A 114,523-nucleotide genomic window follows, 5' to 3' on the forward strand; every position below is an offset into this window, starting at 1 on the left:
ATCCTCACAGACGTCATGCGGCAGATATTTGAGTAGTGACGTCATATTCAATACTGGCCATGTAGGACATCAGTTAGAATTGGGGTTTGGGTGAAACGAGAAAATGTGAAATAATGTCTCATAAGAGATTCACTGAATCTCATGTGGAATAAGGTTTTATTTGGTGAAGTTGACAAGATGTTTTGAAAAAATTGTACCCTGCTTTAAAACCACCATTACCAGAGTACACCAAGGGGTAATGTGTTCTGGAGTTCATCATTAGGGCGATGCCTAGGTTGCAACAAGAACAGTAGGCATGCTTTGTTTAAATCTGGATTTTGTATAAGGTCAAAAATTGGTCAAAATTAAAAAAACAGGTGTCGACATTTTTCACTTACAATACAAACATGTTAATGACAGATAAAACAGTATGTCCAAAAGACACAGACATCCCTTTGGCACCAAGTCAAAGATCTGGGCAACAGAGGTCATGGACAATGTGTCATTTTAGGCTTGATTTTATTCCCTGAAACACTATTGATCTACTAGAAGTAACCCTCGGCCACCACACCCACCCACAGCAATTGCCGTGGTGCCCTGTGCATATATATGCTGTGGTGCCCTATACAAGTCTTACCAGAGGAACATTGCTGTGTCCTGCCCTGCCAAGGGTAAAGTTCAAGGTCAAAATTTAAGGTATCTTCTATTTTGAAAGTAGTGTTTGATTGTGGTTGAGGACAATATGATGTGTATGAAGAGTTGTTGATTGTGTCAATAAAGAAGAAACAAAACAAATAACCGACATCGATCGTGTTGAATGTACTTGTACACATACTGGACACAGCTCATTTATACCACCATCCAAATGCTATGCAATTTTGAAAATTAACGCTTTATGCACACATACATTCACTCAAGCATGGTGTCAAATAGTGTGTATCGTATTGGTTGTTGAAGCACTTAACTATGCAAAAATATATCATTACTTGATGGAGGGGAAGACACTAGATTAGAAGAAAATTGCCTCATTTTCAAACGAGAATTTTTTTATCATTAAGTAGCGTAGAGAGATAGTTGGGAAAGGGTGGGTGGGGAGAGATTGGATTGAGGGGGGATGAAATGCCTGAAGTAAAGTTTGAGGGGTATCGGCGGTAAAACTGAAAGCAATAATGCAGCCTCAGCTGGTGGATTAGGTATAATGCATTCATCCATATCATTATGATACTGATGTTTCCAACAATTTAATATATTGCTTTTTCTAATGGCAAGAAATTAAATTTCCAGGCATGCTTTGGCATGAAACCAGGTTTCAAGTTTTCTGATGGTATTTCTTGTTTGTTCATGAAATTCTAATTTGGACTATGTTTTTTCTCATCTTTTTATTTATTATTCGTCAGTTTTTTTTTTGTATTCTCCAAGTTTCAATTAACAAATATTAATTCAACTTTATCTGAGATGTAACATTGTGAATAATTGTAATCAGTGGTTTGAAGTGGGGCTTAAAAGTGATTGGAGAACTAATTCTAGGTGAACGTATTTGACACACTATCTATGAATACTTAAAAAACTGTTTGTGTTTCAACGGTTATCACATTTCAAATAGTCTTGATGGTAAGTCTTTTCATGAGACATGAAACCTTTTTGGTGATCTGTCTGAATGCATTTAAACCCTAAGCACCCAAAACCTTCAAATTTAAACTGCATTTTGGTTTGATTCTCTTTGGACTGCAACAGTTGAGTGAAAACAAGGTACTTTTGATCAGGCATACCATCAAACTCCAACCGTTTGGATGTCAGTCAGTTTGTGTGTTGGATTACCATGGTGTTGGATTTTGTTGGAGTGTCTGTTAAACAGCTACCTGAGCAGAACGTTTTCAACAGAAATGGTATTTTTACTTGTTTATAATGCACTTGTTCACCATTTTAATGTAATTTTGATATGTGTACATTTCTGAACTTTTCGTAATTATCGATTAAAAAATCAGGCCCCTACCTAAAGGTTTTTTGAAAAACTAAAATTACTTCTGCCGTTGAGAGCGGGCGTCAAAGGACAATGCCGCTGACGTCACTTGTGAGAGTTTGCTTTGTTATACATCCACGCTGCAATAAAGCGGCTTTATCTACTTATGACGTTTTGAGAGTGATTACGTAACGGGGCTTTTCGCAAATCTCGCAGAAAAGCTCTGGACAAGGGCATACAAAATGATTGTTTTTTTACACAATTGAAACCTATTTATAATCATATGACTCTATTTCCTTATTCATCGAAAACATTTTAAGTGGAATTCAGCAAAGTTCATGACTTGACATTTTCGTTCAAGCAGGTCTTTAACAATGTCATATTCAGACTAAGGTTGGGTAAACATGGCGCCTTTTTTGGTATAAAAAAAAGGGCAACGACACCAAGACATTTTCTTCTTGGGAAAGGGCACCTTCATGAGTAAATTGTAAACTTCTGTTGTAAACCATGCAAGGGGCACAAATCAATGACAAGGGGGGCAATAGAAGCAATTGAAGTTTCGGGCCAAAGGTAATGCATTCAATAGCATCAGACTTATGTGACCATTCACTTGGTCAGTTTTGGTCAAGACTGTCTTGCTGATTGATTTCGCCTGGGCATTTATTGAAATTCCTATTGGATTATTGACCATTTAAGAAAACTCACACCTGTTATAGCAACTGCATACCTCTTAAGGCTCCAGTTATTGTCAAGTACAAAGAGATAAATCCACTATTGTAATGTACAAATGTGGAGTATTGTTCCTGTATGCGATAGGCTGACTTATTGAATGGAACTACATGGGTCTTAAACGGTCAGGTGTTTCACTAAGTCCTTGAGATTAGTAATGGGGCTAGTGAAGTACTACTGTGAGAACCAATATGAAATGGAGTTCAAAACATTTCTGAACTTTTTCAGCTGAGGAGGTAGAGGGGGAGGAGCTAAAAGAATAATTTGAATTTAATTTAGTGGCTACATGGGTCTTGAATGGAAAGGTGTCTCACTATGTCCTTGAGATTTGTAACTAAGAAGAACCTAGAATTTAGTTTAGGAAGCCCATTTGCTGGTTCCAGCAATATGTCAGGAGGGTAGCCTGATCCCTGAATGGAGGGTGCTCAATTGCCCATTCTGTGACTGTGTGTGTCTTTGTTTCATCGTTTCACCTCACCTGTAAGATTTCCATGGGACAATGTCAATTCCTAAGGCCTCGGCTACATGTATGTCAACAGTCATCTTAGGCAATGTCTTAAAATTTACATGTAGTGACAGGGTAGTCTAAGCCCAATTGTTTCTCATGATGGAATATCCTTCGTACCATGAGTGATGATCAAGCTCGACAGAATTTGAGATCATCTCAAGCTACCCCCTTTCCAGGAAGTAGATTTATAGGAAGTACATCCGGCAAGTGGGGGACAAACTCCTTTCCCGTCTCACCTCAGTGTATGGATCAGTTAGAATCAAGTCTGTGAGCCATACTGAGTGCTATGACATTGGATGGTATGGTGTGTGGTGCCTTACAAATTATTCACCCTAATTTAAGAATCTTTTATGACTCAATCTATTACTAAAGAAATATTTACAAGACATCATTGGAATGTTTGTTAAACCCTTCCCCTTAAAATACATGTACTACAATAGCTTGAAACATTTGAAACCATGCAAAAAAGGTTGTACACTCATGAGTAAATAATGCTTTAATTAAATTATGTTTTGTCAAACCCTAAACCCATTTTTTTAAGTAGCTATAAAAAAACACTGATTTTCAAGTAGTTTCTAAGTTTTAGAAATAAAATTTCAGGTGTCAAAATTTAAAATTGTGGCTCAAAGAGGCAGATGAGAAATTATGGTTTAATTATCTTCGATTTTTGTTCTTGTTTACAGTTTAAGTGTGTATGGTATGAAATTCATAATTTCTTCAGTGCAATACTTTTCATTTCCTGAAATAATATACATTTTATTTGTTTATGCCATGTGTAACATTGTTATACTATGTTGAAGACCTACATAAAGTATTACAATGTAATACAGATTTGTGTAGGGTGAATGTGTGGTTTAGATCAATAAAAAATGCAGATTGGATTAAATGTACAGACAGTACAGATCTATTTATACACTGTACAAATTGGACTTTTGAACTGTGCATGGTGAGGTTGTTGTAAATGAAGCCACTAAATAAACATCAAGCATTTTTTGTACTGCAATTTTATTTTGAATTCACTTTCACCCTCACCAGTAGGATTTTTTTTAAAACAAATTGTTTGCATGGTGTGTATTTATATTATAGAATAGGTAAAAGAAAAGTTTTATGTAAAGAAGTCAATACTTCAGAAATGTTTATTTACCAATCTGTTTGTTCAACCGTATTTCTATTCAACAAGTTTGAAGTCAAGTAATGGTAGTTATCATACAAAGTAAATACTTCAGACTATCTGAAAGAGTTCCTGGTGTTTACTTTGTTGTGCATTGAGCGTTAAACGACCTAATTTAAAGGACTTCAATTCAGTTGGGCTGATATTGGCAACTGTGTAGTGAATTACAGTGTGTGGCTAATTTAGTTTTAAAAATTAGGTGTCAGGCCTTTATGCTTGGTTTTTAAAAGGGCTGGGGCACCAAGGCATTTGTTCCTTGGTAAAGGGTACCCTTTGCTACTGCAGCATTTCATGGGCACGAAGGCAATTACTAGGGGCACAGAGGTAATCGTCTCCGTGCCTCAGTGAAATCTGTCAGGCCTGAGGTGTGATGGTTTGTGAATAAAAGTATGGCTTAAATACTTATGGCTTATATGGTAAGTACAAGACAAATGAGATTTAAATCTTATCTTGGTGCTGATGAAAACAAAAAAAAACAGTTTATGTGTGATCATATTTGTTATCTTTCAATTTTGATTCTAAGTCCATCAGAAAGTTTGAGCAACAACCCCTGCACCCTAGTGGATGTTATCCCAAATTGAAACTTTTGGCTAATTTAAGTGGGATGTGGTTCCTCTCTTTAATCTACATACGGTACATTAAGCACATTTTTAAGGAAAAGGCAGTTATAATTTCCCCACACTTAAAAAAAAAAGACAAATAAATAAAATTAATAAATCTAAATTAATCAAACAAGTGTAGGCTTAATTAAATTAAAAATTAATTATTACAAATTGTAGTATTGTTTCAAAGGGGAGTATTAGAACATTGCTTTTGAAACAAAATTATATAATGGTTTTGGTGGGAAAATAAAAATCATGGTTCTCTTTTATTTGAAGTTTAGGGTACATAAATCATTATTCAATTGTTGAACCAGTTAAAGCCGTACATGTAAATTAGTTATCTGAAGATAAATGGGAACAGTCAAAGTGGTGTCTGTGAGTCTTTTGAACACACTGCTTTAAACTCAGACATCCTGTTTAACTTAGTAATTTACATGACAAATTGAACAATTTGAACAACAAGTTTTTAAGAATTTTCCCAGCAAATTTTCACATCCTCTAACCACATCCTGGAAAAAAACCTTGCATGCCAAATACCAAGGTCACCATAATGTACACTCTGTCCTAGATGCTCATTTTATTTCTTGGAAGCAAAGTGCATTAATTAATTTAACAGTTCAATAGAAAATATACTGAGTAAACACATGACATATCGTCATAGCAACACATTAATAATGCCTTAATATAACGTCTGTCACCGCGTTACATTTTCTCACGTAATTAATTCTGAAAAAATTTCTTTCGAAGACCCCAACTGGGAGTGTAGGCGTGATCGCATTATGTTATACGTAATTTGTTTGTAAGTTGTTCAGATTATCTGTCAAAATAATAAATTTAGTGGCTTTTGTCCTTTTATGTGATTTTGACTTGACATGTTGGGACTTGACTTATGAGTAGGCCTCAGGACTGATTCTTCACGGAGGCAACAGAGGCGATTGCCTCCATGCCTCCTGGTCAATGCCTTGGTGCTCTTGAAATACTCCAGTAAAAATTTACAATTTGTGCCCTTGAATGTCAGAAAATGCTTTGATGCCCTTGCCCTTTCAAAAACGAAGCATACAGGCCTGAAGCCTTGATGTGTTTGATCAAGGTAAGTTTGATATAATATCACACGTCCATGACTTAACAGCAGGGCTTGAATTTGGGTAAAAAAATTTTTGCTGGGCCAGAATTATTCTAACAAGACCAGGGCCCCATTTCATAGAGCTGCTAAGCACAAAAATTTGCTTAGCATAAACTTCCATGTGATTTTCAGAATAAGCATACAACAGGGGAATACTAGTAACAAGAAATATATGTACAACACATGGAAATTTGGCTGGTAATCCTGTTTTTATCAAGGAAGAAATTTCATGCTGAAGCATATTTTTGTGCAGCTCTATGAAATTGGGCCCAGAACAGTTTAAAGTGCATTTACTATAATTTATTTGAATAAGCACCAAGACATACGGTAATAAGAGAAACATTTTCTCACTTGTCTTTATGGGCCTCTTCCCTTGCCTTGGTGCCCTTTCAAAATTTACATCTGGACTTTAAAATTTTCCAATGGAATAATGAAAATTAGGCCTCATGAAAAAGGCCTGGCCCTTTCAAATACACAGTCTAAGCCTGAAATGGAATTACAGATTTAACTATAAATGGATAAAGTCTGCACCCACATTTTATAATAATGTCGGATCCCAGATCAAGTTACATACTGTTCAAAATGAACAAGGAATAACACAGGGATATTTGTTTTAAAATCTAAAATTTAACAATGCAAATTTGAAGGCCGGGTAAAAAAAACCTGCTCTCTCATTTTTGAAGATTTGAAATAATTTATTCCCTACCTGAGAGTGGGATAAGGTTTCATTTGTAGTGACTGATAACATTTTACTTAAAATATACAATGAATATGATCCTCGGGCCCTGTGTGCACCTTCAATTATTTAAGCGGGCGTTCCTCATCATTTTAGACAAGGGCCTAAATTATGTAAAATAAAGTATTCCAGCCTAGATACTATACCAGTAGAAAACATTCCACGAACCTTGTTTCAATACAGTCGTTTCCATGTAGGCCAAACTTCCAAAACTTGGGTCCAGAAAAATAATAAAAGTAATAATTTGAAAAATCCTGCTGTGAACCCTGAAAACCTTCCAATTTGAAAGTTTATCCTTTTAAATAAATTAATTCTGAATTTTCTGTGCAGTTTAATATATGAAGTGTAATATTTGATGATTCCTTACATAAACATTATTGTTGACAATTCATGGATTAAAATTGTTCAGATAAAACAGGAAATGCTATTGATAATATAAATGACAAAACAGTATTTGAAAAACTGTGAAGCCTTCAAACTGATCTCATGCTATGTTTTTCAGGGTCAGGTTCCTATATAACCAATTGATGAACAAAATTGAATCTTAATATTTATATTAAGTGATCTGCCAGATACACATAGACAGTTATTTATTTATTAATACTATTATGTTATATTTATTTAGGGGGATATCTACAGTAGACAATGAAAGATAAACTTGATGATTTTTTTCCAGATGGACCAAGAATGATCTTACAAAAGGAAAATATCTGCAGTCCATCTCTCCCAAGATCTGACAGCTAGCAAATTGGAATGAAAATACATGTAGAGGGTTGAAAATGTTCCATTAAAAAAAAAAGTATTAAAAACGCACTTCAAGGGTATTATCCACAAACACTCTCCCAACAGCTACTGTTACAAAAACGAAACTACCTAAATATGCCCTTCCCCCAAGCTATTGAAACATGTCTTAATATTCACACAAGATTTTTTGTATGCATGATGTGACTCTACTGACTACACTGTACGTACTCATTGTGCAAGTCAAATTGTAGTTTAGTAACGATGATCATAACCCATTCTCACGTACCAGGGCAGTCGAAGCTGCCGCTGCTACATAATTAACTTATCCGCCATCAGTGTCGTCCGTTACACAAACCTCTAAATGATATCCGTATGTAATTTTTTTACCCAACAATACTGGTCAGTCAATAACAGTTTCTGGAATGAAATTCATGTCTGTCTGTGACACAATTTTTATTCCCATGGTACTACTTGAACTGTTTCTATAGTAACTGTATAATGTGATAAAAATGGGAGTAACCTATGACCTGTGTGTTGAAGCTGTGTGCTATAAAGGAACTGGCGTTTTATATGGGGCTGAATTGATATATTTGTGATCTGTATGTGAAAGATTTCTTGATAATGTGCTTTGTTTAATCCCATCTTGGGCTATTTAGATAGCATTACCTCACACTGCCCACCTTTGTAGCTTGATGTGAATTATCAATCAGGGAATACGCTGCCTGTAGCAGTTTGACCGGGCTCTGATGATAGTGTCTGGGTTTCCATACAAGAGCCATTGCCATTGCGAGCTGGCTCTCATATGAAGTGCTGTGTGTGTGCGCAGCAACGGCCGGCCGAACAAATTTAACAAGGTCATTTTTTATAGTGGCGGCGACATCTTAGCTGTGAGGGGATTGTATTTTTGGAACAGTACTTGCTCATCGCTCAATCCAGTCACACTGCTGTCCTCGATTGGCTTTGAATATTATTTAGGGATGCACTCGAGTAGACCCCCACAGGCTACATGAAGTCATTTAATAATCAGCCGGGAAAGTCAAGAAGATCCCGCATTGTTGATGGTTCCCATCCTCAACGCTATTATATTACAATTTTAGAAATTAAATTTCATTGTCGGCTTTTAATTTTGTTTTTGGAGATGTTGAAAATGTCTTAGTAATTGGTGCTCACTGTTAACGACATCTGGAAAATTTGTTTTGAGCCATACTTTTAATGATAAGGTCCATAATTATTTTTTGATTATAATTTGTCTATTTGACATTCAATATGAAGTGTGTTTAATGTACACAGGCAAAGTGTTGTGTACTCAAACACGCGCTGCATTCAAATAAATAATTGTAAATTCAACGACAAAGTAAAAATGTATTGAGTAAAATTCCATTGGACTTACATCTGTAAATGCTTCAAGTCTGTAATAATGAGACTACACATTTGTCAAGTAATTAAACCTACACTTGAGACTTATTTTAAACTATGAAATTATGCCATATCCACAAATGAAACGCATAGTGTAGTTAAACAAATTATAATTACAATGCTACATGTATATTCACCTATATTGGGAAATGAATGACAAATGACACAGAGACACAAATTTCAAATATGTGTGAAGTTTTCACAAACCTATTTCTAAATTGGTGAATTGAAGACGGCCTTGCTGAAATTTGTTAAAACTCTCTGCCAAATATTGATTATTCAAATAAAATTCCAAATTAAAACTCCAAACAGAATGTTGGGTATTATTGCATTCATTTTCATAAGTTTTTTTACCCATACACCAAGGGCATAGAAGCGTACAAGGATTTTGAAACAGGGCTAATTTATGCAGTGAAATGTGTGAGTGTGCTTGGGAGCTACTGTATTCAATTGGTGACTATAATCAGAATGATAGTCACTGGATATACGGCCAAGCAGAAAAAATTAATTGGTTAGTGTTCTTGCTGACCCATCAATAAATTCACCACAAGTACAATATTTTTTCTTTTACTATAAATTTAGATACACTTCATGCCTGAAGCCATTCTAAGACTCAAATTTTGTGCTTAGAAGTACCCCTTTTCTCTAAAACTGCTTTACTTCGTTCCTAACAATGATTTATGTCTTATAGTATCAACCCATCTCCAGGGCTCTTTACCAAGTAAGTGACGGTTTATGTTTATTATTTTTGGAGTAATTACCAATTGGATACTTTCCCTTGGAGGAGAATACAGGATTTGTAAAATAAAAAATTACCTGAGACCTTGGCTTTAACAGATAGGAGAAAAGTAAATACAATTCTCCCCGCCTTCCCTATGGATGCTGACCAGATATTTTGTTGGCTTTATTTGGCTCGTCTACCTACAGCTTGAGCAGGTATCAAAGTCGTTTCTGACTGGAGCCAATGTACCCTAGTTAATATAAATCCATTATGCATCCTCCGCACAATGTAAACCTTCTGTGTTTTGGTTTACCGGGATCTGAGTGGTACAATGTATAAAACCTTATCAACCCTCGGCTTCGCCAGCCATTCTAACCGGATTGACCCGTATGAATTATGAAAATCAACCTTTTGTGCGGGTTACCCATAGCAACGAGACCACTACATATCTCATCAACATGCCTTATATTCACTGTCAGTTTGTACACAGTCACAAACAGAGTGAATAATACCACTCAGGTATGTTCAAGTTGATTAGTTTTTACATCCATGTGAACAGGGGCTCTCCCAAGCAGTTTGGGGGTTTTTTTTTGGCGCAATTTGTGAAAATATATTTTGCATTAAAGACAGTGGACACTTTTGGTAATTGTCAAAGACCAGTCTTCTCACTTGCTGTATCTCAGCATATGCATAAGATAACAAACCTGTGAAAAAATTTCAGCTCAATCGGTCATCGAAGTTGCGAGACAATAATGAAGGAGAAAAACACCCTTGTCACATGAAGTTGTGTGCTTTCTATGCTTGATTTCGAAACCTCAAGTTCTAATCTGAGGTCTTGATATCAAATTCGTGGAAATAATTACTTCTTTCTCGAAAACTACATATTAGGCCCTACTTCAGAGAGAGCTGTTTCTCACAATGTTTTATACTATCAACTTCTCCCCATTACTCCTTACTAAGTAAGTTTTTATGTCAAACAATATTTTGAGTAATTACCGATAGTGTGCACTGCCTTTAAGAAGGCACAAAGAATAACATTAAATATTTAGGAAGACATCATAGATTTCTGTTGGTGTCACTCATTTACAAAGGTTAGGCCTCGAAATAACACACAGCCATTGCGCGGTGCCCTCTGCTTTTGCTCTGTTGCCCATTGCATTATTGCAATACAAGTTCCTCATAGAAGTACCCTTACCGAAGGAAAATTGCTGGCCCCTTAAAGAAGACGACCTGGAAGCTTAGCCCCCTCCCCAATGTATCTTGTGGCGACAACAAGGAAGTAAATCTGAAAAACTTAGCTATTTGGAATGAACGTGCGATTTTCCCAAAACCTTGCTCGTCTCCCAAGCCAAAGCGGCAAGTGTTCGACAGTTTGTAATTAAAAACCTGGCGCACCTGTTACTATGAGTTCATCAAAATGTGGTTGATGAATTACTGTCCCACAGCTGGGGACCAGTCACGGGTAAAGAATTGTGGCGCAGGTCAGCGATAGAATGTGAACACCAGGGAAAACATTGATATCTGACATGGCGTATATATATATATCTGATTTTTGAGTGGAGCCTTTTACGTATTTATGATTTTTTTTTGTTATTTATAAGCAGTTGGATATTTTAAGAGTGAACTGGAGTATCTGCAAAAAAAATATTTGTGTTAACACCAAGGGAATCAATTCAACACCCTCAGTTTGTACAGTGTAGGGTCATGCTAAGGTTTAAGACATAAATTCAGAGTTTGTCCTGCTCATCATATCGGGTTGGCTACAATCTAGGTGTCGGTGGTGATTATCCAAGACAATATGACGTGTTTGAAGTCAGGATGGGATAATTCCATGAGTCTTTTTTGTTTCTGCAGATGAAACCAAGAGTGAAATTGTATGCAATCCCTCGTCTGTGAATAAAAAGCACTTAGCCATGTTACCGAGTGACACATTTCATTATTGTCTGACCTAGTAATTTCAATGCTTTAAGCCCAGAGCCCGTAGGCCGAGGGCAGTATTTGATCAAGTACTAGGGCCCTCAGTTTATCATGAAGAGCCACTGGAGGTGTAATTTGTCAATATTATGAAATCTTACTATGCAGACAGTGTATCGGGGACCCATCTGCAAAGGGTTTTGATAGTGTAGCATCTTCATCGTGTATTAAACAGTCAACAGTTGGCTTTCCTGGTTGTTTGTTCGACAGCATTTACTCTACCTCTCAGATGCAAATTTTGTTATGCTTTAAGATTCGTCTTCCATTAAAGTCTTGTCAATACAGTAGGTTTCCGCCTCCGTAATTGCAGCCATCATTTCATATCCTGTCTATGCAACATCCATATCGCAAACCATTGTTTGCCAGCGGCCACGTCGACGCTATGATTGTCATCTCTCTTATATTGTTTATAGTCAGTGGTCTATCTGCGGACGAGATGTCATTCAGAGCGAGCGAGTTGCTGCTGACGCCGTGGTGGCCTGGTCGTTACAGCCCAGACTAGTTGACTCATGACCTTGAGTTTAATTTTGCATTTTCTAGGGCTGTGATGGCGAAGACTTTGAATCGATAAAGTCAGAAGTGACCTGCAGTTATCGTGGCAGTTGAGCTGCCCCTTATTTTTTCTTCTTCCTTGAGGTGCACGAGTCTTGTAGATGCGGAGACTTGACTTGGCAGTGGTTTGGATGTTGTTCAATAGCAGACATAACTATGTTGGAGTCATTTAATAACTTGGCTTGCGGAATAAAACAACTTGTTTTCTCATGGAATAAAATCAAACCCATTTTTAAAGTCGGTTTCTTGAGAACAGCAATTGTTACAGTTTCTCACAAATACAGGTTAAGTATGAATAGAAATTGCTTTTTGATGGAAAATGTTGATTCTTTTTTCTCTCCCTGAATTGTTTGCTGAGGGTTTACATTGATACTCAACTTCTCAAGAGAATTCAGGTTATTTATTGTTTTTCTGGATTTTTTTTTCTTCTTCTCACAATATACAAAATTAGCTTTCTCATGTCGCCACCATATCGTCATGTTCCCTTTAACACCAGCAATTGCGGAATATATTATTCTCATTGTACAAAATAAGGGCATTTATAGATGAAAATACAAAAAATAGTTAATGGCCTGACGTTTCGACCTTAGCAGAGTCTTTCTCGAAGGCTAAATGACAACACAACAAACATGAACAGGTAACTGAAAATACAGTTACACCCACAAATATTTTGTTTGTTGTTTTAATGTGTTCAGTTTCCATAACATAACGCTATATATCTTTGAGTCTATTTCATGCTGCAATCTATTAAATTTTACAAGCAATAATTGCCAATAATGTTGAGCGTACACTGTACAAGGTACTTCTCTAAAAAGCTTTTGCCTGAAACCAGTAGCTACATGTACTGTGCTCATATGGTCATATTGGCTCAAGAAAAAAACTGTTGATTTGGAGGGGGAAAAAACCGCCACAGAAATGTAGATTTTGATTGAAGAAATTGCTGGGAAACAATTTTTTCTTTTTGTGAGTGCCCTCCCACTAGAGCTGCATAGTGTGAAGATGAGATCTGAATGGAGGAATTGAGTAGAAAATAGAATCAGTGAGCATGTAGTGTAGACCCGTAATGGCTGAATCAATTCAACATCATTATTATTGGTGGTTGAGGGACAGTTGGGGTTGAACATGTACAAGATGCTGGCCAGGTTTTATGGAAAGCACTTTGTCAGTCTTTATTAGCTTATTTTTTTTATGAGGAAAATGAGAATTTGTGGTTGACATTTATGTCAAGCAGTGTCTATGAAATCATTTGAATTTGATTTCTTTATTTACGGCTTGAATTTTTGTGGAAAAAAGTACAATAAAAACGTAGGGCTTTGAGCTAAAAATATTTACTGGACCATAATTTGTTGTACACGACAAGATTTTGTATGAACAAAATTATCCAACTATGGGGATGGAGGAATTATCCTCGAATTTGAGAAAGAAATCTAGCAAAATAAAAATAAAAAAACCTGTTACCATGATTAACAATGCTTTGATGTCATGCCCTTCAAAAATGAAGCATTAGGTTATTAAAAAAATACCTTGAATACAATGTTATTAAAAACACTTGATGATATGACTTAATTGGAAGAACAAATTATGCTTGGAGTAGACTGAGGCAATTTACATTCGTCAGTACCGTAGTTTAATCAAGACAACATCAACAGTTCTAATTGCTAGATTTCCGTTTTGATAAATAACCGCGATCCCTTTCACTTAACTAATTAAAAATACCAATCCATGGTGTGCTCTCAACGCTGACATATTTTTCTTCACCCCGTCAAGTGTTGAATCTTTTCCTATGCCCAACCCAACCCTGTTCACAAATTGCAAGTATATTTTCCCAGTCTCAGATATTAGAGACTTGAAAAATTCAGTACCCTTTGGATTAGTGTATCTGCCAATCAATAGGCAAATTTTGCTCAGTTCAGAAAATGCAAAAGTCATTCAATATAGTTTATTTGTTAAAAAACCTCAATGAACAGGCCTTGGCTTACACACATGCAAGACTCAACACTTGAAATCATTCTTTCTGTTTTCCCTTTCCCCTCTTCTGAGGATTTAGACTTTACCCCTTTCACTTGCTGACATGTTCCCTGGGCTATGAGCAAATTGAGACGTACATGATGAGAATCGTGGCATCTAAAAATAGAACGGTTGAATTTCTTTAAAATGCACACTCTGTGTGGACACTGCGTTTTCATATTGTCACTCATGCGTTTTTTCTCTTCTCTTCACAATCTTGAAAGTCTGTCAGCGTGAAGACAAAATGTTATTGTAGAAATTTTATATTGCTGATGGAATTCAGTATTAGTTGAATCTCGAGGAGATAAAATAACATTATTAAATGTGGTTAATTTGAAGTTACCGCAAATTCAGAGATTTTATATAACAAACTTTTGTTTGACATGTACATGTAAGACTAAAATGTACATTTTTGGTAAAAAACATTGGAGAGCTGTTGATATTATAAAACATTGTTACAGCCCTGATACTTCGGCTTTTAAGGGGCACGGCAGTTTTGCCTTGACTTTTTGTAAAAATTTAGGGCACCAAGGCAATTTTCAAAAATTTGGAAGGGCATCACGGCAATCAAAAAAAGTTGCGAAGGGCACGACGGCAGTTTGAAAAAAAACCCTCCGAGTTGCCTGTAAAAAATAGTTCTTCCAATTTTTCCATTTTCTAACTATTACCCAATGAAAAAAGAAAGCATTCATCTAATTCAACAAAATAAAGAACAACTACTTACAATACACAATAAATAATTTTTGTTCATGTGAATCCTACTATTGGTCATGCACGTTGTGTAGTTTTTCGTAGAGACGCTAAAATTCCCACGTAACTGCTCCATTTTGACACGATGTTGACAGAATAAATGCATGCGGTGCGCGACGACTATGCTGTACATGATGGTACATCACATGTACCAAGCATGGGGAAAACCACTATCCCAGCATGCACAGACACGTCGAGTCTTTGTCTCAAGGCGTTTAGCGTTGGTTCGCGTAATTTTACCACTAGAGGGCGTTTAATCTCACGCTATCGCTTTGTTCCGAAACGCCCTCTAGCTTTCAATGTTTCGAGTATTTTTTTGTCGCACGCAAAGAACAACGACTAATGGGCCTGAAATCTGCTGTTGTGCCTTACGTGCGTGAAATTGTGGTCTATTTCGTTGCGTGAAATTTACACAGACATCGGGACTTTTTGGCTTATTTTCAAACTTTGACAACGTTGAATATAATTTGTTTTCGGGAGGAAGGGCACGGCGGCAATGATGAGAAAAGGGCACGGCAATCATTGCCGTGAAAAATTGAGTTTTTGAAGGGCATTGCGGCAATCGGTAGGGGCAACGACGGCAATTGCCGTCGTTGCCGTCGGGAAGTATCAGGGCTGTTGTTATCAACCTCAAACTAGGATCTGAGAAAGGCTTCAAGCACGCAATTTTTGTTTCGTTCCTTGCAAATTATATGACAGATTGAGCCCAAATTTTCACAGGTTTTGTATTTATATTATATTTTATTTATTAATTTATTTTATTAAAAGAACATTAAAAAGGAATGAACAGTATATTACCCGATAGGTTGAATTGCACTAGAACATGTACGTTATAAATAAATAAAAAGGTTTGGATAGTACACCAAGTGAGGATACTGGTTTTTGGCAATTGACCTGCCCTTAGGAAAAAATTATTAATGTCATATATATTTGTATTTATTTAAGGCAACATATGACCAGATGCACACAGACTGTTCATCAGTAATGACACAGACTTAAACCAAAGTGATATGACAGAACAGTGCACACTAAAAACCGGAGCGTACATCCCAAGTGTAGCTTTATCGTTTGCGTATAATTGATGTTAATAACATGAGGTTGAGTTTCATCACCTATGCCCACCATCCTTTAACTCCAAGTCTTTGCTAGCTGCGGCCTTTACATGCACTCTATGTAAAGGTCAAGTGGTGTAGGCTAGGCTGGATGCTGCTGATGGTGGCTGCTTGCTATCCTTGGGTGGCGTAGAGGTTTGGGTTACAAGTCTTAAAGGAACACGTTGCCTTGGAACGGTCGAGTTGGTCTTTGAAAGGTGTTTGAAACCGTTTGTTATAAAATGCAGATGGTTAGAAAAGTAGAATTTTAAAAGTAGAATACAATGATCCACACACATTTGCCTCGAAATTGCGACGTTTTCCTTTTACTTTGCTAACTAACACGGTCGGCCATTTATGGGAGTCAAAAAATTTACGCCCATAAATGGCCGACCGTGTTAGTGGACCGTGTCAGTCTACGAGGTAAAAGGGAAAACCACGTAATTTTGAGTGACACTTGTGTGGATCATTTTATTCTACTTTTAAAATATCTCTCTAATCATATGCATTTTATTTTATAACAAACGGTGACAAATGCTTTTCAAAGACCAACTCGACGGATCCAAGGCAACGTGTTCCTTTAAACCATGTGGGAGCAGAAGCACAGATTCCGTCTCCTCTATTTGACAGCGTGAGGCTGTCTAGGATGTGACATAGATGTATGTTGTATGATGTGTGTTTTTGTTCATGACTTACTTGGCCCTTCCTTGGCAAAATAGCCTATCTCAAATTTTGTTTCTAATATTAGATAGCTTAATATTAGATAGCTTCTGGTTAGATTGAGAGTGTTTTTTTTTTTCATTATAAAGTTATAAAGGCATTTTGTATTTGTAGTAGATGTGGATATAACATGTCCTATCTAGGCTAGTTTTTGTTTTACACTCTTAAATCCCAATTTATTGCAAAACAGCTTATCACTGTACTTGCTTGGCTGTTTTGCCATGTATTCTTAAATTTTAAATGTAAACCAGCACTTCGTTTTCTTTAACAGGACGCAGAGGGTAAATTGTTGAGTGTATTGTAATGAACATTTGCAGTGAATATTCAATGAATCAATGGTAAGGGGCCATTCAGTGTTAACGACAATTTGAACTTATTTTGACCTATCCATCCACCCCAAATTGTGATATAATTTTTTGTTTTTTTAGTGTTTAACACTGAAGATTAAGTAATGCCTCAAATGAACCAGATACTTAAGATCAAGAGCTAAGTAATCATTGATAAAAGCAATGACTTTTAATTTATTTTATTGATTGGAATTTAGCCTTTTTGAGATTTTGGCGAACACCATTGTCATGTACCCTTTGGTTTTTTTTCTTCAGAGAAATTACCTGAACCAGACAATACAATTCTAATGTGTCTTCCGTGCCTCAAATAAGATTGAATTTTAAAAAGTAAAAAACAAAAAACACCCCCCAACAACATAATACCCCAAATTAAAGAAAACTACTGCAATACACCGACAAACATTTGTTAAAAAAAAAAAAAAAATCCAGGTCAACTTTCCAAGCAAGCAGAATCTTAAAACCCATCTTTAATTGAACTAAAGTTGTCCGTACATTTAAGCAAGCCGGCTTTGCCAGCCAAACACAAACTCGGCAATTTAGCCATTGTGTTTGACTCCATCTAGGAGGTAAATAGTGTCCCGAGCATGAGAGAGAGTGAGAGCATACAGCCAGAGGCTACATCAGCCTCACGACCGACGAGCAGTCCGGGGCAAAAATTCCTTGACATTTAGCACAGACCTGTTTCTGTATTTTGCCGGGTGGCCTAAAAGAAATTTGCATGTTAAAGATGCATTGATTGGGAATGTTAAAGCACGGGTAAATGAATTTTTCTATTTAGCGAGTAAATTAAGGATAGTTCATAGTGGGTAGTCATGGATGATAATGACCCACTTTCAAGTGCGTACATGTCCGTACTTGACTCGTAGTTGAACGAAGTTTGTTGTACGATGGTCTCTCAGGAAATTTCTTGCCTGCTTTCAGTTAGGAAACCTTTCGTGTAGGTCATGTGGACTTGTTTTTTTGTCGTCAGTTGAAGTCACTTTGAAGGGTAATATCTGTTTAAAAATGAATAGTTCAGTGGGGTTATGTAGTTGCACTTTTAGAGAAGTAATTACCACACATGTAGGCCTATACTTTCGATTTGTCCTCAAGATTCTGAATTTAGAGAGAGATAATACAATTTTGCCATGTATATTAAAGAAAACAATCAGGGTTTCATGTCTAATATTATTACAAAATCTGTTCGTTTTGTTTTTCTTTGAATGATTTTTATATGGTACTTTAAATAATTTAACTGGACATTAGTAGCTAATTTGTAATAAACAGAAAATAATTATTGGAGGCAGAATTAAAAAAAATTAATTGAGGCTGAATTGAATTTGTGACCAATGTGTACTGGTTGTGCTGGATTGAAGAATAAAAGGCTAAGAGGACAATTTTATATTCTGTTCATTTTAGCATTGCAGTTTTGCCCAGTAAATTTGATTTATTATCTCTCGTGACAATTTTGTTCTCTGAGGAGGTAGGTGTAAAAGGTTAAAGATCATCAAATACCAGGCATGGAATTACAGGAGGCTCCGTTGCATGGCCCCTGTGGCCCTTGACATGGCCTTAGTGCCTCATCAAAGGTTCTCCATAGAAGTGCTGAAAGTTGAACCATGTGAAGTCTAGTTACACAATATTCCACGTGAAAAAAAAAATGTAGTTTAGGAAAATATTCTATTTAGGAGTTTCATTATGTGTCAAACCAACCAATAAATTCCCTTGACCTCAAAGATTTTTTTTCATTTTAGGGATCAATTGGGACCCATGAGAAAATAAAAAATAAAAAAAATCTTTTTGCTTCAGAAGTCTTAATTAGTAAAATATACACTGGTACTTGTGTAGCTAATTAGCAATACCTTATGAATTAAAATGCCCATTGTGTAATGTACATTATATTTTGTGTGTGACCCCTTTCCCCATATGTAATAAACCAAAACATAGTACAACAAAAGTGAAACATTTTTAAAAAGTAGACTTACACCCAAAACAAAACATTTGAAATTTAAAAGGGTATTTTTTAAATTTAAAAACCAAGTAATGTATTCGAAGAAATGTGAAGAGTTAAACAGTATTTATTTTTATAGTGACCGAATTTAGGGGTTGTGAACTGTGTATATTTGTTGACATCAGTGTAATGCATACAGACCAGTGCATCACCAATAGTTATTCACACAGCACCTTGTGTGACACATGCATGCAAATTGGCCCAACCAAAAATAACTGCTGTTTCTGTCTGCAGCAAAAACAAAAAACCCAGATGACTTGAATGGTCCAAAAATAGTCTCATAAAATCCAATTTGAATTTACGAGCGGGAAAGTATTATTAAGTTACTAAGTCAAGCATAAAATTACTTGGGTATTTGATTTCATGTTCAATCACTTTCAGATATAGGCCTACTGTAGATACAAAATTAAGTACCTCTTATCAACGCATATTTAAAAATGGAGGAAACAGGATGTTGGCTTAAAGGAAAGGTCACCAAACTGTTATCAAGGTTTGTTTTATTTTTTGTTAGATATAATTATACAGATGTTACATTTCAGGATGTGAGATTAAAGGTCTAAATTCGGAGAAATGGACTTTGGGGGTGATGCCCTTGGATTTTTCTAAAAATGAAAGTTTGTTGAATTACAACACAACATGTTATACAAGTAAACTCTGAGTATCATTATTTTTGAAACAATGGATGTTGACGTTTTTTGTTATCATCTTCTAGTTCAGAAGTTTACACACATTAAAATTACATTTAAATGGTGAACAAAAGCATTATAGCAAAGTTTAAATAGCATTTCTCTTGAAAAACATTCCGCTGAAGTAGCTGTGTCAAAGGCCTGCTCTTAAAGGAACACGTTGCCTTGGATCGGACGAGTTGGTCTATAAAAAGCGTTTGTAACCCTTTTTAATAAAATGCATGGTTGGAAAGATGTTTTAAAAGTAGAATACAATGATCCACACAAGTTTGCCTCAAAATGGTTTTCCTTTTACTGTGCAAACTAACACGGTCGGCCATTTCTGGGAGTCAAAAATTTGACTCCCAGAAATGGCCGACCGTGTTAGTCGACGAGGTAAAATGAAAACCATGTAATTTCGAGGTATGTTTGTGTGGATCATTGTATTCTACTTTTACAACATCTATGTAACCATATGTATTTTATAAAAAACGGTTATAAACGCTTTTCAAAGACCAACTCGACCGATCCAAGCCAACGTGTTCCTTTAATGAGAATCCTACACAAATGGGAACCTAACTCCACTTATGACCTACTAACCCACTTTAGTATGACCTTGACACTGATCAGTGGCCTAAGGTCATCCATGTGTGTTTAGTAAACAAATACAACTGCACCTCCTTCAACCCAATGGGTTCTCCTGTAACCCGAAGTGCCTGATCTTCTGTCACTAAACTGTTTACCACAACTGTTAACTTTTAATAAAGGCACTGGACACTTTGGTAATTCAAATTATCAAAGACCAATATTCCTACTTGGTGTACATGCATAAAGTAACAAACCTGTTGAAATTTGAGTTCAATTGGTCATCAAAGTTGCAAAAGAATAATGAAAAAAAAAAAACAAAAAACACTCTTGTTGCACAAAGTTTTGCAGGCTTTAGGCCTGAAGTCTTTCATTATTTGTGTGAGAAATTACCTTTTCCTCAAAAACTATGTTTCTCACCATGTTTTATGCTATCAACAGCTCTCTGTTGCTTGTTACCAAGTCAGTTTTCATGCTATATTTTTAGTATTTACCAATAGTGTCCAGTGCCTTTAAAGCCAAGTGCTTTGCCGAGGCTTGAAGTTGTGGCTGATTGCTTCAAGTAACTTGTGTTACTTGCCTTTACCTAGTTGAGTTGCACTTCTTTAAAGATATTCGATATTGGCATTGAATCTTTGGATTTGATGTATTGCGTTTGTTGTGAGATGTGTTTTGGGTAAATATACTTCTTGAAGTAGGGTTTGACTGCCATTGGATATGGTCATCAAGTGTGAATAACACTCCTCACTCATGTATGCCTTTCAGCTACATTTGTATTTGCTGACATTTCAAGACATCTGTACTGTACTCTCAAAACATTAAACTTATTATACAAGACTTTTTGTACAGCAAGTCTCTGGATTTTTAAAATTTTTAGTTAAACAGACTGATGTAGTATGATTCTGACTTCTATAGAAGTCAGAATCATATTACTTGAACATAGATGTTCATATTGGTGAACTTAAAAATGTAAAATTTCATTGTTGTTTTCAGCAAGTTGCGAATCTGTATATGTTGAGAAAATCAGACTTTGAACGTGAACTATTTATTTAAACTGCTGTTTTGGAGATGGGTTGTCTTTTTTTTCTTTTAAATTTTACCACCAAAATATAGTTGACTTCTTCAGTTATACAGAACTATGTTTTCAATCCTGCAACTCAATGGTTTTGGCCAATATGTGAAAGTTTTAAACAAAATGAACTTAAAATGTAAAATTTCGTTATTGTTTTCACCAAGTTGCGAATCTGCATGTTTTGAAAAAATCAGATTTTGAACTGGAACTATTCTTTTAAACTGCTGTTTTTTCGAGATCGGTTGTCTTTTTTTTCTTTTAAACCTTACACACAAAATATATAGATTGTCCGGTAGCTAGAGGCAGTTTGAATCCTATGTGGTCTAGTTGGTATGACATTGCTCTAGAATTGCAAGGGTCTTGGGTTCGAATCCCACCCGAGTAAAATGCCTGTGATTTTTTCACAGGACTCGGGGAAAGTACTGAGTATACAGTGCTACACACATCGGTGTATATGGGTAAAAACCAAAAAATTAATATTCTTTATCCCGATGCAAATTTAACATCTATATTTAAACACAAAATATAGTTGACTTCTTCAGTTAAACAGAACTATGTTTTCAATCCTGCAACTCAATGGTTTTGGCCAATATGTGAAAGTTTTAAACAAAATCTGCTTTCTATAACTTCAGGAATAGTGGAAACATGTCTGCTATCTGGAATACTTTGTAATATTTAAACAGGCATAGACAGTCGTCCACAAAAGTATTTCTCAATGTGAATTACGTCATCGTTAGTTGACTTTCAGAGATGGCAATACTCCATTTACACTTGGCAAGGATGTAAAGGTCCCTGTGTCATCACACTCTGTGGAACAATAAGACATTAGACAGCTGATGAAGGCAATGATGATGCAGTCTCGAAAGTTTTGATTGAAGTCATTAGCGATGGTTCAAGTTGTTGGGGGGGGGGGAAGTAGTTTTTGATATTATGATAAATAAATTCTGGCTAGTACTATTTCTGGCAATGAAACCAATGATGCCTCATACATGTCATAAGTGAACTTAATTACTGTAGCTGGCAAGTTGGAGGAAATCTGTAAACAATGGTGCTCGCTGTGTGAACCAGAAACACTATCACAAAGAGTGTTCTGGGTTCTTTTAGACATGCACTACCAAATCGTAGTACATGGGACCTATGACTTAATGGCCCAGCTGAAGGACAAAGCATTGATGGTAAAGTATCTTGCTCAAAGACACAAGTGCCACCATCGAATTTGCACTCTTCCGATCCGAAACTCCAGCTTGAGTCCAACAGCTTGGCCTTTACCCCACAAACCTTTTTAAAAACTCTGCAATGTTTTTTTTCCATGAAAAGGACACAGTGCAACACCATGTATAAATTGGATGTCTTACCTTAGAAATGTCTTCAAAGGCAGGAATTTCAAAAGGAGATAATGATGTAAAAGTCCTTGTGCCTCTGTGGAGAAATAAGACAGTTGATGTGGTCAAACATGATGCAGTCAAGAATGTCTACCGTCCACAGTTTTGAAGTGTTGGTCAATAAGGGTGCCACGGTTGCCTGCTTTTGGATGCTCGAGTCATTAGCGTTATTGACTAACCTTTTAAGTTAATGTGGCTACAGTCTCTTGAGTTGATCCCTTGATGGATGACATTCCGAGGAGACGATCCCCGAGGAGCTCTCATTTACTTAGATAAAACTACAAGGTCACCCATGGAGATGTATGGCAACATCCTCCGCTGACCCTCCCCCATCCTTGTCTGAGAGAGGAGGATTGCCTCCGTCTCCGAGGCTCCGTTGGTTGTCATCGGTAAGGCAACCTCCTTGGCAAACAGGGACAGAGTGCGGGGCGAGGGGCTTAATGTTCGGCCCGGCGGGGCCGCAACTGTATAAATATACCCCCTGCGACTTTCCCCGAGTGTGCGATTATTGACAAGTCATATCTAGTTTCAGTGTTGTGGTTGTGGTTTAAACGAGTGAGCATGATGTTATTGTGACCAGGTTTTTATATTTACGTATTTGGATGGGAGTTATGTTTGTATTTTAAATGACTATTGTTTTGAGGTATTTAGATTTGACTTTGAGGTAGATGAGGGGATTTAGAATGTGCTTCATTAGAGCCTACACTCCACCCAAAAGAGATTTGTTTCTGTTTTCTTCTTTTCATGCGCTTTGAGCACCTTATTAGGTGGATACATGCGCAATATAAATTTTCCTTATTATTATTATTAGTCTTAGTCACTGTGTTCAACAGCATCTTGTAAGTGCATTTAAGATGAGAGGGGCCAGACTATTTTTCCCACTTCCAGCCTTGGTCTGGCTGTATTAATTTATATCTAGAGAAAAAAAGCAAGATGCTTTCATAATGATAGAAGTAATACCGACTGGCCGTGGTCTGTGTGACAACAAAGGTATATTGTCTGATCAATACAACCATCCGAGATGATGTTGTGCGGCATATGACGCTTTTAAAGCTAATGTAATTAATGTCAAGGTACAACATCAACATGATCTGCAATGCATTTTTATTATTATTTTTTTTCCCTTCTAAGAAATGACCCAAATCAAACGAAGTAGTATATTTATTTACCGAGTATCGGAGCCTTGAAATTTGAAAAGAATCTTTGATGTTTTGTCGTCTTCCGGGAAATGTTACACGGTCTGTAAATTATACTAAATTAGATTTCTGTGTTTAATCTTTGTGAACATTTTTTCTTAGTTAGAATTTCTACTAGACTTGCTATATAATTATTTTAATCAGCTTGAGAAGAAAATTAGATGAGGCTTTTTTTGAGTTTCTGATGAAAGATTGTGAAGGGTGGTACGCACCATTAATGATTAGCAAGTCAATCATACTGGGCTCCATGAGATAGTATCAGGGATTTTCCCTGATTTATGTTCTCTCCTCAAACCTTAAGCCTTCTTGAGAGGAACAAAGTAGTAGTCAGCATTATTTGTGTTTTAATCCAGAACTCCATTGTTCCCCCCCCTCCCTGAAAAAATAAAATAAAAAATTAATAAATAAATAAGCAAATAAATAAATAAATAAAATAATTTATTTTTTAGTCATAAAAATAAAATAAATACAATTTTTTTTAAATGCATTTGTTTAATATAATTGGGATCAAAATTGCCCTACCTTGAAGAGTAGGGCTTTTAAAACCAAAGATAAATATATGTTAGCATGCTTCATGCTCACAAGCTTTCACGCTTTGCGCTCATAGTTCAGTTTTATTTTAAACAGCCCATTACATCCCTGCATTGTCCATTTTAATATGAGACTTGGTAACCCATCCAATGACCTGTCCTTGCTGTCAATACTAGAGTTGTTATCCAATCAGGAAAATCAGTTGAAATTGGGTAGCAACCAATCTGGACTATGAAAAATAGCAGTCGAGCATTAACTAGGCACAGTTCCCATGGCAATCTTTGGTACTAACTCAACCTGTTTTATGATGTGACAAAGCTTCATGCTCATAAGTCCCAAACAATCAACATTGGTGAGAAGGGGGGGGGGGGATTTACATCAATCTAGTTCACAGATGATGTGGAAAATTTGCTTTCGCATCCTTTGAAAACGATTTTGGTGTACTGTACATAGACAAAGACAACTTTTCACGCTTGGCAGTTTGTATGTGTTGTTCTGTTGCATTTCTTTTGAAAAGGAGCACTTACTTTTCTTGCCTTCTTCACATGAGAAAACTCGACCGATTCATTTAAGGTCAAACAAAATAATATATGTGTTTCCTATTACACCGGCCAAAAAATTAGGGTCGGTAGGGACGAAAACACATTTTATTTTGTTGAATTATTTTATTGCTTCAAAACTTAGGGTAGGAACCAATGTTAAAAATATTTTTGCCCTTGCATGTAAATTTCATGTAAATTCAACGATGTCCAAGTTCGACTCGAAAATCTCTTAAAATGACACAGAAAATAAGCCCCAAAAATCAACATGTTGTGCAATCTCAAGATTGTGCAGCGCAATTAACAGATTGCTAGCATTACGAACTCGCATGTGTAAATGCATACTGCGACCTCCCAACACACGCTACACACGTCGTCCGTCAGTCGTTGCAATACTAGTACTTGATCAACCATGGATCAATGACGTCTTTTCTTGTAAGAAAATGTGTATTTTCTAATGCTTTATTTTAAATGTGAAAACATTTTAGAAAAAAGGAAACATCAAATATAATAACGTTAAAGTCGTGCGGTATTTTGTCAAACGGGGAGTGGGATCGGGGTTGTTTTATTTTATTTTGTCTGTAAATGTATAAAATTCCGTAGGGTCGGCGTGTTTTTCTAGGGTCGGTCGGGTAACCGGAAACACATATTATTTTGTTTGGCCTAAGCAATATGTATACTGTAGTGATGTACAGGATTGATTGAGCTGACAAAACAGTGGCACACCGTATTCATGTTTTGTGTGATCAACCATATAAACATGAAGCAGCGAACATGAGCAAACTACTCAATCCAATAAGTGTCACGAGAAATTAGTGATAAATGATGTACAATTTTCAGCATGTAAACAAACTGTTTTTATTTTTATTATATATTTTTTATAAAGGTTTTTTTAAATTTTATATAAAGGTTTTGAATATTAGTTAGATTTCATTGGGAAATAATATTACATCCCCAACACTCAATTTCTTGTATTAATATCATAATCAGTTAAGCTTTTACTGAAATCAAACAATGATAACTTTATATCCTTACCAATTCTGTTTGATACCTTTAATAATCATAGGTAACATGGAGATCATTTCGCTCTGTTTGAGTTTGATTTCACAGAGAACTGATTTTAAAATGGAATTGTAAAAGGTTTTTCCTGAGCAATAAACTGGATTTATTTGACAGTAGCAGGTTTGGGAATGAGTCATAGGAGACAACGCCTTTCTCGTGGATTCTTGTTAAAACTGAAACACCTGGTTATAGAGTGAATAGTAACGACATACCCAGTGTCTCACAGTCATGGGTATGCTCTCTGATGCAAATGAATACATTAAAGGTACTGGACACAATTGGTTATTACTCAGAATAATTGCCAGCATTAAAACTTACTTGGCAACGAGCAATGGCCTTGGTGCCCCTTCAAAAGTTTCCAAAAGACTAATGGAAGTGCCCTATTCAAAATTAAAATAGGATTGCCCTCTCAAAGATGAAATTCAGGGCTGGTGTCACTTGCATGTAAATGTATTGTAAGTGAACAATTTGCACACTCAGTTTTTGAATTTCCAGCAAATTTGGACACCCTTTTATCAAAACTTGGAAGGTGAATGTACACGCCTCTAGTAAGTAATTAACAGCAGGAAAAGATAATTGTGCACTACAATTTATTAAGTACATACACATCATGCTGGCTTGAAGCGTGAAATGTAGGCCTCAATGCATGGACGCACACCGGTCCGATGCCATCTCCTATTCGTTGCATCAGATGTCTGTTCACGCAGCTTGATTATGCATTTCTCATCTCGTTAATAATGCTGGGTGAGGATTACATTATATGAAGGTGTAACTGTAAAGTGCTGATACGCAGCCTGTAGCTGTCATGATGAGTTTGTATGCCCCCCCCCCCCTCCTTAAAGTTAGTACGCTCACGTTTTGCCCGAGTAGCAGTAGATTACCCTTTGCTAGGCCTGTATGCTTCATTTTTTTAGAAAGAGCAAGGGCGTTCTCATTGGTAAAGCTCACCCTATGAGGGAATTTTTACTGGAACATTTCAAGGGCACCGAGGCAATATCCACAGGAAGTATCGGGCCTGCCCTGTTTGAGAAAACCAATGAAAATCCAGGATTAATTTCACCCGATGTGTTGTTTTAAAGGCAGTGGACACTATTGGTAATTGTCAAAGACTAGCCTTCACAGTTGGTGTATCTCAACATGTGCATAAAATTAAAAACCTGTGAAAATTTGAGCTCAATCGGTCATCAAACTTGCGAGATAATAATGAAAAGAAAAAAAACCTTGTCACACGAAGTTGTTTGTGTTAAGATGGTTGATTTCGAGACCTCAAGTTCTAAACCTGAGGTCTTGAAATCAAATTCGTAGAAAATTACTTCTTTCTCGGAAACTACGTCACTTCAGAGGGAGCCACTGCCTTTAAAGGAACAGTTTCAATATCAGTGTTGAAATTGGGAAAGGTCTCCTTTCTAAACTTTTGGTAAAAAATAAGTAGCAGAAATTCACTGCCTGATCTGAAAAACATTGCTGCTGAGAATCAATTTTCTTTAAGCAGTCTCAAATTGATTGATCTCAAAACGAGCACTCCACACATCCTGAGGTTTCGTCCTCACAATGTTGACTTGAATCAAGACTAACATCCTGGTACCCATCTCCTGGAGACACCACTCAATGCATTTTCTAAGGCAGTCCCTTGTTTATTAATGGAGCCCAGGGAAAATCATTAGCCTCTTTTCCTGTCTCAGCAGCTGCTTTCATGCACATGTAATACTGGGTCAGTCTGCAGTAGCTTTTGGACTTGACTATCAACCACTTAAAGGGTGTCTCTCTCACTGTATTTGATAATGCTCTCAAACTTGGACTCTGTAACAAGTACATGTAGGTGTACAAGACAAATTCAATAACCCCAGTTGGGTGTAATTTGCAGACCTAGAATTTAATCTTTGACAAAATGAAGTTGGTAGGAACAATTTGGAAGTTGGCGTTGGGGCTAGATAATGAAACCTTGATGTGGGTGAGGGAAGGCCTGTATGTTTCGTTTTCGAAAGGGCAAAAGGCAACATGGCATTTTCTCCTTTGAGGAAATTGTAAATTTCTACCGGAGCAATTAAAGGGCAACAAGGCAATGGCCAGGGGGCATGGAGGCAATCACCTTGTTGTTGCCTCTTTGAAGTACCAGGCCTGGGCTAGATAAAAGGGGACTTTGTGGGGGGGGGGGGGGGGTTGCATGCCAGGGGTCTAAGAGGTCACATGTACTTTTGATGATATCAGCAGCCCTGCGATGTTGTTAACTTAAAGGTATCAGGTGTCTGTGGAATTGTTTGTTGCACATATTTTATGCCACCTTTTTTGTTTACTTATCAACCAATCGTATTGATCAGTCTACCCTGTCACATAAATGGACATGCACCCATGATTAAACTGACCATCCCCATGTCGCTCTGCAGTACAGTGCACCACAAATTCAAAGATTGGACATTTCATTTGTTCAGAACTGTGGAGCTCCAAAATTTGCAAACGCACTTTTCATGAGTCCAAATTGCAATAAAAACCTTAATTCAGAGCAAACTTGCTTGTTGAGGCAAGGTCAGTTTTCTCCAGGAAAAATTGCAATAAGGACCTTATAGTTCTTAGTAAGTGTTACTGTTGCAAGGCCAGTTTTCACTAGGGAATGTCACCATTTAATAAATCAGAAGGTATCACAGTCTATGCTTTAATTCCCCCTAAAAAATACTCCCTTTCCCCCTTGAGTTTCACCTAAAAACCGCCTTCTTTCCCAGGGGAAGTTGTTCTTATCTGTAGAATAATGAAAAATTCTGACTTGTACAGATGTTACCAGTTCTATGACTCTCCACTGGCTTCCAATTGACTATAAAAATCAATAGTTGTGTCATGTAATGTGTTCACCTGTAATCCACATTAAAATTGCTTGTTCAAAGTGGTCTTCATACCTATATGGATCAATAGTATACACATAATGAATGTTTATGAGTGCAATGGTGCGAATATGTTCATGAGTTGAAAGATGGAATGTTCTATTCAACGAGGCGGAGCCGAGTTGAATGGAACATTCCAGCTTTCAACGAATGAACATATTCGCACCATTGCACGAATGAAAAACATTCATTATTTGTTTTATATAACATCCAAGTAGATCTTTGTCATTTTGATTGAAAGATACAACTTTCAAAACAAACAATTTCAACTGTAGAAGCCGAATGCTAGTAATTTTACTATGCCTTCTTGCAGTAACACCTGCTGCGTTACCAAAGACACGCGCACGCAGTGATGTTTTTACTCAGCTTTTTCGTTCCATCCGAAAAGTACCATTGCACGCTGCCAGCGTGCAATGGTACTTTTCGGATGGAACGAAAAAGCACGGTGAGTGACTCAGCGTGCAATGGTACTTTTATTTGCTATCACGTGACGGACAATCCTCCAATCAAATGGCAAGGATCTGCTTGGGTGTTATATAATATTGTATAAGAAGATATGGGTGTGGGGGCTTTGGCAGTGTGTCATATTTTGACATTAGGTAGCTTATGACTGCAACTCTTATTAAATATTTGTCAGACATGTACATTTAGTCTTCTTATTAAATGATATGCCAGTAAAAAAATATGATAAAGGTTAAAGCATTCTCCCTTGGCCTATAATAGTGGTCCGCTGGCCAAATGACAACTCAAAATTCTGGCATACTAATCAGGCCGGCTGGGTCATTGAGCTCCCACTGCTGCATGGAAATCACCCACTGTTCATGTTGCATCAAATATACAAGTCCCACACAAAAGACAAACTTGAAAGGGAACCTTGAAACATAGATCAGTGAAAAGCCCTGGGTAACACATTTGTTCAGCAGTATGATCAAAGTTGGGAATGAATCCAACGGTTGAAATAAATGTGTTACTGGCTGCTTGTTGTTCAAAATGTGTACTGGACCAATACTGGGTTTTACAAGACCAGATTAAGTACAAAAGAATGACCGACTGACACATTTTTAAACTGTGTCAGAAAACATGCAATAAACTGTTCTTATTTGAACCAAAACAAAGACATTACGGTGTAAGATTTATCTAAATTTGTCCTTAAAGCCATTGGACCCTTTCGGTAAACAGTATTGTTCAAGGCACACACTCAGTGTATCACAACTTCTATATAAAATAACAAACCTGTGAAAATTTAGGCTCAATCGGTCATCGTAGTCGGGAGAAAATAACGAGAAAACCCACCCTTGTATCCGCGCGTTTCGCCGTGTCATGACATGTGTTTAAAATAAATCCGTAATTCTCGCTAACGAGAATTGATATTGTTTTGTTGTTTTCTCAAAAAGTAAAGCATTTCATGGAATAATATTTCAAGAGAAGTCTTTCACCACTACCTTCTGTAAACCCTGTAAGTTATTTGTAAATCTGTGAACTTTTATTTTTTTGTCTGTACCGGAAGGGTCCAATGGCTTTAAGGGATGTTAAGCATGTTGTTTGCACTTTATTACTCAATATAACTGAAAGGTGAATGCAAGACCGTCGTCGGACTTGTCCAGTCTTTAGCGATGCTAAAATCACTGGCCTAAGGCCTGTGGTCTTGTGTTAAGTTTGAGCCTTGAACCGTTCCAATACAATTAGGCAATTTCCTATTTATGCACTTTACCAAGGAGAAAACGCCTTGGTGCCCTTGCCCTTTCCACGAGGCGTTTAAGTTAGCCTCTAAGTTTAATTGTTGAGAAGAGAATTTATGCAGAATTATTTAATGGTGATATCAGTTTGCATTGACACATTCAGTAAATTGTTACTTGAAAAGAAGGTAGTCAAAACATTACGAAATCATCTACTGTCTGTTCCGCTACTTTGTAGGACATCCTTTAATCTACAAGAGTGGTATTCCCGCAACCTCTTGTTAGTTTTGCAGGTCAGCCTACGAGCTAAAAATATCCATCCGTCCCAAAATAGACACGCAGTTGGCATTTATCAATAGTGTATGTGGGTAGAGCGGTCGGTCGACTGAAAGAGGGGTTTATAAAATATTTAGGGAAAACTGTGCTGTGGGTTTTCAAATATCTTTAATGGCAGGATTTGGGTTTGGGTTGCTTAAAGGTCAACACATTTTAAAAATTCATTTTAACAATGCTTTCAAGTAAGTAATTGTTTTGTGGGGAAGAGGGTGGGGGAGTGTTTCATGCTATTTTTAAATGTTTTTGAATTACTTTATGAGCAGAGAAAACCTGAAAACCCAAATCTCAATTTCTAGCAGTTGAAATTTATCCTCTTGATCTGGACAAAAACGGTTGTGAACTTTTTTTCTTGACAACAAATGATTTAGCAAGTTGCTTTTAATTAAGACCCCAAACCTTGGTGTGAATATCTCCTTGATTGTTTATACACAGGTAGATTGTTAAAATGTTAAACACTCCATGTGTATTGTTTACATGATTAGTGTATGCAAAAACTGCATGTACAGCAGCATGTGTCGCAGTGTATACAGAATACCTGGTCTCATCCCTGTCACAGCCCATGCGATAAAAAGCAATTACCAATCATATTGAAGGGGGGGGGGGGGGGGGGGGTGGGCATTCGGTAACCCTGTATAAATAGTATGAGAGCCACTCTAGACCGTTAGAGGGAGAGAGAGATTACTGGCTGTAAACACGTTCTTAGACAGACAGACCTCCGTGGACTTCCGTGGATGGAGAGAGGAGAAGGGGGGAATCTGAGCATGCTCAGATGATTTGTTTGATTATGGTCATGAAGGAGGATGAACTAGAATCAACAATATTATAGTCTGTGGAAGTTGGGGTCATGTTGTGTATTATATTAAATTCATTGTGGTAATGGAGGTAGTTTAGGAGTCTGAGATAAGTTGTTTAGTTGTGGGGTGATTGTGATTATTCTAAGCATACATTTTTGCTTGAAGGTTAAAGACTGACTTGGAAGGAGAAAGTGGAAAATGTTTAAAGGGAGGGTGTACCTTTGGTAAATACAGAAATTAACGACCATAGAAATTTGCTTGGTAAAGAGTACCGGAGAGCCGTTGATATTATAAAACACTGTAAGAATTGACTTCCTTTTAATTATAGAAAGAGGTTATTTTTCAACCACAAAAATTGAGTGTTAAAAAGGATCCAGTCAAGAGGCCAGAACCGGGCATCTGAAAGCACTCAACTCTGTGCAACAAGGGAGTTTTGTTTTTATATTATTTTCTTGCATAAAATGATCAATTGAGCCCCAACTTTAACAGATTTCTAATTTAATGCATATGTTGGGATGCACCAAGTTAATTAGCAAAAATGATGTTGTTGGATTGTTCAATTTTTAGTAAGCTTGGGCAATATCGATTAATTTTATTCACGATATATTGCCGACAATATATCGCAATATTCGATAAAATCGCGATTAATTAAATTTGACATCATCAGTCTTCAAACTCTCAGTGAAAGTTGTAGAAGAGACAGTCAAAGCATAAGAGAGGTGTTCTAATGACATATTCTTCTGGTTTTACTCCAAACCTATGCGGTGCAAGATGTCTCAGCTAGGAAATACATCACGATATTGCGATACTTAAGCGATATCGCGATATATCGCGATATATCGATATTTCGATTAAAACCAAATTGATCCGATATCGAAATCGTTTCCAAATTAGTATCACGATATTCGATAATATCGTGGTATCGCCCAAGCTTAATTGTAAGTTGGTGTTTGTTGTTGGTAGCTAGGAACATCTCTGGTCATGGACAGTCTCTCTAAAGACTTAATTAATTCTTGTGTAGGTTGGCATACATCTTTGTGCCCCGACATGGTAGTCCTCTTTATATGAGAAGGACATGATCTCTAATCAAATATTTACAGTTTTGATCATAGTAAGTAGTTCCTGAAGCACCTGACTGCCTAGTGGGTGTGTCAAGCCCTGTTACTGATTGTGTGTGTTGACAGGTAGATGTTTGGAACCCAGTGAATCCGTAGCTCAACCCCACCCACTGGGTACAAAAGCCCTTAGACCTCCCACAAGGGGGATTATCTGTACTTTGTGAGTCCCAGGACCTGATCCCATTCAGGTGAAGTGTGTGAAGATATCTGTCTTTTTGTTTACTCTTTGTGACTTGTTGTCCTTGGAGAGCTCTTGTATATTTCTGAAAACTGGACACAGGGTAAACATAGAGGGCTCTGTTTTTGGTGAAGGAAAGTGCCCATGTGGCCAGGCGGCAAACCAAAAGCAGTCCCAAATCTGTCAAAATCCAACTGCAGGTTTTGTTTGATTCTGTTGGACTGAGGACTGCACTTAGTAAACTTATAAATGCTTTACATGGTATCACACCACCATATTCAGAGTTTGTGTGCTGAGTTACCGTGAGGTGTTCAATGTTGTTAGAGATGGTCATATTTATTGGCAATAAAAACTTAATTTGTTTTGTATTACAGCAGCTTTTGATAAAAGCATGTTTAGAGGAGTAATGTGGTTATGAAAAAAGGATGACGTTTTTGTCTTCTACAAGTATTTGACTCTGAGAAGAGTTTCTGTCAGAAGCATTATCAGATTGTGTATTTCAATTTCAAAATGTATTTCTATGTAGACATATCTGCTCCAGATTTACGGCAAAATCTCAAAAATGCTACCACCTTTTGAAATGAAATTATCACAGGTTAGTTTTAGTGTAAACATTTAACTACAATGTATGATCAAAACAATCGTAAACAGATCCACAATTCAAAGGTATACGTTCCCTTCAATTTTCCCAGCTACTTTCACACCAAGTTGACTATTGACTCAATCACTCAAGGTCACTCCGAGCTGCGAATTCCGCCTGATTCTTTTAATGTTCCTAAGAGCGGTTTGAAAATCTCCCTAACGATCGAAACTGTCCCTCCAGTATGTTGAATTATTTAATTCTAATTATCTCCCTGATTGTTGTTTAAAATAAATCTCCCCGGTTGCAAGCTGCAAATGGTGGCAGCTGTGGACCAGTTATAGTAACATTCTGTTATGACTTATAAATACATTTTGGCTCGGGGTCAAAAGTAGTTCAGGGTTTAAAATCAATTTTTAAGGCACTATACATCTTTGGTAGTTCTCAAAGACCAGTATTCTCACTTAGTGTATCCCGATGTATGCATCAAATAAAAATTGGTCATCGAAGTTGCAAGAAAATAATGTAAGAAGAAACACCCTTGTTGCATAAATTTGTGTGCTTTCAGATGCCTGAGAAAGGCTAAAGGCATGAAGTCTTTGTCAAATATTTTAGTGAGAAACTACCTCATTCTCAAAAACTAAGTTACTTTAGAGAGAGTCATTTCTCAGAATGTTTTACACTATCAATAGCTTTCCATTGCTCCAGACCAAGTGAGCTATTAATTCTAATATATATTACCAAACATGTCCAGTGCCTTAAAAACATAAATAGACAACTGCTAGCACACAGATAAATTGGCGGTGTTGTTGATTGTTTCCAAAGTCTGGAATTAGTTTCATTTTTAACCAGAGTAGAGAGACTGAAAATCCTGTATTGCTTTCCGATTTGCCGTGTTGTGAATACAATTACACTTTTGATGATGGTCCATTAATAGCTCGCCGGGGAGCGGACCGATACCGAGAGTTGTGTGAAATCGGAGGTTGATCCATGCTGAATTATTAAACAATCAAATTGAAACCGTTTTGCTGATAAGTTTTGTTTCGCTGTCGGCTAAAGGTCTTTATCTAAGTATGGATTATTGTATGAATTTTTTTCAATACTGTAATACCTGAGGATCTACATCTCTCACCTACAGTGTTTTTGTTTATAGTAGAAAAAAACTAGAAGGGAAGTATGTGGAAGAGGAAATTATATTTTTTCTCTCTGAGCTTCCGTTTGTAGTGCAGTCGGGATCGGACGATTTAATTATTGTTGATAAAGTATTTGTCTGTATTTTCGTTCAGAGACAAATATTGTCACAATTAATCAATAACCTGATTGAATGTTTCCAAATAAAAATCAACATTCAGGGAAAAAATCACTTGGCTGATTGCCGTGGGCGAGAACACAAGTTCTGGTGTTGTGAGAATTTCGGTTCAGGCCCCCCACAGGAGGCTTGCGTATTCGGACAAGACACTTTACCATAATTTGGGTGTGGTGCCCTGTGTAAGACTCCTTATACAAATCTACGTTTTCCACATAGAGGTGCCCCTTACCAGAGGGAAATGCTGTGCCCTTCCAAGAGGGAAGGTCAAGGACTGTGTACCTGAAAATATTGGAAATAATTTGTAAGCGTTGGACAAAAAACTTTGTCTATGTTAGTTTTGGTTTTTACCCATACACCGATGTGTGTTAGCAGTCTATGTTAGTATTATAAAGACACTTCCTGGTAAGAAAATCAGGCGCGGAATTTGAGAGGGCAATTTTTTTTTTGCAAAGGGCACTTCCATTGGAAAATCTTAAAGTCTGTGGGGAAGATTTAATGGGGGTACCAAGGCCAAGATTAGGGCAACAGTGGCCATGGCCCCAGTGAAATTCAACGGCTGAAAAATGTTTTGGTTATTTACCCAGGAACCCTTTCAAGTTTGTAACATCCTGCGCAGAATCCTGTCAAAATATCATCTTCACATTCGTCCCGCATTCGTGACTTACAAGCTACCTGGAAATTACATAAACCTCACTCTTACAATTTTTACCTCTTCTCTTTTCCTTAACAGGCGTACCGTATCCTCCGTCACGGAGGTTGCCGATGAAAGAAGTGTTCGATGCCCAGGGGCTGCCACGACCAGATGTCTTAAAGCAACATTTTGTGTTAGAGGGTCGCTTACAAGAAGATGTAGCACTTAAAATAATCAACAAGGGTGCGGAATTACTAAGGAGAGAGTCCACAATGCTAGAAATAGAGGCTCCAGTAACAGGTTGGTATATCAAGGGATAAGAAATGTCAGTGTTCTAGTTTTTCATCTTAACAATGATTTTTTTTTTATGGATGAGAAATTTCTGGCCTGAATATCATCATAATTCTGGAACTAACTCAAAACTGATTCCCCTTATAAAAAAGTTTACTTAAAATGTGATGTCATCGCACGCTTTTGGATGTTGACAGAAAAATCCCACCTGAATTGAAGGGTATCAAACACAATGGCTTTTTACACTGTTTTAGCGCAAGGTTGAACTTACAATGTTTTTTTTCCCCACTTTCATAACGACTCTCTCTATTGGAAAATGAGTGGATCACATAACTGAGTTTGACCTTGGATCCCCTCCTTAAGAAAACAGTGGGTTTTCATCCAAGTGTTCTGTGTTTACTGCTCTGACAAAATGACCTTTTGTAAAGCTACAATAACAAGGTAATTTTCAAACAGATAACCTTCAGGAGCTTCTTCTTTTTTTCAGAATCAAATTTTGATTATTTCTGTTTTCCTAGCTGACTAATAAGGGCTAGGAATAATCTGAGGGGGAGGGGAAGACCATAGCCAAGCCCTTGTTTGTTTTGCCACAGTGACCCTTTCTTTTGGCTGTAGTGTCCTTAAGATTTCATCTTTAATTTTGTTGATGTTCGAAAGGAAGGCTTAGGAGATGGCCTCATTCCTTGTGGGACTGAAAATTCCAGTTCGATTCACCACTTTTCCAACCCAACCCTCTGGAATTGTATGGTTGACTGGCAGTGTCTTTGAGCGCTGCTGCTGTCCCTACACCTTGGCAGACAAATTTTCTCCAAGGTTGTTCTATTTTTAGTGACAAGACCTGCTGTCCTGTATGTCACAATTAGATAACCGAGGGGAAAATGCCCTGGACTATTGGAGTGTGGCGTTTTTTTCCTGACAGTGATGTGTTTTTTTCTCTGACTGTATGCCTGAAGGCAAACTTGCTGATACAGCCCGTGTCCTTTTTGGAGGTTGATTTGGGCAAATAGTTTCATCAGGCTTACACATTTGCTTAGCACAAACAGTTTTTTTATTCCAAGATATAGGCTACCAGCTAACACTTCATGTTATTTATATTGCTGACTGGTTGCCCTGACTAAGCATTGTAAACTTGTGAAAAAATTGATTCAGCTAAGCATTGATATGAAATATGTAAAGAGCCAATTTAATAGAGCTGCTTCAGCAGACTATAGCGCTTAAAAATGTTCTGCTAAGCAGAAATATAAAGCAAGATACCAGTGACAGTGGGTACATGTGTCAGCATTTTAGCCTTGTTCTAGTTAGCAGAATTTTGTTGTGCTGAGGTTCCTTTCATGCTTATAAGCAGCTCAATGAAATTTGCCAAGCTGCCTTGTGACATCAGGGCCCAACTTCATGGCTCTGCTTACCGCCTAACTATACGATCACCATTAACAACTTACCTGCAAGCACAGATCTTCTGCACTAGTTGTGTAAGTGCAGAATGCCTGGTAACGTGGAATACGCACACGCACAAGCTTACCCTTGAAATGCGCAGGACTTAACTGATTTTGCAAGCGCCGATTCTTTGCTTACAGATAAGCACAGCCATGCAACCGGGCCTAGTCGTCTCCACCTTGGTCGTCAAACAAGAGCTTTATAGAGCTCTTCTTTCTTTTTTGAACTAAATTTTATGTTGCCCTTCCTTTTACGAGGTTCTGTGCTGCTAAGTAGAGTGCTTTGCAGTAATACCTTGTTTTATTGTTATAATTATGTTGGTGTCTTCCTTGTCTCTCTCGTTTTCCAGTATGTGGGGACATTCACGGCCAATTCTACGACTTAATGAAGCTTTTTGAAGTGGGCGGCAATCCTGCGTCAACTCGCTATTTGTTCCTAGGAGACTATGTCGATAGAGGATATTTTAGTATAGAGGTAAGTTCAAGTCAATTCTAGTCAACATATTTTTCATACTACTCTTCTCAAGATATAACGTAAACAAAATAATAGGCCTCCATAGATTATAAGCAAAATAATAAGCGATGGAGGGAAAATAGTTATTCCAAACCAAAACGAAAAGAGTTTGAGGCTGTCAGATTAAAAGCCACAGGCTTGTGGAAGACAGCCTAGACAGACAAACTACAAACAAGGAGACAAGATAAACAGGTAACAAGAAAACATCTACAAAACAAAGGTTGCTATGAAAGAATCTAAATGTATTAGCCCTGCTAGGTTATACCCTGCTAGGTTATAACCTAGCAGGGCCCAATTTTATAGCGCTGCTTAGCGGCCGATTTTTTGCTAACTGAGATTTTTATTTCATAGCGCTGCTAACCGTAAGCACACGAAAAGGCATGCTAACCTTCCGGTGCTTACTGCACGAAAATAAATGACGTCACAATGCAAATCCACGGTAAACACGCAATATTGCCGCCAATTTTTTTTCTGCTAACCTGTGAAACATGCTAAGGCTTAAGCAAATTTTTCTGCTACAGTAAGCACGCAAATTTGCTTACCGTTAAGCAGAGCTATGAAATTGGGCCCTGGGCTAAAGCCAATGGCTGATGACACAATGTAGGAGCACGACTGACTAGAAAGAGAGCCACACATTAATGTATGCCACAAGTTAAATTTGAAAGTAGCAAAGTAGTGTTGTTTGACCGTCTATGATCAAATGTTGTTTTGCAAAGGAGGAATTTCCCTGCAAATAAGATTGGGGTAGTGTTGTTTGACTAGGGATAAATGTTGTTATGCAAAAGAGGAATTTCTATGCTAAATAATCGTGGGAATTGATTATTTCAAGTAAGGATACACAAAGCTTGTTTTCATTTGCAAGATATTAACATCTTATGAAAACAACAAGCCTCCAAAAAACTGGGGGCACTCAGCAATTGCTTTTGCTTTGGTGCCCTCTGCAAGCTTTCAATACAAACTAACATTTTCGTCATAAAAAGTGCCCCTTACCAGAGGTAAATTTGCTGTGCCCTTAAAAAGTGAAGGGCAAGTCCTGAAAAAATGATAAGAAGAAAAGAAACACACAAATTTGGTTTCAATTCCTCTTAGCACAAAGCTTAGAAGCACCTTCTATACATGGTTTCATTGATTGTATACAATGCTGTATTCAAACCATGTTGTGCTCCGTATGCACAACTGTCTACAATGTATGTTCAGCCTCTTTCGATCCTACAAATTGGGTACGGGAGTTGGGATTCACTTTTCTGTTGACGTCACCAACTGGAAGATGTAAGGCAATTAGCTGTCGCAGTACGGCTGCAGCATGTTGAAATACAGATGCTGGCACAGACTCTAAAATTCCATTGAGGTCGTAATGTTTTAGCTCGTCGCATTGGAGTTTCTTGTATTCAACGACAAGTTCGGAATTATTTTACAGCACACAAATTGAAACGCTGTTATGAGAGGGTTGAGAAACCAAAATGATTACATCACAAACTGAATTTGACCTCTGAAAGTCTTGAATATAATTTAGTTGAACTGACACGACTTTACAAAGTCAAAGATGAATTACACCTGAAAAAGTACTCTGGCAAAGACAAAGTTAAATTGCACAAGAAAAAAAACACAAAAAAAAACACATCGCAAAGTCAAAGTTGAATTGCACATGAACATATTGCGATGTGTAACTCTCTTAAAAGCTTCAGTGTATTTTATTGCAGTAACCAGTAGGATATAAATGGAGAGCTCCTCAGTTCATGATACGAGAAATGATTCCAATTCTGGTTTCAAAATCCCCAAATGGCACTTTCGATTTTCTGGGAGTTTTTTTTGTACATAAAGAAGCTACCTCGGCCCCAGGCTATACATACATGTTGGTCTGCTTATAAAAGCAGGAATATTGCTTAACAATTGTCTACTTAGCAGAAATGAGCAGGTTACCAGTCACAAATTGTACATAATGACAAATTATTTCGACTGGTAACTTCATTCTGGTAAGCATATTTTTTGATAGTTTTTGTACTTAAATAGCTCTAAGAAATTTGGCACTAGTCTACTCGAAAGTCGATTGAGTTCGTTTTTTAAATCAAATTCTAACAATACTCTACCCAGGGTGTGAGTGTACTGTAGATAAAGGTCAGAGACCTGGCATTGCTAGATTGGTATATATTCCTGACACCTTAGCGTAGGCGGAGGTTGATGGTGATGAACTCGGTGGGAGTATCGCTTGAGAATGACCCCACTACTTCTGTCCTCCTTCATGGTTGGTCCACTTTGATGTGGCAGTCATGACATTAACGGGATCCTCATAACTTTTATAATCATGAATTATAAAACTATCCGTTTTCGGTGTTGAAATGCTCGTTGTCAAATCTTGTTTTTTACATGGCTGGCGCCAGACATCTTAACTAAAGGTCAGCAGCTGCCGGAATATCAGTAAATCTAGGGGAATGTTTTTTTTAGGACTTTCATGTCCAGGACTAGAAGAACCATTTCTATCATTTGTAGATCGTCCTACACATTTTGTGTGTGCGATGATTCGGCCATACCCCTCCCCCCCCCCCCCCCCCCCCCCCAAATCTCTGTCTGACTACTCGTTTTCTAAATAAATGCTGATTTGCTATGGAAGATCCGTGCCGCAACAATGCATTGACTCTCCAGCTTTCCATGGTACCATCACATTATTAATTAATACTTTTATTCTCTCCTGGAAGCGTATTTATTGCATAACATGTACTTTTAATATTCAATACTAAAACATGCTGGTGGAAACTTGCAGTATAAATATTATGTGTACATATTGTGTGTAAGTATTATGCAAGAGAAAGTATACTTTGAAATTGTCAATCATGAGAAACATCAATATTTATTAGCATAAAACCTTACTTGGTAATGAGTAATGGGGAGAGGTTGATAGTATAAAACATTGTGAGAAACGGCTCCCTCTGAAGTGAAGTAGTTTGAGAAAGAAGTAATTTTCCACAAATTAGATTTCGAGTCCTCTGATTTAGAATTTGAGGTCTCGATATCAAGCATCTGAAAGCACACAGCTTTGTGTGATAGGGTCGTTTTTTCCTTTTATTATTATCTATCAACTTCGACGACCAATTGAGCTCAAATTTTCACAGGTTTGTTATTTTGTGCATATATGTTGAGATACACCAAGAGAGAAGGCTAGTCTTTGACAGTTACAAATAGTGTTCAGTGTCTTTGAATTTATTCAATGCTTTCACTTGTGAAAGTTTCAGCGGAGTACAGTGTCTACTTGTCGAGAAAACAGCAAAACTTTCTCACATGGTTTTCACGAAGAACAAATCGTGTACCTGTGAAAGAGTAAGCTGCTTTTTAGTATTTTATGCAATGAGATGCTAAGCAAGGATGTCGGGAAACGTTGTTGACACGCAGGTAGAAAGCCTATTGCCATCTTGCTAAAATATAGACCGAGACTGCCTAGAAATAGAAACAATCCTAGGTGGATTGTCCTTATCCCTCCCCCACTCACTCTCTTAATACTCGTTAAGAACGACGCCCCACCGGAAGGAACAAAATATCATAATCCATAACAAGTCATTCATCACATTATATGGGATAAGTAGTTACATGTATCCCTCACAAACAGCTTCCTCAATTCTGCCTTCATTTCCGCAACGAGGCCCCCGCTTGATCAAAATTGGAGTTGCAATCCCCTAGATCGGTTTTCATTATGACTGAAATCCGACATAAAACCCTCCCAAGAAAAAAAAATGGCCCGAGCCCTAAAATGCATTTTCCTGAATTCTATTAGTGTGGGGAACTAAGTTCTCTGTCAGAGCTATGCAAGAAACCTCTGTGTGTGTGTGGGTAATGACTGTGCACTCCATATGGCCAATGTAGAATAAAAACAAGGTGTGTTAACGCTGTAGTCCTCAACACATGCAGCTAGATTTTTAGGAATATTATTTTTGTTTAAAAATCTCGTCTTTTATTTCAGGGTTCTAACAAAGACCATCACAAATAGACAATTGTATACAGTGAAAAAGAGAGTCAACATAAAAAAATAGGACTTTTTTTGGACAGCACCCTACCCAATGTTATGTTTCCAACTGGCCATGTGAAATTTCTCACCATTCTGTTACAGGTGCCCTTCTATTAAATACAAAAATAAAGAGGGGGGGGGGGGGGAGAGGAGAGGGATTTGTCTAGCTCAATGAACAAAATGATGTGGCCAACCTCTAGGTTGCTGTACCAGTGTGAATAGAATTATAAAAACCTGTCATCTAGAGAACGCTTCTCTGTTTTGACAGCACCTTACCCAACACTATATTTTCATCTGGCTCGGTGAAAATTCCCACCCTACAGTTACAGGAGCCCTCACAAAATGAAAAAATGAAGAAGGAAAAAAGAGGCAAACGGGGAACAATTTCATCCAGTTTCGACTGAATTTTTGTTTTATCCACTGAATGATGATGTTCAAATGAAGATTTTTGAGTAGCAACCGACACCTTTTGCATATCACTTTGCCCATGCTTTACAAGGGATATCGTTCACTAGAGAAGGGTTTGTCTAGTTCAATAATCATAATGATGTGGCCAACCTCTTGGTTGGTGTACCAGACCTTCGTAGTAGACCGTCCAGAGTTCAGCTTGGCTATAATGACTATCTGATGATTTCAAGAATGATTGTTAGACGACAGGGTTTCATGCCCGTCGGCGAGGCTCCATGCAGCACAGCAACACCACACTCGTACATCTAGTTTGTTGGGTACACTTGAACATTCTCATGTAATATTTATCACATGAGAGAGGGAGAGAGAGATTCAGCCGATTTCAGTTATATTTAATACTACATTTAATTACTCTGAGGTGAAAATGTGCTGGGGGGTGTGGCTGTTAAAGGTTCTGCTGTTTATGAAGATGAAAACTGCCATGAAAAAAATGGACTATTCTTGAAATTTTAACTGTATTGCTTCGTTTTTGAAAGGGCAAGGGTCGCAAGGCATTGTTCTCCTAAATTTGTAAATTTCTACTGGAGCTTTTCAATTTCAAGGGCTCCAGGGTGCATTGGGGCAACGGAAGTATCAAGCCTGCCAGAATTATCAAAATGCTTTTAATGGAGATTGGGGAACGAAAGCTTTGCTTAAAATTGAAATAGTTTCACTAAACATAAACATTGGATGAACAAATAATAAACCAAGATGTATGTGATTTATTTCTGATGGGCTTGTGTGGTATATCTTTAAGACCATAATAAAATTAGTCTAAGATGAGATAAATCCACTTTCCTCCTTGCTGCTTCTTGAGACAAGGTACCTCTGTGGGGATTATAACATCCCCTGTCTCATGTCATCTCACACCCATCCCTCTTACCAAGGGGGTTGAATCATTCAAGATAAACAGGAAGGGGGTATGGGGGTGTGATTGACTCTACTCATCCATTCCTCTTGATAATGAATGGGAGTAGCATCAATGCTTTAAAGAGATGGGGTAAGGATTGTTTCAGTGTTGGTGCCATGTTCAGTCGTGTTTGCTGGGATACGCAATGGTAAAGGGAATAGACTACTTTGTCCTTTCCCTGCATTAGTTTTCAATAATTTATTTGTTTCAGGCCCGTATGTTTCGTTTTTGAAAGGGTAAGGGCACCAAGGCATTATCTCCTTGGTGAAGGGCATTCTATGAGGAAATTGTCAAATTCTGTTGGAGCATTTCAATATTTTTTGGCAAGAGTATTGCGTTTTGAGGTATGAGACCAATTTATCTTTTACATATCACCATGTAATGGTTTACACAGTGGTTGTGATAAAAGGCAGCCAATCAAACCAGAATTACTTGGGCGAACCCCTTCTATTTTGCATTAAGTGCACTGGGTTCTTTTACGTTCCGTTATATTTACACACGGGACTAACGGCTAATTATGTCCCTAGTCAAAGGATGCGTCAATTATGGTTTAGTGTCTTGCTTAAGGACTTAAGTGTCACAAGTAGGACCCAATTTCATGGCTCTGCTTACCGTAAGCAAGGAAATGGCGCTTACCGTGAGCAAGGAAACGGCGCTTACTGAAGCAGGGAATTCTGTGCTAACAACGTCAAACGTATTTCACGGGTTAGCGGGGAATTATGGCATGTGCGCTTGCAAACTCAACATTACTAAGCATTCTACGCTTACACAGCTAGTGCAAACTCAACACTTGCAAATAAGCGATGGATGGTGATCATAAGCGCAGAATTTGGCAGTAAGTAGAGCCAAGAATTTGGGCCCAGGACTCAAACTAACACTTTGCTGAACAGAAGCATCAGAGCTAGATTCCGGTGCTCTTATCCACCGCGACGCGCCATTATATCCTGAATTCATGTGCATGGAGGTCTTTACATTATACTACAACCACTTATCCCTCCGTGCAACAGTTACATGCTGTTTATCCTTTGTCTGTGTCTTTACATAATGACTTCACTTTCATGAATCAATGATGCACAAGGTTGCTAAGTCTGCAGTTCGGCTTAAAAACCATGACGACTGCATTAGCATTGACCATAAAAAAGATATATGAACACCGTTATGAGAGTGTAGATTTTCAGACTTGTTTTAATTAGTTGCATTCTGTGAACGTTGCTCTTTATCTATGGAATGAAAGGCTTTCCGGAGGGTAATTTGGCTGACTTTGGAAAGGGATTTAGACAAAAAGATGATGACTGAATATATGATACAATTAAATATGGTGTATTTATTAAGTCTTGGTAATTAGTTAGCATTATATTGTATCCATTTTGTAACAAATTTTGGAGGGTATTTTAACGTTTGTTTTGTATTTGTTTTTTAAACAATTTACATTCTTAAAGATCTCAGATATTAACTTAAAAACAATTTTTTATATAAAAAGATCATTTGAAATCATACATGAACTGCCACAAACAAATAACCTGTAATTACACAGAAGACATGGTCTCCATTGCCCTGCTCTTGGCTTTTGCACCCCTTCAAATGTTTCCCATAGACTTCAAGTTTTTTCCAATGGAAGTGCCCTTTGCACAATGAAAATTCCTTGCCCCGTCAAAGATGAAATTCCAGGCCTGCATTAATGTAAGATACATGGTTCTACAATTTTGATAAATGAAAAGTGTTAACCTTTTTTCACTTGGTAGCCAACTTGATACGTGTAGGCCCTATGTGGTCCAAAACTACATAATGTTGTTAAATGTTTCAGGTGAAATCAAATACAATATTTCATCTGTGGTGAATTCTTAAATATTTCACCTCGGGTGAATTCAAATATTTCACCTAAGGGGAATTCAAATGCTTTCCAATTTTTCTATACGAGTCGTCTAACAATAGAATGAAAGAAATATGGAGAAATCTCTCTTCGGATTTATCCTTGAGTCTGTGAACATCAGGACTGGAAAACAGAAATAAATAAAAACCACACCACAACCACATTTTATAATGTAAAAATAAACAGAAAGAAGGCACATGTTGTGCCCAAGACAAGCAAATTGTAAATCTGCTGTTGCATGTAATGTCAATCCCATCCAAGGGCTGATGTTAATGTGTTGCTATGGTAACAGGCCCCAACTGCAGTTGAGTGTCGTGCGGGAACATGTACATCATGTATGTGTCATCAGGTTTTTCTGCGTTGTTTTGCCGAGAAAAAGGGAGTGAACGGATTTTCCAAGGCAGCTTGCATTTTTCGCTCTTAATTATTCGTGTCTCAAGGAGGTCATGAACGCCATCGAAGAGGCAGAGAATGAGATTAGAGTGATTCTGATGATATAAGATGCTATGAATGGTGATTCGATCCAATGGTGGTCATAGAGAGGTGTGACCTTCGACCTTTGCCTGCCGATATAATCCCAGATGTGTGGGAGTGTCGCTGCTTTCACTGCTTCGACATCTTTGTGTGAAAAACAAAGAAGTGTTTTGTTTGGTCTCTGTGTACACACTTCTCTCTCAAATCATGGAATAAACCTCACTGTATTTGGACAATCATCTTCACTTGATGTATTCAGGTCCAAAAACCCATTGTGTATGATTAATTTTTTTCTCCATTAAGTGTAGTTTGTGTTTTGGTCTCTGAATTTATTTTGTTTATTTATTGCAAAGCATATTCGAGTTTATTTTTTTTAGATGTTGCACAATAAAAAAATATCCATTATTTATTGATCTTATAGAATTATTTAGTCTGAGTGTACAAATTGTCTTCCAACTTAAATCTGAATTTAAGGTTTTTTTTCACACAAACCCCCCCCCCCCCCCCCCGAAAAGAACAATTATTTTAGTAGCTTTAAAGGCAGTGGACACTATTGGTAGTTACTCAAAATAATTATTATCATAAAACCCTACTTGGTACAAGTAAGGGGGAGAGGTTTATAGTATAAAACATTGGGAGAAACAGCTTGTGACGTAGTTTTCAAGAACGAAGTAATTTTCCACGAATTTAAATTCTAAACCTCGGATTTAAAATTTGAGGTCTCGAACTTAAGCATCTGAAAGCACCAACTTCGTGTAACAATGGTGCGACAAGGGTGTTTTTTTCTTTCAATATTATCGCGCAACTTCGACGAACCGATTGAGCTCTTGAATCTTTCACTGGTTTGTTATTTTATGCATATATTGAGATAAACCAACATTGAAGACTGGTTTTTAAAAATTACTGATAGTGTCCACTGCTTTTAATGTCTCGTAAAAGCCTATCATCTGCTCAGGACGATATAAGGGTCATTAGTTTGTATGTATTTCAGCCGTTTGTGCAGCTCTTTCATGTTTTGGAGCTCCTGGTAATTGGAATCTATTGATCAAGAGATATCTTCATTAATAGCATTTGTTTGGCCCCAAAAAAGCGTTCATATACTAAGTAAAACATTTAAATGTTGACTTTGATTTTTTCTCTCTCAAATTGGTACAAATTTTTCCTTTAATATCCTTTTGATGGTCGGAGTGTGAAATTGCAACTAATAACCTATTAGAACTGAGCCAATGGTATCATGTCACAGCCCTTATACTCAATAAAATGATCCATCTTTGCCTGGCATCCGACTGGGTGGTAACCTCACCATGTACAATCTCTAGTGCTGAACATTTGACCTTCTCATCACTGGTAACCCACAGTCTGTCTATCCATTCATTCATATGCAAGGTACCACTTTACCGCCCTGGGAACGTATCCTACCTCGCGCTGAACCTGTGTTGTTATTTGGATGTCATCTCGACCCATTCAAAATCTACCTGTCACTGGCCATTAATACTTCATCCTTGATAGACTATTACTTACCTCTATCCACTGAGATTGACATTGGGATGTTCCATTCCATCAATAGGGGTGTCTGATATGGGTCGTGATGGCAGAAATGTGGGTGAGAAATCTGTGTTGGTCGCAAAGAAGGACTATTTGATGTTACGAAGTATGTTTAAAGGTGGAAAAAGAGATTTGATGAAATTTTGAGATTGACATTGGGATGTTCCATCAATAGGGGTATCAAATAGGGATCATTATGGCAGAAATGTCCGGAAGAAATATCTGATAGTCATGCAGTAGAAAGGACTGTATTACATTTTTTTATTTGATGTCACGAAAACGGTGAAGTATGTTTACAGGTTAAGAAGTGGAAAAAGAGATTTTATGAAAATCGGATCGCTCCATTAGTTCGAGGAGGGAAAACAGTACCTACTGTTCCGATGATTAATTTTGGGAGCCCATGTGCATGAAGTTAATTACAGAAATTAAATATTGACATTTCCAATGAGTGGGTTCATTAATTGATGAATCAATAGAGATAATGTGAAGAAGCAACATCAGGTGTTGTCGTTAGTCGCCAAAGTCAGAAAGAAACTGCTCATTCAAAGACAATAATTATTATGCAGTTACATTAACTTTGCAGGGTTTTCCCCTTACACAGTATCGTATTGGGCTGACACCCACGAGATGTGTGCGCTCATTTTGGCTGTTATAAAAATAAATACAAATATTTTAAATAAAGGTTTTCTCGGTCAAATTCGGCAAATCATTAGTCAATTTCATTTTCATGCGTTTGAATTAAAGCTGTTTTGCCTCTCCAGCTTTCAAATTCAGAGTTCGGCCTTTCAATTTCATTTTGAGTCGAGTCAAATTCCTTTAGCACTCTGTTCAATTTAGCCTATCGTCGTTCTTTTTGCATGATAAGAAACGTCTGCGAATTTGAATGCTGCTTCGCTGAATTTGTAAAATTGAATGACTATTTTGTTAAGTCGAATGACGCAACATTACATTTGACTAATCATAAAACGAAATCGAATGATCCTTTTCAGTTGAATTCGATTTCTAGAATAGCTTGGAGGTTAAATTGGCTGCTCATTCTCTAGAATTGACCAAAAATACCTATAAATACAAGTTTTTCTAGGCATTTTCCCTTGTGGTTCATAATTTTTGGTAAATAAAAGTTAAAATAATTTTGTTTTACTTATTTCACATAAATTATCAAGGCAACACCAATGGTAATGATTCAGAATGCAGATTAGGGATATAAAAAACCAGGGTAAACACCCATTAGAAAAAAACATTTTTCGAAGACCTTGTTTTATTCAGCATTCAAATTTAAAAAAAATTGTTCCAAAATGCCCCGGTCGTGGAAAATCCTGTGGAGAACCCTACTGCCATAGTGATCAGATTTTCTCACAGGTGATTATGTGTTCGTCAAGAAAACCTTTGCACGAAGCGAGAGGCGACCTCTTTATGTGCCTCCCAACATCTTCACCAGAAATGTGAAATGTCACTAAATGCCAATGTGCACAATGTTCAAGAAAGAGAAACAAAATGACTATATCAAGACGATAAAGGTATACTAATAGTGGCCTTTGAATGAGTTCCAATCGAGCATTAATAAATGTCCTATTCACACTGATCACACCTTGGTTTCTATGCATGTGTCATTTTTAGCGGTACACCCTGCCCTCGGTGAAATCTTTTTACAACTTGGCGCGAGCCGGTCGTTTTTTTCCCTGCCCTTTGTTGTATATATTTGTGTGCTGTGAGAACATCAAAAACAATATTTTTTTAAATGTGATATACAGGACGTGACAAAATTGTTTGCAGGCAGTTAAGTATTTGTGCGATCAACCATTTATAAAAAAACAAACCTGCTTAAATTTAGGCATCATCCGTTGTGGTGAAAATGACTAAAAATTTGGTTGCAACGAACGAAGGCAGCTGTTTTTTAGATACAGTTTTCTGAAATATGACTTAATTTAAGAGGGATATATTTTACAGGAAAAAGGGTTCAAGTATGAACTTCATAATCAATATATAGCTTTCGGACTGAAATTTAACAATAATGATTTTTATCCTTATCAGTAATTTACGAGTGAATAATTTAGGGTTGAATAATTTTGGCAAGTCAGTGTCTAACTTATATTATTATACATTACCTCTAAAAATCAATGCACAGAATGCAGTGTTTTACAAGAGCATTGGGAATGATTGAGGATGTCAAATAGACTGATGTATGAAACAGGAAGAAGCAATGTATCGTGGGTTTATTCACCATTATTAACACCATTGTTGCCCACTGGTCCTGACAGCTGCAGTCCTGTCAAATGGTTCCCGGATTAGACGCGGGTGGAGACTGAACGGTTGCATTGAATTATCTTTGAAGCATTATACAGGTATAATAAAAAAAAGATTAAAAGTTGGCAGTTGTTTTGAGAAAGTCAAGTAAGCTCAGTCATGTGAGCCTTCCTCTCTTCAGCCGATTTCCTCTTTTCTGGTTTTGATTTTCCTCTTTTTTTCTTCGCTTTCTGTGTACAAAAGTATATGAATATTATCTCATCCTCTTTTTTTCTTGCTTGGTTTTCTCTTTTCCCTTTTTTTTTTCATAGATAGTTACTCACATGCCTGAATGTGTATCAGATTAGTAATCAATCTTTTTTTCCACAAAGATATTTCACAATGAGGTACTGTTATTCAATTGAAAACACAAGACCACAGGGCTTGTCCAGTCCCCAGTTTACCGGCCCGACATTAAAATCTCTGGCCACTCCGCTGTGAGTGTGGTCCAGTGTTAATTTCGAGCCCTTTACATTGTAGTTCTGGCTTGTTTATTCCTCAATTATAAAGTGACCTGACACTACAATCACTGGCTACAGGCCTGTGGTCCAGTGTTGATTTCGAGCCCTGTCGTTCTGGCTTGTTAAGGTTAGTTTACTGGCCCGACATTTAAATCTCTGGCCACTGGGTTGTGATCCAGTGTTAATTTCGAGCCCTATACATTGTAGTTTTGGCTTGTTTAGTCCTCAATTAAGTGACCTGACACTAAAATCACTGGCTACAGGCCTGTGATCCAGTGTTGATTTCGAGCCCTGTCGTTCTGGCTTGTTAAGGTTAGTTTACTGGCCCGACATTTAAATCTCTTGCCACTGGGTTGTGGTCCAGTGTTAATTTTGAGCCCTGTACATTATTGTTCTGGCTTGTTTAGTCCTCAATTAAGTGACCTGACACAGAATATCACTGGCTACAGGCCTGGGGTGGATTTCACAGAGAGTTAGGACTAGTCTTATCTCGAGTTAGGACTAGTTACTCGTCCTAACTTCGGACTATCCATGCAATTTGTATATCTCCTCCTAACCTACAATCACTGGCTTACAGGCCTGCAGTCCAGTGTTGATTTGAGCCATGTCATTCTGGCTTGTTGAGGTCAGTTTACTGGCCCGACATTTAAATCGCTGGCCATGGGCCTGCAGTTCAGCACTTATTTTCGAGCCCCGTTGATGTACCAATACTCTAAGATGCTTGCCCACTCACTCACTGCATAATCAAATTCTGAATATCATATTTTCCCATGGATGATAAAGGAAATATTTTCATACAAAAATCTCTGATTTATGATGATTTTGCTGTGTTTATTTGTAGTGGTTGGATATTTGCTTTTCCCCCAATGGTTTTCCTGTCATAAACCAAACAGTTGGGCATGCCTTGTGTTTACTCTATTAACCACACACAGTGACAACGGTAAAGTAGTCGCACCATTATCAAGTAAAAAGGTCCGGGTATTTGGTTTACTTTGGATAAAAGGAAAGTGGATTCGTTTTGCTGTTTTAAATCAAACAGAATACATATTTTATGTTATTGTTTTGTTATGGAATGAGTTCCAATTTGACTCGTGGCCCTGAATTGAAGATCATTTCTTGCCTCCAAATGAAGACATAATGTCACAATAAGGTGATTTAAAGCCATTGGACACTTTCGGTAAACAGTATTGGCCAAAGGCCCACTTCGTGTATCACAACTGATATAAAAAATAACAAACCTGTGTAAATTTAGGTTAAATCGGTCATCGGAGTCGGGAGAAAATAACGGGAAAACCCACCCTTGTATCCGCGCGTTTCGCCGTGTCATGACATGTGTTTAAAATAAATCCGTATTCTCGTTAACGAGAATTGATATTGTTTTACTGTTTTCTCAAAAAGTAAAGCATTTCATGGAATAATATTTCAAGAGAAGTATTTCACCACTACCTTCTGTAAACCCTGTAAGTTATTTGTAAATCTGTGACTATTTTTTTTTTTTTCTGTACCGAAAGGGTCCAATGGCTTTAAAGAAGAAAAAGTATATCAAGCAATGTAAATATTACAGACAAATTTGACGACACAAAAAAAGCATTAGAGGATAAGATTGTGCTCAAATTTTGCGAATGTTTTTTTGTTACCACTGTCATGATGTCATAGAGTCTTCCATTGACATTCCCAGTGAGGATGGTTTCTAGGTATTTCATACCGAGGTGCATCCCTTTTAGAAAAGAATAGCTTATTATCATTGAATGCTGGATGCCTGGTTGATTGGGTTTCCTGTAATAATCTGCTGATATTGGATGTGGGGTGTTGTGGCTGAGCGGATAAGAGCACCAAATTCAAGCTCTGGTGATTCTGTTCAGCAATAGAGTTATATATAAGAACTAGAGGGCGCACGGGCCTAAATACGTGCCCCGGCATGCGCACATGCCGCCATTTCCTAAGTGTTTGTGCGGCCATTTTGTAAGTTGAACAAACAGCATCGCGTGAGCGTTCAATAAAAAAAAAAACTCAAACGTGTATTTCATATTCAACGCGCGTGCAGAATGACGTGCTTGTCATCTTGCGGTCCCGTGGCGTTTGTGCACGAAGCGTCACTCGTGCGCCCTCTAGTTCTTCTATATAACTCTATGTGTTCAGCAGAGTATGGGTTCGAATCCCGGTCGTGACACTTGTGTCCCTGAGCAAGACACTTCACTTTAATGGCTTCTCTCCACTCAGGGATAAATGGGTACCTGTGAGGGCAGAGATGGTTCTTGTGATTGATTTAGCCGAGTAGCGCATTTTTTGCACACATCTGTATACTCACCGGGGAGCTGAGATGGTTTAAGGAATGATTTAATGCCCACTGACGGGGTCTAATAATGTTGGAGCGTCATGAGCGTAGCTGCGTGACAGACCTGAGCGCGATATAAGAAGCCATTGCTATTATTATTATTCCTATTGTCTACATTAGGTTGACTGTTGTTGCATGGTCTCCAGAGAAGTTAATAGCAACAACAGCAAAAACAACAACAACAACAACAGAGCATTAATCATTATGCATTTGGATGTGTCATTCTAATGTATATTTTTTCTTCTCTGTCCATTTTTTTTTTTTTTTACAGTGTGTGTTGTATATGTGGTCGTTAAAGTTGCTGTATAGAGATACATTTTTTCTGTTGCGAGGTAACCACGAGTGTCGGCACCTGACGGAATACTTCACATTCAAACAGGAGTGTAAGTTCTAGTTTTATTTTTCTTACTTCTTCTGTTGTTCTAACATCATGTCCTTGTGCACCTTCTGCATGGGCAGAGTTTCCTGTACTTCAGGCTCCATTGCTTGGTATAAACCGCTCAAATCCTAAAATCATGACCCTTGAACTTCCAACCAAGACCTGGTATAAACCGCTCAAATTCTAAAATCATGGTCCTTGAACTTTCAACCAAGACCTGGTATAAAGCTCAAATCCTAAAATCATGACCCTTGAACTTACAACCAAGACCTGATATAAAGCTCAAATCCTAAAATCATGACCCTTAAACTTACAACCTAGACCTGATATAAAGCTCAAATCCTAAAATCATGACCCTTGAACTTTCAACCAAGACCTGGTATAAAGCTCAAATCCTAAAATCATGACCCTTGAACTTACAACCAAGACCTGATATAAAGCTCAAACCCTAAAATCATGACCCTTAAACTTACAACCAAGACCTGATTTAAAGCTCAAATCCTAAAATCATTACCCTTGAACTTTCAACCAAGACCTGATATAAAGCTCAAATCGTAAAATCATGACCCTTGAACTTCCAATCAAGACCTGCAGTTCTACAGAGGTCATTACCTTAGTCACTTTTCTCTGGGTCTTAGTGCTATAAAACAGGGTCTGATTTTTCAAATATATTAAACAGGGAGTCCAAACGACACCCAGATATCCCTCTGGCTACCGCTATGCTTTGAATGATGTGTTAGGGTTGAATGATGTGCTAGGGTTGAAGGATGGATTTTTAGATTGACTTCATATGACAATGAAATTGTATTAAGTTGTTGTTTTTGATTTGTGCAGGTAAAATAAAGTATACAGAAAGAGTGTACAATGCGTGTATGGAAGCATTTGACTGCTTGCCGTTAGCAGCCCTTATGAATCAACAGTTCCTGTGCGTGCATGGAGGTCTTTCCCCTGAAATACACACGCTTGAGGACATCAGAAATGTGAGTAGCCCAGCAACAACTCATTTTTAAGAACTTTTGTTTCATGAGAAAATTAAGATTGACTCAATAACAAGTTGTAACCAAAAGACGTCATCTTGAAGGAAGAAATAAAGAAAAAACAGAAACTCATCTTAGAATGTCGAGCCGTTCCTATCTTTGACGCCATCTAACTCGATCTGATTTATTGATTGGTCAGACAGTAGGAAGGTTAAGAGTGTCAAATTTGAATGATCAGTTTGATCACAGTAAAGACTGAAACTGAACATCAGAACAAGTTTTTAAACCAAAAAATGCAACCTTGAAGGAAAAAGTGAAGAAAAACAGAAAAATTGTGCTTCATCTTAGAATGTCGAGGCGATCTTATCTTTGGCGCCATCTTACTCGGGAGTCAACATGACCTTTCAGAAGTGCAGAGGACTTGAGTAAAAAAAAATGTAAATGTGAAAGTTATGTCAGACATAGTATAGAAGACCTTTCCGTTAAGTTCAAGGACTGGCTGCGATAATACTTTATTGCAATATTACATGTTATTACATAAGCAGGTGTTATTATTTTAACATGAACTGTACTTCCTTGAAACGTTGAGCTGTCACGAGCGCTGACTACCTTCCAGGTACCTACTTGCCACATGCAATTCCATCATCGGGACTCCAATGTTTTCATAACATGTAGTTGATGTTTATTCACTCTTCCGCATGTGAATAATTCTGTCACATGGAAAAATGCATGCGGGAATGATTTGTCTAATTATAATAATGTAGCTGGTGACAGATGTAGCTGTAATAATGTAGCTGGTACCAACGAGGGTGTACAGAAAATGTATCGAGTAATAGTCCCCTCGGTCTTTGTTGACATTCCAGAGGATGCTGAATAACATGACCTTTGACCTGAGGGCAGTAAACTTTTCACCAAACCTGTCCTTGTTGAGTCAAGTGAGGGCACACTAGTTAATCACCACTAATGGAGTGTTTGGAGGCTGGTGCCACTGTTTTGCAAAAGAAAAATACAAAATTGAAACTGACTCAGAAACGATAAATAATTTATTAAGCGTTGTCTAACTACTACTTAACTATTCCAAAGCGCAGGTGGGTATGTCTTCTTAAAGTGTCAACAGAATGACAAGTTGTCATCCTACGGGCTTAGAGAAAATAATGCACTGGGAATGTTTTCTGATGAAGAGAAAATTAAGGAATGATTGAGCGCACTATTTTTTCCGGGCGCGGCTGGATTGGACTTTTCTCAGAAACTAATTCCTCTCTTTGGAATGGTTTTTACCTGAGCCCAATTTCATAGAGCTGCTGAAGCAGAAAAGTAGCTAAGCTTGACAAAATATGCTTACCAGAATAAGGTTGTTATCTCAAGCACAAAAAGGTAGCTAAGCATATTAAAATTATGCTTGCCAGAAATAGGTTAGTGAAAGTACCATGTTATGTGTCGACCTTTGACGGGTGTCCTCAATGTCATGGCTCTGCTTACCCTAAGTAAAGAGTCGGTGCTTATGGAACAGTTAGTTCCATGCTTTTGTCAAATGTATGCCAAAGGTTAGCAGGGAATTTTTGCCTCTGTGCAAGCAAACTCCACGATACTCTGCATTCTTCGCAAACAAAGCTAGTGTTGAAATTTGTCCCTTGCACAGAAAAAGGAGAAATTTGATTGTAAGCGCTGAATTCGGTTAACAGGGCCATGACATTGGGCCCTGCTTGAGGTGTTTTAGCAAAAAATGTAAAGCAATATTTTGTGCTTCAGCTGCTCTATGAAATGGGCACTGGATATTGAAACTAATTATAGATCAGATTTTTCGATAAAACTACCTTTTTCCAAAGGGAAAAGGTGGAAATCAAAGTAAGATAGGGAGCATTGGTTAAATTCATGAGATTCTGAATGTTTTTTAGGAATCATGAAACAAGATTTGTTGTTATTTTGAAGCTTTCATTTGTTCCCTTTCTCATTTATAGCTGGATCGATTTAAGGAGCCCCCTGCCTTTGGCCCCATGTGTGACATCTTGTGGTCAGACCCTCTGGAAGAATTCGGCCAAGAACACACATCAGAGCACTTCAGCCATAACTCAGTCAGAGGCTGCTCTTACTTCTATAGGTAAGGTCGAAGTTCAGATGTCATGACACAGGTCAAAAGTCAAATATCATGAAATAGGTACAGCTTTAGTATGGGTGCGTTCGTTTAGCTTCCCTGGGTCGACCCCGGTGTGTGGCGTTTTTTCCCCCAGGACGAGTGTGTGCAGATAATTACCCACAATCGTCCTGGTAAAAAAAAACACGCCATGCACCGGAGTCGACCCAGGGGAGCTAAACAAACGCACCCAGGTCTGATTCTCACAGCATTTATTAGTGGGGAAAGTTAGATGGAGCACTTCAACCAAAACTCAGTCAGAGGCTGTGCACTCTTACTTCCATATGTACGGTCAAAGTTCAGATGTCATGACACAGGTCAGGCTTTAAGGTGTAGTTTCTGATTCGCACAGCAATTATGTTGGGGAAAGGTTTGACAGAGCACTTCAGCCATAACTCAGTCAGAGGCTGCACTTACTTATGTAAGGTCAAAGTTCAAATGTCATGACACAAGTCTGGCTTTAGGGTGTAGTTTCTGATTCTTATGACCAGTTATGTTGGGGACTGTTAGACTTGGGGAATTCAGGACCTCTCAGTTCTAGAGGATTTTGCAATTTTTGAAGAATAGCAACATCACAAATGCAATATTCACCCCATTATAAGTATGCATTGTCCCTGGGAATTTTAAAATGGGATAATAGCCGAAATTTGACAATCAATTTCTTCAAAATCAGGGATTTGTTTTTAGAAAACACAATACTGGATAAAGTATTGATTTCTGAGGAAGAAGACTGTTTGGTGTCAGGAAAATTGGGGGAAAAAAAGAACCAGATGTGCGATTGCCTTTGAAGTGTTTGGGGAGTTCAAATTGACCCAAATATCAGAGGGAATCTCACAAAATAATAATAGGATGGTGTTGCATGTAACAGAAAGACATCTGCCATTGAAATTTTGAAATTTAGAATAATGAGGAAACAGAATATTCAGCAGCCCAACAAGTCTGTGGGAGTAAGGGAGTGTTCAAGCATAAGATGCCACCAAGGCCCAGTTCATACTTCCTGCGAATGCGAATCAAGAAGAAATGTTGCTTCACAAATTCGCAACAAGTAATTCACAGCAGTTGAAATGTGCAAACATCGCAGCGAAAACTAAAGAGTTGTGGCATCAAATTCACATCAAATTCGCTTCGCATTCACATGAAGTATGCACCAGGCTTAATTCTTTTCGGCAAAATTGTGAACATAATTTTAAAAAATTCGGGGTTTAGACACCCTCGCAATACCCATTCATACCCTTGGGTGATGAGAAGCATTTATAGTGAAGTGTTTTGCTCAAGGACGCAAGTGTTATGATCGGGATTCGAACCCACACCCTGATGACTGAACCACCAGGGGTTGATTTCACGAAGTTGGTCCTTACTTGTGTAGGACTAGTCCTAAGAAAATTAAGGAGTTATAGAAGAGTAATAATTATTATAATAATAAGTAAGAACGAGTAACTCGCCGTTATTCGAGATAAGACAAGTCTTAGTTCTTTGTGTATACATCTTTATGAATAAGATGTTCTAAAATGCTCGACCTTAACACTCTAAATTGAAAAATTTTCATATTTTTTTTGGTAAATGAATTTTGTTGGTTAACCTGTTTGTTTTTGTTTTTCCTCTGGTATAGCTATCCAGCATGCTGCGAGTTCCTTCAACAGAACAATCTGCTCTCCATTATACGTGCACACGAAGCACAGGATGCAGGGTAAGTAGGTTGTTGGATATCTCCTGGGCGACTAGTGCCTTGACCACTAGTGCCTGGGCAACTAGTGCCTTGGCCACTAGTTCCTGGGCGACTAGTGCCTGGGCAACTAGTGCCTTGGCTACTAGTGCCTTGGCAACTAGTGCCTGGGCAACTAGTGCCTGTTCAACTTGTGCCTGGGCGACTAGTGCGTGGGCGACTAGTGCGTGGGCGACTAGTGCCTGGGCAACTAGTGCCTGGGCAACTAGTGTGTGGCCGACTAAACTGGGCAACTGGTGTCAAAGTTGCGACTATTGATTGCCTGGTCAAGTTGCGACTTCTGTTGAGTTGCTACTATTGTTTTTGCTCTACATGTGTTTCTTAACTAGTAGATTAGAGACACTATGTCCAGCTGAGATTTGACGCTCTTGGTGAAAGTATCAGGACAGTTTTCAGCTGTGTTCTCACCGCGAAATTTAGCTGAAATTTTCACATGGAACTTTTCTTTGTAATTTTGCCTGTAAATCAGCATTACAGTGACAAAAAAACAAAACAATTTATGACCCTACCTTGACATCACTGTGGTAGCAACTCAAATTCTCTGGTTTCTGTAAATCCCACATTGTGTGTATTTGGAGACAGCCTTCCCTTGGTCATTTGTTTTATATCGATTACCTTAATTGGAGAACAAAAGAACTGTTTCTAGCTGGTAGATCATTGTGCATTAAGCACGCCGAACAGCTTTCTGTTGCATTCAGCAAGGTCGCTCGCGGAACTTACTTTGGGATGGTTTGAGCTGATTAAAGTAGCTAACCACAGCAAACATGTATCAGAACACTATTTTGGGATATTTATGGTTGGTGCTTGGAGGGCGGGGCCGGTTAGTTGTGAAATAAGTAGCCGCCTTCAATCTCAAGAGTGGACAAAAGAGAGAACGGGCCTGACACAGAGGCAACAAAGGTGATTGCTTCCATGCTCCCTGGGCATAGACCTTAAATGCATTGACTTCATCTAGCGGCCATCTAAGTGGAAAAATGGTGACGAAACAATCAAACGCACAGATTTGTATGCGCGTCGCACTGGATTGGCCAATGAACAACCTCCTTTTGACCTCTAGGTGAGGGCGCCCTATTGAAATGACGTCATGTGCATAAGGTCTATTGCCTTGGTGCCCTTGCAATGCTTCAATATAAATACAAAAATTCCTCACAGGGTGCCCTTGCCCTTTCAAAAAACAAAGCAAACAGGCCTGAGAGAACATTCTGGCACTTGTAAACCACTCAAAAGAGTGTGTGGTTGCAAGACACTTCTCACCATGTCCAACCCGAACAGTATGCTGTCGTTCACAAACCCTACTGCCCTAGTTATTTATTAACCCCAAAAATGTTCACTCTAAATGTCAGGATTGGATATAATCTCGTCAAGTCATACATTCACTTGTCGCTACCTCAAGTGGGTGATCTGCTTGGCCATTGCCATGGCAACCCCACCTGTTCGCCTCGAGTAGGACACCAGCGCCGCCGCCGTTGAACAATTCCAAAGTTGTTTATGTTGATGATTAATATGACTGGTTGGTTTGAAAGGGGACATGGGGTGGGTGGTGTCAAAGGGGGGGGGGGAGGGGCTCATTGGGAGTTGGATGTGTTCAGTCACACTTGGAAACCAATTAGTGTGGTTCGATTTCCCTCGCAGCATGTCCGCTGAGTAAATTTGCAGTTCTCTCCACTGGGATGAGTTGAAACTTCAAGATGAGAACATGAATGGATTCAGTGAATGTATAAATCAGACTGAGCTATTGGAGGGGGTGGGGGTGGGGGGTGTCGTAGCAAATGTCAATGATTCATTCAACATAGAGGTGTGATGCCATAAACATTGAGGTGTGATGCCATAAACATAGACCTGAGTGATGCGGAACTCAACATCTTTGCAACCATGTTTCTTCTTTAAACAGCCAATAAAGGATGATCTCAAATATATAGATATTACAGTTTCCTAAGAGCTGCAGTCCATAGAAAACATAAACAAATATAACGAGTTTCTTACCTCACGTTATTAATGGTAAAAAAGGGTTTTTCTCCGGAACGCTCAGCCAAATTTCTGAAAAACGGGAGGTCAAACAAACCCGCGCGACGAAGGAATCGTGACGTCAGTGGTTGCTATTTGACGCGGAAAATAGCGCCCTCAGTTTGCTAAAGCTAGAGAACTGTGTTCAAACCCAATTAGGAGAAAATCTTCCCTGGCGTCAAGGGGTCATTAAAATAGATAAGCCGGTTTTTAAACTCTTGGCTGAAATAGCCGCGCGGCCGGGTGCATTTTTGACTCAGTTTATTTATTACTAAATGCAAATTTTGAGAGTAAAATGGTTATTAACCGGTATCAACGATGTCTATTTGGCCATAAAAAGGTAGCAGTTGAATTATTGAGATCATCCTTTATTGACTGTTTCAGGTTGTATCTTTTTAGACGCTAAACTAGCAACATGGACATGGACAAGACATTGACATATTAAACTGAGCAAGCTATTGTAATGTAGACATCCTCAATTTATAAATGCATGTCACCAATGCAAGAGATCACCTGATTTAAAGTGAATAAGTTCATACCCTTGAACAGAGCTGCTGTCGCCCTGATTCTGCAGAAATTTCCCTGAAAATAGACAAATCTTTCCATTTTCTGATGAACCAAGAAATGGCTCAGGTACCAGTCGCATTAATGTTATCTGTATGTTAAGTATGGGCGGTTATGCCCGGTATTTGTGAATACCGAAAATACTGAGAGCCATTTTAGAAATATTGAAACACCATCATGCTCGGTTTTCAATTTCTATACCGCGATATAAACAAAACTGTGACCGCATGTGTTTTAGCCTCTGCAAAAAAAGAGAGGAAAGAAATGCTTATCTGTTGGACCCGAGGTAAAGAGAATACAAAGTCCAGGCGTCAATTCCGAGCTGACTAACGCATTGGTAACCCATTTCTGCTAAGCAAGATTTTTTGAGTGCATAGCAAGTGTTTTTGTGATGAAAGGCTTCTTTAAAATTGGAACCAGCTATTTGGTACACAAATTTGGTCATCCTGACGATGACAAGAGCAAGCTAGTCAAAACGTTGAGACCAATTCAGAACTGACTCCGCGGCACAACAGTTAATTATGATACTATAAGCTAAAGTAGTAGTCCAGTCTATTTTCTATATCATCCGCCCTGGTAATAGTTAAGAAGCAGGACAAGCACTAGCCTATATACGTGACCCGGCATGCGAGCAGGCGGCCATTTTCTAAGTTGACAAAACAGGCATCGCACAGCGTGTGTTTGTGCGGCCATTTTGTAAGTTGACACAACAAACGCAAACTCCAACGTGTGTTTCATATTCAACGCGCGTACATAATGGCGCGCGCGTGTCTCCTTGCGGTCCCGTCGAGTTTGTGCAAGCAGCATCACTAGTGCGCCCTCTAGTTCTTATCTCTATGTTTGGAACACATAAAGAGGATCGATTAAGTACAAACTACAATTCTGCATCTAGTTACAGTTCTCCATTTTGTATTTGTCACTTCTCGGCTGTAGTAAGTCTAGATTCCTTCTCGTGTCTCTACTGGACAACCCAATCGTGTACTAAAACTGACACCAGTGACTGCATCATGATTGATGATTAAGTGACACATCAGACATGCACTGCCACATTATAGCAGTACACAATCCCTCCCATGGCCACGCGTTTAGCAAAAATAGTTTCTAATAATACAGATGGTGCACAATCAGGCCATACTGAAATAAAGTCTTGTTACATGAATAAAAAAAAATAAAAAAAATGTAATCCACAAGGGTTAATTATAAGTGATTGGGGTTGAACATAGACAAACTTACAAGAGCGGGATTTGAACCAACAATGTTTAAAAAAACCCACAATGAAACAAGTAACCCAATACATGAGGCCACACTGAACTAAAATGTTCTTATTCAGTAGTTCACCAACATTTTTACTGAAATAAATAATTTTTACCCATGTAAGTTGCTTAAAAAAATATGCCTTGCAGAGAAATTTACAGCACAAAAACACTCAAACTCGGTCCTCGACAGATAATGGAAAAAATCGCTGAAACTCCCATCTCTGCTCAAGCATTTTTGTTTTTCTTATCACGAAGAGCAAGGTTAAAGGTTTTTACTTGTTTTTCTTAAATACACCCACCAGCATTTTCTATGATTTTTTTTTTGGAGATTTATACATGTATGCTAATTATGAATGGTCCCTTGATTATAATTTCTCCACCTTAATAATGACGGCTTATTATATAATGTTGACACCAACACTTTGCATACTCTGACTGGGTCTTCAGACTCTTGTCCTTAATGTAGTATCACACTTCTGGTGCCTTTTTTATAACTATTAATCATGTAGTCCTATAGACGATGTGACCTATGTTTACATTCAAACCGCCCTCTGTTGACAAAACACTGTATACGTCATCACTGTATATTTCATGTTTCGCCGGGCAAAAAGACGTGTAGTCATGGTAAGATTGCGTGTACTTTCTAGCTGGCTGCCAAAACACAAAGGTTTTGCCCGGCGGTATGCGCGGGAATCATGTTATGGTTTTCGAGTGACGTCAGAGGTCACATCGTCCATAAACCTGTGGCGTAACCATAGAGCTGTATATATTGACTAGAGCGCTAACACCCCGTTATACACGCACTAAGGTTTTGAAGCCGTGTGGGCACATCCATGTTTATGTACAAACCATTACAATAGCTTGAAATTTTGTACGGCAATTGTACGGCTATTTGCATGATCGTGCGTCTGTTCTTTGTTATGTGCCATCGAAGCAAAAACTTCAGTAAATGTGAACGCACAATCTGCCGATAAACGCACAATCTGCTGATAAACGCACAAACTGCGAGCGTCATGTGCGTCATGATTAAAAGGCGCGTTTACCTTTTTTTAGTACGGCAACCAAGTCGAAGTTACTGTTTTCGTAGCGTGGACGTACGCGAGTGGACAGTTGCGTACGTATACGCACACGCAGAATGTAAAATAATCGCGGCAATGTGTGTTCTCTTAAAATTCCGAATTCACGCAACACATCAAACATGTCTGCGCCCAGGGTGGCTTCAAAACGCAGAGCACGTTAGCGCTCTAGTCAATATATATAGCTCTATGGGCGTAACATAAAGTGTTCAAAAGAGCCACAGAGCCTGGACATCCTGCAGGCAAGATTAGCACACAGCTCAATGGAAGAAAACATAAATTCTGATATTTTATGGAAATGGCACCATCTGACTAATATATTTGTTGATATGATGAAAGGGGCACATCGCAAAACTTGTTCACCTGTTACTTTTACAACTGGAAAATGTGGAAATTGTGATACCAAGTTTTAAAATTTCCAATGTGACAAATTAGTTTTTGCCTGCCTGGAAATGCCCAGGAATGTACATGGTCACCTTTTGTGAAAACAGAGGTTAATAATGGTCAAAGTATAGCTCACAAAATATACTTTTATTGTGTGAACCTTTGGACACAATTTTACACAAATGTGGAATTTTTTGTTTCTGGTTTTTATTTACTCTTTATATTGCTAACTTGTCGCTAGCCAATGGTTTAAATCCCTTCTGATTTTTTGTTGTTGAAAAATAACGATCACACGGCCACAAAATTAGTAACCAAAACTGTTTGTATCTTCTCCGTTTGGTGACGCCTCAGTTGTATGTCTCAGCACCCAAACCTATTGACTTTAGAATGTGTTTTCCTCTTTTTTTGCTTTCATGGTGGGAAGAAGGTATTTTTGGTTATCCATCAACATGAGTTGCAGTGGAAATAGTATCTTGAGATCGCTTGCGATATCAGTCTGCGCACACTATACACATGTAACACGAAACCCATCCTCCTCAGTGCCAGTGAGTTTAGCAAATTACATGGACCACCATGGGATCCCAAGCACAGCCTCGGAGACGTTCACATACTGATTAAATATCTTTTAAGTCCCTGGCTTTTTTTTCCCTGTCCGTCCGGTCAGACCAGGGACAGGTTTGTGCGATGCTTACAACAGCAAGCTCTTTGGCGAGGTATCATATTTAGGAAATAGAACTCATGGACTGAGTGGTTTCTCTTGTGAAGTGGTGGATCTTGTCTTTTTTTGTAAGATTTTTTCTTTTGCCTTTTTTAAAGTTCAGTGACCAGTCTGGAAGACGATCCTTTTGCTTGTTGTCTGTGAATAACAAAATTCTTCTCCTGCTCTTGTGAACTCTCTTGACCTCTAAAAAGAAGGAGGAAGTTTTAAATTTATATTGTTATCAAATTGATGACTTGGTCATGATTAGATTGAGCCAAGTGGGTGGCACGGTTGGCTTGTGCGTAAAGCGCTCGCCTCTCACCAAGGTGACCCCGGTTCGATTCCCGGTCGGGGCCATATGTGAGTTGAGTTGTGCGTTGGTTCTCTGCTGTGCCACGAGGGTTTTCCAGACTATCCGGTTTTCCTCCCTCAGGAAAAAATCAAACACTTTCGATCTTGGCTGTGCTCCGTGGTCATAATGGGTTGATGTGGCTGGCAGCTGAATGCGCCCTTGCATGCCTGCTTCTCGAACACGTTGTAGCCGCGTCCTTCGCAATTCAGCTCTTAGCTGCGAGTAAGGACGATTAGCCCCCCAAATTATTATTATATTATATTAAGCCATATCCATCTAAATGCGCCAACTTGGTTTTAAGAACCCAAGTTGATTTGAGACGATGTTGGTTCAGGGCAACATCGACATGGATGAGAAATTTCAGACTTTTAAAGATTGCCTACAGACCTGGAGATACATGGACCGGGTTTTTATTTACAAGATCACAGTCAAAATGGCAAACACAGTTTTGTCCTATTAAAGGAACACGTTGCCATGGATCGGACGAGTTGTTCTTTAAAAAGCATTTGTATTCGTTTGTTATAAAATGCATGGTTGGAAAGATGTTGTAAAAGTAGAATGCAATGATCCAAATTCTTGACACCCATAAATGGCCGACCTAGTTAGTTCGCAAAGTAAAAGGAAAACCACGCAATTTCGAGCCAAATTTGTGTGGATTATTATATTCTACTTTTAAAACATCTTTCTAACCATATGCTTGTTATGACAGTTAAAAATGTTTTGTATAGACCAACTCGCCTGATCCAAGGCAACGTGTTTCGTTAACTATTTCCTGTTGGACAAACACTAAAAGGAGATTTATCTCTTGTGTTTTACTGGTGATGCTCAGCAGGATTAAAAGATGTTTATGAAAAGTTGAACATCATTCTTTGGAGATCGAAAGATGTTGAACTGGGGGAAAGAAAAAACAAAAGACCACTGCACTTATCTTGTCTTGAATTTGCTGCCCTGACACTGAAATAATTGGCATTGGGCCGATGGTCTAGTGTTAACTCTGCCTTACAAGTTACATGTAGCTGTAGGACCCAGTGTCAGACTTTCGGGTGTCAATAATGAATCTCACCTCTGCATCCATGAAGTGTCCGTGATTTTAAGTGAGTAGTGAAAGAAACCTGTAGCCACACAGTCATTGAAATTAAATCATATTTTTGTTTTACACACCCCTGCATTTCTCACACACAGTTGTCGGTGTATTCAGTTACCTACACCCGCTGAACATAATCATGTGAATATTATGAAGAAACAACACCGGGGTACCGTTGTCGAAACCTTAAGCGGTGACCCATTTCCTTAACCCTATGGGGAAAGGGTTTCTCAAGCTCAGAATGATGTAATTCATTGTGGCAATATTTGCTGACGATTTCCACCTGCCATTATGCTGGATGGGTTCAGATGTGCTGTGTGAGGGGCATTTCATCTGCTCTAACGTGTGAATTATAAAACAGAAAGGCTTGGCAGTATAATATATTACCATTTAGGGGCAATCCAGCTTTGTCAATGTTAATTTATTTCGAAGTTGTGGTTCAAAAGAAATAACTGAAAAATTGAAAATTCAGTATAATGAATTGGACGGCTTGGCTGTAGAATATTATTCCCATTTAGGGGCAATCCAGATTTGTCACTGTTAAAATATGTTAAATCTGGGTTGGTAAAAGAATAAACTTCAAACCAAAATTCAGTTTAAAGGATAGGAAGGCGTGGCAGTAGAATATATCTCCTGTTTAAGGGGAATTCAGAGTTGTGTTAATGTTAAACAAAATTTAAGTTGTGGGTGGGTCAAAAGAAATAACTGAAAATCAAAATTCCATTTTAAGGAATAGGAAGACTTTTGCAATAGATTATTATTCGCGTTTAGGGGCAACTCAGAATTACCAATGTTTTCTTTTCTTCCTCCCCCCCCCCCCTTTTTTTGCGGGGGGGGGGGGGGTTCTTTCTTACCCATGCCATTGGAAAAATCAAGGAAACGGCTCAAAGTATTGCCGTGTCTTGCAATGTCCTTTTTCTTTTTATAGACTGCAGTTGAGTTGCATGCCTAATATTTTGTCAAGCTCCCTGACCACTCGGTACATTGTGATAGTCTTTAGTCTCACTTCCTGTGAAGGTACCAGACCGTTTCAGCCTTGATTAAGAATAACAGGAAGGTTGTTTTATTTGAGACGGATAAAAATATGTACTTGATTTCAAGACAGAATGACGTAATACAATACGTCCGGGTCCAACTTTTTTATTTGTTAGTTTTCATTATAACCGGAGGGCGATGTGCTTGTGATGTCATCAGTGACTGTACATCATCATTACTATCAGCCTGAAGTGCTTTGTAACCAACAAAATTTGACATTCCAACAAACAAACAGATTCTTTTTAAACAGCTCTCGTCACCCGTAAAGCGTACCTTTGACACAATAGCTATATGCTGCTTCCGAGGGACTGTATATGGTACAAGCGTTCGGCTCTCGATGCCAAATGTCAAATTTGTTCCTGACCACAGACAACATGTTGGTTATTTTTATCGGTAAATGTCAAATGACGAATAATTGAGTGTATTTTTCCCCGCCATACAATGTACTCGAGCCAACCTCATCAGTTCATTGAAGGTAACAGAGTTCTACACCCCCCCCCCCCCCAAGTATAACATGATGTTCCTAACTCCCAGCCCTCATGGTAAAAAACACAACAACAAAAACATTGTTAATAAAGAATTATTATTTTGGCTAAGACAGGGGAAAGACAGAAATCAAATTTAGAATAGAGAATTTTTCAATACGTGTTGTTAAATAAATAATAAATAAAAAAATTCCATGAAGGTTGTCTTTATGTATTTGGAAAATAAAGGAAGGGTTAATAACACTACGTAAGTGTTAGAGGCAGCGTTTACTTTTGGTATTTATTTGACCATTCGTCGATTTCACCAAACTCTTCCTAATTTAGGACTTGGGACTTAGGACTTGGGACGGGTTCAGTTCGGTATCCAAATACGTAGGACGAATTGAACCCATCCTAAGTTAGGACGGGTTACCCGTCCTAACTCGAGTTAGGATAATTCCTAGTGTTTCGTGAAATCGGCCGCAGTATCCTCACTTGGTGTGTCACAACATGTTTGTGAAAACCAAATCTGTGAAATTTTTGGCTAAATTTGTCATATGAAAAAAATTGAATAAAATAAAAAAATAAAAAAAAAACCTTAATAGCATAGAATTGTGTGTTTTCAGATGTCCGAGAAAGGCTTATATGCATGAAGCCTTTCTCAGATTAAAGTTTTGTGGGAAAACTGCATTTCCTCAGAGGGTGTAATTCCTAACAATTTTTGATAATATCAACAGTCCTCCAGTGTTTTACCAATTAGATTTTGATGGTCTTTAATTGTTGTGGTAATTACCATTTGAAACCCTTCCCCTCCTTAAAAACTCTCCCTGATTCTGCAGAAAGTTCCCTGAAAATAAATTAATAATTCCATGTTCTGATTTAACAAATTAAAAAAAGAAAACTGATTATGGAAATGTTTTCCCCTATTATGTCGAATATCCCTTAGTGTTGTACAAAAACTCCGCAAGATGCAAGTGTTGGCAAATCTGTTTTTATGGGTCAGTAATGTATAATAATAATAAAAACTTAAGGCAAATTTTCTATCAGCACTGAAATATCCTTTGTTGATTTTGAGGCAACGAATGCTTTGTTCTTGTTCCACATTCTTGAGGATCAACCAAACACTCAATGGTCAAAATATGTTTGTATTAATTCATTTTGATTATCTGTCAATCAAGGGAAGGATGATCAAATGTCACGTCCCAATAAATGATGAAAGGAGCCTAGTTTTATTATCAGTTTCTTCTTATTCCCACACAAATTGGATTGTCTCTTTCCTTAGAAATGTCACGGTTTCCTTTCAAACCAGTTTCCTTTGAAATCGTCTTTAATTCTCACCATGTTGTCCCCTCGGACAATGTATCACACAATTTTTATACATAATTTCTCAAACAGTATTTGTGTGTGTGCAACATCATTAATTGTGCCTTTCAAAAAATAAAAACTACAAAAATTCTAGTTCATTGAGAATCTTCCAATCAACATAGACCCAAATGAGATCAGTCTTGCCTTTTCCTTTGCAACATCGTCGTAATCAAATAAGAAAAATCCCCACAAGAAAACAAAAACCCAGTTTTGTTTTTGAGTTTTTCTTTCAAAGCGGATAACAAAAATTGAAATGGGTCACAGAGTCTCGATGGAACATGAGCGTAACCGAATCAGACCAGCATAACAAAAACCTACTTTCCCTGCCGACATCTCTATTCAACATTGCCATGGGTAAAAAATAGAAATATGTAAACAAATCCCTCCTAAAAGCAGGCGGGGTGTGAGAGAACAGGGGGGGGGGGGGGGTCCATCCCCGATATTGAACACCGTCGGGTCACTGCACTGCTTGACCCCAATGTAAAAGCCTGAAACTCTAAACCCAACCCACCGAACACCTTAATGTAATTAACACGACATGGCATTTCTGCACCCCTCACACCTGAACTTGTTTCTCGGCGCTCGGCGGCCCGATCGCGTTACACCTCCTCATTCTACCGTCTGCATTATATTTGAAAAGAAGCTGTCATGACAGGATGCACTATTCTCGCCCTATACTTTTTGGCTTCTTAATAGTACCAGCAGAAGTAGACATAGGTTTGGATGGGGGGGGGGGGGGGGGGGGAGTAGAGAGAATGAAAACCACTCCCATACGGCTATTGTGCGGGTGTAAATCAGACATGACACTGTAAGGTTTTTCTGCCTTCTTCTATCCCAGAGGCATCCTCGTAGAAACACTCCTTTAGTCACTTTTTAAAATGACTCGGGGTGGAAGCATCACACCGCCTCCTTAAGTTACGGGGAGGTTTTTCGTAGAAGTCTTGTTTTTAATATCAAAAAGTTGTTTATTGACATGCGCCGAATGCGTGTTATTGTATTGTCAGAGGAATTTCCATTTTGTTTGTCTTGTTTTGACTTGTTAGTTGATGCCGTATTGGGTTTATGAAAATAATCATGTATGAAAATATAGTGCACGGAAATATGTAATGAGGGGGCTTCAGCTGAAGTTACACAAACATATCATTATTATGTATGATAACGCTGAATAGCGGATGCAGGGATTAAAGATTGAACAGGTTCAATAAAGTGTAAGTGCTGCTTCAACGGATGTCATAAAAAAGTCATACAATTTGTTCCAATCATTTGTTGTATTATGTATGTCAATAGATTTGCCATTCAAACCACTTGTGGGCCTGGTTTCATAGAGCTGCTTAAGCAAAAACATTGCTTTACAATTCTTTGCTTAGCAGAATGGGCAGGTTACCAGTTACAAATTGTACATGTGACTTGGTAGTTTGGTTGGTAACCTTATTCTGGTAAGCATAATTTTGTTGTACTTGGCCACTGTTAAACCGCTTATCTCGTGTTGACAAGTTTATTTCCAACTGGGTTATTTGTATCAAAAATGATCATCCCGCAGCCCTCACTCTAGTATCCTGTTGATTTCGGCTAAACAGACAATTTTTAAGCAATATTTTCTGCTTAAGCATGGAGCCCAGGAACCCTCCTGTAAAAATTGAGTCACTGCAGGGGACCAGTCTAGTGCTAGCAAGGCCATGAAGTGTTGAGTCACTACTATCGGGGCACCAGTTTAGCGGGGGTTAGCTCTGCAGTAGTATTCACTTTGTGGTGATGTCATTATTTGTATCCATGGTCCCTGTGTGTAGACAGTGTGTGGATGCGGCCTCGGCTCAAGCTGTGTCAATTGAAACAACATCCCATCAGGATTCGGGGGACTGCTATCGTATTACTTGTTAGAATAGGGCCAAGTGGACTGGAGATAAAGGGGCTTTGCATTGGGGGTTCAGTGATGGGTTGATTTGCACAGGGTGATACTTCATGGAGGCACTGGAGGCAATTACCCCCATGCCCCATTGCCTTGGTGCCATTGAAATGCTCCTGTAGAAATTTACAATTTCCTCATAGGGTGCCCTTACCCTTAAGTTCAATAGTAGGTTGATGTGCACAGGGTGATCCTTCACGGAGGCAATGGGGATGATGACCTCCATGCCCCATTGCATTGGTGCCCTTAAAATGCTCCAGTTAAAATGTACTCATAGGGTGCTCTTTACCAAGGAGAAAATGCCTTGGTGCCCTTGCCCTTTCAAAAACGAAGTATACAGGCGTGTTGGCTTAATAGGGTAGGTAGTGGGTTTGGATTGTTTCAGGGTGGGGTTGGGTGTAGTGGGTATTTTTTTTTTTTACGGAGGACTGTTCTGAGATGGTGGGCTCGATATTACTTGAATTTGTTTTTGGGATTTCATTCCCCCCAAATCTTTGTGTAATAAACTTGACTGGAACCCTGTATCCTTTGTATCTCTGCAGGTATCGTATGTACAAGAAGAGCCAAGCAACAGGCTTCCCTGTTCTTATCACCCTCTTCTCGGCACCCAACTACTTGGATGTTTACAACAACAAAGGTACGGGATACTTTTTATTCCTTTTCTGATTAAGACCGCTTTATTTAATGGAGGAAAATATCAGCCTTGCTACCAAGGGCAGCACAGGCGGAATCAATGCCTCTTGTCACTAGCCCCTTATACGGGTGTGCAGAAGGACATGGAAGATGATTCTGACAAGGTACTACTTTGCATGCACTCTTTGTTAAAAAAACTTTTCAGGGCGTGGTCGTGCTTGGAGGCTTTGTAGGCATGTCAAAATGCGATACTTGTAGTTTGATGTGATTCCATTTATGTTACACGGTCACCCTAAATTGCATACAGTTAAGACATGTCAAAAGATCAAAGTAGAGTAGAGGGGACTTATTTGCTCTTTAACTTGATGCCTATTTTACATGCTACACTACTTCAGAGCACACGTAGAGTGGATTGGCCACAGGTCTAATTAAAACGTGCCATATACTGGCGCATTTTAATTAACAAACAGCGCGTGCTTGAGAATAAAATGCGGCGGCAAGATCAATCACCCCTGGGAACGAAGTTGGGAAATGACCATTTCCCACCCTACATGACTGAAAGCTCATTGTTTGTTTGTTTGCTCTGTTGCCAATTGGTCATCAAAGTTGCAAGAACAGAATAAAAGAAGAAAAACAAATCCACTTTTACTTAGGTCTAAGACAGTCAAGAACTGACCATGAAAATAATTAATAAACATAAAATGAAGCCCTGAAGTCTGTCTTTCTCAAAGTTTGACATTTCAAAATCTCTCATAGTGATAAAATTTAGGTAAACTTTTGATCACAACGCTGAAAATTGTTTTCATACCTGAAATTTTTGACCGACACTTCGGTCTTCATCAGCAGGATGACACGGATGTTGAACCCCTGACCTTGCGGCCATGTGATCCCAAGACTGCGTCACAGACTCCTGGGAGTTTGTACCCCCCCGCCCCATCTCGGTTGAGGGAGGGTTTGTTGGCTTAGATGTAGGGTGCCCCTTTCACTTCCCTTTTGAAGTATCGTGCATCTCTGTCATAATAGTTACTTCTCATACTGATCATAAGCTCCCCGTTGCTCTGACATTCTGTTTGAAACCATTCTGTAAACATTATTTCTCATGTTCAATTTATTTATAGCTGCCGTGCTGAAATATGAAAACAATGTGATGAACATCCGACAGTTCAACTGCTCACCTCACCCGTACTGGCTACCTAACTTCATGGATGTGTTCACATGGTCCTTGCCATTTGTCGGAGAGAAGGGTAAGGAAGGGGAGTGACTGTTCTAAAATGATACCATGAGAGTTTGATTTGATTTATTGGTGGCTATTTTTCTATCTATGGGATGTTTATAATATTACCAGTAGTAGTTGCCGAGCCGTTAAGAGCACCGAATTCAAACTCTGGTGTTTCTGATCAGCAGAGTGTGGTTTCGAATCCCCAGCCGTGACACCTGTGTCCTTAAGCAAGACACTTGACCATTGCTTCGTCTTTCGGATGGGACGTAAAGTCGTTGGTCCCTGTAAAGGAACCCAGTCATGCCAGTGCACTTATCGATAAGAGAAAGGGTTCGCCCTGGTGTTCCTGGCTGTGGCTGCTGAATACGCCGTAGCACCTTATAAACCCTTACATGAGGTGCTAAATAATTGGGTCTCATAATTCATCACTTCAATAAACCTATCTTTCTGAAAGTTTGTATATTCTCAACGCCTTGAGTACCTTGTTTGGTAGATACGTGCGCTATATAAGACTTCGATATTATTATTGTTAATATTAGTTGCTTCTTTAGTTGCGCACAATTCCGTCACACAGTGACGCCCAAGGTGCCCAGCAATAGGGAAAATCAAAAGAGCAGAAAAAAGGGAAAACAAACTAACTTGATTAGAATGTGAACAAAGAGGTTTGAGTAATTGTTCAAAAGACCTAGATAATGAGACTTGACGTAGAGCAAAAGGACGGTTTAAAATTTTGTTTTTTTAACTGCCGGCTTTGTTTAAAAGTTACGACAATGTTTAAAAACGGTTAACTGATAAAACTTTCCGACTTTTAGGGGCAATATCTAAACAATTCAAAATCTTAGTTAAGGTAGACACAAACGGTGTGACTCAGCCATGCCGCTGCTATCGACCAAAACAACCCTTGTCATTCCATTCCTCTTAAACCATGCCTAATGTTTTCCCTTCTTAGTTACGGAGATGCTTGTGAACATCTTAAACATCTGCTCCGACGACGATCAAGACGACACAGAAGAGTCACTGGAAGGTGAGAATAAACGCCCCTCAATCGCTTCCCAATACCTGCATTCTTGTGCTTCACTACCCAATTCCTACTGTTGTAGTCACTTCCCCATCCCTTTTTGGTACACTCTAGACATTGGGCTAAAAGCATCAGACTCCTTCAAGTCGCTTTTCTTGTCGCTGGCTCATCAAACATAAAAAACATCTGTGATTTATTTCTTTTTGTCCTTTTCAAATCTGCTCTTCAGGACAAGGCTTTGCAGCCAGTATTTGGTTAAAGTTGGGTCAAAATTTGCTTGGAATTTAAAAACTGGGAATCCAAATGGTTCACTTTACATACATCTACTGCGTATGTAAATGACAGTTAAAACAGGGTGTCCAAATTTAAAACAGGTTTCCAAAAGACACCCAGACACCAGTCTGGTTAACACTATGCTTCAGGAGCATCACAGAGGACAAGACTCCATAAGTAATGAAACAAAGTGAATTGTCAACCAATCCGCAATATTCAGAGAAAATACGGGACTGGAGTGTTCCTGAACCCCCCCCCCCCCCCCCCCCCCACCACCCTTCCTCTCCCCCAGCCATGTGAACTTTATAAAGTTATGTATTGATTTGTCCCTCTGTCTAAACCAAGTCTGTCGCCCTATGTGTTACCCTTACTGCTCTCTCGAGGTCCAAGTGTTTTTGGCCTTCAATGTGCCCGCAGGTTGTAGTTGTTTGGAAAAGATTGTGAGTGAGAAAATGTGATTCTGCAGTGTTAAACGTAGGCTTGCATGATTTTATGGCCTGACTTCACAAAGCTTCTGACAATGAACAGGTGTTTAGCAATATTGTTAGGGGGTACTAGTCACAGCCATTGTATAAAGTGGCATTTCAACTGGTTATCAGCTTTGATGTAAGTAGATTTTCTTTCTGAGCAGTTTTGTGAAGTTGGGCCATTCACTGTACCACCCTACTAGGGCGATGTCCATAGGGACACTGCTTATGCACAGTGTAACCGATAGCAAAGTATTTGCGGTTCCAGCTGTAGTCTGGTTCCAGCTAAAGTCTAGTTCCAGTTATAGTCTAGTTCCAACTGCAGTCTGATTCTAGCTATACATTGCAACTGTCTGCTTCCAGCATTGTTACGGTTCCAGCTACATTCTGGTTCTGACTGTAGTCTGGTTCCTCTATAGTCTGGTTCCCCACCTATAAGATTTTATTTTGCAGGCATTTGTTTGTAAATCAATCTTAGATCTTAGATGTGTGTCCCTTCAATGTGTTTTAATTTATCCCCTGCACTTGAATTTCTTACTTTTAAGAAATAGTTGAGTGGCTAATAATACAAAAGGAGACTAGTTGTGGTAAATGACAGAAATTGACAGTCTATCATAGGTCTCAAACTAGAAAGTAATTTTTGTGGACCTTTATCGGATCCCTTAACTAGGAATTTGAATTAAGAAAAGAAACAAACTCCCAAACAAAGCTATCACTATCAAATCATGACTTAGTGTCTGGAACCTTGTTCTTGATGTCATTTTGTGGAGGGCCCTGTCTGAGGAAAGCCTTGTTATATTGGAACTTAAAATAAAAAACACCACAGTCGTTAGTTCTAGTCCTACAATGTTCATAACTGAATTTCTCGGAAGTATTCAGTATATCAAAATTTAGTGTTGGCAATTTCCCAAGCATAGGTGCAACACATAGTTGTTTGGCACATGCAGTTATTTGTAAACTATTTCACTCAGGTTTGAAAGGTTTTCCAATTGTACCCAAAATTTCACATTTAGAATGTGTAGTTCGCTGCAGAGGGGTTTTACTTTCAGTTGTTTTAATTTATATACTTTGTTTATGAAAAATATTTAGATGGAGGCTTCTTCTTGTCTGTGGGGGGGGGGGGGGGGGGGGGGGCTTACTCTGTCTAGTTTTGTTCCTTCTGCACAAGTCCAACGATCCCCATCTATGTAATGTGTAGTTCGCTGTAGAGCGATTTTACTTTCAGTTTATTTTATTTCTTTACTTTCTTTATGAAAAATACTTTTGAACTGCTTAATTGTGACCCAAGAACCTCACTGCCACCCCCGTCTGACCCTCCAATGTAAACCCAACCCTTCGGTTACTCTACTTTGTGATTGTGCGTCAAAGCGTGCACTGTAGACGAGCTCAGTGTAAAACCTGCAAAACGCATGATCGTGAGAGAGTACTAGTACAAGCAAAGCAAAGCGCTACCTCTAAGCACTCCCTACCCCAGCCTCGCTACCGTGGGCAGCGCATTGATCGATACCTCTCGTCACTAACCCCTGGGAGGGATGTACTAGGAAACAACGCTGATTGGCTCAGAAAATGTCAAGTGCGTGCGCGCGTAGTTTCCAGATATTTGTACATGTATGTTGATCCCGGATGCGTTTTTTAATGGTACAAACACGTTTTTAAAAAACAAAAACAAAACGTTCTTTATTCGAAAGACATGCATGCGCGCGTAGAGAACTTTGAATAATGAGTATGTATGCTCATTTATGGCTCATTTCAATGTGCTAGCATAAAGCACATTTAAATTTGACAATTCCAGGGGTTATGATCAAGCAAAGCATGCTGGAGAAAAATGTCGCAGTGAGATTGATCACCCGTGGGAACGAGGTTGTCCCTACCCTTCCCAAACCCCAACAACCCTAATCCCACCCATCCTCAACCCACACACTCCAACCCCAACAAAACGCAAAAATATATTGTGACAAATACTGTAACACAGCCAATGTCTTGTATATTACACAGCCATATTCGTATGTAGTATGCCATTGGTTTAATGACTTGTTCACATTTGTTTATTGTTTGAACCAATTAAGGTGTATGTTGTTTAATGAAACTCATATTCCTAATTCTTCTTTTTTAAACCAAGAAAAGGTACGATATTAGTATTTATTCAATTCCAACCGCACAAAGTTTCACATGATGATATGATACCATCCTCTCATCTTGAATACTGAAGACCAGAGAGACATGGGTATGCCCTCCCACCTTTCCCATCTCAGTTGAATAGACAGACCCCTTGCATATGGCGTCACATTCTCAAAACCAAAAACAACATCACTGAGGTCAAAAAATGCCCTCACTTAGGATGTAAATCATTGGGTGCGTTCGTTTAGCTTCCCTTGGTCGACCCCGATGTGTAGCGGGATTTTTTTCCATGACGATTGTGGGTAATTATCTGCACACGTTCGTCCTGGAAAAAGAAAACACCACACACCGGGGTAGACCCAGGGAAGCTAAACGAACGCACCCATTGTTGATGGAGGTTCTTTGTGCTTCAAAACGTTTGTGTGACTTCGGTGTATGCATGGGGTCCATTAGGGGTTTTGTTCAGGGTGGGTAGTTTTTAAACCAAGTAATCTGCAGAATTCAGCATCTGTGTTTCATTAAGAAGCAAACGACAACAAAGAACTGGGTTCAATTTAGTGTGTCAAAAGTTTTATACTTGCACCTTCCCCTGCAAATTTGCATGACCCTCCCTTGATTAATAAAAAAATAAAATAAAAACCCCTTGTATGTTTACAACCTTAATCTTACCATGTACCTACTTGGTCTACCCGACCCATAATTCCCTACCTCAGGTCGTCAAGAGGATGCAGATCAGGGTAAGTCAATCACAATTCTAGTTGTGGTTACCATAGTTACGCCAGAATTCAGGCAGTCCTGACTGGGATGTCCTCCATGTAATCTGATTACGTCACACACTTACACACCCCAACCACGTTAGTTTTAGCTTTCAACTCCACAAAAGTCTTGTCGTTTCATTTTTTTAGAAGTTTTTTTCTTTCTTTCGTCTAGTTTGTAAACCCATAGTCACAAATCCTCTGTGTTTATTTTTTTTTCTGTGTGAAAAGTAGGAGTGGAACTGACTATCTTAGATTATTAGTTGTCACCTCAATGTGTTCTTAGGGGTTATTCAGAAGAGTCAATGTTCAAAAATTTGGATTTTATTTCAAAATTGTTTTAAGACACACACCCACCCACACCCAACATTTTGATTTAAAGACAGTGGACACTATTGGTAATTGTCAAAGACTACCTTTCACAGTTGGTGTATCTCAACACATGCATAAAATAACAAACCTGTGAAAATTTGAGCTTAATCAGTCGTCGAAGTTGCCAGATACTAATGAAAGAAAAAACACACTTGTTACACGAAATTGTGTGCTTTTAGATGCTTGATTTCGAGACCTCAAATTCTAAATCTGAGGTCTTGAAATCAAATTCGTGGAACATTACTTCTTTCTCGAAAACTACATTACTTCAGAGGGAGCCGTTTCTCACAATGTTTTATACTACCAACCTCTCCCCATTACTTGTTACCATGAAAGGTTTTATGATAATAATTATTTTGAGTAATTACCAATAGTGTCCACTGCCTTTAAAAAAATCTTGATTGGGTTTATGAAATAATCTTTGCACAGAAAAGCAAAGTAATGTATCACATAAACCAGATACTTTGGAGCAGATGAATCCAACGTCGGTAGTTATCAACCACTTTTCCTGTCTGAAATAAAAAAAAATTATGCTTTAGAATGAAATTGACAATCTTGGCCAGCTGGGTGTTTTGCCTTCTTTTAGATTTTGTATATGAATATAAACAGTATTAGCTATTTCTTTTGACCTACACCACCCACAATTTTAAGGGGAACAAAAAAACAAAAACAAAAAAACAAAAAAGGACAACAAATTTTTAATCATTTACAAGTCTGAATGGCCTCTTAGTCTAGAAGTTTCTGAAACACATAGATAACCATTTTTTTTAAAGTCGACTGTTTAAAAGACAAACCTAGTTTTCATCAGCAGTTACTCCCATCCATCACACAGCTCCATCTTTATTCAATTGACCGTGATTTTTGAGAACACAACTAATGATAACTTCATTTGATGATTTGATTTGGCAGCCAGCCTTCCTCCAGCTTGTTGAATTGACAAAATAATGATATCGTTTGATATTTTTTTAACATCATTATGAATTTCCTGGAAACCATAATTTGGGTCAACCCAGCAAGGCCAGAGTAGTATTCACAAAATTCTAAACATTCAAGCTGTTGTTAAAAGCAACAACTTTTTTTAAAAAACATTGTTTACAATGCTTTCTTAAATGGAAGGTTCACGTTTACTAATCACTCTCAAAACTGAAAACTATTGTTTTAAGTATACAGCAGCTTGTGATAGTGTATAAAAAGCATCTTGAGAAACCTCTCATTTCGTAGTAACATGCTTAATGTAAACATGATAACAGTTTTTGGTGCCCCAGAATCTAAATCTGAGAAGTATTACTACAGTATTGCTTCTCATATTTGTATTCCTATTTTTGGAATTATTCTCCCTGCATGGATATTCGCTCCAGATATTTTTGAAAACCACCTTTTGAAATGAAATTTTCAAATGTTAGTTTTATTGTGTACATCTACATTGATACAGAATTAAAACAATTGCCAGGTTCAAAAAACCAAAGGTATTCTTTGCCCGACTTCTTTAAAGGAGGAACACCTTTCAGTGAAATTACACTGGTTGGTTCAAAAGACACTGTTAAGAATTAATATATTGTTTACAATTAAACGGGGCACACTCCCTTTAACCTGCCTTCCTCGGCCTTCACTGAGAGAGTCCTCACTCATTAGATATGAAGCTGGAATTGGAATTATGCATTTTCGTTGACGCTGAATTTAAAGATTTGTGGCTGGGTTTGACGCTAGCGTTAATCCAACACCTTTTGAAATCTGCCGGACTGACAAAGACACCCCCCCCCCCCTTCTCTGTCTATCTCATCTTATCACTGTTTAGCACTTCATTCATATTTGGACAACCTACATTTTCTTTCTCTAATACTGTCAAGACAAGCATTTCACTTTCATATCTCGGCTTTTAAAGGGGAAATCTCATCCATCTAAGTAGTCACTTAACCAAACAGATGAAACATTCAAACTTGCCCACTCAAATAACATGATATTTTATAATTGATTCAGTTTGTACTTTTCTGGTAAGGTAGTGGAAATTAATCTCATATAATTTAGGAATCTACAAATATTTGGTTTAATCCTTTTTTATTATTATTATTTTTTTAACTTCAAATATTGAATTGGGTTAATATGTCGGTTATGTATAATTTTTAGGCAATGAACAATTTACTACTTTCTTAGTTGACTAGAAAACCTTATAGGGTGCTTTGGGATTTCTGACATGTTTATTACAGGAACACGTTGCCTTAATTCGGTCGAGTTGGTCTTTGAAAAGCGTTTGTAACTGTTGGTTATAAAATGCATAATGGTTAGAAAGATGTTGAAAAGTGGAATACAATGATCCACACAAACATGTCTCAAAATTGCACGGTTTTCCTTTTACCTCGTCGACTAACACGGTTGGCCATTTATGGGAGTCAAATGTTTAACTCCCATAAATGGTCGACCGTGTTAGTTGGCAAAGTAAAAGGAAAAGCAAGTTTGTGTGGATCATTGTGTTCTACTTTTAAACATCTTTCCAATCATGCATTTTATAACAAATGGTTACAAACGCTTTTTACAGACCAACTCGTCCGATCCAAGGCAACGTGTTCCTTTAATTTTTACTGCTCAGTGTGCAAGCTTTGCGTGATTGTTCAGTCACAGAAATTACATATTTATTAAACTTGATTACATGTTCCCCCTTCAATAGATGTTGTTTTGGAATATTAATTGACCCTTGTACTGTGTTGTTACCTGAGGCTTTATTGTGCATGAGCGTTAAAATCAGAGTGAGGCTATATGTTTGGCTACTACAAAGCAATGTGGCCCAGAGTGAGGCTAAAGGGTTAATCATGCAGAGAAATCAATTGAGGTTGCTACTAAAGCATTTAGTCTGGTAACTTTCATGGTAAGTTATAACAGTCCCATTGTACCACATGGGTACAGGACGAAAAAAGAAGGCTACACTATGGCACAGATGGGATAGCATGGTTTAGTCCCCTGTGCATAGTAATGGTTTTAGCATCATCAAAGAGAAAGGGCCCAGACTATTTGTGACTTCCAGCCTCATTGTGGTCCCATGACAGAGATTTTGGTTGATATAAACTGAAGAGAATTTATGCAAAGCTTTAGCATCAGTGGAAAGTGAACTTTTCAAGCAATTAACATACTGTAAGTTATGTCCAACCCTGTCTCCCAATAACCCACATGTACACTTCTTCCTTGATGAATGTGGTTATTATTCTGATATTTTGTGAGCCTACCTTAAAGTGTTTGGTGTGTTGGTATGACAGTGAGAATGAATGTGTGACGCCGCTGTGGAAAAATCTGCAGATTAAAGCGCTTACTTGTGTTTTAATATTCACAGTTTGTGTTTAGATTGTGTGTGGCTATGGTTTTACAGTTTAAAAGATGTGTTTGTGAATTTCGTAGCAATGCAGACAAAGCATTTTAATTGGAAGTTGTGGCATAAATGCTACAAGAAATATGGTTTTCATGAACTAAAATCTGAATTCTGTTACAGTTTTGAAGAAACAAAATGTCAAAATTGTTGATTTAGATGAACAGAAACTGTATACCCCCCAAAAATTGAATGAAATTGTGTTATAAAACAACAATCAAAATTCACAGTTGATGCTGAAGTTAACATGGCGGCATAAAAAAGGCATTATTTAAAATGTGCTGAAAGGTTTTGAAGATCTTTGTGTAGTAACTAACTTGTTGTAGATATTGCTTGTAGGCACCCATCTGATCAAGATGTTCATGAGAAGAATAATTTCAAAATAGTGTTTACTATTGTTCAGTTCGGTTGAACTAATAATAGTTAACCTTTGTACTGTTCCTGTCATTTTTTTCTAAGTAGGTTTGACACTTGCATGGTGGAGTACATTCAAATGAGGTTTGCTGAGACACCGTGTAATTAGCTCTCTCTATAAGCTGTTGTGGTTCTGTGAAGAACCGGTTGTTAAAAGATTAACGATTCGATCGATATGCTCTGATCGTCATCAGGAGATGCTTAAAGAAAGTGGACACTATTGGTAATTGTCAAAGACCAGTCTTCTCACTTGCTGTATCTCAACATATGCATAAAACAACAAACCTGTGAAAATTTCAGCTCAATCGGTCATCAAAGTTGCGAGATATTAATGAAAGAAAAAACACTCTTGTCACACAAAGTTGTGTGCTTTCTTATGCTTGATTTCGAGACCTCAAGTTGTAAGTCTGAGGTCTCGAAATCAAATTCGTTGAAAATCACTTCTTTCTCAAAAACTACGTTACTTCAGAGGGAGCTGTTTTCCACAATGTTTTATACTATCAACCTCTCCCCATTACTTGTTACCAAAAAAGGTTTTAAGCTAAAAACTATTTTGAGTAATTACCGATAGTGTCCACTGCCTTTAAGCTAAAGCAGCATACAGCAACAGAGTCCAGCATTCTCCAAAAAAAAGATCAAAACGCTGATTTGATATCCATCAGTTTTTTGATAAACCACCACATCTTACGAGAGTTAAAAACATAATTTTCCCGCAAACCTCACTTGATTTTTTTTTTTTTTTTGTATTAAGGAAGGGGCTGAAACTGTTCAACAATAGATTATTTGAAAGGAAAGCAGTATTTCTCAATGTGATTTGGACATTTTGAATTACTTTTATTATACAGAAAAAAGTATGTATAAAATAAGCAAAATCCTAAGGAAAAGTTCGGAAAGTAAAGGTTTTCAAGAAAAATTTGTAAAAAGGAAAAAGAGATCATTGTTCAAAGTGAATTTTACATTTTGGTTCACACTTATATTAAAAAAAAAAAGATTTAAAAAAATGGGAAAATTTAAGTTTCTTTGTTGGAACTATTAATTCGATAGTCATTTGTTTTTGGAGAGTGCCAAATTGTATGTAGTTAGTTAGCATAATTGTATACACACGTATTCACCAAGTACGCACATATGCACCTTCTATCACGCAAACAGCTGCCCATTCACGCAATGCTTCGACCCCAACAACAACCGGTAAGTCACTGTCACTTGCTGAATGAATGCTTGACCCCTGTTGACCCAATGACCCACCAATTTTAACCCCAACCCATCCTGGTTTGACCTTGTGGATAAAAATAAAATAAAAAAGCCCAACACAAATTGCGGAATACCCCCCCCCCCCCCCCCCCAAAAAAAAAAAAAAAGAAGATTACCTTCAGGTTAGAAAACAGCATTTATGTTTGAAAAAAAATATCATGATTTTGATTTGACTTAATCCGTCAAAGTAAATATCTTCATCAATTTGTAGTCTAAAATAAATATGTGATTTGGGAAATTTGAAGAGAAATGAGACTCGCCCAGCCTTTTTAAAACAAATTCATGGCTCACTTTGTTCTTTTTTTTTTGTCAAAAGATTGACAAAATCTAGAAGACAACCTGTTGAATTCAATCAATCAATTTAAATGAAAAGAAAAAATAATATTTACAATATTTATTATCAGATTATTATAAGTTTTCTTTGAGACCCGCAATAGCTGTTGGTGCTTGCCCCATTAGTGTTTAGCCCTTGGTGTGTCTTTAAACGGGTTTTCCACATGCTTTTCCGCACGCTCTTTCATAAAGCAGTTTTTTAGCAACATGCACAATAATTACAGCAAAAGCTTGCATCACGTTGAGTGCAACATTTACATTTTAATGAGTTTCTTACATTTTAATGAGTTTCTTATCAGCTTTTATGACAAACTATTTAACAGTGTGAAAAATTTTACTGATATCTTTTTGCATCATTTAAATTTTATCTTTCACATTCAATCTTTTTGTTTTGATTGTTCCAAATTTTTAATTAGTTTATTAATGTGTTTATAGAAAGTACTTTTTTTTTTTACGTCCAAGACTTTTATTTATTTGATTGGTTTAGAGAAAGAAATTTGAAATGATTGTTTTGGTTTGTTTGACTTTGATTCTAACTGGCTAACAATGCAATGAACAAATTTATTGTTGTAATTTTTTATCAGAAGAGTGTTGGAACACATTGGTTGCGCCAAATTTTCCTGAGTTCTTGATTGAGTTTTATAGTTATGATGCTTTTAGATCTGCTGTCTTTTGAAGATGTCTTGGTATTTAGTAGTTTAGGATGAGGGTGATACCTGATTTTATTTCAAATGTAGATCATTCTTTCCATTTGGAACTCGTGCATGATCCCAGTTTGGTAAGAACCTGAGAGAACGCTGAGAGTCTTTTCCTTGGTGGCGTTTCAACTTTCACGGCCATGGGCGTTGGACTCTAGCTCTGTTTCTGATCAGCAGAGTGTGGGTTCAAGTTCAATGTTCACTCTCGAACATTGAGACAGATTTTACGTAAAGACCACAGTGTTCTCTCGGCTCTAGATCTGTGAGGCTTCCTAGACAGCTCCCTCGTGTGACCATTTGAAGTGTGTGATGACCGAAAAAGTTCTCATTGGCTGATTCTGGGTTTGTGATTAGTGGTTGGGTGTAATGTTTGTGTGCCTCGAACCCCTTGCTCATACAAATGCAGAAACGTTATAGCTTTTGGAAATGGTGTTGTTCGTTTTGGCTGCATCGGCAGTTTTAAAGCAAAGCAAGTAAGCTGTCTGGTCTAAACTCTGCTTGACTTTTGACTGCACCAACAAAGGAAAAAATGGTTATAGCTGGAAAACAGAAAAGAAAATATGAACTTTAGAAAATAAACAACAGGAAAATTTATCAATAACTGTTGAACAACTGTTGTATCTGATAACCCGTTTGAAGGAAGTTAAACTAATGGCAATGAAAACTAATGGTTAGAAGAGGTACTGCAGCTATGTAGTTTTTTGTCCCCCGAATTTTAATCTGAGCTGCGTAACTGACAGCAACGATTCTTAGATTGTTTACTCCTAGCTGGGATTATTCTTCCTGCATGGGTATTATTCACTCTTGATTTATGGTGAAAACTCAAAAACGCAACTACCTGTTGAAATGATCATAAGTTTGCTTAATCAAAACAATCAAATGGTTCAAAAACCAAAGGTATACTTTGAGGCAAAGTCAGTTTGATGTACTAAGCTGTCATATAAGATGTTCATTTTTGTGAGTAGTTGAGCATAAGTTGACAACATTTTTGTTGCCTTTGCTATTCCCGTGGTAAGAGGTTAATGCATGAATTATTAGAGAATATGAATTGGTGAGTGAATTTAAATTCTAGACATCTCAGGATTTTGTTTATTTTGTAAGTAACTTAAGAAATATCGAGGAATGGTGAGCCAACAGAAGTTTAGGTTTGATTTGCTCAATTTTTGTATTGTTGGAAAGAATTGTAAAAATTTTGTTAATTTGGTTTATTTGGTTCACTTATAAACAGCCGGCATTTTTTCCCGGGTTTAACTCCCGAATGATGGTTTGCCCGATATATATTTTTCATATTTGGTTTGAGATTTTTACAAGTAAATTGATTAACCAGTTTGATTTTGTGATGAACCTAATGGATTCATGAATATTCATTGATCATTATTAACAACTAACCAATCATCATGTTTGCACATCCTAAGCCGGCCAATCATTTCAACCAAAACTCACCCCTTGAGTAGACAACATTGTTCCGATTATATAGTTCATTTTGTTGATGTTCAAATCTGTCTTGCAAAATCTTTTTTTTTGAAAAAAGACAAATCAATGTTGATAAATGGACAAGTGTAAAGGCCCGGTCCCACTGCAGCGAGAACGAGAACGACGCAAAGATAACGCACTCTATTGGTTGAATGAGTGTGTGCGTATTCTGCGTGGAGCAATTCAACCAATAGAACGTGTTCTCTTTGCGACGTGGTCGTATTGTTCTCGTTATCGCTGCAGTGGGACCGGGCCTCAAGTTAGAATCTCCCAATAAAATATTCGTTCACAGAAAGAAAAACAAATTTGAGAAAGAAAAAAAGAAAAAAACCACTGCTTACGAAAAAATTGACCTGGTGGCTTTTATTTCTTGATGCATTGATATGAGATATTGGGTCACTTTTGATACACAAAACCTTCCACTTACTGGTGACAAGAACTGCAGCTGTTGATAGTTCAAAAAGATCTTATAGAAAAATTTCCCTTCAAAGTGATACGGTTTGATAATATTTCACTGAAATCATTTTGAATCTGGGCTGTAATTTGATTCATATTAATCCTTTACCTTCACGCAGCAGATTTCAAGAAACTTTACGCAACTGCGTAAGTCCACTTGCGCAATGTTTATGGTGCAACTTACGCCATAAACGTTGCGCAAGTGGACTTACGCAGTTGCGTAAAGTTTCTTGAAATCGGCCTCTGGTCTTTAAAGTTTTAACTGCTTTCACACATTTCAGTGCCCCAATTACAAGGAACCCATTAATATTTTTGAGTACACAGTAATTTGCTTAGCAAGCATTCTTGACCACGTGGTCATGTAACATCAATGCTAATGGCGTGTTCCAGGCTTAGTCTGGCTTGTTGTGGTGTTATATAATTCAAACACTTTCATTATAATTTGGGGCCGGAAACAGACCTTCAATGAACATTTGAAATTGACCCATGAACTTAAGTTTTCCAAGGTTGTGGGTGCAATCACAACAATTTTAAAATGAGACTAAGGCCGTGATGGTGATTTCTGCTACAGCTACGGCTAGATCGGTTGTGTCTGCCTAGTCTTCAACACTGGCAGACACACTGATTTAGTCGTAACCGTAGCTGAAGTAGCCATTTTGGACTTGGTCTAACACTTAGTGAAGGGACAGGACCCTCTGCAACAAAATAGAACACAATCAGTTCTGTTTCCCTTGTTGTTTTTTACTTGATGGTTTTTTTTAACTGAGAAATCAATCCTAGTGAGATTATTACTGGAAAGAATTCATTCGGAAAAAGTTACTGTTTCCCCAGTTCACATATTCAGTGTTTCTGCTTATAAGATTTGTTCCCATTTTTAAACAGTTTTTTATATGAATATTTATGTAATCATAATATATTTCTTTTCCCTTTTATCCAGCTGCCTCAGCCGCTGCACGTAAGGAGATCATCAGAAACAAGATCCGAGCGATCGGCAAAATGGCCCGAGTCTTCACGGTCCTCAGGTATAAACAAATTGGATGTTTACTTGCCTCATTAGTTTTACAGGAGAGTTTTGGTTATACTTGCAAACATAACTGGCTGATCGGTACAGTCAAGCGCCTTGGAATCAAGCTCTGGTGTTTCTGATCAGCACAGTGTGGGTTCAGTCTTGACACTTGTGTCCTTAAAGGAACATGTTGCCTTGGATCGGTCGAGTTGGTCTTTGAAAATCATTCTGTAACCGTTTGTTGTAAAATGTATATGGTTAGAGAAATATTGTAAAAGTAGAATACAATTATCTACACAAATATGCCCTGAATTGCATGGTTTTCTTTTTACCCTGTCGACTAACACGTTCGGCCATTTATGGGAGTCAAAATTTTGACTCCCATAAATGGCCGACCGTGATAGTTTGCAACGTAAAAGGAAAACCGTGCAGTTTCGAGTGATACTTGTGTGGATCATTATATTCTACTTTTAAAACATCTTTCTAACCATATGCATTTCATAACAAACGGTTTCAAACGCTTTTAAAAGACCAACTTGTCCGATCCAAGGCAACGTGTTCCTTCAAGCAAGACCCTTGCTTTGTCTTATGTGATTAGACAAAGTCCTTGGTCTCGTCTGTTGTGTAATGCACCTAAAAGAACCCAGTTTGAATTATTACCCCAGTGTTTGTGGCAGTGGGAGCCGAATGCGGCACTGCACCTTGTAAACCCGCACAGAGTAGGTCTCATGATTCAAAAACCTGTCCGGAAATAAAATATGATAAGGGCTTGGAGATGCCGGTATATGAAGTGCTGTAAAAAGAAAATTTGTTATTATTTTAGTTTTGTATCTGTCGATCCTAGCCAAAAGCTGGGATGGGTCACCTGTGGCTGAAACAATCAGTGGTTACAGCTGAATCAAACCACTTGGGTCATATCTCACTCTGTTGATTGGGCATTGACATAAATGATCTTATCGGGAATTGTAACAAAATTGCGGTTGAAGGAGGTCATTTCTAATTACATGACACTGTTGCTGGATTTAGTAGGCTTGTCTGTGTGTACCAAAACAAATTCTCTCTTTAAATTTATTGTTGTGTTTTATTAATTTACAGAGAAGAGAGCGAGACTGTGTTAACACTGAAGGGATTGACACCAACGGGTATGCTACCTGCTGGGATCCTATCTGGAGGCCGGGACACCCTCAAGAATGGTAAGCCCCCCCCCCCCCCCCCCAATCCCCAAAATCAGACGACCCTTCTCCTCTATTCTACCCCTTACCACAGCCACACCCTAACCCTACAGCCCTTTTCACTCTGTATCTCATATCCCCGTGGAATACAGTCATGGGTGTGGGTTCGAATCCCGGTCAAGACACTTGTGTCCTTGAGCAAGATACTTTACTATAATTGCTTCTCTTCACCCAGGGGAATAAATGGGTACCTGCAAGGGTAGAGGTTGATATTGTGAATGAAAAAGCCTTTGGAGCGATATAAACTGTTGCCCAGGTTGTATACTCCCAAGGGAGCTGAGAAACATTAAAAAAGGGATGCTATTGGCCCTATGACCAGGGCACTAATGTAAAGTGCATTGATACGGTTATTGTGAAATGCGCTACATAAGAATTGGTTATTATTTATTATTATGGGGAGGCCCAAAGATTATTTTCACCCCATGGTTACCAAACGGCGCACTTTCACACTGTCCTCGCCGAGGTCCTTATTCCACCGGGTTCCAGGTGCATATTTTAAGAACACCCCATGGTTTTACCACTTACCCCCTACTCCAGAGTAGGGGTGGTATGCCCATTTGCCAGGGGTAGATCAGGGGTCGAGCAAGTGTGAAAGGGTCGGCCATTGTTTCCCAGGGTTGCGCCAGTTTATTTTCCAGAGCTACCAGGTCTTCATACAGGTCATCTCCAGTAAACTAGTTACTTCTTAACAGCAAGCTTTGCTGGATAGACAACGCTGAGAGGGGCAGCAATTGAAAGAGAACAATGGCTGCGATTCCAGGAATGGGCCCCCAATACAATTTGAGGATACGGCAACCACAGACGCAAGAACGCTCTTTGGTAGTAAATATTGATTTGTCTTTGTTTCTTTGCAGCAATGGATTTCCACAAAATCAGTGGGTTCGCCGAGGCCAAGGGCCTAGACAAAGTCAATGAGAGGATGCCACCACGCAAGGACTCACCAACGCCCCCTAACAACACAGGCCCCTCCCCTGCTTCATAGACGAACTCCTCCCCTTTAGAGTTCTCCCTCCCTGAGCCGAAGAAGCATCAACCTCGCTCCCCATAAACGAAAAACCTGGAAGCTGGACATCAAGTTTATCTCCGAAGGGAACGGGTTGCATTCAAAAACCACCAAAATGAGCTAAGAGTTTACTCTAAGGGCTGGGAGAATGCTATAACCTTGATGAGGGTGTATAAAATCCTGAACGGTGGGGGCGTAATTACAAACCCCTTTTGCCCTTGAAAGGGGACAGTGTATAAATTAAAAAAAGTTGCGTGTCACTGCCGTTTTACGTGGCGCACGCAGGTTATGTACCTCCTATCATAGCTTTTACTATTCATAAGAAACCAATTTGCACAGAAAGTAAAGCAGTACGTTTAGTAAGGCTGTGGTCGAAAGTAACAAAAAATAAAAAAGCAAAAGGCTTTATGGACTTTGGCAAGTTTACTTTTATTTCCCGAAAGAATTTTTTAGTTCAATCTCAACGAGGAGACGCAAAAATTATTTTCAGGAAATTATCTGAAGAAAATATGTTATTTGATAAGAAATTGCATCCAAATGTGAATGGCAAGAGGTGGGGGAAAAATATTTTATTTTATTTCAAATTGCCAAACTTAGTTTGTTAAATTTTTCGTTTCAAAAACAAATTAGCGAAAGATTGGGCGATTATATTTGTGTACAAAGTGTAGGAGTGTGTCAGGAACATGTCTTGTGTGGACGTCTAACTGAAAGTGGAAATTATCGGATTAAAGTGCAATTGGGATGTATTTCTGTGCAACTACAGCCTGAAATCTGTGGCCGCGTCAAGGCTTCGACCGACGCTCCACTGTATTCCAACAGCTTGAATAGGAAAAAATGCTGTGTGCATTATGCATCCGTTTCCCAATTTTTTGTACATTGTGTAATACTAACTGCTGTTCAATATTAAAACGCGGAATGCTAGTTATTATTATGATATACATTAATCTTGTGGACTGTTTTTCTTTTTAGCTGTGATTGGGTTCTGATTCAAAAAATAAATGCCAGCCTGCTTTGAGTTTTTTAAATTGTTATTTAGTCAGTTCAAAAGGTTCACTATTTAAACTTATGGAAAGAGAAGTCTGGTACCTTTCTTCTTTCCTTGATGCCCTGATGTATTAGATTGCATTTAACTTTCAAAGCTTTTTCAGGGTCAGTTTAGTGTGAATCAGGAACTTTTTATATATATACCCGTATTGGGATAGTTTAATGGAAGGTATGTTATGAAACGCTATCCTGACTGGGTTTTAATCTTTACCCCAATCAAGATATCAATCTCATAATCGGCAGAGTTACCTAAAAATGTTGCCACCTTGAACTAACCCAATGAAGATCTAGGGTACACTTATACCTGAATTGGGGTAGTATATTGGATGATGAAGTTTCCAGATTTGGAAAATTAGGGTAGGCAGCCTGGTCGCCGTGGGTAGCGCGCCGTATCGATACCTCTCGTCACATAATCCTGGAAGGGAAACACTGAAAAACAATTGTGGATTGGTTAAACCAAAAGTGACTACTTTGGGTGCACGCTTTACTGTTGAGCACTTCTTGGGCACTTAGATGCATGTCAAAATGCTTGTATTTTGACGCAAACATTTCAAACAAATCATGTTTTGATGTGGTCACCCTAAACTGCAAACAGCTAGCTGTATGACAAGATCGAAAAAGAAAGAAAGGGGGCCAGGAGATGTTCTGTGACTTGATGCGTCTTTTACGGCGCATTCTGCGAAGTCTTACACAGACTGGATTGACCAACAGAGTAATTGAAATGTCAAAAAAAAAATTATTTTAAAAGTCACACTTCCAGGGGTAACGATAGAGATTGCTTGGCCAGTTGTACACCACCAGGAACAAGGTTGTAGGGTACGGGTAATATTCAAAGGAACGTATTGCCAAGTTGGAACTAACGGCCATGTTGGAATGAACATGCTTATAAAAGGCATCTTTGAAGTTGTCACTGCTGGCAAAGACCATGCCTGATTTGAACATGGCCCATGTTCAAACAAGGAAATGGTTCCTGACTGGGTCCCAGTTAATAGCCCCATCCATGAACTATTCCCAGATTAGAATAGCAAATTAAAAACAGGATTGTTTTTTTTTTCTCCTAAATTTATCTCCCAATCCCGGTCCCAGAAGTGAACAAATTTATACTAACCTAAAACCATATCCCAACCCTAAATGTGATATATATTTTGTCACATTTGGACGAAAGAGTTCGCAGCGCGTGAACCTTGCCATTTTGTTGTGTGTGTAAATACATTTCTGAACTCTGTACATCATCTTGTAGATTTCTGGAGGGGGGCGTGGTCATTAAGTAGATTTCTTAAGGGGGCGTCGTCACTCTCTGGACTTGGATACCTAATGTTATGCTGGTCATAACTTCCATTTTTTTCATCCTTCAAAATGCAACGCCTAAATCTAATCATCAGATAAGCCTTGCCTAAGAGCAAGTGCCCAGCTTGCTTTTCAATTTTCAAATAGATTGACCCAAAGGTCAAATGGCTGGTACTTTGCATTGATTTGTACACCTTTCCTGCATAAGGTTACCAGGCAATTTGTTGATTCTAGCCAATGATGTCTCTGTGATTGTCGAACCAGGGTGTGGTCTTTTGTAATGCTTTTAGTCAATAATCATGTTACAAATTCCAACCGAATCAGAAAATGCTTATATGCTGAAGAAATAATGTTTGACTGGTTGTAAATGTTGCTTTGAATGTACACCACTTGGAGTTGGGGATGACAGAACATAACTCAGTACCCAATCAGGATATGCTTGCCACACCAAATACCTCGTTTGGGAGATAATTTCCTCTCGTTTTTGTAAAACTTCCCTCAAAAAGGGTATCCAATCTGCATGGCTTGTATACAGCTTCAACCGTTCATATTGTTCAGTAATGTATAATTATTAGCCAGTAGTTCATGTACAATCCCTCTGTACATTAAACAACAAAAAAGAAATTAACGTGAACTATGAGGTAAAAAATATAGATTCTGTGTACATTTTTAAGTGACCTTTATTATCAAGATATTGTAAGTTGGGAATTATTGCTTTTTTTGTTTATATTTCGTTTGTTTATATAGTATGAGGCAGTGGTCAAAAAGCCTCCATGGAACTGTGTTTTGATGGTGTGTAAAAGTGATTGTAACCAAAATGGATTTTGTCAAATCCTTTAAGTCTATGAGAAATATCTCAGTGGTGTATAAATGTATGGCTACGTATAGCTATGCAGAATGTTCAAAATTGTGTATGTATGTATGTTTAAAAACAAAATTATTGAAGACGGTCTCTGTATCCTAAAAAAAAGTTATACGAAATGTAGACCGCAGGCCAAAATGGTTGTGTAGGGGTGGGGGTGTTTTAACTCGGGAGTTGAAATGACTACATTATGGAAATGAGTTTCAACTCGCCCCGATATTTAACAAAAAAATAACTAGAGACAATTTAATTACGCATGGCTAATATAACTTGAAAAACTTCATTAAGTAGTAAGTCGTGGAGAATATATTTTCTTTTTTATGTCACTTTGTAGAAACTAGGAAACCTAGGTATAGAAATTTACTTCGGTCGGCTTTGTGGACTGAGTTCCTCTCTAGTCCTATACAGAAGTGATTACTTTTTCCGCTTTTTTGTGAAAATTGTGTAGAAAACAAGGAGATAATTATAAACCTTATCTAGGTGTGGACAGTTATCTGTTGTTATAAAAAAAAAAACTTCAGTGTACCTTTGCTTTTCTCTGTTCCTCTTTTGATGACGCTGTACAGTTTTAATTATTATTGTTCTTATTATCTTAAGATTAAAAAAAAAAAGTTCGGAAAAAAATACACAAAATTGTTGAATGTCGTAAACTTGTTAGAAAACGCATTGATGCACTTGAAAAAAAACTGTTTCTTTTTACTATTTTTATATTGCAATGTGGGAATTTCTAGCTAGTGTCTGGACGTATTCGTATCTCTTTTCACGTAGATCTCGTAACCACAGCACACAATTTTCAGTCACCCTTCTCTCTTTAGATGTAACAAACTTATATCATGTAAACTTTTTGAAAATTGTACATGTTAAAATAATAATAATAACTATTGGGGCGGATGGACTTCTACCTCGCTGTTGAGTCTATGGGACGTCTGGAAGCAAACTAAACGGAAATACATTTCTGAAATGAAATTGACAAATTATGGAAACTATTCTCAACCCCAAAGTATTGTTACTCTAATCCTCTCCCAAAACAGTACCCACACCATGCAGAGGAGATAAAATCCCACAAATGTTAGTCTCAGATTGACCGATTGGAGTTGTCAACCACTGTCGTACTTTTTTAAGCCAACACTACTCAAAAAAGATTAACACATAGTGCTACCGCAAACCTCACTTACTAATTGTTTGAGAGATTTTATGTGGTTAAGAAATTACACAAGCCTCCAGCTACCGTGTTGTGAATGCCTCACAGCAATGTGAATTCTAAGAACACTCCTCCTCTTGACAAAAGACAAAAGGAGTGTGAGCGTTATGTTTTCTGATCTGGCAACCTCTAAAGTTGGTAATCATTCTTGTCAATCACACTTTTTTGATCTCTCTCTCTCTCTCCCATGCAACACTAGCCTTGGACCTTGACATATTGCTTACAGTGTTTGTGTGAGAGGTTGCAGCTGGTGGAGGCATATTGTGAGTGTGTGAGGTAGAGAGGTAGAGGCATATTGTGTGTGCGAGGTTTTGTGCATGAGGGTTATGTGTGTGAGGGTTATATAATGGTTGAGGTTTGGTTGTGTTGAGGATGAAGATGTATAGCTGCTAAGGGGCAATGTCAGACATTGATGCCATCAGGTACCTGGTGTTGTTTGCTTGTGGTGTGTATGTAAGGTAAGTGTGAGGGTCGTGGTACAGTTGAGGTACCCAACTTCCATGAGGTGTATGTATCAGTGAATGAGTGTTCAAGAGAGTCGTGTATGTGGGAGGGTCATTGATACCGGTGTGGTACACAAGTAGCTTGAGGTGACTGTAAGAATGGACAAGTGTTGGAGAGGGTCATGTATGCGAGTATGCAGGTTTGAAGATCACAGGTTATTTGGGCTGTAAATGAGGCTAGTGATGTACACCAAGAAGTGAGGTAATGAGGTTCATTATTTGAAAAAAATGTAGCTCATTTGATGTGACTAGTTACTAAACAAGAGCAACTGGTAGGGCAGTAAGAGGTAATCAAGTGAAGTCTACTTGTGAGGATGAAATGATCTTGATCATGACTGAGGGGTGAGGGTACAATGAGTTGACTGGCAAGTGAGGTTTAAAACATTGAAGGCAATGGGGAAAGGATGTTTGAAAAAGTTGTGATGTTAAGCACTGTGAGAAGATGCAGACAAGAGGCAAAGAGGTTGAGGTTTAAAGACTGGTTCATACTTCTTGCGAATGCGATATTAATTTTGTTACATTGCAAATTCGAAAGGAATAATTCACAACAACTGTGATTAACTGCTGCGAAACATTCACTGCGAAGACAGCCATTTGACGTCAAAATTTGCTTCACATTTGCATTGACAGGAAGTATGAAACAAGCTTATTGGGGATTAAAGGCTAGGCTTGTTGAGGCTTGTTGGGGTGAGCATGAGGTACCCAAGAGTACCACTAAGCATTAGGGTGAGGTTATGTATGATCATTCAAAAGCACCATGCGCGCAGGTGGCCATTTTCTAAGTAGACAAAACAGGCATCGCACAGCGTGTTTGTTCAGCCATTTTATAAGTTGACAAAACAGCACGGGGGAGCGTTCAATAAACACAAACTCCAACGTGTACTTCATATTCAATGCGCGTACAGAATGGCGCGCGCGTGTCTGCTGGCGATCCCGTCGCGTTTGTGCAAAAAGCATCACCAGTGCACCCTCTAGTTGTTATTTCATTGGTAATGACCAGCTCTCTCCTCCCAGAGTAGAAAGAATGAGTACTTCATGGTGATATGTGCCATCTTGTTTATGGGTCAGATTGGTTTATTTCGGACACTCGTTGCTGCCTGGGACTTGGACTTCACACTCGTGTCTTGAAGGTTCATGGAAGTTTGAGCTCTGAATCACAAGCAGCAATGCATTCTAAAATTAAATGAATCTGCTTCATAAACAAGATGGCGCATACAACCATGAAGGTGCTTATATTTACTTTTAAACGATCAGCTTCTACATTCAAATATACTTCCGAACATCACTGCAACACTTCATGATGCATTAACAAAACACATTTTTTCGACCGATTTTAGGGTGAAAATCCCATTAGGCAGCCTGTGGTCATCTTTTATGGTTGACCCCCTGCTTTGTGCTGTATGGGTCAATCATCTGTAGTAGGAACAAGGTTGTGAGTCCAATCAACAATTTAATTTCTTACGACCTGTGGTGATTCTCATAGACAGTGTTTTTGTTTAGTAATTTGTCAATTTCATGTAGTCTGTTCGATTTTGAGATCAGACGTTTCGTAATAATATTGGTAATGACGCACCTGGGTTGTTTGTTATAGAGTGTTTGTCTGAAAATCAATCTTTGTCACATTTTATGCACAGAGTGTTAAAGCCACGGTTCTTAAAAAAAATGGTGGAAAAATGAATTGTTGATTTCCATTGGGTGTTTATGTAACGGACAGAAAACATCCCTCTGATGGGATTTTACCCTTTCCTCTTTTTTTTCTCCTCATGGTGGAATTCTCCTCTCTCCCTTCTTTACTCGAGTCAACTTTTTATGTGTCTTTTTTGACGATTTCATACAACTTGCATTTATTGAAAGATATTTTCATGCCAGGCTCTGTTGTTTTTTCGCAAGATTTTAGGTAGAGAGCAAAATTTCTTTGCAAGCAACAAAATAACTCTTTATAAAAGAGCGAAACAATTTTGGTAGTGACCTCATTTTTTTTTAATGGCTCATGCTGGACAGACTTTATCAAACATCAGAATTCAGTTGGCCCTCGTGTGGCCACATTGTCGAGACGTTACGCAAAACATTCTACACGACTAAAGACAAAAAAAGTAAAAGTGAACAACAAAAGGAATGCAGTACATGGGTTGGTTTATGTTTCAAATCTAAAAACTAAAAATGTTATCAACGGGCAATTTTCTGAGGCCAATAATGTACCTTTTTAGGATCTTAAAGAGACTAACATTCTGAGAGAAAAAGGAACTTTAAGCTACATTTTAAGTAGGTAGCTCAATATAGAGTTGTCCAAGGGGATGTTTTTGACGTAATATTGGTTAAAATAAACAGTTGGTGTAAATTTTCAAGTTGAGTATAATTTAATGGGATTGAAGATAACAAATTTATTATGATTAATGATGAATGTATTAATGATGTTCAGCATGGTAGTTTTTATTGAGTCTGAACTTTTTTCTTCTTCTAATGTTGATAACTTGATATTGGTTTCATTGAAGGCAATTCGTTCATAATGCCCAGACTAATAGGCCTTCTAGAATGCGTCTTAACCCTAGGATTTACTTTGCAGATAAAAATGAAAACTTTTCTTCTGTACCCGGGAAGTAAGAAAAATGAGCTGTATTTCATCAAGCAATGAATTCACTTTTATCTTTTGTTTCACTGTTGTTACATGATTTTTCGTTTCTGTGGGAACATTAACTCAAAGTAGACAGTTAAGCTTGGATTTTAAAACTATACTGTGTAACTGTTTAAGGCAATCCTGTACGTAGATTGAGATCAACTCTTAGCGGCCATTTTGAATCTCTTGGCCTAAGACTTTGACCTTTAACCTTTTCAGTTCTCCTTCAAATGGTTTTTACATGATTAAGGCACTATGTCAGTGTGCAATATGATTTGTAAAATTGACAACTTTTTTTTAGCAAAAGAAACATTGTTGCTTTATTTTCTATTTGAATTTGAGTTAGCTACTTGGTTTATTTTAAGGTAAAAAATAATAATCTATTCCATCGAATAAACTTTTTCGTCTAACTGAACAGTCAGCATTAAATGTACCTCATGTTTATCAGTTCTAGAACTTTAGTTATCACATTTCTTTTTTTGTCAGCACAAACAGTGTTTTATGTTATTAATATACTGAGATGATATATTTAATGATTTTTGATTTTGTCATGACAATGTTAAAGAAGGGAGAGGGGGAAAATAAGCATTGATATTTACCATCTCTCTAAGTGTTACTATTACTCTATTCAAACCATTTCAATGTTACTGATGAAATAAAGTCACTTTACAATGGGACTAACTATTCTCTTGTCCACAATTAATTGACTTTGCTCAATAAGGCGCCCCTTAAACATGTTATATTTACAACAGGTATAAAGAAATCTATATGGGTCTACCCATACACTGGCGTTTGTAGGCACTGTATACATGTACTAAGTACGGCAAAGGTTTTGGGTTCGAATCCCACCCGAGTAATATGCCTGTGATATTGTTCACAGAACTTTGAAAAAGTAGGCCTACTGGGTGTATACTACAGTGCTTATACTCACATCAGGGTCTGGGTAAAACCTAGACTTGATGACAAGTTGTTAGGCGCTGCCTATTTGTCATGCAACAGTCACAGTGCGATTATACACATGCAACGGTTGTTGGTAGCGCGTGGCTCTTATCGCGACTGACTCACACACACATACTGAGGGTGAGTGTACAGTCCCCGTAGCTACACCGTGCTGTAACTACACCGCACTTAACATTTACCATCTTGACGTCAAGACTAGGTAAAACCAAATAATATTCCTTATACATGTACCTAGTTTTTGAGAGACTTGGAGCTTTGCATGGTGTGATAAGAAATAAATAAGGGTATGGAAACAAACAATGTGAAATTAAGCTCTGGAAGCAACAGAAGTATACTGTCCGAAAGGTGCGGATCGACAAATCTCAACCCTAGATCCATCTCAGAACCAACAATTTTTACTTTATAGAAATTTATGTCTGCCCGCAATTGATTTGGTAATACTTCCCACGCAGTTTAAACCCCCTAAGTCTTAATTTGAGCAATCCATAGTTAAAAACATAGGACACGCCCTTACCGCGCCCTAGTGGTAGACCCTGCCCCACATCCCTTCCCCCACCAGTGACATAACCTGGAGTAGCACCACCCCCCCCCCCCCCACACACACTCAAGACCGTTGCTCCCACCCCTCCAAGAAAAAGTGATTGAAAAAATGCAGAAATGAATGGTTTGATGCATAAAACTAGCCCGTGGCCCCCATGAAAATATCTGGTTTTGCCATGCCCTCTTCACCATCCACCCCCGAAATTTATGTCCCGCCCCCATACATTCAACCCCTTCTACTACGCCAGGGTAACCCCCATGTGCGTCAAGTAAAAAAGGAGTTTGTTTACTGATGATACTGGGGTAAGGAGAATTTGAAACTTGATGTTTTGTTTACTGCATTCATTTTACTTTGAAGTACTGAATTCTCCCAACCTGCCTTTCTGTTGTCAACTTCTCTTCGAAAGTTCCATTTTTCGCACTAGGGATGTTCTCTAATGGGTGACGAATTTAGAAGATCTGTATTCCTTATCTATCTTTTTAAAAGTCTTCAAAATAAACGAAATGTTCAATTGAAATACGTGTTTTAGTTTGCATTTTAACAACCTTGTGTAAACTTATTTGTATTTTCTCCTTTATTTTTCGTGAGAAATAGTGTACCAATTAGCGAAAGTGTGCCGTTCCTATCGTGAGCAAACATGTGGTTAGCTCTACGAACAAAATGGCCGACCTCAAAAGCTCCCCATTTTTCTCTCCAGCTTTGTCTACATTGTATAGCCAACTTGGTCGACGAAACCGCCGCAAAATGATAATGTGAGTTGAATAAATACCTATAGCATCATAATAAGACTTTCTGTAGCTTATTTGAGATTTTAAAACAGTAAAAATGTTGCAAAACTTGTGGCTAACGGCCCAACGGTTCGGCTTGGCGGTGAATTCGAAATAATCGTGGAGCGATACTACGAATTTCTCCATGGCTGCGTACACTTTGGCACGGTGTGAACTAACCGTATACTCTGCTCGTCTCCACCCAAGACGAGCAGGGTATACCGTAAGAAACGTCAAGACCCAAAACGGCCTTTGGATAACATTCCGTATGGCGCCACCACTTTTTCACTAATTTTTACAAAAAAAGGATATCTCATTGAGGTAAATTTAAATTAGATACTATATTATTTCATATAAAATGAAAAAGTGGTGGCGCCATACGGAAACTTTTCCCTTTTTTTACTAAAAAAGAAATATCTTATATATTAGTTAAGGTATTTAAAGGAATACGTTGCCTTGGATTGGTCGAGTTGGTCTTTGAAAAAAGCGTATGTAATCACCCTTTAAAGGAACACATTGCCTTGGCTCGGTCGAGTTGGTCTTTGAAAGCGTTTGTAACCATTTGTTATAAAATGCATATGGTTAACAAGATATTTTAACTAAGTATAATATAATGATCCACACAAGTATCACTCAAAATTTCATGGTTTTCTTTTAACTTCGTCAACAAACACGGTCAGCCATTTATGGGAATTTTTGACTCCCATAAATGGCCCAACCATGTTAGTTCGCAAAGTAAAAGGAAAAACACTTTCTAGGCAAATGTGTGTAGATCATTGTATTCTACTTTTTAAACATCTTTCTAACCACAACCGGTTACAAACGCTTTTTAAAGACCAACTCGACCGATCCAAGGCAACAACGTTCCTTTAAACTATTTCTATTTTATTTTATTTATAATAACAATTGAAAAAGTGGCGGCAGAAAACTGAATTTCCTCCTTATTGGAAGATCATACAGCGCCCTCTTTTGTCAAAGTGTGAAAGTTTCAGCTCATACTACAGTGTTTGTTGAGAAAGCAGTAAGGAATTGTCAGAATATTTCCACACAGATGTAGAAAGCCATCCATGTTCAGTGAGTTGACAACGGCACAACGGGTACCTGCTTCTCTGGCCACAGCGTTTGAAAGGGACACCAACCCTCAGAATTTTGAAAAAAGTTTAATGCATGGATTGTTTCTATAAATCAACGAGGGCATTTCAGATGAAATAATTTTGAAGGATTCTTTCCATACCATCTTTTTTAAATTAGAACGAAGCTTTTGAAGGTACAAACGACTCAACATCTAGTATTGTATAAGTTTGCTCAAGTGTGTTTGATGTGCTGAAATTTCAGAGATAAAGTCTGTTGTTCAGATTTTATGGAAATTCCTTTAAAATAAATACAAGATAACCAACAATAATTCTGTACCCAAGTTATGTTATAAATCAAACAATTTTTTTTTCTTCTTCATGTGTAGTGAGGAGAGACGAACAACAAGAACATCAATCAACTTCAACCATTAAGATGGCGACAGATAAATGGCAGCCTCAGTTACAAATACTCAACTTGGCAAGTAAAGCACAAGAAACACTCTTATTTTTAAGGTAAGCACCTTGTTGAAAGATTTTCCATTTGGAAGGAGCACAGTAGCTACTAAGCTATCAGTAGTCCATACACTATGAGACATGTTGGGTTGGAAGAAATGGAGGAGTCAAGTGGGCCCTGTGCCATAATTAAGATGACCAGGGGGTGATTTCACAAAGGGCTAGGACTCGTCTTATCTCGAGTTAGGACGAGTTACTCGTCCTATATTAGGACCTTCCTAGGGATGATTTCACAAAGATAAAAAAGGTTTTAAACGCCTTCTTGTTTTGTTTCCATGGCAATTGCGCCGAACTTGTCCTAACTTAGGATCGGTATTTAAAGACAGTGGACTCAAAGACCAGTCAAAGACCAGTCTTCTCACTTGGTGTATCTCAACATATGCATAAAATTACAAACCTGGGAAAATTTAAGCTTAATCGGTCGTCGAATTTGCGTGATAATAATGAAAGAAATACCACCCTTGTCACACGAAGTTTTCGAGACCTCAAATTCTAAACTTGAGGTTGCTGAAATCAAATGTGTGAAAAATTACTTCTTTCTCGAAAACTACGTCACTTCAGAGGGAGCTGTTTCTCACAATATTGTACACCATTAACCTCTCCCCAAATCCCCATTACTCGTAATCAAGCAAGGTTTTATGAGGATGATTATTTTGAGTAATTACCAATAGTGTCCACTGCCTTTAAGGTTCGTCTTGGCGTATGAGTTTGTGTCGTACGATGTGGGGCTACTATATTGGCTGGCTGCACTGACCTTGGAGATAGACTGGCGCTTCAAAGAAAACCCTATAGTCAGAAAATGACTCTTAGAAATGCAAAAGAATTGTATTGCTACATTGTGTAAACATGAAATATACTTAGTAATGTTCTGTTCATTGGGCATCACTGTAAAGGCTGAGTCACACTGCAGCGATAACGAAACCGATAACGATCACGACGCAAAGAGAACGCATTCTATTGGTTGAATTGCTCCACGCAGAATACGCACACGCTCATCCAACCAATAGAACGCGTTCTCTTTGCGTCGTTATCGTTATCGTTCTTGTTATCGCTGCAGTGGGACCGGGCCTTTAGCCAACATAATATATGTTTTCTTAATTTTCCCCTTACTACAGATAAATCCATGAGTGACAACACCAAAACATGAGATGTTCCTCCGTGACACCCTCACAATCCCATGGAGCTTGTGGGTCATCCTCTTCCCAACAAGACCCACCCTAGCCCTTAGCCTCAGCTGCATCATCTTGTTGAGCCACGCTTACACTCCTGCTGAAGTTCGTTGAAATCACACCACGATCACGTACTACTACATGATGGACTAGAGTCATGGCAATACGATCAAGGTAGGCTGACACCTTCCTACTAACAGATTTGAATTTCTTTTTGAATTTCTGCATTAAGAAAGACTTCATCACAAAACTCAATAGTTAACCTTGAAAGTCCAACTTATAAGATCATCTATGAAAATATACACATAATATTATGTTTTTCTCATCGATTTCCCCTTCTACAGATAGAGCCATGCGTGATAATACCAAGTTCTGAGATGTTCCTCGATGTTCCAAACTGATGGAGCTTGGTCATCCTCTGCCTGAGAACCACCCTGGCCTTAGCATCAACTGGGTGATCTATTCGAATCACCCTTCATCAGAGCATGGATGCCTACTTTCTTGCTAAGAGAGACGCAAAGCCATGCTTACACTCCTGCTGAAGCTTGTTGAAGTCACACCAGTATCCCTGTCTTCTGCATGATGGACAAGAACCATGGCAATACAATACAATCAAGGTATGCTAACACTTTCCTACAAACTGATTTGAATTTCTTTTTGAATTTTTGCATTAAGAAAGGCTAAGGCAGTGTTTATATTGGCGGCTACAGCTATTAGGCTACAGCTAGATGTTACTTGGTCTAAGCCTTTGAAGTCCTTGTCTTGGACTGTGAGGTCCTGTTCTTAGACATTTAGGTCTTGCTTGGTCTATGCCTTTGAGGTCTTTGTCTTAGACTGTGAGGTCTTGGTCTTAGACATTTAGGTCTTTTTTGGTCTATACCTTTGTCTTAGACTGTGAGGTCTTGGTCTGAGACATTGAGCTGTTGCTTGGTCTCTGACTTTGAGGTCTTTGTCTTGGACTGTGAGCTCATGGTGTCAGACATTGAGGTGTTGCTTGTTCTCTGCCTTTGAGGTCTTTGTCTTAGACTGTGAGGTCTTGGTCTAAGACATTGAGGTCTTGCTTGGTCTATGCATTTAAGGTCTTTGTTTGGTCTCAGATATTGAGGTCTTGCTTGTTCTCTGCCTTTGAGTTCGTTGTCTTTAACTGTGAGGTCTTGGTATAAGACATATCTTGCTTTGTCTATGCCTTTGAGGTCTTTGTCTTGGACTGTGAGCTCATGGTCTCAGACGTTGAGGTCTTGCTTGGTCTATGCCTTTGAGGTCTTTGTCTTGGACTGTGAGGTCTTGGTCTCAGACATTGAGGTCTTGCTTGGTCTCTGACTTTGAAGTCTTTGTCTTAGACTGTGAGGTCATGTCTCAGACATTGAGGTCTTGCTTGGTCTATGCCTTTGTCTTGGACTGTGAGCTCATGGTCTCAGACATTTAGGTCTTGCTTGGTCTATGCCTTTGCGGTCTTTGTCTTAGACTGTGAGCTCATGGTCTCAGACATTGAGGTCTTGCTTGTTCTCTGCCTTTGAGGTATTGGTCTTAGACTGTGAAGTCTTGGTCTCAGACATTGGGGTCTTTCTTGGTCTATGCCTTTGAGGTCTTTGTCTTGGACCGTGACGTCTTGGTATCAGACATTGAGGTCTTGCTTGGTCTCTGACTTTGAGGTATTTGTCTTGGACTGTGAGCTCATGGTCTCAGACATTTAGGTCTTGCTTGGTCTCTGACTTTGAGGTCTTTGTCTTGGACCGTGAGGTCTTGGTATCAGACATAAATGTAAATTTACATCTTGCTTGGTCTATGCCTTTGAGTTTGTCTTGGGTGGTGTACATTTTGTGTTTACCAAAACTGATGAAGTTGCTTTGTGCGGAAACTTGAAGACGTTATATGTGCCAAAAGTTGTCGATTTCTTATTTAATATCTGGCTAGTGAACTTCTTACAATATATTATTTACTTTTCGCTTAACAAAATTTGAGGGGCACCAGGTCCAACTAAGTTAAGCACCAACCGAGCTAGCCACGGTACTGTGTAAATGTGTAGTTCCAGGAATGTTCCTGTTATTCTGTAGAGCTCTAATGAAAGTCATGTTTACAAAAAATTGTATTCATTGCTTTGTCCTTGTTTCATCTACTACAGAAATCTGCAAATCGAGAGAGCGTGGGATCTTCATCAACAAAGCCAGACGGAGAGTGTCGGAATCTACAATCAGTGAGCTGTCAACCACCAGCAGAGATGCAAGATGATCAGCGCCGAAGCCCGATTGTAGTATCTTTTTCAGTAATTTGCCTAAACAGGCATTTAGATATGGGATGGATCTTAGGTAGGATTTAATAAAAAGTAATACTTTCCAGAGTTGTGAATTAACCAATATTTCTGTGTATGGCGATTAATTCACAGTTACTAGTGTGGCGAATGACCCATACTTCCTGTGTGTGGTGTTGATCTACCCATACCAGACTTTTCTTGCTGGTGATCTTCTATCAATACTTCCCCATACTTTCGTGGTGATGACCTACCCATGCTTTTCCTGTGTGGTGATGATCTACCCATACTTACCCTGTGTGGTGATAATCCACCCATACTTTTGTGGGGTGATGATCTACCCATATATGCCCCCTGTGTGGTGATGATACTTTCCCTGTGTGGTGATGATACTTTCCCTGTGTGGTGATGATACTTTCCCTGTGTGGTGATGATACTTACCCTTTGTGGTGATGATCTACCCATACTTTTCCTGTGTGGTATGATCTACCGATACTTTCCCTGTGTGGTGTTGATCTACCCATACTTTCCCTGTGTGGTGATGATCTACCTATACTTTTGTGGTGATGATCTACCCATACTTTTCCTGTGTGGTGATGATCTACCCATACTTTTGTGGTGATATCTACCCATACTTACCCTGTGTGGTGATGATCTACCTATACGTTTGTGGTGATGATCTACCCATACTTAAGTGGTGATGATCTACCCATATTCACCCTGTGTGGTGAATCATCTGAATCAAATTGGAACGTTTTCCAGGGTTTATTTAATGTGTAATTCTAGCTTGTTATTAGGCTGCTGTGTGTGGAGTTTGATAAACTTGGTTGCCATAGATATGGAGCCGGATGGGAATTTTCCCCTGAGTGTTTACCCAAAAAGGGGTGTTTGTAAAGGGTTTTGCCCATCTCATACACAGCAGATAGCAGCCATGCAACTTTTCAGCTGACCAGCTAATTTTTTGATCATGGTTTTTCTCAGCCACTGAAAATTCAAAATCACAGTACAAAGTATAGCTGTGCCTGTTTGAGTCCTCTCTTTTTCCTGCAAAAATGCAAAGTTGTATGTTTGAAATAGGTTAGATAGTTAAGGTTACATGTTAGAAAATGTTTCAGGCGTGTGGTCCATACTTACTCTTGTGTGGTAAATTACAATTTATATAAAAAGTTGTAAATAGGTTAGCTGAAATAGGTTAGGTTAGTTAGGTTAGAAAACGTTTCAGGCGTGTGGTCCATACTTTCACTTGTGTGGGACACTTTCACTTGTGTGGTGAATTAGCCATACTCTACTTGTGTGGTGTCTTATCCATACAGTCATTACTGTGGTGAACTATCCATACTTTCACAGTGTGTGGTGAACTATCCATACTTACCAGTGTGTGGTGAACTATCCATACTTTCACAGTGTGTGGTGAACTATCCATACTTTCACTTGTGTGGTGAACTAGCCATACTTTTACTTAGTGTGGTGAACTATCCATACTTTCACTACTACGGTGAACTATCCACTTTCACTGTGTGTGGCGAACTATCCATACTTTCACAGTGTGTTGTGAACTATCCATACTTTCACAGTGTGTGGTGAACTATCCATACTTTCACAGTCTGTGGTGAACTATCCATACTTTCACAGTGTGTGGTGAACTAGCCATACTTTCTCTTGTGTGGTGAATTACCCATACTTTGTGCTTAGATTTCCCCCACACTTCTCCCTGTGTGGTGGATTTTACCTTTTTGTTTTAAGTATAGATCCATCCCTTTTTTTTGCCCAAAGGTACTTGATTCAGAATGGAACAGAAGTCTGATTGCATTCAAAATTTACAAAAATATCTCTTAGAAAAAACCTCCCTTGCAGATAATCAGGGCAGTCGATTGTCTTCTTGGGAAACAGTTTTACTAGTCAGGGAGCATTCTGATTAAAAACTGTTCAAAGAAACTTACAACAAATTTGGCGCAATACGTCAAAAGTGTTCTTCAAAATTTCAAACTGTTTCTTTATTTTGGCAAATTGAATCAAATCTTCCCTTGTGGGTGATCATGGCAGTATCATTGTCTTCTTGGGAAACAGTTTTACTAGTCAGGGAGCACTCTGATTAAAACTGTTCAAAGAAATCAAACCTTAAAAATGAACCTACAAAATTCAAACTCGTTCTTAGTTTTTTTTTTTGCCAGGTTAAATTATCCAGACTGACAGCCCTTTCTGAATCATTTGTCTTCGGATTTTACATTAAATTAAAGTGTTATTAATTTAAATGCCAGAGTTGCTCCTACAACAAATGAGACCATGGAAAAGACCTATGTTTTAAATAAATAATGACTTTTCTTGCAAGCAAAGTCATTAACTTTATTTCAAAAAATTAACAAAAGAATTCAGAAATATCAGTATCTTGCAGAGGTATGGATATTTCTATCAAAAAGAATTGTAACTTTCATAATTTGTTTTCTTCTTTTTAGTTTAGTTTTATTGTCGTAAATTTTGTACTCTGAAAGATATTGGGAATGTCTCTCAGAGTTTAAGGTTAACCCATACAATAAATGATGAGTAGTTTTTGGTATGTTCCCCTCATGATTTTTCAAAATTGTTCACACAAAAGTTTAAAACGTCATACATTAAAACGTAAGAGATCATGAGACAGTGAAAACAGATTTTGTATTTAAACAAATTATGACTTTCCGTGCGAGCAAAGTCATTTAATTCATTTCAGAAATTCAAAATGTGGACTCATTGTGTAGGAGCAGCTCATTCTGATGAGTGATGCATGTTAGGGCCTCATCAAAACCCAATGAAAAAAACTCGCAGAGTTGTGCAAACACCTGTGCCTGTTGGTGGACCCCCTCGGCTGTCTGGACCAAGTGGTGGTCATGCTGGCCCTGTGCAATGGAAGGTATGTTCTCTGTTCACTGAAATTCAATTAGATGCACCACTAGTGTTCTCTTCACTGGTGTAATGCCCTTCAAAATTGACGAGCTAGAGCGAGCATTTTCGGAAGCAAACAAACACTAGGGAAGGAGCTGGAAGCGAGTCGTTGGTCCCTAAAACGTTCTGGTCGATCTCTCAAGACGTCGGGATGAGGGCCCCTTATCATTTAGCCTTTTGTTGGTCACGTCATTTCTTTTGTTCTCTAGTAAACAGGTTTGTGCTGGGGTTCATTGAGAACATCAAAGGTGCCTTGAGATGTCTTCGTTTGAGCCAATGGAATCTGGACCCGGTAGACGATGTGGGACTTCTATCCAGTTGATGGTATGATGGTCGGAAAAACATGTTCTGCTTTGGTCGTGCCTCTCAGCAACTTCTCATTCACTGTAAGCAAAAACTCAATTTATTGCCGATTGATACCAAGGATGACATTGGATTAGTATATGTTTGGAATTGTTTAGTATTTTGTAGAAGTCAAAGGTCATGTCTATGTCAAGGGTACTTAAGAACCTGGTCATGGTCAAGGGTAAACCCTGGAAGGAGATCACTTAATTTCTTTAACAAAGGTAACTTGGAAGGATATCTCATACATTTAAAACAAAAATTCCCATTTTGAAAAAAACCCCAAGAAAGACCAAACTGTGCGGCAGTTTAGTCCTTTAAAAAAGAGCTAAAAAATGTCTGTTTTATCCACTAGATCCACAAAATTAATTTCGGCAATTAAAAAAAAAAATATATTTCTTTAATTACCGTCTCTAAAAACTCTTGTCAAAAAAATTTCAGTCTTCAGCAAAGATTAGGAATGTTTTTTCTTAAAAAGGTAACAAATATTCTTCCTATCTAGAAACAATAAAAAGAACCAAAGTTACAACTTATTGGTGCCTTTTACCCGCCCCAACCTAAAAATGGTAAACATTTTTGCAAAATCTATAGTTGTTAAAAGTCCAATGCAAGCACCACTTTCATTTTGTACAACAGAAATATGATTGTAAATCTCAACAGTCTCCTCTCTTTTGTCAAAGGTCATAACCTGGTATTTTGTGAAAGGTCAAACCCTGGTCTTTTTTCACAGGTCAAACCCTTGCCTGGTCTGTCCCTTGCGTTATGAATTAGCCACACTTACCCCTTTGTGTTGTGAACCTCACTTGCCTTTCAGCAGTGAATCACCAACACTTAGCCTAACTTTAAAAATGGTGACTTCCCTACTTCCCCTGCGTGGTGAAAAACTTGCCCTTCTCCTGCAGTGAAACACCCACACTTTGCCTACCCTTTAAAGGGTGAATCGCCAACACTTGCCGTTGTTTGGTGAGGCAGAAACCTTTAATAATATCCTTAAGTGGTCACCCCTGCTTCACCGTTGTGGGAACCCTCTTGCCCTCAAGTGGTGAATTAACCACACTTACCCCTGCGTGGTGAACAATGCTCACTTGTAGCGAGTCACCTACACTTAGCCTATCCTTAAATGGTGAAACGTTCACACTTGCCGTTGTTTGGTGAATCACCCACCTTAATATCCTTACGTGGGCACCCGCACTTTTTTCTAGTGGGAACTCTCACTTGACCTTGTGTTACCCACACTTATTCATGTGTGTTGAACAATCCTCACTTGCCCATCTGCAGTAATCACACTTAGCCTATCTTTAAATGGTTGCGAATGACCCACTTCCCCTTGTTGCGAATGACCCACTTCCCCTTGTTGCGACTGATCAACTTCCCCTTGTGATAAATGACCCACTTACCTTTGTGTTTAATAACCCACTTGCCCATGTGGTGAATGACGTACTTCTCCTTCATGGTGAATGACCCGATACCCCTTGTGGTGAATGACCCACTTCCCCTTGTGGTGAATGACCCACTTCCCCTTGTGGCGAATGACCCACTTCCCCTTGTGGCGAAAGCCCCTTTTCCCCTTGTGGCGATTGACCCTCTTCCCCTTGTGGCGAATGACCAACTTCCCCTTGTGGCGATTGACCCGCTTCTCCTTGTGGTGAATGACCCACTTCCCTTGTGGTGCACAACGTTTTCCCCTTGTGGCAAACGACTGTCTTCTCCTTGTGTTGGATGACCCACTTCCCCTTGTGGCGAATGACCCACTTCCACTTGTGGTGAATGACCCTCTTCCCCTTGTGGCGAAAGCCCCTTTTCCCTTTGTGGCGATTGACCCTCTTCCCCTTGTGGCGAATGACCCACTTCCCCTTGTGGCGAATGTCCCACTTCCCCTTGTGGCGATTGACCCGCTTCTCCTTGTGGTGAATGACCCACTTCCCTTGTGGCGCACAACGTCTTCCCCTTGTGGCAAACGACTGTCTTCCCCATGTGTTGGATGACCCACTTCCCCTTGTGGCGAATGACCCACTTCCCCTTGTGGTGAATGACCCACTTCCCCTTGTGGCGAATGACCCACTTCCCCTTGAGGCGAATGTCCCTCTTCCCCTTGTGGCGAAAGCCCCTTTTCCCCTTGTGGCGATTGACCCTCTTCCCCTTGTGGTGAGTGACCCACTTCCCCTTGTGGCGGATGTCCCACTTCCCCTTGTGGCGATTGACCCGCTTCTACTTGTGGTGAATGACGCACTTCCCTTGTGGCGCACAACGTCTTCCCCTTGTGTTGAATGACCCACTTCCCCTTGTGGCGAATGACCCACTTCCCCTTGTGGTGAATGACCCACTTCCCCTTTTGGCGAATGACCCTTTTCCCCTGTGTGGCGAATGACCCACTTCTCCTTTTGGCGAATGTCCCATTTCCCCTTGTGGCGAATGACCCACTTCTCCTTGTGGCAAACGACCCACTTCTCCTTGTGGTGAATGACCCACTTCCCCTTGTGGCGATTAACCCTCTTCCCCTTGTGGTGAATGACACACTTCCCCTTGTTGGGAATGACCCACTTCCCCTTGTGGTGAATGACCCACTTCCTTGTGGCGAATGACCCACTTCTTTTTGTGGCAAACGACCCACTTCTCCTTGTGGCGAACGACCAAATTCTCTTTGTGGTGAATGACCCATTTCCCCTTGTGGCGATTGACCCTCTGCTCTTCCCTTTGTGGCGAATGACCCTCTGCTCTTCCCCTTGTGGCGAATGACCCACTTTCCCCTTGTGGTGAATGACCCTGCACTTCCCCTTGTTGTGAATGACCCTGCACTTCCCCTTGTGGCGAATGACCAACTTCCCCTTGTGGCGAATGACCAACTTCCCCTTGTAGCGAATGACCAACTTCCCCTTGAGGCGAATGTCCCTCTTCCCCTTGTGGCGAAAGCCCCTTTTCCCCTTGTGGCGATTGACCCTCTTCCCCTTGTGGCGAATGACCCACTGCCCCTTGTGGCGGATGTCCCACTTCCCCTTGTGGCGATTGACCCGCTTCTACTTGTGTTGAATGACGCACTTCCCTTGTGGCGCACAACGTCTTCCCCTTGTGTTGAATGACCCACTTCCCCTTGTGGCGAATGACCCACTTCCCCTTGTGGTGAATGACCCACTTCCCCTTTTGGCGAATGACCCTCTTCCCCTTGTGGCGAACGACTCACTTCTCCTTGTGGCGAACGACCCACTTCTCCTTGTTGTGAATGACCCACTTCCCCTTGTGGCGATTGACCCTCTGGTCTTCCCCTTGTGGCGAATAAAATAATAATAATAATAATAATAAGACTTGTAATGCGCACATATCCACCCTGCTGGGTGTTCAAGGCGCAGACCCTCTGCTCTTCCCCTTGTGGCGAACGACCCACTTTCCCCCTTGTGGTGAATGACCCTGCACTTCCCCTTGTTGTGAATAACCCTGCACTTCCCCTTGTGGCGAATGACCAACTTCCCCTTGTGGCGAATGACCAACTTCCCCTTGTAGCGAATGACCCACTTCCCCTTTTGGCGAATGACCCTCTTCCCCTTGTGGCGATTGACCCTCTTCCCCTTGTGGCGAATGACCCTCTTCCCCTTGTGGCGATTGACCCTCTTCCCCTTGTGGCAAACGACCCAATTTCCCTTGTGGCGGTTGACCCTCTTCCCCGTGTGGCGAATGACTCACTTATCCTTGTGGTGAATGACCCACTTCCCCTTGAAGCGAGGACCCATTTAAAATGAAATCCTACTAATTTTGTCCAAAAAAGGTGTAATATTTGAAAACTGCATGGTCTAGGTCAATCAAATAGACTGAAAGGAACTCAAGCACATCTAAAATGTTGTCAATCTGTCCTACATTTTATTAGCTAATAATATGAGTCAAATTCAGCAACTCTTTTGTCATAGTTTTAGCGGCAAATGAAACTCCCGTCTTGTAAACAAACTCTTAATTAGTGACATTTTGAAAATTCACCCAAAACCAGGGGTGTGTCGTTTGACAGATATTCGAACCACTTTGAATCCCTCATTTTATTAGCTAATAATTTGAGGTTCAATCTTAAAGTGTTTTATGTAAATACTTGTTGAAGCGCAAACCAAGTAAAGGAATTCTGGCATTCAAAATTTAAACTACTTTGTATCCCTCACTTTATAAGTTAATAATTTGAGGTTAAATCTTAAAGCGTTTCATACAAATGATTAGTTGAAGTGCACAAATTGTTCAAACGTAAACCAAGTGACAAAATCCAGGCATCAACAATTTTTAACCACTTTGTTTTCCTCATTTTATTTGCTAATAATTTGAGGTTAAATCTAAAAGCGTTTGTATATAAATGTTTAGTTGAGACGCCAAAATTGTTCAAGCGCAAACGAAGTGACAAAATTCTGGCATTACAATGTCTTAGTTTGTGTTTTTACCTAGTCCGCAGTTCCGAGTAAAATCAAGTACTTTTAGAAGCAGTAGAGTTTCTTCTTTGGTCAGTCTTAACTAACATCTACTACTTATAATGGTCACATGCAGTTTCAGGTTTAAAATATTAGATCTTATGTTAATCCAATGTCATCTTTGTTATTTATTGGCGATGAAGTTAAAGAGGTCACTATTCACCTAATTAAAACCAGATTTCAATCTCATGTGATCTCTGCCGTTAACCCTCAAAGGTTTTTGACGACTTGTTTCTATGCACTTTGTTTTTGTTTACTTTGTTTTTAATCAAAGTCATTCAAAATTATGTGCTCTTGTAGTCGTTCTGTTACTCGACTGCATTTGCACGTCCAAATTGCAGCCCCATGAAAAGCAAGGGGGAAATTATGGCCATTGCAGACACATGTTTCTCCGATCAGCATACGATCATCTGAAAAGACGTCTTCATCACCTATTGGGTTAGGATCCCATTGGAACAAGCGTCGACATCTCTCGGCACCACCAGTACTGCTTGGTTGCGAAACAACATTAGGTGAAGTCCTAAGCACTCTTGAGGGCATCAGTTCATTTAAGCAAGCAACAACTACCTTCTGCTCCAGACTGCGTCTAAAACATTGCGCAAAATTGCGTCTAGCTCGTTACATTTTGTAAGACATTACAACAATGGAAGTAGACCACTAGGGGTACAACTAATTGAACTTCACTGAACAGAAAACATATTGGACATTGTACTTGGCCAAGCAGACTACCACGAGTTCCAGGTAGCCGAGGGGGTCCACCGACAGGCACAGGTGTTTGCACAGCTCTGCTTTTTTTTTTGGTCAAAATTTTCAATAAAAAAAATGAAATGTACCCTCTCTCTGCAAGTTGTGTCTAATTTGTGTCAAACCTACCCCCACCCCTATTATATTTCATATATTGAAAGTCCATCCCATCCCGGTGGAACCCACCCCCACCCTGTAGGGAGACCTTGAGTCAATCTCTACAGGGTGGGGGTGGGTTCCACCGGGATAAGATGAACCTTCAGACTGCCATGTCTGCCCACAATGCAATTGGGTGTGTATACGCAATTTTAGCAAGTTATTTTGCGCATCAGAACTAGTAAAACATAATACACACCCAATTTATGTTGCCTTGAGGGCAAACATGGCGGCCAAGTAGTCAAGACCACAGAAATAATGACACATTTATCCCTAAATAGCATCGGCTTTTATTCACTGACTGACAAATACAATAAAATACAATTATAAATCAAGGTTTAAAGTAATCAATATGTTGTCTTACTTGTTACTTTAAGTATGAGGCATTGGACACCTTTTGTAATTAATTGTCCTAGACCAGTATTCTCACTTGGTGTATCCCATCATGCATAAAGTATAACATCTGTGAAAATTTGGACTAAATTGGTCATCACAGTTGCAAGAAATTAAAGAAAGAAGAAATCACACCAGTTGCACGAATTTGTGTGTTTTCAAGTACATAATAAAAGGCTTCAGGCCTGAAGCATATTGTTATTTCTCAAAAAGCGTTACTTCAGAGTGAGCCGTTTTTTTTACTTTGCTTATACATGGTACTATCAACAGCTTTCCATTGCTTGTTATTAATACCAGGTAAATTTTTACGCTAACAATTAGTTTGAGTATTACCAACAAAAACATTAACTTATTGCATCTTTTTAACCAAGTTCTACACCAAGTTCTAAAGAAGACACTAAAATGTTGGTTAAATACTGAACAGTTGCTTGATGTTGACAAATAAATTGTCGAATTAATTATTTTAAAACAATGTACATTGAGGGAAGTACAATGTAAACGCAAAGCACGACACAACAGCAAGTATTGAACCCTTGCACGCGCGTGACACGCGGCGACTGATCCGCGCTCACCATGTTGGTGGGCAAGTTAGGTTTACGTGTATTAATGCCTTCTGGCCTAAAACGCGCACTTTCACTGCATAACGCACGCCATAATATATATAAAAACGTACAGTGAAATTGCCCACCAGTATGGCGCATTCAAGATTTTCTTGAAAATTACAGAATTGTCTTTTCATGGTTAGAATCATCTTATTGTTTGCATCAAAGTCACATTGGTAGTTCCAAGGCTTCAACAGCTACTTTAGTCCCCTTGTGGATCAGATCACGTCACAGAAGAACCCCTTTTATTAATCAGGGTACGTTGACAACCTGTATTGAACAAAAATGAAAATTCAATCAATACTTTGGCCCATCAGTAATGCAGTTGAAAATTACAAAAAAAACCAAAAACGTTGTGTCAGGTCTGGCGAATGGTCCCTGAATTAAGTGTACATGTATGTGGATGGGGGGTGTGGAGAGTCCCATCTTAATTATAGTTACAACCATCTTCATATCAGTTGTCTTTCTCATTATGGGATGATAACAGCGAACATGAGCTCACATGAGCTCGATCAGAACCCTTGCAGCCCCCCCTCCTTAAATGAGATCAAAAATATACACAAACTATTGGTTTAAAACTTTAGTCTCTCCTAACTTATATCTTTGCCGAAGGGTGCCCACCCCCAAGCTCCCCCATGGAAATGTTTGATTTCCCCGACTCCCTTATAACAAATCTGATCAACTTATCTTGGCGATGTACGAAGATGACTAAGCTGTCTTGCAATGTACTTTGTGCATTGTGTGATCCCTCTGGGCTGTCAGCATAAGGTACACGCCTGAAGAGGGAAAACATGATACAATTTTATTAGCACAATTTTAAATAAACATATCTATCTGCTGTTGTTTTCTTTGGACCAAGAGTGTCTGATTTGTAAGTCATTTTTTCTTCAATATTTGACCCTAATTTTATAAATTGCTGGACTTACCCCTTGTGATTTTTTCAAATTTTTGACCAAATTTTGATATAAATGCTGGACTTACCCTTTGTGATTTTTCCAATTGTGGAGCCAATTTTTGACCCAATTTTGATAAAATGCTGGACTAACCCATTGTGGGTTTTTTCCCTCAAATTTTTGACCCAATTTTGATTTAAATGCTGGACTTACCCCTTGTGATTTTTCAAATTTTGAACCCAAATTTGAAAAAATACTGGACTTACACATTGTTGTTTTCTTCTATTTTGGAACCTAGTTTGACAAAAATACTGAACTTACCCCTTGTGATTTTTTTTCAAATTTCGGACCCAATTTTGATAAACTGCTGGACTTACCCCTTGTGATTTTTCAAATTTTTGACAACATTTTAAAAAAAATTGCTGGACTTACCCAATGTGATTTTTCTAATTTTGGACTCCATTTTGATAAAAATACTAGACTTACATATTGTGGCTTTCTATTTTGGACCCTAATTGATAAAAAATACTGGACTTACCCCTTCTGATTTTTAAAATTTTTGACCCAACTTTGATAAAACTGCTGGACTTACCCCTTGTGATTTTTCCATTTTTGGACCCCATTTTGATAAAAATACTGGACTTACATATTGTGGCTTTCTATTTTGGACCCTAATTGATAAAAATACTGGACCTACCCCTTGTGATTTTTCAAATTTTCGACCCAACTTGATAAAACTGCTGGACTTACACATTGTGGTTTTCTATTTTGGACGCTAATTTGATATAAAATACTGGATAATACTGGACTTACCCAGTGTGATTTTTCCAATTTTTGACCCAATTTTGATAAAACTGCTGGACTTCCCCCTTGTGATTTTTTTCAAACTTCCGACCTAATTTTGATAAACATGCTGGACTTACCCCTTGTGGTTTTCTTCTATTTTGGACCCAAATTCAATAAAAATGTTAAACATACCCCTTGTGATAAATTCAATTTTGGACCCAAATGGGTAAAGAATGCTGGACTTACCCTGTGTGATTATTTCAAATTTTGACCGTAATTTGATGCTGTACCTAGGCCCTTTAAGCCTATTCACAATCGCAGCTGCACTTGTTCATTACTGCTGACAACGCAAAGTCTATCTCCCGTGACCTTTAGACAATACCAGCGGGTGTTGTCAAAAGGTCACGAAAGATAGACAAATTGCATTGTCAGCAGTAACGGACATGCGCAGCTGCAATTCCGGATAGGCCTATTCCTTGTGATTTTTTTTTCAATTTTGGACCCTAAATAAAATTGATTGAATTACCCACTTGTGATTTTTTCGGGATTCTTGTATACATTACGGTCTATGAATGTCGTAAGCCTCCATTCTCCAATCCCGCCCCCCCCCCCAAAAAAAAAAAAAAAAAAAAGAAATTGTAAGTTGCCCCAGTTGTCTTATTTGGAAAAGTTTCTGTTTGGCGCCACCACTTTTTCATTCGATATGAAAAAATTTGGAAAATTATCCAATAATATAGTATGTTATTTACCTCAATGAGATATACCTTTTTGTAAAAATTAGTGAAAAGTGTTGGTGCCATAC

At 38.6% G+C, this 114,523-nt stretch overlaps 1 protein-coding gene and 1 long non-coding RNA gene across 5 annotated transcripts; both read left to right on the plus strand.

Annotated features, from left to right (window-relative positions):
• The first annotated feature begins 35,746 nt into the window (after positions 1–35,746).
• Positions 35,747–90,977, plus strand: LOC117303763 (serine/threonine-protein phosphatase 2B catalytic subunit alpha isoform-like). Of its 4 annotated transcripts, XM_033788107.1 has the most exons (14): positions 35,747–35,947; positions 37,722–37,846; positions 52,476–52,587; positions 53,418–53,563; positions 55,519–55,658; positions 57,301–57,378; positions 70,144–70,238; positions 71,353–71,478; positions 72,403–72,477; positions 76,043–76,066; positions 81,372–81,410; positions 85,371–85,455; positions 86,535–86,632; positions 87,526–90,977. In XM_033788107.1, exons 1-14 carry the CDS (start codon positions 35,779–35,781, stop codon positions 87,651–87,653), a joined length of 1,440 nt encoding a protein of 479 aa, XP_033643998.1. In that variant the 5' UTR covers positions 35,747–35,778; the 3' UTR covers positions 87,654–90,977. The 4 variants fall into 4 exon arrangements, with proteins under 4 accessions (XP_033643998.1, XP_033644000.1, XP_033643999.1 ...); XM_033788109.1 differs by lacking the exon at positions 81,372–81,410; XM_033788108.1 differs by lacking the exon at positions 76,043–76,066.
• Positions 90,978–97,350: 6,373 nt separating this feature from the next.
• On the plus strand, positions 97,351–103,670 carry LOC117303764. Its single transcript, XR_004520542.1, has 5 exons — positions 97,351–97,438; positions 98,913–99,039; positions 100,155–100,382; positions 100,553–100,825; positions 102,331–103,670. It is a non-coding gene; the product is annotated as an uncharacterized LOC117303764 (long non-coding RNA).
• Positions 103,671–114,523: the final 10,853 nt, after the last annotated feature.

This window comes from Asterias rubens, chromosome 20 (genome assembly GCF_902459465.1).
Source record: "Asterias rubens chromosome 20, eAstRub1.3, whole genome shotgun sequence".
Classification (NCBI taxonomy): Eukaryota; Metazoa; Echinodermata; class Asteroidea; order Forcipulatida; family Asteriidae; genus Asterias; species Asterias rubens.

What these genes read in the sequence shown, in the direction of transcription:
- LOC117303763 (XM_033788107.1), top strand. Translation starts at nt 35,779, where the DNA reads ATGAAAGAAGTGTTCGATGCCCAGGGGCTGCCACGACCAGATGTCTTA. An exon ending in GGCTGCTCTTACTTCTATAG is followed by an intron (nt 55,659 to 57,300) that starts GTAAGGTCGAAG and finishes CCTCTGGTATAG; the next exon opens with CTATCCAGCATGCTGCGAGT. An exon ending in CACAGAAGAGTCACTGGAAG is followed by an intron (nt 72,478 to 76,042) that starts GTGAGAATAAAC and finishes TCCCTACCTCAG; the next exon opens with GTCGTCAAGAGGATGCAGAT.